The sequence below is a fragment of the Netta rufina genome, assembly GCF_964035555.1.
Source record: "Netta rufina genome assembly, chromosome: 25".
Taxonomy (NCBI): Eukaryota; Metazoa; Chordata; class Aves; order Anseriformes; family Anatidae; genus Netta; species Netta rufina.
Window position 1 is genome coordinate 4,575,424 of NC_140149.1, and position 140,967 is coordinate 4,716,390.

Consider the following 140,967-nt stretch of genomic DNA (forward strand, 5'->3'; position numbering starts at 1 on the left):
AGCATATTGCCAGGGAAATCGTGGTTACTTGCAACTCGCCTCTTAAGAAGAGGCAGATATTTAATTTTGTAAAAGCAGACTTGAGTAATACAAATTCCTGGTCAGGTTGTCAATGGGTACAGGTAATTAATTCAGTGAAACTAGAGTAAATGAGCATTTGGTTCAGAGGTTGTAAATAGACATTTTTGAGTAGTAGTCTTTTTTTTTTCCAATTACTTTTTTTTTTTTTTTAGGCAAATGTGAGCTTTTTTTTTTTTTTTTTTTTTTAATAGTAAAATTTATCCTTTGTTACTTCTTTTGGGGAAAAATGTATTTGATTTGGTTGTTTCTTATCCTACTCCTTCAGTGCTGTGTGATGACACTATTGCCATAGTGGGTCTGTGGACCTTAAGAGTTTCTCAGTTACCTTTACACAAAGTGTTGAGTCCTACAAGCACATTGTACGTGGAACTGCATTTGTCACTTCAAGTGTGGTATGGTATAGAAGCAGACACTGATAACAATGAGAAAGGATTGAAAAAGATTAAGGTAACATCTCTTGAAAAATAGAATTTGAGAAATATTTCCTTTTTAAATATTAAATCACTTTTTAAAAATGTTCTGACATCAGCAAAAGCAACAGCAACAAAGAACGGAGAAACTGTATTTCTGTTTCCTGCATTCCCCACATCACCCATTTACCTCTAACTAAAACATTTTCGTCATACCATTTTTTTTTAGTGGAAACATTAAAATTAAATGAAACTTTCTATTTTTTGCAACAAAATCTGTTGTGGTTTAAAAAGCATTTTCTGGTGGGAAAGCAAGAAATGTAGGTGGGAAGTATTCATCTAACTAATTGCTATGGCCCTTCTCTCTGCCATTAATTAAATGCTCTTATTATATGCTTGGAGGGTTGATTTCAAGCCTTGTTCTCTATTGCTTTCCAACTTTATTTAGAGATGGGAAACAAATTATTTGAGTATAATTATTCTACAGGCTTTGACAGGTTTGGTACAGCTGTGAGGGTGGGTTTTTGTGGCATGTTGTTTAGGGTTCCCATTGCCCCCTATAGCAGGGACTCTTACCAGACCAGTATTGTGCAACTGGAGTAGGAATTATTCGTGATAAGAATTAAAAAGATAGCTTTTTGCACTGTGTGCCTTAAGCACGGGATTTTTGGTTGGGGGTCAGGGGGAGAAATGAATCATGACATGATCCTTCAGCAGTATCTCCAGGTGGCTGGGGCTTGGAGGAGCGATGCTGCGCATCCCGAGCATGAGGTGTGGGTAAGTGGGAAACTGGTGATCCCCCTGGAGAAGCCGCCTCTGCTCTGAGGCCTTGCATAGAAACACCTCCCTCTGCACTGAGGATCCTGCACATTAGGGTGAAACAATCGGGCTGGGGGGTTCATGCCAGCCTGAGAAGTGATTAGCACGTGGCTGCACCGAGCGTGCCACCAGGCTATGAATAAAGTCAGCAGGGGTTGGGTTCTGAGAAGGGCTGAAAAAGAGCTGTGGCTGTCACCTGCTCTGGCACTAAACACACCCCTAAGAAGATCCCGGAGTCAGCAATAATTTTCTGATCCTTATTCAAAGCGAGCTCCATACGACAAAAGTGCTCAGGTAGCACGAAGGGGCCTTGCTGTGGCCTCTCCCTGCTAAGGTGCAGAGTTCTTGTAGCTAAAGCTCTGCTGCATACTGGAAACGTGCATCACGCTGCTAAGACAATGACTCTAATATTTACAAAAATTCTGGCAATTACAAATATGTAAAGGCTAGCATAAGGGAAGAATGAATTTAAACCTGATTCTGTGCTTTCAGGCCACCTTTCTTAGCTTACAGCCTATTCACTCACTTCCTGCGTGACCTTGGACAAACCACTTAATCCCCATTAGGCGATGACAATCCTCTCCTCCTCCCAGTCCTCAATTTGCGCAAAACAGCACAGGTCACCACTGACGAACATCACAGCAGATTCTGCTGCCGTCAGAGGAGACATTTATTATACTAAGAGGAAAAACTCAGGTTTCAAGCTTATTTGTACTGTGAAAAATGTCCGGTTATTTTGTAGATTATACACGATTAATTAAAAGCTCGTAAGTGGCTATTTTGATTACCTTCATAACCCTAGCCTGAAAAATTTAAACAGCGTAGCTGGTAGCTGAGCTGTTGATTTCAGAGGCAGCTGAGAGCCTGCTTAAGCCCTTGGTGAAGGGTCCCAGAGGTTTATGAGCCTCTTTGCCAAAAAACAAAGAAAGAAACAAAAAAAAAAGAGAGAAGCAAAAGGCAATTTACCGTTTGCAATCATGTATTTATGAGTTTCTGTACATGTATGCGTTTTAATAATATAGACAAGATGCATCAGTATCAAAATCCAGCTGTTAACTAATATTTCATTTTCAGAAATTCCCCTACATAATTTGCTCCCACAAAAGCAGCATTAAGTAAATTTTCAAATAGGAATCCTGAAAGCTGGGGAGGGGAATTACAAAGTTCTTGGGTAGCGGCACCTGCACATTAGTGTTGCAGCTGAGATCAAAGCCGTGCTGTGCCAGGTGTTGTGCAAACACAACAGGAGAGCTGATATCCGCTGGAAGGTTTGCCGACACAATAAAGTGGCTCTCAGGTTTATTGATAAACCAGTCCTGAATGGGAAAACAAACCTAGCAGCTTATCTCTTTCAGAAAAAGCTAGGGTTGGAAGGGAAAGGTTTTCATTCCCCTGTCTTCTAGGAATAGCTCCAATCTCTCAGGAGCAGCTAAGGGATTAAAAAATACACAGGGCAGGAAATTCCAGCTTTCCAAGACCAAGAGTCACCTCCCACAGCCATAAATAAACAACGCAGGGAACAATTGCTCACAAGCAGAGGTGCCTCATGGTGGCTTCAAGAACTGACACCATCTCCTGGATCTGATCTGCTGCCAAAGCAGCCCTGGTGCCTGACAGCAGTCTCTGCACCCCGTCCCTGCCTGTCTCTTTGAGGAGAGTTCCTCCACGTTAGGACTCAAGCATCAGTGATGGGACCCCTGTAGTAAATGAAGAGTCGGTTGTCAGCTGTCCCCCATCTCTATTCCTTCTGAGAATGAGGGGTGCAACCCCCTTCATCTTTTATCTGTTGTCTGGTCACTCGTAAGCTTGATGGAGAAATGAGCCAGATTCCCCTTCACATAAAAGTCAGGGCGAGGACACGGCATGCTCTTGGAAGTTTGGCTCCTGATCTTCTCAGCCATAGGCAGCTAAATCAGAATCCTCAGAATACGACATGAACAAGTTCTCCTGATTTTCCTCTCTGCTGCCAGATGTGTGCAAGGGGCAGGGGGTGCGATATCAGGATCCAGAGGTTGTGTCCTTCCTGGTACACCCACGCTGTTTGGCTGTGCCCGAGTTCAAGCAAGATTGGGAAGGGTTGGAAATGGAATAATTTGCTGTTGGTATTTCTACTCATCCTCTGCTTTTCCTCCTCTGCTTTTCACCTGTGAGAAGAGTGAGAGCAAGCAGGGAGAGCAGGGCTCAGTCTTTGCCCTTTCCAGTTTTCCCCGTGACCTGAAGGGTGTCTTTGAGCGTTTTCTAAGTGTCTAAATGCTCCCTTCAGGTGCCCTCATCATCCCTGATGCTCACAGCCTTGGGGCTTACCTTCCTGGTAGTGTAGAGCCTAACCCTAACCCTCCTACACAATGCCATCAGAAGCTGGGCTTAAATTCAGGCTCACTTTTATAGATCTGGGTAGCTTGAGCCTGCAGGGCTAGAGCTGCAGTGAGATTCCCCCCCCCCCCAAAAAAAAAAGCACCCTTAGGTGAGGACCTAAAGCTCTCTGTGATTGCTTCCACTCCCTGCGCGGAGCTCTGTGGGAAGGTTTGGGGTTGCTGGGGGCACCGAGTTTCCTTAAGGCAGATTTTTCAGTGACTTGAATAAACAGAAACAGCGTGGCGCTGACTCCAAGCTCATCACAAGGACATGGAGTAAGTGCAGCCCTTCATGGTACAACCCCCTGCCCTCATCGTTTGCCCCATCATTTGCCCCATCGCTCGCCCCATTCCCCGCATCCTGCCTCTCCCTCTCCCCTCTCCTCCTCTTCCTCCTCCCTCCCTGCAGTCACCTCCACCAAACCACGCAGGAAACTTCAACAGGGACTCCAGAACACTTTAAAAAAAAAAAAAAAAAAAAGACAAAAGCACCTCCCCTGCTTGCCTGAGCACCTTTGTTCCGTGCTTTCTTCCCCTCCACTAGGACGCAAAGCTGCCAGCCCGGAGCTCGGGACTCTTGCGGTGAGGAGGCTGGAAGGAAAAACCCCAAAAACCTCTCCCGATTTACTCCCGCGACCCTTTTCCCCCCCCCCGGGGCAGGAGGTGCCGGCCGGGGGCGGGGAGCAGGGAGGGACGGGGGGAGGATAAAAACCTCTCGGGGAGCCCCAGCGCCGCCTCCCCGGGCGCTCCCGGAGCCCGCAGCCGGTCCCTAGTGGCCCTGAGCTCGGTAAGGAGCCGGAGGGGGCTGCTCCAGACCCTAGGGGGTCCCTTCCCTGGAGGGTTCCAGCCGTGCCCGAGCAGGGCAGGGAGCTGTGGGATGTTTTGGGGCTGTGGGGATTTGTTTGTTCCCACTGGTGTTAGGGCTGTGGGAAGGAGGAAGGGTGTGCAGGAGAATGGTGCTAAAGAGGGTCCAGCTCTGTTCTGCAGGGTGCTGTGCTCATGGCAAGGGTGGGAAGCATATCTGGGACTTTTTTGGTTGTTTGCATGTGGCTTTTTTTTTTTTTTCCCTTTTCTTTTTTTTTTTCCTTCCTTCCTGTTTTTTTTCACATGAGTAATCAGGGCCAGGTGATCACCCCTTGGTGACGGAGCTGCTGTGCTCACAACTCCCTCTCTCTGCCTTCAGCAGGATGGTGTCCATCGTTCTCGAGGTGGCGTGCAGCCTGCTGGCCTGGCTGTCCCTGTATGCCGCCTGCTGCCACTGGCACAGGCACCGCTCCTGCGAGTGGAGCTGCCGCTTGGTCACCCTGCTGCATGGCGTGGCTGTCACCTGCCTCTCGGGCTACGTGGCTCTCCTGGATGGCCCCTGGCCTCTAACCCATGCAGGTATGTTTGGAGTCTTGCCCTGACACACATCCTTGTCATCTGCTGGCGACACGACTCCTCTGGTTCTGTGCAAGTGGAGTGGGGATCCGGCTGATTTTGCTGCCTGTTCTTCTGTTTGTATGTTTGTGGGGCATGGCAAGACTTTGTTCAACTCCCCTGCTTGTTCTCCAGCTCCTAACACTTCTTATTTTTAATCTTGCTGTTGTTCTTTTCATGTACTTACTGAAGACTTTCAGGCTGAATTTATGGTGTTATTACTGCTAGGTGTGGCAATGTGGAGAACAGACTAAACGCTGTTCGCATCTTGAAGGGTATAATAACTCCTGGCACTTGACTGTGGGTTTGTTCTTTTCTATCGTTAAATCTCACACAGCTCTGCTGGTGGGGTCGGGCTCTCCCACCCTGCTTTCTGAAAGGGTGGAGAGAAAAGGAGAAGCCAAGCGTGGCAGGATGGGATGACCTGCCTGGGTTTTCTGGGCAGGCTGAAGTCTGAAGGGAGAGCAGAGCCAGGTGTCCTGGTTCATGTCCTGTAGGATAACCAGGGAAAGCAAGGAGGAAAGAGGCATGCTGGCCACCTGTTTGCTATGTGTTTTAGAAGTCTGTCTTATTTAAGACCCCAGGCTTATGCACGTCTTTCATTTCAGGTTCACCAAACACACCTCTCCAGATCCACGTGCTGGCCCTGACCTTGGGTTACTTCATCTTTGACCTGGGCTGGTGCCTGTATTTCCAGACGGAGGGGGACCTCATGCTGCTCCACCACACGCTGAGCATCTGTGGCATGATCATGGTGCTGGGGCTCGGCAAGTCTGCCACGGAAGTCAATGCAGTTGTTTTTGTTAGTGAGATCACCAACCCTCTGCTGCAGGCCCGCTGGTTTCTGAGGGAAATGGGCCGCTACCACACCTTGCTGGGCGAGGTGGTGGATTTCTTCTTCGTGCTCCTCTTCCTCGTGCTGCGCATCGCGGGGGGAGCGCTGATCATGTACGCGATGCTGGCGTCCCCTCAGCCCAGCTGGCTCCTCAAGGCCGGGGGCCTGGCCATGTACCTCGTATCTCTGGGGTTCCTGGTTGAGATCTGCCACTTCGTGAGGAGGAAAATGTTGAAGAAATTCCCCTCCTGGACAAGCCTGAGGAGTGTGAATGCACCTGTGAAAACGAACGGGCACCTGACAGCTCATTAATGGTGGTTGTGGAAGGGGCCCTTGGGATGGCTCCTGAAGCCCATTTTGGTGATGAGAACTCCTGAAAGTGGCACAGAATTGGCTTTCTGGTGCCAGCAGCTTTCCGCCACCCACAGAGAAGATGAATCGGGTGTGCAGAAAAACTGTTAGAAAGGAGATTTAAGTGTAAGTGTGAGGAATTGAGCATGTCTGCTGCCTTCTCCAGCAGCGGTGCAGCCTCTAGCAGGGCACTAATGCTGGGCCTGACCGGCCTGCAGCTACGGTGTAGGGCCAGAAAGTCTAATCAGGAAAATCCCATCCCCGTGCTGGTGTAACCAGGTAGTGGGGTGACCTAGCCAAGACTTAGCTCAGCCTCACTCTTACCTAATCCAGAAACTGGGCAAAACATTTGACCAAGAACTTGGATGAAAGTTTGAGAATCAGAGTACTCATAGGGGTACAGTGGAGTTGTCCTTTGTGTGAAGTGATGGAACTTGAGGGTGAGGCAATGTTTTACCTCATTGTTTATAATGATACATTTCTTTTTATTTAGATGCTTGCATTCAAGCAGATATTGATCTCAGAGCACTGTGACCTCCCTGAGTTTGACTCTGGCGCTTAAAAGGCCCTGTTCCTTGCAAACAGGAATCAAGAACTGGACTTGTGCTGATAAACTCCATAAGCAGGTGTTTACCTAGCCTTGGATTATTGTTTTTCTTTAAGTAGGCACTTTTTGTGTGAGAGACGATAGATCTGAGCCCTCTCTGGCTGCTCTCTGTTCTGGGACTGACTTATTACACACCAATTAAGCTGAATGCTAGGCCAACAAGAATCCAGCGCGTGCCCATGTTGTCAGTGGTGACAGGGACATTTAGGCAGATCTCAGTGTAATGTCTGCTCCATACCAGCAGGTCTCAGAGTATGGACCAGTTCTATTGTTGTCTTTACCTCTCAGAATTGTGTTCTGACTTTCCCCTGGGGTTTTAATGTGAATTTCCCTTGTTCTGAGGCTGCAGTTTGGATCCCTCCGCTTCCCATAAAAGCCTTGCTTACAGCTGGGAAACAAATGGCCTCGAGTTCCCCTCAGGCTCAGCGAGGCTGGTTGCCTTTCCTTCCCTCCTGCTTTTGAAGACTTCACTGAGAAGAGCATCTTTATAGACCTAGGGAGCCCTGAGGCTGCTTGTGTGGCACTTTCTCCCCCTGCTGCAGAGTCACAGGAGGGGAAAGGTGGCGGTGCTGCTGTGGTGGGGTGGTCCCACCAGCTCCATGCCTCCTGCCCTGCCTGGTGCTGATACCTGTCTCGGCTGGGGGCTGCAGGAAGGTGTCTGGAGAGATTAAATGGCATGAGGTAACTTTAGAGGTGCCCCCTGAACGCGTTGCAGTTGTGAATCCAGGCGAGGAAGTGGATTAACATGGTCAGAAAGGCAGGAGGCTTGCAATCCTGATGGGTCTCCAGTGTGGCTTTGGGGGCCTGGCCTGGGGAGGTGGCAGCTCTTGGAGTCACTGTGCTCTTGTGAAAACTCCCCTGAGTGATAATAATTCCAATAAAGTCATGTTCTCTTTTTAAAAAGAAACAATTGCTGTAATTTTCTTTTGTTTTGCGTCTTAAGGAGGGCAACTGAAGCTTTTCCTGAGCAAAGCAGGCTTGAGGGAAAGCTAAGCATGCCAAGGCCAGTAGTCACAGGCAAAGCTCTGGCTTGTGCCCTTCTGTGCAGCTTGGGAAGAAGAGAGCTGGTGGGCAAACAAGCCTGGGCAGAGCCATGGGCTCTGGCTCGAGGTCTGGAGGATGAATGAGGGTCAGCTGAAGCTCACAGTTGTGACTAATGAACCCATAACCTGCCTTGCCAATGAGTCAGGCAGTGCTTGCTCTTGATGGGCATGGGTCATGGAGCTCCTGTTAAGTTCTGGCTGTGGCCTACTTCCCAGGCTGCCTCCTCTCTGCAGCACCACTGCCTTTGCTGCTGTATATTCCCAGTTCATTTTTGGACAAATAGTTTCCAAGTGAAGGTAAGCTAATAAATCCTGTGACCCTCTTGGTGCTATAAGCTCTTGTTAGAATAGGTACAGAAAGAAAAGGAAGAACTGAATGATGAGCAAGGGTGTAGCTATACTATAATGGGCAGTAGTGTGCAAATAACTGTTAGGAGAGATTCCTGTCCTGAGCTGTTTTGCTGAATGCTATTCATCTGCAGGCAAAGTAAGCCAGTGGAACTCAGCCTGCCTATTGAAACAGCTGACTCTGCACAAAGCAAACAAGAAAATTAGCGTAGAAACTGCACCTAATTTCTGGTACAGTCCACGGGGAGGTGAGTTAGCTTGCCACCTTGTATCTCACTGTATGCAAATGTCTCACATCATATGATCTTAAAAATGTAAAATAAAAACACAGAAAACCCCTCCTCTAATACCACCTCTGGCAGTAAATAATCCTTGCCTTCTTGAGACTCTGTTCTTTTGTGACCGTCTCTGCTGTTCTTCCTGCCTGCTCAGTTTCTGTGCCGTGAGTCAACATTAGTCCTGTAGCTTTCTGTGTACCCGTGCTGTTCTTTATCCTAAACTGAACGTCAGAACAGCTCTGTCTCATTTGTCATTGAGGCTATTAGGGCTGGCCTGGTGCCTGGTCCAACAGAGGTGGAGGAAAGCAAGATGAGACCTAAGATTTGTCAGGGAAACAAGTGTGCTATTAATGCTAGTAAGGATGTCGTGTTGAAATAGCAGAAGGATGAGCGTCTCGTAGCAATAGGAATTGTGCCTGGCTTGAACTGGAAAGGTGAGATAGGGAGATACCCAGCTGAAAACAGGATGGTTACAAGTGTCATGAGAGGCTGACATGACACTCCCACCATTTGTATTTCAAAAGGTAAAACCCGACAGGATGAAAATACATACTAATCCAGGGTGTGAGAGATTGCTTTGATTGAAACTTAAGAAAGAAATAAGTCTGCTGGTCGGAGGAAGATTTTTTTGTGAGCTACTTGAAGCACCCTGTTTTGCTGCTCTGTTGGGGGGGTGGGGGAAGGTGGAAAATAGGTGTGTTTGTGCCGAATGCTTGCAGTGAGAAGAAATCACCAGGCTTTGCAACTGCTGCATAAGCACAGGCTGGGAGGGTAGGCTTAGGGCAGGGGTGTGTGCTTTCCCAGCCTGCTGAAGCTGCACGCTCTGTGCTGTGCTGGTGACGAACCCCGTGGGGTACGCTGCCTTCACGCTGCTGCGGTTCGGCAACTCCCGCAGGAGAGCCGGCTCGCGTCCCCTCCCGCCTGGATGCGAGCAAGACGCGGCCGTGGCCGTGCCTGTTACCTTTGGGACGCGAGATGAGTGATGCCGTGGCTGCGTGGGGCTCATCTCCCATGCCCGCAGGCCACAGGGATGCTCCGTGCGTGCCTTGTGGCTGCCTCGCTCTGTGAGCAACACCCTGCTGACCACCAAAACCAAGGCCTGAGAGGACCGGGGGGGGGCACAGCCCTGACCCCAATCATCCCTTCCTGGGGCTGAGGGTCTGGGGGCGAGCACAGGGCCCCTTCCCCAGGGCCAGCCGCCGTCCCTCCGCCCCGCCAGCGGGCGCCCCTCGGCCGCCGCCGCCGCTTTCTCTTCCCAGGCACGGAGCGTGGCCCAGCAGCCGCGGCGGCGGCCGAGCCGCTTCCCGCAGGTGGGTTCGTGGGGAGGCCCCTGTAGGGCTGGGGGGACCCCCAAGGGCCCTCCACCACCCCGGCCCTACAGCCCCGGCCTTGCTTGGCTCCGGCAGCCGGCTCCGGGTGCAGCCAGGCTGGGGAGAGCCGAGGCGAGGCCCGCAGCGGGGCCTCCGGGGGCTGGAGGGGATGGGGCCTGTGCACGGTTGTGGGGTGATGTTGGGGTGTTTTTTCCCTTTTTGTAGAAAAAGGAGGAGATGATACTTTTCTGGAGATGTCCGTCAGGGGTTGAAGCTCTTTTGGGGTGAGCAGGGCTGGGATTTGAGGCGTGTTGGATTGTTCTGCTTTTATTCGTAGCTCCAGTGCTGCTGATAATGCAAACACTGCTGCTCCTTCTAAAGGGGTGATATGGATAATAATATAATTACTGCCTGTTTTAAAGGGTTTTGCCCTTTTCAGTGTGCAGTGAGAGGCAGAATTGACAGATAAAATATATATTGTACATGCTAATGACAGGCATTGAGCTTTGATGTGTAATTGAAAGAAAGCCCCTTCCTTTTTTTTTTTTTTTTTTCCCTGGGGAAATACAGAATTTTTTTTTTCAGGTGTAGGTGTGGAAAACACCTCGACATGCTTGCCCTCTTTTTGCAGGTTCAGGTGCCCTTCCAGGAGGCTTATTGCCCTCTTCTGCAGGTTCAGGTGTCCTTCCAGCAGGCTTTTTGCCCTTTTTTTGCAGGTTGGGTATCCTTCCAGCAGGCTTTTTGCCCTTTTTTACAGGTCAGGTGTCCTTCCAGCAGGCTCCTCAGCTCATCAGTCCCTTCTGTCACATCAGGATTCCTCCTGCCTTACCCCGACTGTGAGTGCATATGGGCCTCGAGTACCAGGGATGCCAATGGAAACGCCCAGTCAGAGCGGTTAATCACATCCTTATTTCATCTCCCTGTGTTCCCGAGGCCCATTAAAGCGTAATGGTTTTGTTTATCCAGCCTCCTAAGTCATGCCTGGTCACACTTAAAACAGGCCAGGCAGGAAGGTTGGGAGCTGCACCTCTGACTCCGCACCATGCGTATCCTCTTGGTGTTCCCCAGCCGTGGTGCTCAGCGAGCCCCAGGACTGGCGGTGCTTTTGGCACAACTGGAGACCTGCGTGGCCTGAGTGTGACTCAGCTTCTTTTGCTGCACTTCCCTGAATGCCCAGAAATAACGAGACATATCTTGTATGTCTTGGAGAGCTTTTATAAACATCAACAAGCATGAGGGAGGACATAGAAAAGAAGGACGGGTTAAAAAATCTTTATGGGCATAGCTGCTAATCCTTTGGCATCAAAAAGATTTGGAGGTCTTGGTGCCAGAAAAAAATGATGTGAAGTCTGCAGGTAGGAGAGTTCAGTGTGTGGACCTAGCAAGAGACTGTGTTTTTTGGGTTTTCTTGTTTTTTATTGCGGTAGAGGAGGAACCAGCCTAGCAAACAGCAGGTGGGATAAGTAGGTCTGGTGGGGCAACACAAGCAGACCACTGAAGTGCAGACTACGTGGGCAGGGCAGAAAAATGAAGGGGCTGGAGTAGCTCTGGATCAAAGCCTTGTCGCTAGATGTGGAGCTCCTCAGCCTGTCCCTCAGGCAGTGCAGAGGAGCACTAAAATATCCCAGCAGATCCTGCATTGTAGACTGGTTGGGGAAGTCACCTGAGGTGCGTTACCAAATTCTGATGTGTTTTCTCTTCAGTGAGCTAGGAACTCACTGTCTTGCAAGGAATTGTTTTCGATGCAGCCTCATAGTTGAGGGGGTTCTGGTGGGGTCTGTGTGCTGCTGGCCCCATGGTGAATCTGCCCAAATTGGCAAGAATTACTCTTTGGTGTGGGCCTTTCTCCAGAGAGACTGCAGTTCCTCTGCAGAAAAAAAAAGTAAAATTGTCAGGAGCAAACAACACCATCAGGAAACAGCCCTGTACGTGCAGTGCTGGGATGGCTGCTGGTGAAATGCTCCCCAGGGTTGTGTTAATGTTGAAGGTGAGTCCTTCTGATGCATTTTGTGCTTCTGTTCCTGTGTCAGGATGCTGTTCGCCCTGCCCCTGCGAGTAGCCTGCAGCCTGCTTGCCTGGCTCTCCCTCTACGCGTGGTTCTGCCATCGCTACAAGCACCGGAGTTACGAATGGAGCTGCAGGCTGGTCACGCTGACCCACGGCATCCTCGCTACCTGCCTCTCTGCTTACATTGGCTTCATCGATGGCCCCTGGCCTTTGAGTCACCCAGGTGAGTGGTGAATTTGTGCTCCTGAGCCCCACAGTGGGTGCCAGCACAAGGTGGGATTTTCCTGTTGCCTTGATACCTAGCCCACGTGAGGGATGTTGGTTGCAGGGATATCTGAGGTGCTTTGTGGTTGAAGGTACTGGAGAAAAGGGGAGACTGGTGCTATGTTTTGCTAGCATAACGCCTCCCCCAGCTGTAGTCTGGCAGAGCGTGTGATCACGTTGTGTGGCCATTACATGGCTGCAGCTGTTGGGCTAACAACTGCAGTGCTGTGGCTCGTCTGACTCCTCTGATGGAGCTGTGACCAGTACGGGACAATATCAGCCTGCCTGTGCTGAAGATGAATCCCCTCTCCCCATCTCAGAACCTGCCTGCTGGTTGCCTCCTTGCTTTAAAGCTCTCCTGGTGTCTCTGTGTTTCAGGATCACCAAACACAACTCTCCAGGTACACGGGCTGTGCCTGAGCTTGGGCTACTTCCTCTTCGACCTCTGTTGGTGCGTCTACTTCCAGACAGAGGGTGCCCTGATGCTGGCCCACCACCTGGTGAGCATCCTGGGCATCACAGCATCCCTGGCACTCGGGGAGTCGGCCGCAGAGGTCAACGCTGTCATCTTCGGCAGCGAGATCACGAACCCGCTGTTGCAAGCCCGCTGGTTCCTGAAGGAGACGGGGTGCTACCACAGCCTCACGGGCGACGTGGTGGACTTCTTCTTTGTGGTCCTCTTCACCGGGGTGCGGATCGGAGTGGGGGCCTGGCTGATGTACTGTGAGCTCGCCTCTCCCAAACCCAGGTGGTACATCAAGCTGGGCGGCGTCATCATGTACGCCGTCTCCTGGGTCTTCATGGTCAGCATCTGTCGCTTCGCTAGGAGGAAGAGCATGAAGAAGTACCACGCTTGGAGGAGTCGGAGGAGTGAGGAGCTGTACTTGAAAACGAACGGCCATCTGAAAAACCACTGACTGGATGCTGAGTAAAAACTTCCTCGAGTTCACGGGCTGGCAGGAAGGGGATCATGCCTGAGATGCCACTGTCGGGAGAGGAGCCAACACACGTTAGCAATTCTGGAGCCAAATTTATCCCTGGCATAACTCCATTGAAATCCATGGAGCTGTGCCATGGATTCATCGGATCTGCAGTGTTTGGCCTGGCAGAGGCTAGCTCGGTGTGTACGTAAGCATACGCTAAATGATAGGGGTGAAAGAAGGGCTAATTTTACTGACTAACTGTAACTGGTCCAGCAGTGCAGGTGTAAATAGCAGTGTTAGCAGCTAACTCCTTCGGCATTGCTATGGTCTTGGAAGAGATGAGAACATAACACTAGATGTCGATGTTCAGTGTCCTGTACAGTCTAGGCAGCTGGAGTGACGACGTACTGCTAGGAAGGAGTGTTTTAGTGTTTCGTGGGAGCTGGGATTCCTGGCTCTTCCACCAACTTGTTATGTGACCTTGGGCAAGTCACGTAACTCTCCAACTCTGTGCCTAATTTCCCCATTTGTGAATTGGGGGTGATGGAGCTGATCCATCTGTGTTATGCACTTTCAGATCTTCACTTGAGAGGTGCTATGTAAATGCAGAATGGTGGTTGTTACCTGCACTTTGTTCATTATCCCCATGGTTCCTTTGGGAGAAGTGGTTCTGGTGGTTGAGCTAGAGCGTGACTCTAGAAGGGACAGTATTTTAAGCAGGTCACTCTTTCCTACCCTAATTTCTTTCAATAACTTATTTAATAACGTATTGGTAACTTATTTTTCAGTAGTGTCCAGAAGCTCTGGTCAGCACTGGCACCTTGCAGGACTCGGTGCTCCATGAACACACCCAAAGATGCAGCCCCTGATGGGAAGCGCTTTTGTGATGTTTTTCCCCCTCTTCACTCCTGACTGTTAAAGCTCTGCCCACGCCCTATAAATACTGCTCCTGGCTCCGTGAGTGACCAATGCTCTCCTTTACGAGAAGCCCCATCAGGACTTGTAAGTGGTTTTCTGACCTCCAACACGGGCCCAGCGCTGCTGTGTCTGCAGAACGGCAAACTTCCCTCTGCTTTATTTATTGGCCCAAATGCAGGCATCGTTTGGAGCAAGCCTGAGACCCAGTGGCTTGTCCTGAGACCCTCAAATACCTTCCCCAAGCTGTAACTTCTAAAAACAAGAGCAGTAAATGTAGGGTGCGTTTGCAGATCACTGCAGAGTAATCTGTACTTGCCGTTTCTGGCAGCCTAAAGGGAACAGGGTGCAGAACCTGATTTTTTAGTAAAGGCTGTGTATTTCTGTTGCTCTTGAAGGTGTCAATCCAGATTCCTGTCACTGTGTCTGAATCCAGAGTCTGTCCCAGCGTTTAAGGACAGTGGAGGACTGTAGGTAGAAGTATAAATACAGCTCACTTCAAATGAGCATTGATGTTTTTTCTAAGGACCACAGACAACAGTTTTGACAAGAGAGTTTCTTCAGATCCAAACTGGGATTTTGGGTTAAAGAGTAATCAGGATACATCTTCAAAACCCACTAGTTAGGGTGGGAGAGACACCCAGCTCCAGATCTGTCCTCTGCCCTCTTCAAGCCAGAGACCTAATCTTGGCTTTTCTTCATCTGCATTGATGCTTTGACCTCTGGGCTTTAAATTCACTTCTCTCTTCCTGATTAGATCTGGTTCACTTGATGAAAATGAACATTTACAGGGCAAGAGAGACTTATTTTATGGCCCAATAATTAAAGAAATAAGAGGCACGGAACCTGGCATTTTTTTAAAGCAGAGAAGTGTACTTGTCCAGAAGAAAACACGTTAGTTATCTGTCTGGTTCCATTTACAGGGGAAAAAACCTGCTGCCCAGCTGGCAGCAGCTGGTGTTTGTTTCCCTGTGTGTTCTTTAAGCTCTGTGCTCAGCACCAGGGCTGTCGTGCTGCTGCCAGCCTTGCCTGTTGCAGCCAAAGGGCTTCCGATCAGCAGAGCCAGCTGGTGATGAGCTGGTCTTTCAACCCAAACTTGACTCATTCGGCACAGTGAAGTGATGTGACTGCCTTGGAGGGAGGCAAGAAGGGCTAGTCAGGGCTCGCCGGTTCCTTCCCAGCTCTGCTGCGGGCGTGGGATGTGTCAAGGAGGCTTTTTGCCTCAGCTTACCCCCCTCGTGAAGTGGGTACAATATTCAGCTACCTCGTGGGGCGTTTTCATCTGTTACCACCAAGCCACCTTCGATTAAAGCTTGGTGGTCTCTGTCAAGCTGCGCTGTATAAAGGCGAATTGCTGTTGCTCGGAGTGAAGCACTTCTCTCTGTGGCCCATATTTAGTTATTTCTAACCTGAACATGACACTTCCCAGCATCAGGCTTGTTTAAAAGCATGACTGCAAAGTGCTTTGCAGCATTGCTTATGGGTAAGAGTTGAAACAAGTGAGCTAGACATCCATGTAAAAGTGAGCCCAGGTCCTTCTTGTTCAGCTAGACTCCCAGGTTAAAGAAAGGATGCCTGGAGGGTGTTCCCTACTGAGGACTGCAACAAATCCGGAGTCAGAAGAGCTTCAGCAGCCAGCCTGACCAGGGAATAAGGGCTAAGATCGCAGGGAGGGCTTTCAGCAGCAGGTCCTGAGGAAGCGCAGCTGAAAACGGAGCCTGTTCATTTCTCAGTGCACTTGTCTTGCCCAGCAGGAGCAGTTTCCCGAGCAGACTTGGTGATTCGATTGCAGGTATCCATGAAGCACATTGCATGAAAATACTTCTTTGAACTGGGGGGAACTGGGTTGGAAGAAGTGATCAATGTCGAGGCTTTAGATGCTAAGCAAAGGCACCAGAAAAAAAAAAAGAGCAGTTAGGAATGGCTCTGTGAGGTAGAGCTAGCAGTGATGTTGCAGAGCAAGGCTTCGTAGTCTGCCTGGTGGGCTCCAGCATAGAATCACAGACCCAAGCAGAAGTATAACCTGTAAGCTGTGGAGCACGCGGTGGGACCTGTCCTCAGGCCAGTCCGTGGTGCCTGCAGCAAAGTGTAAAAGGAAACTGCAGAACTAGTGTGAAATAATAACTTGTGTTTGCATTACTGTGTAATAGCAACTAATGTTCCACCAGTGAATGGTGTAGATGCTTTGTATTATGTTTTATAAAATAAAGATTATTTAATTATATGAGGAATTTGGTTTCTGTCTTTGAATGGAGTTCTTCTGTGTGCTGCTGCATGAGTTGGCATTGAGCAAAGCTGGGGGGAGAGAGGTGCTGGTTTGTCACTCCGTGTGCTCGCCAGGGTATTGCTTACATGCTGGGGGGCTGCTTTCACTCAGGGCCAGAGAGAAACTGCAGGTCTGTGCAGCTGCAGGGAGCTGTGTACATCCTGTTCTGTTCGTGCCCCAAAGCTCCCCAGGCACTTTGTCACTTAATCTGCTGTGGGAGGTGCGAGCTGCCACGAAGATGCTGCGCAGGGCTCAGATCTGTTCACATGGGGGTTGCTTCTGCCCTTAATGCGACAGCTTGGCACTTGGAAAGCCAGTGACATGGGGAACGTCTTCATCAAATGTGATTTAGAAAGGTGCCCTTTCAAAAGCTGTTTTCAAATGGTGCTCCTGAAACAGGAGAGGAAAATGTCAGTGGTGCTTTCAGTGACACCCAGGCACTGTGCAGACCCAGAACCAACTCTGCCTTGCTTATGGTCACAGTATTTGCCAGAGATCTATCATGCCAGAGTCTGTTTTCTATGAACAGCTAAGTGAATTTTGTTTGAGTGTAACCCTAAATCTACCTCAAAATCCTCCAGCACTGCGGAGCAGCTGTGTAGTGTTGAGTCCTCTAGAGTTACCGGCCTGTTTAACACTCTACAAGCAGCCTGGCTGCATGGTGAAGTGGTGTCAGGGACTGCAATAATTTATCCTGGGAGTTTGTTTAACCTCTGAGGTAGTCTGCAATCGGAGAAGAAAGCACAGTAATGTTCTGCAGCTTTGCTTTGGAGCTGCAAGCATCTTCCAGGTTTCACAACTTCGAATTACACACTAGAATCTAGTCTCAAGTTCATGAGCAAAGGTGCTTCACTGTAAAAAGTGACATCTGCCTCCCACCCAATTTATTTCATTTTACGTCTTCCCATTATTTCTTTTAAACCCATTCCTTCCCCAGTGCCTGCCATTAGCTTCTACTGCAGGCCCTGCAGTGGAGCTGTATAAAGCTAACTTCCTTTTGGTCTTCTGCCCTCTCTTTATAATTAAACTCCTTACTTGTATTTGAAGAAATTGCTATTTTGTGAAATTGGAGGCTTTATTCCCTTGCAACAGTAGTCCAAACACTGCTCTAAAAGCAGAGTGGTTTAGGTCTTTAGAGTCTGGTTTTAGACTAATACCAGTGCTGTCAGCTGGTCTGTTCCTTGGGTATAAAAGATAAGAGAATGCTTTAAGCTTCATGGTAGTTGTGTGTATGCTCCTGATACTTGCAGACTTTGTATAGCTTAGCTGGAAGTAAAATAACAAGTCTGCTGCCATTCCTAAGGAAATCAAATTTCAGAAACCAAGAGAGAATTAGAGTCAGCATTAGCTTCACATTGCTTAAGCAATTTCTAGACAAGGAATAACTTCTTTTTGGTTATACCAAAAGGAACTAATTCTTTTCTCTTTCCAAGTCAGCTTCAATATGTGCTCTTGTAAATCTGTGCAAGAGAAGAAGGTGTCAGCTTTTGCTGGCTTTGTCCTGTTTCCCTCAAGCCCCAGGGGCAGTTTGGCAGCTGGTAAGTTGGCAACCTAAGGCGTCTTCAGAGAATGACTTCCAGAAGCAACTGAACAGATCTGGAAAGTGTGTGCAAAAACTTTTACAAAGTTACAGCAACTTACTGGTAGCTAATCTCACATGGAAAAGAGAAAGTGTCCATTTCTGTCAGTTTTCATGTGTTACAAACTACAGGTTTTCAGGAAAGTTTGTGGTATGTTGTTTAAATCCTGTATCACTTCAGCAGGTGAGCATCTGTTCAGAGTAACTGATAGTCCTCAAATGTAGTAAGAAATTTCATTCTTTATTTCTTTAGATTTTACCCTAATAACAAATACCTCTTTTTTTCCAATTAGAGGGTGTTGATTCTAGCAGGCAGCAAGAAGAAAGAGTCCATGGCAGAACGTACAGCAGCTTTGTCCTTACACACGCTGCTGCTTTAATGATGCTGATGTGGAAAGAAAGCTTAGTGCTATAAAAATGCTTACTGTGATGTGGCTTATCCAGGTTTAGACACTTAATAAGCTGTTACAGTGGAAACCCTGATAGATTAGCCTATCTGTCTCTCAACAAAGTCAGCAAAGTATTGCATGTGTCCAAGTGACTTAAAAGCACGGGCCAGCCCTCTATGCATTTCCAGCAAACTGGACACAAAACAAGCTGCTTGTCTCTGTAGGTAGTGAATCGTGGGCCTATTTTAAGGCTTGTGAACTAAAAGGCTTTGAAATATCATAGCAATGTGGAGTGCAGCACAAATTCATTATTATTAATTTTTTTTTTTTTTTTTTCAGATTAGCTGTGCATCAACATGGCCATTAGTGCCTGTTGGATTAGTCTTTGCATCAGCTTCTGAAGCAGGTGGCATCCATGTCGCGGTGTACTCGGTGAGGAACAGCCCAGCAACAGCTGGAAAATTCAGTGGATGGCCAAGCAGATAGACACTGGATTTCAGACAGTTTATCATAAGATATTCCACTCTCTCAAAAGCAGAATCTCAGCAATTAAGGAAATCCCCCACAACTTCTCAGCTGGCTCAGCAGGATCTCATACCAGAGGAGTTCCCTGAAATATTTTTTTTTTTCCCCAGAGCCTTAGTAATTTGTGGCATTATCAACTGAAGTCTAAATACTAGTACAAAACCCTGGTGCATTCTGACACTGGTTTTAAATTGATTACCTGTAAGCAGCAAAGCACAAGAGGCTTAATTCCGTGATCTGCGCCTTTCAAATCATACATAACTTAAGGTTAGAAGAGTCCTTGTCCATTTCATTTTTATAATGGAGGTCAGCAAAACTCAGCTAATAGCCCATCATGTCTGAGTGGCAGCAGGCAGTTTTACAAAGCTATCTATTCTTTACTTAAGGTCTGCAGGGGATCCTTCGCACTCGCAGGTAAGGTGCTCTAATGCTTGATTATCCCATCCGAGATGTGGTACAAATTTTTCCCAAACGAATGATTACATTCACTGATGCTCAAAATTTGAAGACAAGGCAAAGCCTGATACATCTGGCATCACGGAGTTAAAAATCTATTGCCTTTTGCTGTTTTCCCACCTGTGTTTAGACTGAGCCCATAATGGTGCAACTCCGGATCAGAGCGCAGCACCTGGAGCACCAGAAACTCCAGAAGCTGACTCCGGTTTCAGGACTCGTTTCAAAAGCAGCTTGGCGGTGAGCGGGCCCTGGCTGTTAAAATGCCGGAGGAAGGTTTCAGATGAGAGCAGCCATGCGAGGATCCTCCAGCAGATGGCATCAGGTCCCCGGGTGAGCCTCTGGTGCCAGGCTGGGAAATGAGGTCTGGGAAGGAGCCTTAGTGAAGGCTTTCTGTATGGGTATGTCTTTCCAGGAGTCCTGTATAAGGCATCTCCAAGGATTTTTGTGCCATACTTTACTTAAGGCACAATGGGAATTTATAGCTCATAGCTCGACGTTCTTCACATCAGGGTCCTCGTTATTTCAGCTGTTTAGCTCTGCTCCGAACCCTATAAAAAATACAAGTGGGGGGAGCGGGGGACATTGGTGCTTGGCCCCAGAGACATGGACTGATGAGCTAAATGTGCAGCTCCCACTTCCAACATCTACGTTTGTATGACAGTCCTAGCTGTAAATTCAGGCTAAGTGAATACTTCATAGCTACCAAACGAAATCTATTTTAATTGGTACTGCACAATGTAATTGCTTATTGATTTTTTTTTTTTTTCTCCCCTGGATTTCACATTGTAAAACTGCCCAGGCAGCAGAAGTGTCATAAATAGACATGTATATTAACATCAGTACACAATCAGCTTTCCCACAAAAATAATCATGTGCAGGAAGGAGAAGCAATTATGGTATCAGAATCTACTTTGGAATTGTTTTATTATTGCTTTTTCTTTTTAATTGTGGCATTAAGCATAGCAATATGAATGCAGCCCATTACGAGCAAGAGTTAATCTACTGAACAATATGCTATAAGGGTTTTATGCTTCCTTCTTGTCTTTGGTAGAGTTTTATGTGATGCTTCTTTTGACAATACTGAGCAGATTCTTTGGCAAATGTTAATCAGTGTCACTCCACTGAGTTTTATGTCCTTTTACTGCAGCTGAAGAAGCTTCCTACTCTTTTTTTTTTTTTTTAAGGATTTCCTCCAGCTAATTGTTATTGTCATTATTTTGTCATGCCCAATAAAATATGATTAAAGTAATAAAAAAGCATCAAGGCCTAATATGCAAATGCTGGGCCTGTCCTGAAATAAGAGGTCTCCCAAGAGCCTTCCTCTCTCTCAAGGCACAGTACTGCGTGTTCCCTGCCATAAAGGCAGGGAGGGACTTATTGCAGAGAAGGTGCAATAAAGAATGCAATAAAGAGATATATGATAAATATAGATAGATAAATAGAGATATTTAGGTACTTCATTAACACCGAGCAGTGTGTCGCACGCTGCTGCAGCGTTGGAGGCGGCTGTGGGTGCACGACTCGCACCCCCCTCTTTTTCTTTTCTCAAGCCTCTATCTTCCCCAAAAGGAAACCAAAAGAGGAAGCGTAAATGCTCTGCGTGTCTATGTCAAGTACCATCTAGAAAATGATTTCATCCCACACTTCCCCTCTTTGCGCCGAACTTCTTCAAAACAGCAAATTCATCAGGCTATCAAAGAGCCCCCGGGCTTCCTGATCCCGGCTCGCGTCTCCGCACGAGGAAGCAGCTCCACGTCGGGGTCCCGCGAGTGCCTTGGGGCAAGGTATGGTGCTTACTGCCACGTCTGCGCCTCCCTCCCCAAAAACCTCTTTTCCAGGCTCTTTCCAAGTGCAGTGCCTGGCTTTGAAGAAGTGCGTGGAGGTGAGGCTAATTAAAGAGAAGGAAGGTGGCCGACATGACTGGGATTAGCTAATAATATTCCTATTTTGGCCTCTCGTTGGCATCTGGTAGGAGAGGCTGACGTGAGCCTCACCCCAGGGCCTTGCCCAAGCTCTTGGCTCTGGGAGGCCAGGCAGGGGTGCCACGTGGAGCCGTCCCCTCCATTTCACGGCTGGTGGTCACTGCCTTCAGTTCGTGGCCACGCGAGGCTTGGTGGCTTGGAAGGTTCACGAGCTTCTGGTATATGGACACACTTATCTAGGTGTTTGAGAACAAGTGTGCCTGGCTGAAATCTGCTCATTTATCCCCACACGTTGGCAACAGATTTGGGGATTAGGTAATGAACCTCGAGCTCAGCATCTGGTCTGTTACCACAGTTTGCCCCAAATCCAGTGTCCCAAACAAGCCGTGCTGTTTAAACCCTGGTGGCATCGAGACAGACACTGCTCCAAACATTTATTTGTTGTACGTGGTGTAAGCACCAAGGAGCTACAGCCATATATCGACGTGGGTGTGTTCCTGTTGGGAGCTATGCCCCATCCGTGCATCTTGAGGTGCTGCTGTGTGAATATTCTGCATTTATTTATTTATAATTTATTATCCTGCTGCTCACCCAAAGTGCTGGGGGAGCAGGAGTGGGCCTGAGGTGTGCTGGGGGGCATCCATCGCGCTGGTTTTGGGGTTTTGAGTGCCTCAGCTGTGAGAAGAAATCCTGAGGAGACACATTGTGTGCGGGGGTACGGGGGGAAGGAGGGTACAGGGGGATGCAGAGGGGGGCTGTGGAGGCTGTCATGGAGGGGGATGAGGGGATGGAGGTACAGGGGGATGCACATAGGGGCTGTGGAGGCTGTCATGGAGGGGGATGAGGGGATGAAGGCTACAGGGGGATGCAGAGGGGGACTGTGGAGGCTGTGATGGAGGGGTGTGAGGGGATGGAGGTACAGGGGGATGCACATAGGGGCTGTGGAGGCTGTGGGACTGAGCTCCTGGCCGCCGCCTCTACGTGCCACATTTTCCACACCGCGCATCGCCGGCTCCGGGCTGGAAAGAGGAGGAGGAGATGGAGAAGGAGGAGGAGGAGGAAGAGGAGGAGGAGGAAGAGGAGGAAGAGGAGGAGGAGAGGGCCCGGGCGGGGCGGAGCGGCGGCGGAAGGATCCGGCCGGAGGGGCGGGGAGGAGCGCTGCGGCCGGAGGCTGAGCCCCCCCCTCAGGAGGCCAGGGGAGGCCCCGGCTCGCTTCGGCCTCCACGGGGAGGCTCCGCTCCCCCCCGGCAGCAGCGGGGCCGGGCCGGAACCGGGAGGAGGAGGAAGAGGAGGAGGAGGAGGAAGAGGAGGAGGCAGCAGCAGGAGCAGGAGCTCCCCTCGCAGCAGGACTTTGCCCCGCCGCGCCGTGCCCGAGGCCTCCCCGCGGGTAGAGGCCAGGAACGGAGCCGAGCTCCCCCCCCCCCCCCCTTTTGCTTTTCTCCATTTTTTTTTTTTTTTTTTCCCCTTTTCTCATCGCTCTCCGGTTTCGTTGGACAAGCGGCGAGAGAGAGAGGCCGGGCATGGAGCCCCGGGCCTGAGGACAGCCGGACAGACACAGCCGGACAGACAGCCGGACAGCCGGGCAGCGGCTCCCACCCGCCCGCCCCCCCCTCCCCTCTAAACGGGCGAGCCGGCGGGCGGGGGGGGGGGGACACCGAGGGGACACCGAGGGGACATGGCACCCGGCTTCGTCTCGGCGACCCCCAGGACACCGGCAGCCGGCGGGAGATAGAAGGAAAGGGAGAAGAAAAACCCTAAAAAAAAAAACCAACAAAACAACCCAAAAACAGCGGCGGGGAGGGGGCACCGTCTTCCCCCCCCCCCCCCCTCGGGGCTCAGCCCCCTGCCCTAGGAGCACCTGAAAGCTCCCCTGAAGCTTTCCTCGCCCTGCAGACCCTTTTTCCCCCCCCTTTCCATCTCTGGGGGCACCTGGGGAAGCAGCTTTCTTCTTATTATTTTTTGGGATTTTTTCCTTAAACAATTTCCCCCCCCCCCCAGCTTCCCCTCCACTTCCGTGGTCTGGATATTCTGAGTGACTGCAAGAAGAGTTTGGGATTTCTTTTTTCTTTATTTTTTTTTCCTTTTTTTTTTTTTTTTTTCTTTTTCCTTGCCCTCGAACTGAATTTCTCTGTGCATGCCTCTTCTGGAGCGAGGCTGGAGCCTGAACCTCGGTGCGTGTGGGGGGCCGAGCCTCAATAATATTCCTGCACTAAGAATAAAATGTAAAGTGGATAATACGACTTCTTGCCAAAGGCTCCAATGAGTGGCACACAGTCCACAATCACGGACAGGTCAGTATGAAATGAGTTGTGTTTTTTTTTTTTATGAAGTTTAGGCTCTGCCTGGCACTTGCGTCCTGCACGTTTTGACTTCGGTGACGGGAGGAGAAAATGGGGATTAAATCGTATTTCTGGGAATCGGGATCAGCACGGCCCTGGGGTGGCAGGCTGTCAAGGCGCCGGGGTTCGCTTTGGAGAATTTCAAGTCCAACTGCTTTCACGCCTGCCAGGGCTTCTCGTTCTGCTCCCAGCTCCCAGGCCGGCGCGGTGCTGGTAGGAAAACCCAGGGGAACCGCTCCTGCGCCAAGCAAAGCAGGAAAAGCAGCACGAGTTTAGGGCACGGCTGAAGTCTCGAGCTGAAAAGCTGAGTCGAGGACACGCTTGCTTCTCAGCAGGTCAAGCGCCGTAGCCTTGCACGGAGGTCACATCAGGTGAGGGCAGGAGGAGCAGTCGCCGAGCAGGAATGGTGCTGGTGGCTGCACGACCGTAGCAGCCAGATTTTTCCTGCCCGAGATACCTGCTCGGGCCTCTGGGCTCCCCTGCAGGTGCTGCCACGTGCATTTTGTTAGCAGGCTGGGATTCTTCTGCTCCGATGCTGCTGAGGCAGGTGAAAAAATGTGTTTTGTACGTTGAGGGGAAAAAAAAATCCAGTAGGAAACTCCTTCAGTGCTTTGGAGATGGAATTTTAGATATTTTTTTTTGGTGAGAAGGAAAAACAGCTTGTTTTGATGCTAGCAAGCAAACCCAACTTCTCTTTTATTATGGATTTCATTGAGTTTTCCATTTCTGTGAGCATTTGGTGGTTAAGGTACAAATGTGTGTGCGAGGAAGGCCTCGCCTCTCGGGCCTTGCACGACCAACGCGAGCAGCTCTGGCACAGGAGGTGAAGCAGGGCAGGGACAGGGATGATGCTTCTGGGTGCCTGCGAGCCCTCGGAGATCCCAGGTGTGGGCAGAGAAGAGCAGAGGTAACTCCCGTTTACACCTTTTTGCAGAGGTTGAGCAGGACAGCGAGGAGCCGCGTCGAGGCGGTGTTTATTTCTGTGCTGTTCTCAGAGCAGCGAGACTTTGAGATGAGCTGCGTAATATTTTTGTAGCAGCAGAGGAGGTGAAGTTGTTGCTGGCTGCAGGGCTCCTTGCTGTTTCAATTCACTATTTTCTTTTTTTTTCTGTTTGTGGTGTGTGTGTATGAACACTGCAGATATTCTGGAGTTGCAGGACGCTTTTCTGCATCAGGCAAGACAGTGGCAGTGAAAAGAAGGTGATGTTTCAGTGGCTTTGCAAGAACATTGTACTCAAGAGCATATATCTTAAGGCAGGCTGTAAGATACCAGAAGGAACAGCAGGATTTTGGTACCAAGAAGCAGTTGTGTTGCATGGGAGGGGGAGCACGAGGACAGGGAGTTACATTTGCTTGTTAGTGAAAACAAAATACTTTCCATTATCGAACTGGAACAGCCAAATTAAAACTGTGGCAGAGACCAAAAAAAAGAGAAAAGTCTCTATTTTCTTTTCCTTTTGGTTACGTGGGAGCGCCTGTTTCCGTTCGGTGACCCGTTAGGGTTTTGGTTCAGGTGACTTTTAATGCCGAGGATTTTGTAATGCTCCCAGGCTGGTGGGGACGGGCTTGGGTTCCCATTGTGCCCAGGAAACCTCCGTGCTGCCTCTTTAGGTCCCGCTCTCAGGCTTGGAATGCGAAGCAGGTGCAATATAAATAAACTCCGAGCTCCTGGTGTCACTGGATCCGCACGGCACGAGTCATCTGACGTGTTTAATGCTCCCCTTATTTCCCGGTGACCTTCCTTGGTGCCACCGAGTTGGGAACTGCCTTGAAAAGAAACCCAAAAACTCAGCTCGCACCTCTGCCAAATGGCATTGGGAGCATAATGGGGCAGCATGGGCCTGCGTTTTTCTCCATATTAGCTTTCTGTAGTTGCCTTTTGCGTGTGTGTAGCTGCTTAAGACAGCAAATACTTCCTTTTGTGTCCCGTGGGGTGAAAATGAAATGAAATCCCATGGCTTTTGGTAGCTCTTTGGCGTTCCTGGTGTCCAGGTTGCACTTGTCCTGTCCCTCACGTGCCCTTTGGTGATGAGGTCGTGCAGGGCACTGAAGTCTGCAGAAATGAGGAGGAATTAGGAGGAATGGCTGTTTCTGGTGCTGCTCTATAGCCAGGATGATAAAGGAGAGATTTTCATTAATTGGGAACTTTTTTTTTTTTGGTCTCATGGTGTTTTCTTCCTTTTCCCAGCAGATTTTAGTAGCTGCCCACCTGGCACAGGCCCTTCCTGGTCAGCTTCTTTGCTTTTGGAGAAACATGCAAAGGGTGCAGGCAGAAAAAAAAAGGATTAATTTATGAAGTAGCACTTGAGATTTAAGAACATATGAGATTTAGGAATACCTGGACAAGCAGAGGGTATCCTAGGACAGCCATGGTGGCTTCTGCTGCTGCTGTGAGAGCTGCAGACCCCCAGGCAGTGCCATCTACTTCCCCTTCTTTCTTTCAGGATGTTCTTGTACTTTGTCAGCTGCTTTTCATAGCGCTGGTGCCCAGCGGACCATATCACACAGTTCATCCTCAGCCTTATTGCTCTGCCACCTTGTCTGTAAACATTCACGCCCTCTCAATTTAATCTCCTGGGTTTCCTCAGAGGCCTCCCGGGGTGGCATTTATCTTGCTTAAAACGTGGTGAGATTTTGGGTGGGCACCTGTATTTGAGCTGGGTTCAGATTGCCGTCGGGGTTGAAGGAAAATGGGTGAGGGGACCCGGAGCACGTGGGTGAGACCGAGTGCCTCCAGCTCAGGGTTTAGGATTTAGGAGGGAGCTGTGCCTGTTAGCCTGCAAATTCACAGAGTTTTGTCCTCGAGCTTCTTCGTTACTGCTCTCACCAGGCTGGCTCCTTCACAACACAAACTCCCAGCACCCAGCGTTGCCGTTTGGGCAGGGGGATGCTTCCCAAAGTGCCCCCTTGCCTCGCAGCAGAGCTCTGCAGCCGCCCTGGGCGTTGCTCTCTGCGTGGCAGGCGACACATGGCCGGCCGAGATAAGGCTTTTATTCTCCGCAAGGACGTCCCGGAGCTGGGATGAAACCCAGCCCTTCGCAGGCCCCGGTTGGCCGCCGAATGATGATCACCACTGGGCTGTATCCTGTTATGACACTAAAGAAACATTTGTGTGCGATTAATATTTTTTGCCTCGCAGTTAACTCTATTTTTCTTCCTGTCGCCGGTCCAAGCGCTGCAGAGCGAAGCAACTGCACGGCTCCGGGACTCGGCCGAGGTTTCTCCCCGCTTGGTGAAGCCCTCTGAAAGCAGGGATGCTCTCGGGTGTCTTTTTGGGAGACCCGAAAAAGAGCGGTTCCCATCGGAGGAGCTTTATTTATAACCCTGCTGTAGTTTCTGTTGCTACGATTGGAAAATAGGAGAGGTAGAATTTACACGTAATTATCCTGAGAGAGGCTTTTAATTGCTGATTCGCTCCTCGCTTGGTACTAAAATAGGCCCTAATTGTTTCTTATCTGCTGAGATGCACTTTCGCTGTCTTTGGCTGTTTGCAAGTCCCCTGGTAATTGGGGCTTCTTTAACCCCGTGGTGGGGGAAGAAAGCAGATTTTCTTCACCAGGGTAAGAGTGAGAACTTCTGAAAAAGTCACAGCTCACTGTCACCGAGCAGCTAGGTGCTGTTACTGTGTGCTTTCTTAATTAGGAGAGTTTGTAAGATTATTTAGGGAAAGCAGGCTGCAGTGAAACATCCATTTCTATTGCCTAAAAAGCGTGATTTTAGGGCTGAGTGTCCCTGCCCATGCAGGTTGCATTTAAATAATCTTTAAGGTCCCTCCCAGCCCAAACCATTCAGTGATTCCCTGATAATGGGCATCACAGAAAATGCTGTTTTCTCTCTGTTTCACTCTGTAAATCAGCAGTTGACATCATCGGTGCGTAACCTCCTTTTTTATTTATTTCTTTTTTTTCACTGAAGCTGTCAGAAGGGGCTGCTGGCTGTGATGTTTACTACAGGCTCGGAGAGAAGCGAACGCTACCAGTTGGTGCTGCATAATGTATTAGGGTTTTTACTAGAGACAGAAGTTGAGGTGAGCTTGATTTTCTAGTTTTGAATAGAGCTGTGGGCGTCGTGATTATTTGGGTGGAGGCAGGAATGATATTTCATCTGTTAGCCCAATTGTATAATTCTCCCTGCACACAACTCCTATTATGGCATTTATTAGTGTTTCAAATGGGCAGATGGGGAACCGGACCGAGATGTTGGCTAGTTCAGTTTCAGACTTTATAAAAAAAAAAAATCTTGTCCGGATCCGCAGGAGTCAGGGCCCGATTCGTTTAGCTGCAGCAGTACTTAGCAGAGCTAATTATGGAAAGCCTAGAGGGCACGGGGGATTGCAGGAAAAGCCTGGAGAAAGGGTTTGGTGACCAGCTGAGCTCTGCAGATAGATACTGGGGCTGCCTCTGCCTCCCCGTTTCTTCCTGGGAAAAACATTTGCACATCGGAGTGCTTCAGGGTCACGGTTTGCTTTGGTGATGTCTGCTGCTGTCCTATAAAGATCCCTGGTAAGAAGAGGGCAACTTGGAGCAGTTCCCCTAGGACTGCTGAGCTCCGTGGGTGTTGTTGGTCTGTGTCCTTACACCAAGCTTTGTAAACCCGACCTCTGTGCTGATGAGCGTGGCACGTTTAGGGGAAAAGTTTGTTGGCCCTAGGAAGACCGCTCGGTGCTGCTGCTCCCTGGTTGCTCTCAGATCCATTATACATCAGGCAGTAAAAATAGTGATTGAGGCATTGAATTTAGGCATTGGAATATTATGTGGCAGCCCATCTGAAGGTGATGGAGAACAGGGATCACACCTGTACCCATTATTTTACATGTAACTATATCCCAAGATCTTTTCGGGTTATTTCAAGAAGCAGGTCTCTGGGTGAATTTGTGCTCAAAGTGCTTCGTGTGAATGCCGTTTGCTGAGTATTTTCAGTGTTTCTTGCTGCCCCAATGCTTTCCTGAGAAGCTCTGGTGTATAACCACTGGGATTTCTGCCACCAGCTCTTTTTCCCCCCCGAGTTCTGGGTGGCATCGCTTCCCTCTCAGGGGTTACAGCCTCCATCCCCCACCCTGGCCAGCAGCGTGGTTATGCAAAGTGTCTCAAAGAAGTAGTGTTTGCCTTGGTCTGGAGACTGAATTCTCCACTTAAACCTCTAGGTGGTCCTTCTGGGTCACCGGGGAAGTATGTTGGCTCTGCTGCTTGAAAGATAAGCTTCGGTTTTTTGCTTTCAGGGCTTTAGCCTCCAGGTTTCCCACTTAGTACCTCTTTCTCCCCCCTGAAAATTGTTGGTGGGAGGCTCAGTGATGCATCCCGTCTGTATTATCCTGGAGTTTGCAGGCTGGGTGATCCGAGGTGCAGGTAACAATGCTCCTGGGAGCATTTGGAAGGCTGCACAAATATTCCTATAAGCACTCTTTTTTTCCTGCACTCTCTCTAATCCTGATGTTTTACCTACCTGGAGAAAACCAGATTTTGCTCCAGTAAGAGACACCAGGAGCACTAAGAGAAAATAAACCTGAGTGCATGCTTTCAGGTAGGTGATCCTGTGTTCTGTTCTGTTCTGTTCTGTGGCCCTGTTCTGGATAATTACTAGGTGGAAAGAACAGAAATGTTAGTTCATGTCTCAGCTTGATGAAACTAAGGGTCAGGAGCCTGTACGTGGATAATGTCTCAACGTAAGGACAAGGGAAGGAGTAGCAGAGGTCCTGGTTAAATGAAAAGGGATAAAAGACCTGCAAGAATGTACGAAGGATAAAGGCAGGATACCAAGAAAAGGTACAAAATAGGAACAGCGCATTTAGAAAAAGGCAGGAAGAAACACGGTTTACTTTTTTTTTTTTTTTTTTTTAAATTAAAATAAATACATTAAAATGACAGGAAAAAGCAGCGTCCTTATTTTATGTTGAAATGTAAGCATAATTATAAATAGTATAAACAAAACAAACAATGTTCGGGCTGTGACATTCCCAAATAGTCTCCTAAGCGTCGCTTGTGCTTTGTTATTATTCTGCATCCTTTTCTTGAGTATTTTCAGCGTTTTGTCTGTTTGACTTTTAAGACCAATGGGCAGGAACCCTTCCTTGCACAGCGGCACCGCTTAGCGAAGTCTGGTAAGTCAGAAATGATGCTGTTTACATTTGCTGGCAAATGCTTCAAAATTATCTGCGGGGCTATTTTCAGCTTTGTTTTGACAACGCTGAAGCTTGTGGGGCTCCGCGATGCCCGTCGGTAAGGGACCTCGTGAAACCGGGCGCTGGAAAAAGCAAATGAATGGTGTCACTGCCGGGGCCGAATACGTGAGCTGGAAAAGACCCGAAGGCACAGCATGTGAGTTCCTGTGCTCCCAGTAATTGGGTTGTAAGCCATCCGAATCGTTGTCACCTTGGTTAGCCGGGTGCTGTCGAAATTCCTGCTGACGGTAGGTGCTGGCCTAGAACGTGCTTAGGTCCTGTCTTCTAAATGGTTCAGAAAAATTCACGTTTTTAGGATGAGAGCTGCCCAAAAGATGGGCTGAGCTGCGTGAATGGACCAGAAAGGGCCTCTTTTGTTGGCTACAATGACGTTGAAGTGTTGATGTTGGGAACTTAGGCGAGCATCCCAGGGTATGGGAGGTCTGGGTTGCGTGCAGTTGGCACAAGAAATAGGGTTTCTGCCAGGGCAAGGCTTGAATTGATTTCAGTCTGCTCTTGAAGTGTATATGAGGAGTCTGCAGAAATGGTGGTGGAAACCTGTCTTTTTGTCCACGTCCTGTTCCTCCTGGAAACCGTGAGCAGCAGCACAAGTAATCCCGTTGACGTGAGAGGCTGCTTTGGCTTCTATTTGTAAACTGTGAGCCTCGGTTTTGTGGTATCGCAGGCAATCACGTTACCAAGAGCTCGGTTGCCTTCCCACCACGAACCAGTAACCTAGGAAGAGCCAGGTGCTCTTTCCTGGAGTCCTGAGTGAGCTGCAGTGCTGGAGGAGCGTTGGAAGGCTTCGGTGGGACCTGAATTGACCTGCGCAAGCATTTCCCAGTCTGGAGGACGAGACCCATCTGAATAAAGCTGCAGTCTGCTCCAGGAGAGGTACAGGATTGGGAGTCCACCCCTCCCATAAACATACAAGCTCCGACCTGCAAGCCTCCCTGAAGGATCTGATGGCTGCTTGCAAGTCTTTGTACCGTGTTATGATAGTGGCTGTTGGTGTAGCTTGTTGGCAGCACATCAGACGAGGCGGCTCCTCTCGGTGCTGCTGTGGCACAGAGGCACCATCGCCTGCCCCCGATGCGCCCAGCTGCAGGAGGGCACTCCGAGGAGCCGGGAGGGGGGTTAAAGCCACCAGGAGAGCGTCGGGGAAAAAGGGGGAGAAGGAGAGAATCGAGAGAGAGGAGCTATAACGAGCACGGAGCAAAAGGAAATAGGAAAAAGCTGCAGCGTAAGACATGCGAAAGTCAATAGGAAATGAGTGAGAGGGAGAGAAACGGGAGAGGTGGTGGCAGCGGCCAGATACGAGGGAGGTTTCCTGCCTGTCGCTGCCTCCCGAAGGCACACGCCAGCAGCAGAGGGCCAGGACCTGCTGCGTAAGGCAAAAAAAATGACAAACGGTGCCAGGACCACAGCCCTGCTGACTGCTGGGGGGGGACGGGAGGTGTTTGGTGCCTGGGTACCCCCCTGTTCCTGCAGGAGGGTACTGCGGTGCCTTCCGAAAGTGTGCTCTGCTCGCAGTGCCAGCAGTGCCCCGTGGCAGTATCTGAGCCGTGCTGGTGGCAGTTAGTCTTGTTCTTTGGGTACGTGGCTCTCAAAGAGGAAAATAATGTGGTTTTCTGAGCCGTGCAGATAAGGCAGCTCTTTCCACCCTCTGAAAAATTATTATGCACAGCCTGAAAGGAGATGACGACTTCAGCCAAAAGCAAGTCGCTGTTCTCAGGTCTTAAAAGTGTGTTTTTTTTTTTTTTCACTGCTGCTCCAGAGCACGTAGCCATCTGACCTGTCTCGGGCAGCATCATAACAACTTTGGGAAAGGTAGTCAGGGGGTGCTGTAAAAGAGAGGAGAGGATGAATTTGTACGATGTGAACTCCTGAAATGATGGGGTGAGAGGGAGCGACGGCTCGCCAGCAATACCTGTGTCAAGGAGAGGAGTTCTTAGACAGCTCGGAGATCTCGCAAGCTGGCAATTTGTTCCTGCTGTATGTTGAGAGACACAAAATGATAGGTTGTGGTTTGCCCTGTGTAGTCCCTGTGGTTTCGGCAGCGGAAGTGGTTCGTGTGGGTGCAGATCGGATCTTAGCAAACCGACGAGCTCGATCATTTTGGCTGATGGAGGTGGAATGGGGATGCTGCAGAGAAAGCCATCCGCACGCGTGGGGTTTCCCTCGGTTCTGTCGAGGCCGTGCCAAAGTCTGCAGGGTGCTGCTACCACGGACACCTTCATCACGGGCTTCTTTTCTCCCTTGGAGATTCTGGAAAGTGCCTCGTGATAGTTTGGGGATGGACACGGGCTCGGAGAGAGGTTTGCTTGGTGTCTGGTCGAGTCGCTGCAGTGGCAGGTGCCGTGGTGTATGGGTGCACCGATCCTCTCTCCGCAGCTGGGAAGTACAAAGCAGCCTTCAGATACTCCGGAGAAATCCCAAATTTTGTGCTCTGCAAAGTTCTCTGCAACATTCAGCCCGCTTGCATTACGGACGTTGCTATGAGAAGAAAAGCCTGGAATACTTTAAAAAAAAAAAAAAGAAAAGAAAAAGGGAAAAAAAAAAAAGAGCAGGCATGCTTCTCTGTTCTTCCAGCATAGAAAGATGGAGGAATGTTGGTGATAGCTTTAAACTCCGGAGCGGTGTTTACTTTGGATGTTACCCAGTGCAGCTTCAGCTGTATGTATTGCATAGCAAACCTTGACCTCCTCTCCCTTTTCCTTTTAGCAGGCTTATTGTCAGGGTTTGCAGTCGTCGGGGAGATGTTAACGGTGGTTTTTTGGTCTCTGCACCTGTTCACCTGTGCTTCGGCCTCCCTCTCTGTGGCCAGGGCATCAGCACGGCGAGCTCAGGCCAGGAAAATAACTCCTGTCCCTGTTCCTGAGAGGAAGCAGCCTTGCGACAGGTTTGAGTTTGGGGCCGTCTGCAAGCCTAAATGCTTTTTGGCTGGAGTTCAGCCAGATGGAAAGGACCTGCCCCTTTCCCCCTCCTTTCTTTTTTTTTTTTTTTTTTTTCTGAGCAGCGAGGCTGCCTGCTTCCTGCAAGGACGGGAACATCGCGCTGGCTCGGCGCGCTGGAATTCCTGCTCCAGCTGCTGCTGCTGGCCGACGGGAAAATGGCTCCTCCGGATCCGTGAGGTGCTCCCGGAGTACGAACGGGTTTCCATCAGGTGCAGCAGCAAGCGACTTCAGAAATTTGTGCGAGTTTAACGCCCCCAAATGTGCCGGTTCCTGTAGTTTTGTTGGGAAGTCGGAATATATTGTCTGCAAAATGAGCGTTACGCTAGGGTGTAGGGATTTAGGGCTCTCCCTCTGCCTTCCTTTCTCCCTCTCAATGAAATTTCATTTAAATCAAAACCGAAACTGGCTCCAAAAGATCATTTTCAGCAACTAGATAAAGAGGAAAATATAACAAAGAGTATACAAATAATGAGCTTTAAAGAAGGGGGGGGGAGGAGGAAGATTTGTAATCAGCTGTGAGGACAGGCACAGAGGGGCTCTGGACACTGCACACAAGGAGGGCCCTCCTCAGGGACCTTGCTTATTTAAATCCCTCCATGAAATCTCTTCATCTTCATCTCCAAGTCGCGTTTGGATCAGTTTGCCGTGGCAGTAAATTTAAAACCCACTGATCAGCTGAGAAGTCTACTGAAGGATCAGGAACCCCAAACGCAAAGCTCGTTTCCTGCGGGATCTGAAGAAGATCTGCCCGCGGGATCCGTGAGTGCCGCATCCTCCCTTTGTCTCCATCACCTCTCCAGCTGTGGCCACGCTGGGTTTAGCTGTCAGTCCGCATGAGTCTGGCAGGAATAACCCATCTGGGGGCAGCCCCTTGGCACCGAGGAGCACTTGGGCTGTCGCTGCGGCCCCGGGATCTTTCTCTCAGTGGCAGCCAACCCAATGCGGTCGCGTGATAACGCCCAGCAGCAAATGAATTTCGTCTTGTAAGGCTGCGCCCCTCCTCTGCTCTCCCCCTCCTCTCCCTCTTTTCCATCACGTGGAGATGTTTGCTTTAGATAAAGCACCTCTGGTGACATCCTCGTGCTCTCCGTGCCGCGCGGGGTCTGGTTGCAGATATTCCCTTCTGGAACCCCGGGCAGAAAACGCCTTGGAGGAATCGCCTTACTGCAGGCGGGGCGTAAATGCATAGAAAATATTTTCCTTCCTGATGCAATGCCCTGAGTGCTGATGTTCTCCATGCTTTATTTTCACGTTTTCTGCTTCCTTGCACACGTGGGATCCGAAATCATTGCAGCTGCCTGCTGTGGTGCTGCACAACGTTTTGTTTCATCCACCGAGGGCGTTTGAAGGCAAACAACCACTGATGGGTAGCCAACGTGTTCAGTACTAGTGGGAATCGGAGAGGGAGGGCTGTGTGTTGGCATTTAGGGCATGCTTTGATCCAGCACTGAGGGGGCTGCGGGTTTCTTGCAAGCATGGATGGCTTTCAGCCGTAGCTGGTAGGACGGGCGAGTGCTTTCAGGTTTCTGTAGGCAAGGTGCGTGTGTTCCCTGCTGAAAGGGAAGTGCTAATTGAGTATATTTGATCAAATGCTCTCAGAGAAATAGCTGCTGTTGTTGTGTTCGGATTTGCTGGGCTGCAGAGCTGCTCTCCCTGCAGAGGTCAAAGCAGGAAGCCTCCTGCCTGGCGGCAGCGGTGCCCAGCTGGTGAGCAAGGACGAAGGAATTCGGGTGAATCACGTCCCGGGCCCCATCAAGGTGTAGCCCTGCCTCATCGAGGAAACACACCGTCATAATTACACCGGTGTAACGAGCTCCGTGAGCGCTCTGGGTTTGGGATTGGAAAAGAAAACTCCTGTAATTACAGTGGTAAAACTTTCCTTGAGAGATCCCAAACCTTCAGTTTCTTCCTGACCCCTCGCGTGGCTCCGGTGGCGTGCTGTAGGCACGATGCTCTGCTCCGATGGGGAGATGGAGGGCCCTGGAAAAGACTGCTCATTATGCATTGGCTTCAGGGCAAAGGAGAAATTGTCAATAGGACGGACTCTGAAATAAAATTAGTTCTGGGGAAGCTAAAGCAAACTGGGATTTGGCTCCCAGACGATGTCTGGAAATACCGCAAGCTCGCAGCATCAGTGCTTGTGCTCCCCTTGTCGTGCTGAAGCAGTGGGAGGATGAACGTAGGTGGTAGTGCCTTGAGGAAATGGATCTCTGCGTTTTCAGAGTCTGGGGCTGTGAATACAGGTACTGCCTTCTGCTTTTGGTTTTCGTCCTCCTTTCAGCATTTGGAAACATGAGGCTACAAATGGGGAACACAGGAGTGATAAAGCAGTGCTGACTGTCACTGATGGGATTGGAATTGTGATTCATATCCTGACATTTTGGGTCTTTGTTGTAGTACGAAGCTGGGGAGAGCTGAAATCTGCAGTGATTTGAGAAGGATCAGCAACAGTTCCTGGGAAAGAATGAGTCAAGCTCTTTTTTTTTTTTTTTCTTTTCCCGGTTCTCGGTACGTTGTGAGCAGTTGGTAGAATTTATTAGGCCTCAGAGTATTTATTACTGAAAACTTCCTGCTCTAGAGCATTCCATAACAAGGTGTTATCAATGCTAAAACCGTGTTATTGGTCTTGCTTTTTATCTCTGTAGATTATAACACAATTTTAGCGACTGTGTTCAGCAGCTTGCTGTGAATGAAGTAGACTTTGTCTGAGAAAATGGGGCGTCCCTGTTCTCATTTTCCTCCCTTTTGAAAATGTGAGCTATACAATAACTGCTTGTCTCCCTCTTTGATTTAGTATGCTGCTTTGGCATTGATTCACATTTGAATTTAGTGGCTGGCATAAATTTTGTATTTTGGAGCTGTTTTCCCCCCCCGCTATTGCAGGCTGACTGAAATCAGTTGAACTTACTTCAAAGGCAGGATAAGCAAAAATTTGTTTTTATACGGGCTGTTTCAAAATGTTTAATGGCTTCTAAAATTGCTCGTGGTAAAAAATTAAGGAAGGAAACAGTGTGACCTTTAAATGAAGCTCCATATATCCCATTTTCCTATGCCAGAAGTCAGCCCGGACAATGAGAGATTGAACGAATTAGGGTTCGTGTTCATAAAGGGTCTTTTGCTTTTTGCTTTTGCAGATAGGTATTTTTTTTTATTTGCATCACAGATTGAACAGACTTTACAGCTGCCTTTTAATCAGTTTCCATATTTGAGCCAAAACTCTTACTTTAATTACTGTCTGTTGGAAATCGAGTAGCAGTTGTGTGTCACAGCAGAAAATGGTGGGTCCTTCTGTAATTCATTTCCTTTTGGTTAGCAGATCTTTACTTCAGCAAAACCTCTTATTAAGAAATGCTTAAGCTTGATAATTGTGCTTGGAGTTGTAATGACTTTGGCGTTTTCTTAAAAAAATATTTTTTAGCAGTGCTTTTTGCCGAGAGTTAATGCAGCCGTGCGTTAAAAACAGACAGATGTGGTTCGGTCTTGCAGTGATCGACTCTAAAGTCGGTTGCCCGTCTAATCCCAACGTGTGCTGATAGCTGCTGCTGGGCATCAGCTGGAGCAGAGGCAGAGGATTTGTGCACTGATACCTCCGTGGGGTCATGTCTCGAGTAATAAATTGGGAGCTGTTGTGTTTTATCCTCCACCCCTATTTCTGTACTTTTCCACCCCGCTGAGTTTATCTGCTTTTCCAGTATCTAAATCATCCTTGCTCGTTTCTTTCTGGGTAGTTCTCCTCTGGAGCTTGTCTTACGTTTGATTTCATCCCCTTGTTTCCTTTCAGACAGCTTTCAGTTTGAATTTTGCCTGGTTTGAGTTTTTGCCTGGTGGGTGTTAGAGTTTCGCGTAGCAGGTGGTGAACCTGTGGCCACTGCTGTGCTTAGGAAGTAGAGGCATTTTTTAGGGTGTCCAGAATCCTAAAAGCTTTCGGGTAACTCATGTCAAACTACTCTGAAACCTGGAAGTCTGCAAATCTTTTATTTTTTTTGTCCATTGGAAGTGCTCAGTCCAGCTTTCTGTCCCAATCCATTTTATGCACCAAGTGTCTGTGGCTTGTCCTCAGCTCCTTGCATCGCCACACAGGCATCTCTTCCTAATCTTTAAAAAATAAAAATTAAAAGATTGCAGATTTAAGAGGGGTCAGCATCCAGCCCACGGACACGGGCGGTGGGAGACGGAGGTGGGTCTGGAGCAAACCTCAGGAGTGCACAACTTGAAAATAAGGCAGCAGGCGTGGAAGAGGTGTGGTTTCAGTGCCTGAAGTCACAAGGAAGAAGTGTCGTGGTGTGTGAGGGATAATTCTGACCCTTGTATAAGAACAAAAATTGGAAGTTTCGTGTGCTGCTACTCAATCAAATGGATTTGCACCGAATAAACGTTCGCCTTGCTTTCCACCACTACGGTGAAGTTCACTGGCTCTGATCTCTCCGCAGCTTCTTGGTGGGGTATTTGCATGCTGACGAGCTGCCTGCTATTTTTGTGCTTGGAAACACACAGCTGTTTCTCAGTTACATCCAGAAGGTGCGGGCGATCTAGTGGGCTCCGTGTTCTTGCGGTGTCTTGCTGAAAGAGGTGAGCTCTCCTGCAGATCTTTGCCTGTACTCTCAGATTTATTCTCTTAAAAAAAAAAACCAACCCTATGCTAACGAGGCTTTTGCAAGTTCCTGTTTATTTAAGATGAGGGGATATCTTTTTGTTGCCTTATATCAAAGATAGGAAAAATCAACATCCTGAGCTCGCAGCGCATGGCTCTGAACCGTGTCGAGACCCCTCGGTGGGGCAGCTGGACGACCCTGCTGCCCATCACGATGATCCCGGGGGCTAAGGAGATGTCATAGGGAGCTTTCTGTACGTTGATGTGCTGTGTTATAATCCTAGGGGCTCGCTGATGCGAGATGCACGCCTCTCTGCCCGGTATGCTGATGGTGTTTGGACTGAATCCTTTTTCAGGACCGGATTTCTTCATCCTCTCCGAGCTTCTCCTAAATAGTGAGAGGTTTGGCGCCCCGATGCTCAGCCCTGGGGTGTTGAGGCATTGCGTTTCGTGGCCCACACTCCTCCCGTGATGGCAGGGATGAGATGTGGAGCTCTTTTTTGCCGCACGGATGCTGTTTGCAGGGGTGTGGAGCCTGTCCCTCGGGGACCACTTTGCTTCCGCTGTAGGGAGCTCTGGGAAGCTGCTCTTTTCCCATGCCTGGCTCCTTATTGGGGTAAAGGTCTGTGAATGCCGCATAAATATTTACCATATCCCATCCTAACCAGCTGAGAGCTGCTGATGCTGTCATTTAGCAACAAGGAGAGCTTTGCAGGGCGTGTGGTTTGTGCATGAGCAAGAAGCAATGGGGTCCCTAATCAATAGAAAGCCTTATAACTTCCAGTGTGATGTGTTAGAAGCACTTAAAAGTAAATTTTCGGTCTGGATATTTCGTTAAATTGGCTAAATGAGGAGCATCTGCTAATTCTTTCACCGCCTCCCCTGTGTTCATAGGAGGTGTTTATTTAAATGGTGATATTCCATCTACAGTCCCAGCCGTATCGTAGCTGCCTCTCATTTCTTCTAAAAAACTGGTTGTGCCAGACGGTCTTCCTAGCTTTTTTGGTCAAAGATTTATTTTATTTTTTTCCAAGCTGTTTTCTTCTTCTGTCCTGTGGCTGACAGAGTAGGGCGGGAAGGAAATCTGGGAAATCAGAGTAGGAAGCAAGATAGAAGCTTCCATTCCTGAACCTTTCTTGTTTTTACATTGTTTCCTGGCAGCTGCGTTGGGTCGGACTTGAAAGGAATGCATTGTGTTGCTTTTTTTTTTTTCTTTTTGCAAAATCTCTAGATAAAATATAAATCAAAATTAATACAGTCAAATTATAAGCTTGGTGTGTACCGAAGCCAAAAACTGCAGCCAACTGTTGGGTCTTGCGTCACCGGGCTGTGTGGTTCTGTGATGGTGCTGGATGATAATCCCAGGGAAAAATCAGTTTTTTCTCTGCCCATCCCTGTCGTGAGCGAGTCCAGAACTTTGTCTCAAGTGCTGATGCGTGCCACATTTGTGGGATTTTGATCCTGGACGTAATCTGCTACAAAAGATGATGGTTGGTGCTTCAGGAAGCAATGTTCTTCCAGAAATTGGGTATTCCAGGAAAGGAGCAGGCTCTGGGCTGGCTCTGCTTCCCCCGGCCTCCTCGGCGCTGGTTTTGCAGTGGGAAGGAAACCTCAGAGCAAGAAGCGAACAAAAGTGCTGGGAGGCTCAGGAGTTAGAAGCTCATTCCTGTAATAGTTTTCCAAAAATGTTGCTGCTGTGTCCTGGGCTTAAATCCCTTCTCTACTCGATACGGTGAGATTTGAGTATCTTCACAGTGTTTATGACTTCCTTGTAATTCAGAGGAAGCTGCAGGACCTATTCCTGAAGCTTTTAGCACTGTTTCATGGTACAAATGCTTTTTTTTCCTTTACTCACTGACCTGAGGGGCTGCAAACCAACGACTTCACCTCCAAATCTGGAAAAGCAAGCACGGAGTTTTGCAGGGAGGTAATAAATCCTACCCTACAATGTTATACCTGTTGTTAAGGTTGTAAAGCAACTTAAAGATGTTAACCCAGTGGTGTTTTGCTCTCGTATGGCAGGGAAACTGAGGCACGCAGCCGTGAAATGTGGGTGTGTGTGGAGGGGAGTAGAGCTGGGAATAGGAACCTGGTTCTGCCCATCCGTCCCAGGCCCTGCTTGTTGCAGGGGACAGCAAGTGAATGAGCTGCTCTGAGCAGTGAAAAGGGGGAACGCTGTGTTTTAAGCAACATGCAGTTTGCTGAAGTCAGGTAAATCCTCCTGCTCACGGCGTTTCATCAGTGCTTCATTTACCGGTGAGCATTAGGGACACAAGGTAGGAAATCTTCATTTTAAAACATAAACCAGCTTTCAAACTCCCTCTGCTTTGAAACTCTCTTTAATGTCTCAGCAGTGGCTTTTTGTGCACGTGATTCTCGCTCAGGCATGAGTAAAGTGGCGATGAAGCTCTGCCCTGGGATTTACAATGATTTTTCCCTCACTTCCTAAGGCTTTGTGATTCCCTGTTTGCTTAAAAAAGGCACTGGCCATTTTTTTCCGTGCTTTAAGTCAGACACCAGGAGTGTTAAAGGAAGAGGTGCTCGCCAGCGAGTAGCTGAGCAGCTGGCTACTCGCTCTGGTTTTGTTTTTTCCTTTCCTCCAGTTACCATTTTCTTTCTGAGGGCTGGCATTTTCTCGTCTGGTTCGTGAAATTCCTGGAAAATGAAGAGCTGAGCAAATCTTTCAGAGTAAGAACCAACTAAATACAGCTTAGGACTCCTTAGAAAATGACAATGCACGCCACAGGGAGGATGGAAGCATGGAAAATACAAGCTCAGGCTGGGAAATTGCTGCATGTTTAGAGCCGTGGAGCAGATAGGGGTAGGAGTTGATTTCTTTGGCTTCCCGTCTGCTGTGTAATTGTAGCCTTGGTGCAGTTGTGGCTTTGAGGTTATATTTGGTACCAGCACGCATTGGACTGGGCAGCACACGAGTTACGGTGAGTGCACTCTGTAATATAAAAAATCAATCCTGAGTGACTCTTTATTAATATATTAAAGTGATTTGTGCAGATTCATCTGTTTAATAGCCCCCATGATTTGAGGAAGACTTGGAGGTTAGGGGTGGCAATTCAAATCCTCCTCCCCCAGATATTTCCTTTGAATTAGGCGTTTTTTTTGGCAAAGGCTGAGATGGAAATGGTGCTTTTTGGTGCTTTTTCCCCTCTCGTCCTGCTGCGTGTGGCGGCTAACGGAGCGCCAGGCATCGCAGCGCCCGGGGCATGGTTGGAGCCCTGGGAAGATTTACATTAATCAAACACAAACAGACAGTGTAGCGTGAAGAAATTTCTGTCCCGCTAGCAGCGCTCGCAAACTTAATTAGGTTATTGGGGCAGAAAAAGAAAACAGCCCCTTCACCCCTCCGCTCCTTCTTCCCCAGGGCTGGAGCAGCCTCGGAGCCGTACGAGCTCGCTGCCCCCCTGCTCTGACCTCCCGGTTCCCTTCCTGGGATGACAGAAAGAGGCGTGCTTTCATCCTCACCCCCTTTCCTGCCCTCCTCTCTCCCAAAACAACACCGGGGCTCTGTTTTCCTGCCGCTGTGTGCTTCTCAGGTGCCACGCTGGAGAGGGGCGTTTGGAAAACGCCCGCAAACAGGAGGCGTAACGTGGCACGGCTGCGAGGATCCAAGGAAAAATCCGGCTGCGAGAATCCAAACCCTTTGCTCACGTGCCTCATGCGAGGCGATTGCTTTGATCAGGGATCTGATTAAAAAAATTTAAAAAAAAGCAGAATATTTCTGCACATAAATGGCTAGGCACACACGCAGAATGCATCCAGAGGCACCGCACACAGCTACGTGCCTTGCAGGTAGGTGTTGCTCCGTCCTTTGGCAATGCAAAATGTTCAAATCCCAGCTCCCTGCTGGCTGCGCCGCCTGGAGCAGCTCCGCGGAGGAGGTGGGAAGAGGAGAGGTGGAGTTTGGTCCCATCCCTCGAGTGGTCAGCCGGGCAGATGCCTCCCAGGGAGGCTGGATAAAAAATAAATCGGCTTCGCAGGGGTGGTTGAGCTCCTCGAGGGGCTCGGTCTCAGCGTGCCCCCCCTGGGAATGGGCCTTTGGGATCTCCCTGTTCAGCTGTGTCTGGTGAACCAGGTAATAGCTGAGGGTCTTTGTTCCTTTTTTTCTGCGCTCCGTGAATATGCTGAAAGATGAGAAAATAGCTGCCTTGAATGCAGAGGAGAGGGGAAGAATTTTTCTTTCACTATCTGTCGGGAAAAGGAGGGTGGGAAGGTTTAGGTTTTTCTCTTGGATGGCTTTTTTTTGTTGTTTTTTCCTTCTTCTTTCCATTCTTTTAATGGCTGCTGCGTGAACCTTAGTTACTCTTTTGTGTTTCCATTGTACAAATTTGCCAATTAAATATGATCGTCGGGAAAATCCGCCTCGGCATCTCAGCTGAAGAACAAAGGTTTTGACAGCTGGGAAAGAAGCCTTGGGTGTCGATGGAGGCAGCGGTACCTTCCTCCCAGTTCCCCGTGCTGGATTACGTGCACGCTAGCAGAGCCTTCTCGCCAGCAGGCTCAGGGGCTGTGCTTTGATGAGCTGAGAGCTGAGGATATTAAATCCTGGTGCTCAAGAAACCATCTTTGAGGTGCGTTTTTTTTTCCCTGAAAACTGTTTTGTCTGAAATTTTCCTGTTTTTTTGGGATTTTACTGTCTAATGTTTAAAAAATTAAGCGACCCGCATCAGCAGAGGATGCAGGATCGAGACAGCGCTGACACAGCCACCGGGGCTGCTAGCGAGAGCTCCTGCTGATGCAGGGCACAAAGATTTGATGTAAAAAGGGCTTGGCGTGTGCTAACCGCTGCTAGGGCTTCTGTTACACACAGTGTGTCTACATTTATATATATATTTATTGTTTTTTTGGAGTGGGTAAGCTGTAAGGTGGAGAGATGCTCATTCCCCAGGCAGGCAGGTGCGTGGGTGGCTCGGCCACCGAGAGGTGACCCCGAAATCCCGAGGGACAAATCCCAAGGGACAAATCCCGAGGGACAACCCGCAGGTATTGCAATTGGGGCCGGCCCCACAGCGCTGGAGCTGGCGGTGCCCGCGGGGAGGAGGCAGCAGGAGCTGGTGGCAGGGCAGGGGGTGGGGAAAGAAAAGAGCTGATCCACCCGAGGCGTCCCATAGCCCGATGAGCTCTGCACCGCTGCCACGTCTCGAGGGATTTCACTGCCATCACCTCCTGACAGCCGGTAGGTTTCCTACGTGACTGATTTTTTCCTTTCTTACGGCTTTATTTGAAGAGAACCAAGAGGCAAAGGCTCACACAAACGCATCCGGAGACCCTTTAATAGCCGGGTGTTTGACTCATGTTGTTCTCAGGGTCTTGAGCCATGTTACAAGCAGCGGGGCTTCACTGCTGTCTTTTTCTGTTGTTCCTTCCATTTTATAGTAGAAGAAACGGGGCTTGATATTACTGTGAAATCCTAATCCTGCTGCACCAGCCCTTTACGGTTGGTCTCTTTGGATTTATCCTGGGGCTTGGATGAAGGGGAGGATGAAATGCTGGGGAGGAAAGCTGCCTGTCAGTGGCGGCGTGAATTGTTTCACTTTTCACTCGGTGTATCCCGAATCAGTCTTTTGCCTTGTTCTTTACGGGTGAGACCTGCGTTTGAGGGGAAGAGGAAGTAATGGGTCTGTGTGTCACAGACACGGCTTTGTTTTTCTTAGGCAATGCAAATAAGATAGCTGTAACTGTAACTTCGGTGGGTAGCTCAGCTAACGTCTGTGCCGTTCAGTTTACATCACTCACTTTCTTTTTTTTGTAAATTCTGATGAACTGGGACATGCAGTTGGGAAATTTTCCATGGATACTTTTAAAATCAGAGTTTATACCAAGAGAGAATCCCTCCTTGGAAGTGCTGAAGCAGGTAACGCGAAATGTGCAATTAGCTGCAAATGCTTCATTTAGTCTCAGGTAGTTGAGACTCGTGATGTCACGCTGATTTGGTCGCCCTCGGTGTTTGCATCTGCCTTAGTAAAACCAGGAGAATTAGCTACGTTAGAAGCTGAAAGGCTACGAGCTAATAATCCTCTGCACAGGTTAAGCAACGATGTGGTAATGATTTCTTGCTCCTCTCTCTGCTACTGCTTTCGTTTGCCATGTAGTGCGTGCATCCAATTTTTCCTCGGTGTAAATTAGGCCACTGGGAGCACTTTGCCGTTGGGTAGTTGAAGATGTATTAGCTGTAAATTAGTTTATTGCAGCTGGCAAATATTTAGAAGCTTTGCAAAGGTCGTAAGGGTGAGTGTTGTCTGCACATCCTATGCAGGATGGGCGTAGTTTGACCAAAGGTTCACGACTGGGTGGGAGAAGCGAAGGCAGGGCTGAAACTGCTTCGTGGTTGAGTGCTCAGCTTTGAGCTGATAAATTCCTCCTGATGAGCCGGCAGGTCTTGGGTCTGGAGCGTTGGCATTGGGTTTCTGGAGCGGTTGATGCACATTAACCTTTAAAACAAGCTGCCAGGAGAATCCGAGGTAAATCCAAATGAAGGCAAGGTGCTCCTGGAGCTGGTGTCCACCATGCTGACCGCATCTCTTATAGGGGTAACCTTCTGTGCAGTGGGGCAAATAAACTATCCTGATTCCTTTTCAATACCTAAATCCATCTGTGAGGGTGTTGCTGATCTATGTTCTGCTGTTAAGGTTTCCAAATTCCAGTAAAATCGGTATCGAGACCAACCTGCAGCGAGCTGGGGATGAGTCAGATAGGAGCTCGCGGTGCCAAGGAGCAGGGGGACTTAACCTTGCTGGTTCTTCTTTTAAACAGCTCGTGAAAGGCACATTGGAGGAGGGTAAATATGTCTTAATGTGATGTTAAATACCCATAAATTAAAAAAAAAAATGGAGACAGATGGTTTGTCTCTGAAAGCTACAGAGGGAGAAAAGTCCGCTCACCTCTTTGAGTCTACATTGAAAGCTGGGTTGCAAGGGCTCAACCTGTCCTGCATCCCCTGATATTTATGTCAGGTCTCTTTCAGCAGGACCAAGGCTTCTAATTCCGAATTTTTACAGCTACTGGAGAGCAGAACCGATTTCTTACCGGTATCCAGAGCCCGGGGTACGCGTGGGTCCCACAGGCAGTGGAGGTGCAGCGTTCCCGTGCCAGGCACTGTGCTCACTTACCAGAAATGTGAACTCTGGGCCAAATATTCAAATGGGGCTCTGAACCTTGTACATATATTTGCAAAACTTAAAGCTGGATAATTGGACTTAGTGTTACGGTCTTTTGAAAGCTACATTTCCAGTTGTATTGCATGCGCTGTTGTGTTTTTTTTTTCTTTTTTTTTTTTTTTTTCCCTCCTCCCTTTCTAATTGCTGTCTTTTGCTGTTTTCAAGACCTGCTTCCACACAGCAGCCTTGTTGCTGCTTCCCAACGACCACAAGCGAGGCACGGCATCAATAAGGAGCTGGGCTGGGTGCCTAATGAAATGCAAAAAGCGCCGGGGCAGCGTCAGGAGCCATCTCCCAGCCCTTCTGCATGCGCCGGGTGACAGCAGATCCCACGGCACTCGCTGGCTTCGGGTTCCTACGGTTGATTTAGGAAAATCAAATGGTCTGCCGCAGCGCCCCGCTTCCTTTGTGCCTTGCTTTGATTTTCCCGTGCATCTAACTAGAAAGCTTTTGCAGACTCCGTGTAGGAGGAGTGGTTGCAGGGAGGCGGGGAGCGGGGCTGCCTCCATTGAGCCAGCTCTGTATTGCAATTACTGGCAGGCCAAGCAAACATTTCATTTCCCCGTAATTAGCTACAGTTTACGGAGGCAGGTTAATTTGGCCCGCCACGCCCTGTCTGCGCAACAAGCCCTCTTGCTTTATGGGATTCTTCCATAGGCAAAGGGGTTTTTTAATGGATTTCAGAAAAGAAAATTAGGGAAAAAATCACAGCACCCATGTTCTGCGCTATTTTTTCCCCCCCCTCAAAGAGCTGAAGCTCAGGTTGCCAAGATTGTATGAAAATGGGGAGAAAAAGGCGATTTTGGAGCTCCTGTTCTATTGTCACGCTGTGTTTATCTCAGCTGCTTTGCCTTATTTCAGCTGCTTTCCCTTCCTTCAGGGAAGCTTGGGCTCTCTGTGCCTGGGAATCTTTCTCTGTCGCCTACTTAAAAATAAATAAGCAAGAAAATTGGGTCATAACTTCTGAAATCGCAAGGCTTGACCTTTCTACTGTACGTGGTCGATGCTGCTACATGCGTAATGCGAGAAAAACGTGCAGCAAATGAGTGAAGAAATCGGGGGCAGCTCTTCTTTGCAGAGCACTGGATTTTTGTTAAATTTTTTATGACGTTTTCTGAAGGCCTTTCAGAAAATATTGGGCTTTTTTTAAAAAAGGTTTTCTTAATGTTTGATTCATTTATTTATTTATTTCCATTTCAAAGATGTGAATCTGGCTTTCCCGGCGGTGGAAACCGACTGAATTAGGAACTCGTAGCCAGCCGCATTGGGAAACCAGCAGAAAATCCCCCAAATCTTGCAACCTCTCTTCTCCAGCAGTTGCTGAACCGTGTTTTGAGGGCAAACCTCATCGAATCTTGCTTCTGGGCTCCACCTGAAGGCAGCAGGGGGGACACACACGAGCGTCTTGGTTTATTTATGCTCTTTTCCAGTGTCCCCCTCCCCAGCTCCGGTTTGTTTGTCTGCTCCTACCCGGTCGTGGAGGCAGGAAACAATCGGTGGCCTTGTTGGAAGGCTGGAGCTTCAGGCCCTGAGATGCAAAGCTGATGCTTCTGAGCCTTGGAAGTCGGTCAGGAGAGGCAGAACAGTGCCGAAAATGTCTCCGTCCCCTCCCCTTTGTAGAGTTTCTGAGGGGACTGAGAGTTCTCGCAGGGTCCTGGCTTCGGCAGCGGAGCAGCACAAAGGCCACATTGAGAATAGCTGCTGGGGAAGCCCTCCTTCCTTGCCGGCCCTGTAAATGCAGTTCTTTCTCCATGAAAAGCCCTGACATCAGCTCTTGGAAAAATCCAAGTGCTTGTGTCATGGAAAATAGCTGAGGCACTTGCTTGGGCTGGGACTGAATGAGCGGACTGTGGATGAAACTCCTCTGGAGATGCTTTCCTTCTGCCCCTTCCAAGCACTCCTGTTCCTAGAGAAACAGAAACCCTTCCCTCCTGGACGTGGGACAGCAAAGGGTTTGTCAGAAGGAACTACCACGGGCTGCAGGAGACTTGGACTCTTTAATTTAGTTATCTGTTTAACAGACTTTATTGGAAGCTTCTTTAAAAGCTGAGTAGATCTAACTGCAAAGTCAGATTTCCAAAAGGGAACAGTTTTAATTTAGATGGATGTCACTACCTGCATCATCAGGAGATCCCATGGACCTCCTTGGATGGAGGCAGCATCTCCATGTTTTTGCAATACATTTCATGAAGACCTACCTTTGCATTCTGGTTTTCTTTCATTTTAATGTTTTTTTTCCCCAAATCTCTGTGGTGCTACAGTGTAGCAGCACTCCTTTAGATCCCTGACCTTCTCTTCTTAGGCCCTCAGAAACCTGCTGGCTTTCCAGACTTGCAAAAAAAGCATCCCTTTTCCCCCTCAATTTTATCAGAACTGATCTTAATCCCATCTAAATGCTTAACTCAGCACTTCTGGCTGCCCCAGTGGTCTCTTGTATTGATCCACCAAGAAGCACGTTGATGGGCCGTGTTGGCTACTCCTCATTTTCCAGCCTTAAAGGAAAATAAAATAGCACACTGGTGGGCCAGAAGAACAAACTGCAGCATTAACCAGGACAGAGGAATTTGCTGATGCTTTCTTAGGGCCAATCCAAGCTGCTGGGAAGGTTGAGAAGATGGAGAGCTGTGGGGTCAGCCCAAGAAGACGCTGGCTTTAGGGGCTCTCAGGCCATGGCTTTATGTTTCTGGGTTCCTCCTGCGAAGGCAGAACTAAGCCTGCTGGCCAAGCCGTCGGTAATCTAAAGCTAATAATGCCACGAACGATTCTTCCATGAGTCATTGCGTCAGCTGGGGTTGTTGCCTTGGACTCCTACAAAAATAACACGCAAACTTTTAGTGCTCAGCTCGGTTTCGTCTCCTTGTGCACTTGCTGTGGTTTTAGGATCCCTACATCAGCTCTGGGTGGTCCTGGGAATCCTTTTGGTGCCCTCCATCACTCAGCTGTTACCTGCACCTTGCATTGTGCTCTGTTTGGGGTGTTTTTTGAGGAAGAAAACTGGTTTCCTCAGCTTATCTTGTCCTTTGACACGGGGAGGAGATGGTAGTGCACAAAAGACCCGACGTGTTGAATCGGTGGCATCCACAGAATTGCTGCTGTGGTTGCAGCTGCACGTTGTGGGTAGCACAGGGGGCTGGCAGCCTTCTGTCTGCGTTTTTTCTTGCTTGCCAGTAGTGGCCTGCTTGCTGCATCTGTGTTTCTCTCGATCCGCCTGTCATTTGCTATCTCATCAGTTCCTTTTACTCGCCCGCCGCCCTATACAGAGCGCGCCTACCCCTTTTTGTGGCGGCAGAAGACTGCCTTTGGCTCTATATGAAGGTCACATTGGTACTGCTTTTGTTCGGGTCGTGTCAGCACTCTGCCACAATACCTTTCTCAGGGCTTTTAAGCCCAGCAAACAAGTGGCTGGTGGCTATGTGCGTCTGCAGACTGGGGGAATATAAACATACAGATTTTTTTTTAATATTTTTTTTACAATCAAGTTGGGAAACCGGTGATGTTTAAGCAAACGGGCTTCAGCCCTTCCATTGCAGGATCTCTTTGGGGACAGGTGAGGAAGAGGAGAGCAGGATCTGGCTCTTCCTCCCAGAAATAGAGGGGGCAGCCGACCGATTCTGTCCCCAGCATCCACGGAGGTGGTGCCAGCAGAAGGCCTCCCATTGCCTCGTCACTTGGTGCAAAGCTGCTGAAGTAGGATGTAATTTTAAATAGCTACGGTTTGGGGCTTTTATTCGGGGCGAGGATAAAACTTAACCTTTGGTTTTCCTCTTCTAAGTGTGCGGACAAGATGAATGCCCTGTAATTATTTCTCATCTCTCTTGGGTTTGGGGTAGTTGGGTGCCTTTGTTTCTTCTTTTTTCCAAATGCAGGATTCTCTCAGAGGGTTGGTCTGCAACGAAGCAACGCCTTATTTAAATGAAACTAATAAAGCAAGGAAGGAGCTTCTATTGCAACTGTTCGTCTCCTAATTAAAGATCAGTTCCGTCAAGCAAGCAGTTTTGGGCTGTTCTCTTTTGTGTGGGTTTCACAACATTTCTTACTCATCTCAGCACAAGTTGTAGTAATTTAGGCTTCCACCGAAATACACACAAGCTTCATTTCAGGCATGTGAGTAGTCCTGCTGAAGTAAAGGGAACTAAAGTTAGGCACATGAGTAAATATTTCCAAGGTCGAGGCTCTTGTCTGAATCTAAATATTTTTTTCTTTGATCAGGTTTTGAGATAGCAAATACTTGAAATCGAGCAACGTTTTAGCATGGGAGGGGGAAAAAAAAAAAGGCAAAACAACAACAAAAAACACACCAAGAAACCCAACATGGTTATCTGAGCGCTGTGCTATTTATGGGCAGATATATTTTCAACCTCCAGGGCTGGAATGGAATGCTTTGGGCTGCAGGGAGCTGGGAATCCTTCCTCGCTCTGCTCTGTTTTGACACACGAGGTCTTAAAACTCTCTTTTTTTTGCTCTTGGCTCGAAGGTGGCTCTTAGGCAGTGGTCCAGTACTGAGTGGAGCATGCATGTGTGAGCTAACTTGGAGAAGTGTAACTTTTAATCCGCAGTGGTACTGGTTGTAGGTACATTTTTTTCTCACTTGGCTTTCCGGTAAATAGATTTTACTAATGCAGCATGACTAACAAGCCATACTTTTCGTAATTTGATGCATTTAAATTGCTGAAATTATTTGACCCAGTATTTTAAAAACAGAATGTGACTTGGCTTTTAATTGTTCCTGGTATTTGGGAGTCGAGCGAGTGGAACAGCTTGTTTGAAAATGTGCTGATGTTCATCACTTATCAGACAAAATGTCTACGGGGTTTTATCGTGGAGCCTAAACTTGCCAGCTCGATCTGGAATTAAAGCTCCAGCTGCTAACCGCGCCCTGCCGTGCCTGCAGCCTGCCTGGTGTTTGCAGGAGTGGGTGAAATCCATTTAATATGTTATAAATGGTGCTGAATGAAATAAAGCAGCAAGAGGAGGCTCGCTACGACTTCCCAGCTTAATGTGGTGTCCCAGTGAGGGTCGGTGGCACTGGGACACAAAGAGCCATGGAAGAAACTCGTGGGGGGCTCTGTTGTGTGCTCTGTGCTCCGTTTATCTGGTGGCACCGTGCCATGGTGTGTGAGGGATGCAGTGACTGGGACATCTTCAGCTGGGAAATGTCAGGTAGCGTTCTGCTAGGGCTTGGGGAAGAGAAAGGGAGCTTCTCCTGGCTAGCGTGGATCTTACAGGTGTATTTATACTCTCAGCCGCCTCTTCCATCTCTCATTTCTGTGGCTTCATGCCTCGGTGGGCTGGAGCTGTTGCAGGTCTTGGAGGGGAGTTTTTTGGGGGTCTTCACCTGCAGCCCAACCAGCCCCTTTTCTGCTGGTGGCTTCACCCAGCACCTCCGTGGCCACGCTGGGTGCAGGATCATCAGGGGACAGGGGACAGGGACTTCTCTGATCCCCCTTAACATCAAAGCACAGGAAGAAATCCTGAGGGTTTCAGCTGGGGCAAGAATACAGCTTGAAAAAAACGTCGGTGTTTCCTTTATAAATAACATCAACAGCTTGTGTACAGTAAGTTGAATCGCTGATCGGAACTCCTAGACCTCGAAAATCCATCCTCTGCACTTGGTGCTTGAACGCATAATAAATAGCTCGGAACCAACCAAAACAGGGCAGCAGGGAGCTAATTTTGCTTTGGAAATGGTTTCTTTTGCTGTAGGAGCTTAAACCTGGAGTTCTGGGTGCTTGAGAAGGAAGCCTACGGAATAAAAGATTTCCCCCATCAAAGTATTTGTTAGTGGTGCTAGGAAATTTTTATGCAACTCACAAGCAAGTGCATTAGATTAAAAAAAAAAAAAAAAAAGAAAAAAAGTATAATCTTAACCATCTTTCCCTGCCTTTGAAGGGATGATGGTTTCTCTGCCCCTGGATTTCTTTGTTTCCCTTTCTGCTCTTTGAAAGCGCCGCGTGGTTATTGCTGCATCTGCTCACCGTGCGGCATTTGGGCCGGCTTGGCCTGGGATGACTTTTGTTTTGCTTTGCTTTGGGCTTTTTGGGCTTTTGTCCCGCACGGAGCAGCTCTTTGCTGCCCGGGATCCACAAACGGCAGGGCTGGGTGCTGGGGCTTTGCAGGTGGAGCAGCGCGAGGAGAGGCTGCGCTCACAGAATTGCCTGGGTTGGAAGAGACCTCAAGATCATCGAGTCCAGCTCGCTGCACCTTGCTTATCTGAAGCCGTGGATTTCCCAGATTCTGAGGTGAAACCAACGATTCCTGGCTTTTCGTGGGGGAAGAAGAACCAGCAATTTAGTGGAGTCTGGGTCCACCTTTCCTTTCACCGAGAAACTTCACCCATCGGTTCCTACAGCTCCTATGATCCAATCCATCCATCCCCGTGGTTTTGAAGCCATCGGTGCGTTTCAGCTGCGTTTGCTGCTGCTCTCTAAGAGATGGCAGGAGTCTGGCTGTGTGTAGTTACTGTCAGCAGCAGGCACAAACCGCTGCTGGTGTCATTGGAGTTTCTCTTGCCTCGTGTGTCATCGGGTGCTCATCTCCGAGCCTTGCGTAGGGGCTCGGCGAGCGTGAGCTGGCCAGCGCTTCGTCTGCCCGCAGTTAAGTTGTTCTTGGAAGCGAGGGATTACATTGGGTGCTTCTTCTCTGTATCCAGTTATGTTTTCCAGGTAATCGGGAAGGAGTTTGCAGCTCTCAGCCCGTGCTGCTCCCGGCTGGGCTGCTCAGCGTGGCACCGAGGACGGGAGGACGGGAGGTGCTCCTCCTTGGAGAAAGGAGCCCGAAACCCGAGGTGTGCGTCGGGGCAGGCTTGTGGGCAGTGCTCGAGGCATCTGTGTTGTAATGCTGGAGGTGCTCCTGGGGAGCGCTTTGCTTCTGCCCGTTGGAGCAGCTTGGTTGGGCAAGGCTCAGCTCAGCTGGATGCGGTCGGAGGTGGTGCCTTTGGGAGCGTCCTGCTCCGGTGGCAGGTTTGTTTTCGGCTGAGGAATAGTGTTCTTTACTAAATAGGTCAGCTAAAAAAAAAAAAAAAAGGCATTTAATGCCCTGGTAACTTCTGCAGTATTAGATTTGTTTTTACTTGAGGCTCCTCCTGACCCTCACCTCGTTGCTTTTTGGAAAGCCTGCGTAAACAGGGAAACCCAAGTGCAGTAAGGATAACTGGTGTGTGTGGGGGGAATTATCAGCTACAAGTGTAGATGTACTCGTTGAGAACAAAAGGTGATTGATCCTTTTTTCATCGGTACACGTACAGGTCTAAATGTTCGTATTGCTTTCCAGCCAAAGGAACTGAAAAACATTTAACAAGTAGCCATGGCGCAGCTAAATTTCTGAAAAGTTTTGAGAATAAAGAGTTGTTTTAAAAAAGCAGAGCTTGGTACCTTAATTTAGGTGGTGTACACCTTGCTCTGTCATTTTTTTGGTGATAATTCAAGGGGAAAAAGTCCCAATTTGATGTCTTACTTGGTTTTATACATGTTATTTATTAATTAAAAAATGCATATACACTTCTGCCTCCCTTTAACTCAGAGTTCCTGTTGCTTATGTTCTTTGTGCGTCCCAGAAATAATATTTGGAAGAGTTAATAGAATTTCAGCTTCACTTTGTGCTGCTGTACTTGTCTCGAATTTGGCAAGTTCCTAGTTTCATGAAAATAGTTTGAGGTCTTGTTAGGAGACGTCAGCGTGAGCTCCGATATTCCTGGACACCACGGAACCCACGTGGGAGGGACGTAATGGGAATGTCACAGCTCCAGGAGAATCTTCAGTGGGATTTTGGGCTTTCTTGGACACCAGGACAAAAAAAATAAATCAAGTTATATTAATTTGTAATGTATGGAACTAGTTGTTAGGAGGGGAAGGTGATCCATGAGACGCTACGCTCTGATGAGGAAGGCCTACTGGACACGGGATTTGGCGGCACGAATTCAGCTTCTGTTCTTTATTCTGTTTGAAACCTTAAGCATCTTGATAATTTTTTGCCTAGTTGAATCAATGAACTAATAATTTGCTGAGGCAGAAGAATAGAAAAGCCTTGGTTGTTCTCTTTGGAAGACATTACAGAGGTGTAAAATAACTTTGTATTTAAGAATAAGTGTTGTTATCAAACATAATATTGAGAACCAAAAAATCAAAGACAGTTCATTAAACTTGTTGTTTCTTCTTTTCAGGTTTCCTCTCAAAAAACCTACAAGGTGAGTAGTTGAAGCTTAATTATTTATCTATATTACAAATTATGGTACAGCATTTTTGAAGGAGGAATGGGGCTTGAGATGGGCAGAGAAACGATGCTGTGCTGGTGCATGATGTGCAGACACTTGCTTCGGGGGCTGTGGGCTGGGTATTCTAAGTCTTCAATTTTTGCATCTCTAAACATTTACTGTTTGGTGGGAGAGGAGGTGGAGTTAGGACTTGAGGAGGTTTTTCAGTCTGTAACTATTCTGAGGGAGATCATTTTTCCCCTTGACCTCGCTCTGGGAAGAAATTCAGAGCTGAACCTAATGTGTGCCTTCTTATCTAGATGGCCTTAGAGGTCATTCCCAACCTAAACGATTCTGTGATTCTATGATCCAAACTTCTTGTTAGCAAACAGAACTAGTTAGGGTAATTTCCAGAACTAGTTAAGGTTGAGCAGTGCTTTTGTGGCGTGATAGTCAGGATCATCTGCTTTGCTTTGACGCAGACACGGCAGCATTCTGAGCAGAGAGTCTCCAGCTGACAAGAAGCAGAAGGTTGAACGCTGCAGCAGCACACACGACTTCGATCCGACAGGTAAAGTCTTAAAACTTCACGGCTGAAGATCTGGGCTTTGATTTGAAAAGTGCTGGGGATCGGAATGAAACCGGTTTTAATGTGTCAACAAATGTGGTTTGTGAGAGTTGTGCTCTTCTGTGCTTGCAAAGCCCTCCGGAAGCATGCAGGCGTTGAAATGAATACGGGCTTGCTTTAAAACGTGCTCATCGACAAAGTCGCTGTTAATTATGCAAGAATAAACCTAGATTAGTGGTATCAGTGAGTAATTATACCTCCTTCCTCTTTCAGGAAAGTTAGTCTGAAATTTCAGGAGGCAAATACTGTAATTAGTTGTGAGTAGTTCCCTGGCTGTTTTAGTGCAAAAAAGTGTGAAATCTGAGACCTTACAGACTCAACTAGCTCTGGTATTCCTTGTAAATTTTTTCTGAAGTTTAGTGGATTTTGAACCATCTCCGCAGAGGGAATTTGTGCTTTCCGACATGCTGTATTTTAAGATGAACTTCTGTTTTTTTCAAGGATATGCTATCCTATTTTTTAACCTTCTGAAAGGTTGGATCTGGGTCAGCTTGGTCAACCTGTCCAGTGCTGTCATGGAAATTAGGATGCATGCAGGGATTCTTCCTTCCCTCTGCGAAACACTAACCCAGTGACTACTGTGTGTGTTCATGAAATGCATGACAGGCTCTTGCCTGAGCCTCCTGGCCCCATGCAATGTGCTTTTTTCATGTCTGTGCATTCTGCTGTTCAGCCCAGTGATTTCCCTGGGGCTTGTGGAAGAGACAAGAGTTGAATCTAAAGGTTGTAGAACTTGTAGAATGTGTTTTTGCACAAGGCATTTGAAGCTGATGTTTATAAACCAGCCTGTTCGTTAATGCTTCCTGCCACTAGCTGCATGACTCCTTCCTAGTGTGCACAAAATAAATTAAAATGGGCTTTTAACATTATGTTTAAAAAAAAAAAAAAGTCCTTTAAGGGAGAGAACCTAAATTAGTGGTTGTCTTCTTTTCCTTAGTCCTTGGGAATACATAACGTAAAATTATGTTGGCTGGGGGAGGTCTCGGGCTCTGAAGTCGGTTTGCAGAAAGAATTCGTCAGAAGCAAACTTCAGGAATCTTCTCATCTTCAATTGATGAAAGTAATTCCGATTCGAGAGCTGCTACCTGGCACCACTGTACAATGGTTGTGATGTGGTCTAACAGATGAACTCTGTACTGTAGCCTTCATAAAATTCCTTTCTTTTTAAGGGGTAAATTCAGAATGCTGAACCACTGTGCACATGTTTATTACTTACTCTGGAGGTGAATGTTACCAGAGTTTCTGTGCTTGGACTGTTTTTTATCCAGAATATTTTCTGTAGTTCATAGCCAAGAACTTCTTTTATTGTCTCAAATCCTGTAATAGATTCTTTGTGGTGTTACCTGTGTCTTCATGCTTGTATTATTCACCCCTTATTCCAAGTGTTTCGCCTACGTTTTGTTCACATCCTATTTGTGTTTTGCACGATTTAACCTAATAAATCAGTCTGTGTTTTTCATTGATTTTTTTTTTTTTCTCATGTTTGGTCTCCATATTTTCTATATCTCTTTCTCCTTTTCTCCTGCTCTCGTGCAGATAGCTCCTCCAAGAAGACAAAGTCTAGTTCGGAGGAGAGTAGATCCGAGACGTATGGTAAGCTAAAGCAGCCGCTGCAAGCCTTGCACCTTTGCAGTCTGCTCCATGCTTTCTGTCTGTGCACCCGAGGCTTTTATCCTTTACGTGATCCGCATGGTTGGCTCTGCAGCAAGGAGTGGGAAACTGGGTTTACGTGTTGCTTCAGTGTATCAGCTTGTAGTTCTTGTAGTGGCTGGAAACTAACCCGTACATGGCAAGCACAGGCTGGCACCTATGTTCTCCTGTTCTCCGTTCCTAACTGGGAAAACCTGGTGGGGCTGCTGTTCTTGGAGATCTTGTGCCACCGAGTGTTTTTGGCATTGTGCGAAGACACGGCTCGTGCTGGACTCCAGCAGAGGTTTTGTAGTTGGAGAAAAGTCTGGGTCTTGCTCTAACTGTAGAGGTTAACCTGGGTGAGCTGGTAACTCGTATTTTGCATTATCTGTAGAGGATCTTTTGTCAATTTATTTTTATTTTTCACAGAAGTAGAAAAACCATACTTGAAAATATTTTTTTTAAATGTGAGAATGTGAACTTAAATCATTCCTCGTATGAATTTAACCGTTCTTCATTCCAAAGTGGGGCTAACTTCCCTGGTACTCCATATAGGCTGGAACAAATTGGCGTATAACAATTTGGGACAGGAGGAGCTCCACATCATTATGTTGCCAGCACACCTTGACCGGTGCTGCTGGAAAGAGTGTGCACCAAATGGAGCCTGTTTGCTCGTCTGCCCTTCTTCACCTTACATCAGATACATCAGTCTTTAGACTGTGACACTCTCTCCATCCTACCTTTATGCTAATGACGTGTTGAATTTGTGATCCCTATTTGTTCTGGTATGTAAAATAGTCTGCGATATCTTCCGATTTTTCTCCTGTTGATAATTTTGCTTGCTGCATAACCTTCTGTGGGCTTTTGGACAGAGGCACTGACTCTTCCAGTATCAGTTTTATTATTTCACTAGAATAAAACTGCCAGGTGTTACTGTGAACCAACATCATAAACCAGCTGTGTAACACGAAATGATGCTGGCGTAGCTCTGATTGGAAGGAACGTTGAAAAAAAAAAAGCAAAACAAGCAACAAATGTGTGGAGTTCCTTCTCAACCACTACAGCCCTTCAATTGACACGGCTTAGGGAGGTGTGTCTGTTCCTTCTGTCAGATCTCTCCAAACTTTCCCTGGAATTTGGAATCACATTTCTTATTAAAAACAACCCAACCGACCACAACCAACCAACCAAACAGGGGTAATAGGACAGTTATGCTCCTCGGGGTGTGAGACTTCCACAGAGCCTGCAAACGGGTTTGGAGAGAGCTTCGGTAGGGCTGGAAACTCATCCCAGAGAGACCTGGCCTGCTGCAGCTTACGTCTTCCTCCTCAGAAACAACAAACAAGGAAACAACCTGCTCAGAAAGCACGTAGTTTAGGATGATGTTTCTGATGAGCTTATGCTGAATCCTTGACTAGTTCTTCCCTTCACCAGGTTGGTGCTGGCTGGGGACGGCACAGGTTGACTAGCTCCCTATGGCTTGAACCTTCATTAGGTTTTGCCTCACGCTGCTTACCCATAATATACTGGAGGTGCTGTCAGACTATTCTAGTTTAATTACAGGAAACATTTGGTATGCTTAATGGAATGTATCTGTGTTTATACTTCTCCCTCAGTCTGTACAGTGTCCTGGTTTTTCATGTATGGCAGAAAGAAACACGACTTCCGAACTTAAGCCTTCACTTCCCCCAAAGTTTCCTGCAGATGCTCTGTCCGTGTCCAGTATCTATGGGAGCAGTTTCCACTCATCCTTCCTTTCCAGTGGCCTTTTCTGTTGTGGACCTTGCCCTGCCTTTTGTCTCTACCCTCTCCTTTTCCCAGGTTCTGTGGTATGTGTAGAGAGCTTTGCTGTTTGCTTTGGAAGGGACCAAAATATTTGAAGACCTGCAAGTGGAAATACTGTACTGATATTTTTCTTGCCGGTGACTGGATGGTAACTGGCTCTTTTTTGGCTAGCCCTTGGAAGGTGACTAATAGAAAAGTCTTGAATGACAGCAGAAAAAGGAGGTGTGGCTCTGTGTGTTTGTTCTTACCTCTCAAAATTCTTAATTAAGGAGCAATAGGCCAGAATTCAAAGAATATAAGTGGCTTGGCTGGGGAGAGTGGTTAGGTAGGGAAATTGTTCTGATAGACAGAAGTTGATTTATAGCCATATCAAACTTAGAGGGAGGTATTTTCTCCCATAAATCCAACCATCTCGTATCTGTGTACTCAACAAGGTCTAGCTGATGAGAAGAGAGATTGAGCGTAATTTCAGGTATGCTGTAATTAACTAATTAGTGCTATAACCATCCACAATGCTTGACACCTCTTCCTTGAAATAGAATTCCCATCTCTTAAACAAACTTGAAAATTGATTATAGCTTTGGGGGTGAGAGGTTAGATATTGGTTACTTGCTCCCTAAAGATACCTTCCTTTATATTTACTAATCATAAGTTTCTGACTCCGATTCTGCATACTCTTCCACATATTGCCTCCAACTTTGGGGCAGGTTTTTAGTTTTTTTTGTTTTGCAAATCCAGATTTTGCCCCTGTTGACGTGTGTTTAAATCGAACCCTGCAGAATCTGTCCTTACTCTTCCTGTTTTGTTCCTCGCAGTTCTTGTCAGCCTTGTGTCTTTATGTTGTGACCATTTTTCCAGCCTCTTAAAAGGACTCTGGGGAGCCCCTCATCGCTCCCCTTATAATAGCCAGAAACGGCTCGGAGTGCAAGGGGCACTCGACCACAGGGATTGAATGTGTCGTTGCCATGGGAGCAGATAGTCCTATTTTTAATGGTTAAAATACATTGTTCTTTTCTTCTAGAAAGGTTACCAAGCTTTGTTTTATGAATGGTTTTCAGTGCCATTGTTATTAGCAGCCTTATCAGGACATTATATGCTGCAGTAATTTCCAACAGGACAGTTTCTGCTCAGGCTTTACATGACTTCTGTTACCAAGTTAGTGGAAGAATCTGAAGAATGCTGCAAATATGTCATTTGGTATGAAGAACATGGTGATAACTCGAATGAAGTGAAATGCAGAATTTCATCCGATGAGAAATTGCCGTTATAAAAGCCGATAGTTTTATTTATTTTGTGGAGCAGGGTTTCTGGAAATCTTTGATGGAAATAAAGCCTCCCAACTGAAGTGAAACAGTTGGACAGTCTCAAAACCCCAAGGAGTTTGTTTTTGTTTATTGAATGATTCATTTCAAATCACTATATTAAATTGCATTTTCCCATTGTGGCCTCATGCCTCCAGGGAGGTTAGAGTTCACGAGGCTCCTCCCGTGCAGTGTCCCACACAGTTTGATCAGAGGAAAAGCCCCATTATGTTATGGGAGATGTAATTCATGGCTCCATTCTCTCTTGTGAGTTAGGTTTTCAGAACAAACTCCTGCTGTATTTGTTATGCCCTGCTGGGGAATTGAAATTTCGTATTTAACTGAATAGCTTCAAAATATTTAGGATCCGTAGAGAAGAAGATGAATGGTCTCTTAACTGAAGAAGTTCATGGACATTCAAAATGTCCCTGTTGGGACTGTTCAGACAGTCATTTTCACCACCATGTGTAAGTGACCTTGAGAGGCTGGGACTTTACCCTTTCCTGCTACCCAACAGGCTCACTTGTAAGGGGGCTGGAGAAGTGGCCACAACGTCTCGGAGGGAATAGTGCCACCTATTGAAGAGCTGATTGTCTTAGTTTTTCCTCTAATTCTACTTCTAATCTTAAACCTCTAACTACAGCTAGTAGCAGCTAATGCAGTTAGCTGCTTTGCTGCACTCATGGCTTGAGTAACAAACAAGTTTGGGGAATTGCAATATGCATGAAGATGAAAAAGGATTTTTAAGATTTTTTTTTCTTCTACAAAACTTTATGAATCCACTCAAAATACAAATGTCTGATTTTATTTTATTTTATTTTATTTTATTTGTACTTAAAACACAGTCACGGTGATGTTTCCTTATGTCAAGATACTGTCATGTGAAAGTGAATATGGGACTAAGATAATTATTGATTTGATTTGAATGTTGTCAATGATAAGTTCCTTTGACCTTGTAACTTTTCTTAAGCTTCAGCTGGAAAAAAAAATGAAATACCTTGGTAAGGTTCTTCAAAAAGAAAGACTCATGATTTCCATCCAGGAAACACTGAGAATTGGAAAACCCAGGCAAGGAATGAATGAATCGTGCACCAAAAGCTGATTGCCACTTGCTAACGTGGGCTCTTTGGTGTTGCACCGACCTCGTAGACTTCACTTGAAGAGGGTGAAGTTGCTGCTCAGTGTTTTAAAGCACGAGTTCCTGGAGGTACTTGTGATATCGAGGCATGGCAGTAACAGCTGCTGGAAACCTCACGGTGTGTGTCACTGGGCTCTGGGTGGTTTGTGCCATTCCGGAGTGTCTAATGAGGTGCTCAAGGTACCAGATCTGGGTGGTGAAAACACCACGGCTCTGCTCTTAAAGTTCCCCCACGAAGCAGATTTCAGGTGGAATGTGTTTTATACCGAAAGAACACAAGTGAGCGAATGATGGGTTTGCTGGGGAGGTCCTGTGTGGCTCTGTCCCCACAGCAGAGCACTGGAAGAGCACTGGAAGCTGCTCTTTTTGGGTTACCTGCCTCAGCCTGGCACTGCTATTGAAGCTGCCCTGGTTCTGCAGGCAGTGCTACCTTCAGAAAACTTTCACATTCATTAAAATCACCGTAAAGCTGCTGCGTATCTCCATCAAGCATGGTGTCTCAGCTGGCCTGTGTGGTCCTCGCTATTTTGTGTTAGACCCTTTTATATCATGTTAGGGAAAGGGCTAAGTGCTTAGTTCTGATCTGAGGTGAACAAATACAGGGAAAAGGCAATCCTGGAATAATTTGGATTCTGTTACCTAATTTCTGTTACCTTCCCATTGTAAAATTAAAAGGCGGTCTTGGGTGGAATTGAGACCTGTGGTTTGAAACTGGTTAATTTGATCATTCCTAGAACTGAAGTCATACTCTGCAAGGCCAGCTTTTGTTGCATCTCCTAACGCACTGCCTCTGCGTTGGCATCACGTTAATTCCAGGAGGGAGCTTATCAGTAGCCTAGATCCAAAGGTTGTTGGTGCTGGTAAAGAGAGAAATTCCGTGGAAGAGCAGCGAGTACACAGGGCTATGCTGTGCCTTTAAGCAAGGAAAGTTCTTATGAGTCAAAAGATTAGTTAGTGCCTTACTCATAAAACCTGCACGTCTGGCAGCAAGGTTGAAAACGAGCTGTTTTTATGAAATAGCATATGTTCTCTTTCCCACACCCCGCCCTGGGGCATCATTCTTGTGAAGTGAGACTTGAAGAAGCTTGGTCATATAGAAAAATGGGAGGTACAAAAGGGAGAGGCATGTTCTTTCACTTGAGCATATAAAGAGGGTGTGAAAGGTGGTGTTTTTTTTTTCCTCTTGTCTGCTTTCCCCTTGCATCCATTCCATCAATTTACTGCGGATTGCTGCGGATGGAGTAATTTGTTTCTCCTTTATCAGCACAAGGGGAGTTAGCGGGATGGGGTTCTGTGACCAGATGGCTGCAGAAGTGCTGGAAAGCAACCTTCTCCACCGCTCCCACACCTGTCTCCATGTATGCCACACTCAAGGAGAACAGGGCTGACTGGGTGGACAGTGTTTGCACTTGAGGCTCCTCATTTCCATTAGGAGTTGCTCCAGAGACATAAAAGGAGCTGTGCTGGTACGAGAGTGATTTAAAGCATGGATGTGACTCCACGGTCTCTTCCAATTCATTCCTTGAAAATGATTCCAGCAAAGGCAGCTTTGCTGGGGCAGCATCTTCTCGATTTCCTTTGCCCCCTCCACGCTAAACAACACTGCTGCAATTTTGGCAGCTGATGTGGAGGAGGACTCCAAGTCTTTCTCGAGATGCTGGTGTCAGAATTTCGCCTGATGTGGCTTCAGAAACGAAGCAGCAAAGCAAGCTGTTAGAAAGCAGGCTGATGTTTAGTAGCTAGTGGTTTCTGCTATGTAAATAAAAAAACATCCTTGAAGCATTTTGCAGAGTTCCTAAAGTTGCTTTTCAAGATAAAGGCTCCATTGTGGTAGGCTTTTGCAGCTGCTCTTAGGGAAGTGCTCTGCAAGGAATATGCTGGGGCTGCTGCTTTTTTTGCCCCTTTTTTTTTCCTTGTTTCATTTTCAGGTGAGCAGTAGACATAGCTATTGGACTAGATGATCGTAGAGGTCTTTTCCAACACGGATGATTCTGTGATTCTGTCTAGCACTTCACCTTCTCAAAGTGCTGCACCTCCTGAGGACATCTGTCTCTGCTGGCTATTAATGTTCACAGCGTGCTGAGGATTCCTGGGAAAACAAAAGACAATTTGCCTTTGATGTCACACAGCAAGTTAGAGGAGGAGCAGATTCAAACTCACATCTCCTGGGATTTTGGCCCAGTAATAGCTCAGTGGGAAGCACGGTCTTGATTTCAGAAGACTAGTTAAGTGTAGCACACGTGGCTCGTGCTTTGTTACTGCTACTGATCTGCTTCTCTTGAATATTCTCACCTGGAACAGAAGGTGCCCTGAGATGAGATTTTTCTCGTGTCAGCACAAGCTAATTTTTCAGTATTAGCACAAGCCATTTATGCTAGTTTGAGAGCTTTGTAACCCGTTTGTTTGTTTTTAATTTATTAAAAGTAGCTTGTAAAAATCATTTGGTGCTTTTGATGGTGTACGGGAACATGACAGCCCCATGCTGCACTTTGAAGACCTATTGATACGGACAGAGGGAAATTGTGCTCATTGGTTCGTGGACACTGCTGCTCCTCTTTACAAGCTGCTTTTACCTCAAGTTGTGTCTGATGTGCCAGAGCTGTCTGCATCTCTGCTGTTGTATATCTCTGTTTTGTGTAACTGAAGCAATAAGCTTGACCTGTCTTGACATTCCTATCTCTTTCTGGACAGCTGCCCTGTTTCTGTCTCTCATATATTTTTCCCTCTGTTGTCTTGTACCAGTTTCTTTCAGTGCTCTGTGATTATCTAGGAGGATAAGGTTTTGGACTGATGCCTAGCTTGTGTCTCTTTGTATTTCTCTCCTTCTCTTTCTTCTGCCCTTTCCCCACCTTTCTTATGCAGGTCTTGTTCAGCGGTGTGTTATTATCCAACGGGATGAAAATGGATTTGGGCTGACAGTCAGCGGAGACAATCCAGTCTTCGTGCAGTCCGTCAAAGAAGGTAAGCAGACATGCTAAATATGCTAGCCGGAGAGCAGCCTAGAGGGTTTTCGTGTGAATCAAAGAAATATGTGCATGAGCTGGAGTAGAAAACTCCAAATTCTTTCCTTATGGGTGGGATGGCTGTAGCTATCACAAACTTGGGAATAGATGTGCAAGGAGAAAGAGTGTCACACTGCTGGGATGCAGTGAACCTCCTGTGTCTGATGGAAATGGAAACTGACCTCTTGCAATTGAAGGGAACTAAATTTATGCCTGGTATAGAGGTGGATTGTGGTTTAGCCTAGCCACTACAAAACGGGAACAGAACTACTTTAGTGTAGATACTCAGAGATGTTAATCTGACAAAGAAAGAAGAAGCTTGGGTGAGTGTGGGAAGTAGCTTTGCATGGAACTACAGAAGTGCTTCAGCTGTTTTTGGTTTGGATGATTTGTATTGAAATTGGAACTAAATGGTTTCTTGCCTCTGTAGATGGAGCAGCCATGCGGGCCGGAGTGCAAACAGGTGATAGAATTATCAAGGTAAGGGCATTCACATCGTCCAAGAAACAGATAATTTGTATTAAATGAGCTCTTTCCCTGAAAGAAGGTCATTGAAGGCTCTGCACTGATGTTTGCTTTTTGCCTGTGGGATAGAGGAATGGTCTACGTTTCCCTGTTCTGGGCATGTACAGTAACCACTGAAAGCCCACTGCTGAATGTTAGTTTTGTTTTGGATCACTCTTATTTCAGAACCTCATTGGCAAGTTCAGCATCCTACAAGGTTCAGTTATCACATGTACAGAGAAATAGAGGTATCAGGGGAGAGGAGCAGTGTGTGACTGATAATTACCTGCAAATAAAGAGTTGTCTTGGATTTTATTGTTACTCACATAACTGCACCCCAATCAGTGTTCTCTTTTAGTCCCAAACAACTAAGAAATCAAGTCATTAGCTAAAATGATTATCTAAATCAGTGCTGCAAAATGATGGCTGTGCTAGAGCCGCTTTGACACAGATAGAGCTGGGATTTCAACCAAGCATATAAATTAATGAATAAAGTTAACTACCCTGAACGTCCTTCTGCCCAGTCGGAGGTGGGTTGCTTTCTCACGTTTGGTTGCTTGTTTTTCTTTGGTACGTGTGTATGGCTTTCTTTTTGTAGAGCTCTGCTCGCTGAGATAAACTTAGAGGGAGAAATTGTTTCTCTGTTAGTGTCTTGAAAGTCATAGTAATAGAGATGAGAGGAAAAAAATACTGTTGCTTGTTCTATTACATTGCTTATTGTGTAGTGTGTGGGGACCCAGTGGGATTTTTTCCTTGGTTAGAAATCAGGAGCTAACCAGTGTTTACTTTCTCTCTCATATCCCCAGGTGAATGGCACTCTTGTAACACACTCAAACCATTTGGAGGTGGTAAAGCTGATCAAGTGTAAGTAAAGGCATGTTGCTATTTTCGTCACTGTGCTCCTTGAAAAAGCATGAAAAGCATAATTTTATAGGCTCGATGATTGATTCAGCTATCAAGTGACAAGGACAATCACATCCCATGCTGAGAGATAAAGGGTGTGTGTAAAACAGGCAGTGAAGTGAAACATGGGCTAATTTTGACTTTTGGACTTGAGCTGATCCATGCTCCTGTGTTTGGTGTTTGAAATTACCATCAAGCGTTGCCCATGCATCTTCCAATTCTGATTTCACCTGAAATGCCACAGCTATTCAGGCACTGTTAATGCAGATTACTTTAAGTTGCTTACAAAGTACTGACATTACCAAAGAAGTTAATTCCTGGTTGATTTTCTTGTACTATGAAGAAAGCGTTAGCAGTTCCTTCCGCCCCGGCACAGTTTACTTCGTGGTGTGAGCCTATGCATACTGTAAATGTAACCTGGTAGATTAGAAATTGCCCTGCATTTTCATTAAGGTTGGCTCTCATGAAATGCTTTGGATTACCTGATATTTAAATAGAGATCTCTAAAACTGAGCTGACAGTGCTCAGCGGTGCGAAGAGTGAACAAATGAAGAATGGTCTGAGTTGTGTCTCTAGGGGTGAGAACCTTAGCAATCTGCAAGTGTCTCTGAAATGTGTCTTCTTCTTCTTCTCCCTGCAGCGGGTTCCTATGTAGCTCTCACTGTTCAGGGGCGCCCACCAGGGTCGCCCCAGATTCCCTTGGCTGAGTCTGAAGTGGATCTGGCAGCGTTTGGGCATATGTGTCCCGTCATGACATCGCCCCATTCGCCTGGCACATCAGGAAATACAGAAAGGATTACTAGCCCAGTGCTTATGGGGGTAAGATCTAAAGTACTCTTTCCAAAGAACCAGTTCAGCAATGGAAAAAATGTAGTCATTTTTCTCAAAGGAATTGTTTTGAGCTTCTTGCACAAATAATAAATTGGAATTACAGTATTTGTCTGGCCACCCAGTGGGCATTTAATCAGATGGGAAAAAACATATTGCAAGGAAATGCTGAGATAATGCAAAGAGAGTTGAGAGGTTATTCACAGGTTGTCTTTGAGACAGGCTGCAGTTTGTATGGTGTGAGTTGACACAGTGTCTGCTCAAAGCCAGGTATTCTGTAATTTCTATTAAAAATTGGACTGTAAGACATGCAGACATGACAAGAGTAAGGAAAGCAAAGACACTTTTTTTTTCTTTTCTTTACCTCTTTCCTTCCTTCTTTCTTTCTTTCTTTCTTTCCTTTTTGTTTAACATAGATAGCTATGTTCAAAAGTAGGAGTGAGTGATTACATTCTATGTAGGATAGGGTTTGCAGAAACTTGAATTGCCTTTTGTTGGTCTTTTTCTGGGCCCATGTTTAAGAAGTAGGCAGAAAGCAGCCATATCCATTTTCCTTATCTTCCTTCACTCCTTACAGCTCAACCAAAAAAACGGACCCTTAATTTCTCCATATTTTCTAGGAGGAGAATAATATTGTCCACAACCAGAAGGTGGAGATTCTGAGAAAGATGCTACAGAAAGAGCAGGAGCGGCTGCAGGTACTGGAGTTGTTGCATGCATGCAGGAGAGGTGGAGGGAAGGGGCTGATGCAAATTAAAAAGATGGGTTGTTGAATCACTATTAAGTAGCTTATTCAGCATTCCTTTGCGTGGCTTCTGTTTTAGTTTAGCTTTTCTATATACTGGCCTAACATCAGAGATCTGTCTAATTGCTTGGACTGGTCAACTCTTCAATTTTTAATCTTTGACAGGACTGGGAAAAAAAAAAAAAGTGGTAGTTTAAGTGGAAACGTACATACCCAGTCAATCTGGTCTAATCCTAGGACATGTAAGCATCTTTGACTAACTGAGAGTGAGTCATTTCTCACTGGGAGCAACAATTGGCCCTGTGCTCCTCGGTGGTGCTGAGTTATTGTGTCTTCAGCTGTATGCTCGATGCGGTTGTGATTAATTTGGTAAATCTCTAGAATGGAGTTGTTTTCATATGGCACGAGGCAGAGGAGAGCTGGATAAAACACACATTCCATAGCAGTCATCTGATATGACAGTAGGTGTGCAAAGGTGCTGTTTCTTATTTTAGATGTGTTAATGGAATGAAGATTAGTAGTAGGCTAAGATTAGTTGTAAGCTTTGATATTGAGCAGATACTGAGTGATGAAAGCTCATAAAATTACTTTTCAGTCTCTGCAAGAAGAGTACAGCCGATCGTCCAGCTCACGACTGCTCAAAGAGATACAGGAAACAAAGAAGCACATTACTCAGCTGCAGGAGCAGCTGTCCAAAGCCACAGGCTGTACTCAGGTAACACAATGTGTCAGGCTTCTCTGTGGTATGTTCTGGTTGAAAATTCTTGGGGGATGATGGTGTTCTGGGCAAGCAGGAGTTCCCTGCCACGCTCTTCAGTGCTTCTACAGCCAGATTGCACCCTCTAGAGTTGAGACTGGTAATTAGGCTGGCAGAAGCTGTCAAGTAATACAGTGGAATGGCAGTATATGAAGTGGACTTTACAATGAACTTCCAGACAATCTATGAAGAACTGCTTTTAAAGCAGTAAGTGCAAATTGTGAGGTATATTATTTTGTCAATACAACCTAGCAGAACCCTCTGTAGTCATTCTTGCCATGAAGAATAAATAACTGGAGGCTTAAAACCAGCTTTTTTTTTTTCCTTTTTAAAGTTGTATTATTTTTCCTCTTTTTTTCTCTGCCTTTAAGGTTATAAGTCCTGAAAATTTGGTGTGATTTTCTATTGTCTTCTCTTAGAAGAACATTGCAACTTTTTAAAAATACATGAAGGAAGTTTAATAAATAATGTGAGCTGTCCAGGTTTTAAAAGAGCTAGTGTTTGAGTATAACAGTCTCTTGAAATATTTTACTTGCTCTGTGCTGCTCCCAACTCATTTTTATCTTTTTAGGATGGAGTTTTGTCCTCCAGGTCAGTGACAGAATCGCTGCAGATCAGTGAAGTGGAGGCAGAGAGTGGGGATGGTCTGTGCAAACTAGATTACAGCAGTGACAGCCCGTCCCGACCAAACAGTGACATAGCTGATGTGAGTACTGAATGACACCATGACTTTGTTTCTATACCTCTCGGATTTGGTTTTCTCGTGCAGATTGTTTAAGTTTGTATTGTTCTGTGTGTTATAGATCTGTAGTGTCTCAGTAAAGGTGTGTATTACTAGAGTAGGCTTCTAAATACACACCAAAAATATTTCCCTGGGGAAGCATACTATATTGGTTTTCCATTAGGGACTGAGAAATAAATAGTGTGGGTTTTGGGTTTTCATCCAGGATTAGATTTTCCTGGCACACTCCCTGTAACCAGACAAAGAAAGATGGATGCCAGCATCTTTCTCAAAACTGAGAGATGCCAATTAGAGTATCTTTTAAGAGCATGTTAATGTTCCAATTGCGGTAGCTGTGACTCAGATCCAGTCACTGGGCAAGTTGCCATGAAAGTGAGGAAGAGCCTTACTTTTACCAAATAAGCTTCAATTATTGCCAACAGTAAATACTCCTAGTCTGTTCACTCATCACTTATCAATCTGTGTGCTCGTATGGTCTCCTTATTGCAGTGCCTTAGCACCTAATCCTTAATTAAGCTGCTATCTGATTAGCGCAGAGGAATTGAGACTCTTTACTCGCACTTTGGCCTAAGTTTGTTGTTTAACTTATGGAGGTGGGAGCTAAATCTGTACGAGCAGTTGGAAGGGAGAGGAAGATGGGTCAGATGTGCCTCCAAAACATGAGCACAGATGACTCTATTTTGAAACACTCCCTCACCAACTCCAAATCTGACTAAATGTCACTCGTGTTTGTATATAATAAATGCAGAATAGAATTCAAAGCTGTCTTCCTTAATTCTGTCAGAGTTGATGATAAGTGATCACTGGAGGTGGTTGACACACCAAACTTGTAAGCATTTCAATCCAAAGTGACGCCGAGAAGCTTAAGGACTGGGGGTAATGGAAAGCTCTCGAAATTCATGGAGTCCAGAGTTCTACAGTTAGGGTGAAATAACTGCATGCAGCAATACAGGCTGGGAACCAACAGCTGAGTGGTAGCCCAGCTGCAAAGCCTTGGTTATTACTGTGGGCACACTGAAGATGAGCCAACAGCTCATGCTTTTTGCAAATAAAGCCAAATGTCTGCAGGGCTACATGAGAAAGAGGATTGCCAGGAGGTGGAGGGAGGTTACTAGCCCACTAGTAGTTACTTTCTTCTTCCCCAGAGTCCTCGCAGTGGCCTGAAGGAGCGGGTTTATCTGGATGAGAGCCCAGAGAAGACTGAGGTTCAAGATACTGTGAGTCCAAACCATAAAAAATAACGACAGCATCTCCTGTAATGGGCCTATTAACATCTTGTTTTCCCCCGCTTTCTAGATGAAGCACACATAAACTTAGCTTTAGAAAATGAAATGCAATTAAAATTGTGCAGGGAATGTTAATTAGCTGAATAAATGTTTATGGAGCTTAAGAGCAGGCCCATTTAGAGACGAGAAATAGATAATCAGCAGTAAAACAGCTGGACCTAAAATAGCTGTTGTACACGTTTTATTCCTTGAGTCCAACCCTAAATGAAAACCAGTCTTTAGGATATTCAAGTAATTATAAGGCTGGTATTATCAGGGATGGCCTCAAGAATGGATAAAAGTGGAACGTAGACGAAGTTCTGAGCTATCTGAAAGTACTGCTGTCTTCCACAGGATGACTTCTGAAGTATTTTTCCTTCATTTGCATGACTTTCTGTAGTCATATTTCTCCATTTGTACAAAGCTGTCATTTGTCATATGCTCCATGTTTAATGTACTCAGAAGTCTGCAGATGATGCAATTGGTTTTGAGTCATCTGATTTGACATTTCTGAATGCTTCCAACTTGGGAGAAATATTCCAAAGGGGATCTCGCAACTATAAACTCGGACAAGGTTGAATAAAGGCACATGGGTTTCTTTTGCAATTTGAAAAGAAGAATTAAAGTGATGGTAATATTTTTGACTAGGTAAAGAAAGTTTACTGTTCCAAGACACTAATAGTGCTGTACTTTTCATCCTTCCCTTCTCACATTTCTGACTCACCCCAGGATTCTCAGTCGAGTGTTGGAAGCCCTTCGTCACGCATCGGGCCTCAGATCATTGGAGCAGAGGATGATGATTTTGACACCGAGCAGGAGCAGGTGGGAATGACTTTTAGCCCTCAGCCACCCCTTCTCCCTACTTCAACCAGAATTATGTTTTTTTTCTGTGCCTAAACTGCAAGGACTCCATTGCTTCTTTTTATTTAACAGTTTTCATGTGGCGAATTAAGAATTAAGGCATATGATTCTCATTACTGCTGATCATACCAAGTAGTAACACTTGGGGATTTTATGACAATATGCCGTCTTTGATTCTTTCTGTTACTCTTTCTTCTTACAACTTCAAGCTTTTTAGAAATTCATTTGCCTTATTTGATTCAATTTCGTTTATTAAGTTTCTATTAACAGTTCTGCATTATTGTCACAGCAGTATAGCTGCTATGGCTTTTGACATACTTATTCTGAGTTATTTTAGCTCTCCTTTGCTCCGAGCTATATGTCATTATATTGTAGTCAGTGTACAGGGGTGTATTTAAAAGAAATATTCCCATTGTAAACTCTTCCTGGGATGTTAGAATGGCATTGCAAAGGCTCTGGAATTTTTCAGTTTTTATTTTAATTAAACAAATGAGGAGCTAAGCTGTAGGAAGAAGCTTGTTATTTTTTGCACGGTAGCTTTCTTGAATAATTCAAATAGTTTCCTTGTATCTCTGCAGATTAATGGACAGTGCAGCTGTTTCCAAAACATTGAGCTCCTGAAGTCTCGCCCAGCTCACCTTGCTGTTCTTCTGCATCATGTGGTGTCCCAGTTTGACCCTGCAGCATTGGTAAGATGTTCTGGACTTTTTTTTTGGCCAAAATTTGTAGTCTTAACCCGAATACTTCAGGATCTCCTTGTTCTTGTGTAGCATCACCAGTCACACTGCTGGATCAGCAAGGAGAGAAATACAGGTCCTGTGCAGGCATGAGGGTATTTCAGATAAAGGAAGAGAAGGGCGAAGAGAACTGTCTTCCTTACATTCAGCTGTTTACAAATGAATATTTAGCTCTAGAAAGCATTTAATTCCAGCCTAAGGTAGTGGGATTAGTTACCTACAGGGAAGGTCTGATTTCCATCTCTCTTTTCCCTTCTCTCCTCCACTGATTACAGGGTCAGTGATGAGGTTACCTGTGCAGTGTAGGTGGCTGAGGGTATCTAGGAAGTCTCTCAATCCAGCAATGCTGAATTCTTTGAAATAGAGCAAAGGAAGATTTGAGTTTGGTGTGGTAGAAGAGTTCTCGTGGTATCCCTTAATTTCTTCTCCTCTTTCCCACAGTTGTGCTACCTTTACACAGACCTGTACAAGCAGACCAACTCCAAAGAGACTCGGCGTGTCTTTCTTGAATTTTACCAGTTCTTCTTGGACCGAACTGCAGTAAGTTCCAGATCTTTCTCTCGTTTTCAAGTGTATCCAGGAAGTTGACTTTTACCATTCTCTGTTCTCCTGAACTGGAAGAAACTCAGGAGTTATATAAGTCCTCCAGAATCAATAGTGGTTTTTTGTTTTTCCTTTTGTTTAAAATGATACCACTAAATATGGCAAAATAAATGTTAAATAGGCTCAGATGCCTGGGTAAGTCTGTATGTCACAGAGAATGCATTGTCTGATAGGAGAAGTATTTCTGTGATGTGTAAGCTAGCGTTAGTTGTTCTACATTCCCTTTTTGTTACTAACTGCTGTGTATATTGACGTGGCAAGGATTGGGCCATTTTGTATGTCTGTTGGAAAGCCTGCGAAGCTTCTATACCATCATAAATTAGACTACCACATAGTGTAGCAGCAGCTAGTATCACATGCTTAGATGAAATAATTGTGTAATATAATACATATTTGTGTAATATAATACATATTCAAGATGGGAGCCTCCCTCATGATAAGTTTAGGTGTTCAGGTTGTAGGTTTTGTTTTTTAAGGAGATTGTATTTTATGTGTTGTGTGTTTAATTGGGGTGCTGTTTGTTGTGTATGTTCCCCCAGTCTTTTTTTTAATGTCTTTCCATTTTTCTTTTTAACAGAACCTTAAAGTTCCAGTTCCAGATGAAATCTCTGTAGATCTAGGTAAGTCACTGTCTACTTCTGCAGCTTCTACTGTTTGAGGCAGTCCAAGGAAATTTCTAAAATGCGCTTGGGGTTACTTTGGATAGACATTATCACGTGTTTACAGGAAGAGACAAATAAATATTTGTTTCTTACAGAGGGCATTATGCATATTGTAATACGTTCATTAATAGTGAGATGCACTGGCCACATTGACATGTCTATTTTTTAGTCTAATACTGGATGTATTAGAGGAGGCTCAGGGGCGACCTTATTGCTCTTTATAGGTACCTCAAGGGAGGCTGTAGCGAGGTGGGGTTTGGTCTGTTCTCCCACGTGCCTGGTGACAGGACGAGGGGGAATGGGCTTAAGTTGAGCCAGGGGAGTTTTAGGTTAGATGTTAGGAAGAACTTCTTCACTGAAAGGGTTGTGAGGCACTGGAACAGGCTGCCCAGGGAAGTGGTGGAGTCACCATCCCTGGAGGTCTTTAAAAGACGTTTAGATGTAGAGCTTAGGGAAATGGTTTAGTGGGGACTGTTAGTGTTAGGTCAGAGGTTGGACTCGATGACCTTGAGGTCTCTTCCAACCTAGAAAATTCTGTGATTCTGTGATTCTGTATGTGACTAAATCTGTTTACAGATGCTCTAAAATTCATATTATCAGTAAGTGAAAGGCAAAAGGGTACTCTTGGATGGGTTAAAGATGTGTATGAATGACTTTATTCTAAGGTAGCGTGGACTATTGCTGTTCTCAAAAGAATAATCTGTTAACTTTCTCTTCTGGCTTGCAGACAAAAGAAGGCCAGAGCTCATTCCTGAAGAGCTTCATCGCCACTATATACAAACTATGCAAGATAAAGTCTGTCCAGAAGTTCAAAGGAATCTGGAAGACTTCAGGTAACAGTTGCCTGTGCAGTTTTAGTTAAATTCATACCTGCCCTCAGTCAATGTGTCCATTAAGGGGGAAGTCCAAACTCAAGGAATGTAGTAATTCATCTCGGACTGAACAGGAAGATGGCAACAGGGCATACAGGGTCACCCTGATCAACACTTGAATGTTTTTTGACACTGTGCTGCAAGTAGTTCTTTGCAAGATCTTTGTTAGAGATTCGTTTATTTATTCCTAGAGGTTATTTTAGGCAATTTCAGAATATTATTACTTAGGTGATATTACATGAATCTTTCTTACTAAGCATGTTTGTAATCAGTTTATATCATTTTTTTTTGCTCTCCTTTGGACAAGAAATAATCCACTTTAGAGAGCTGTCATGAGCATATGGTAGAGTTTAATAATTAATATGCCCTTTTGTATACAGTTGTGAGCATTCTGTGCCAACATGAGATGCTGTAGCAAAAGAGATAATGGACTTTTCCACAGTTAAAAGTGTCTCAGTTCAAGTAGATGCTTCAAACGTACAACTTGGGATACTGCAAAAAGAACAGCCACTTTTGTTTGACCATTGCCATGGCTACCTCTCTTGATAAATATCATACAACTTTATTAGCTTTATTTTACAGTGAATGCAAATGTTATGGAGAACTGTGATGACCCCTCCTTTCTTATTCAGAAACCAATAACGCAACTTGCTTGACATTCTGAATGTCAAGAGGTTGCCTTCCCTTGTTACAAGTCACTACTCAGTTTCAAGTGCTGCTTCCCTCGCTCTGTGTTTCAGGCAGAAACGTAGTATGGGATTGACGCTGGCAGAAGGAGAGCTGACCAAGCTGGATGCAGAACGGGTTCGTGATCGGAACGCGGTGGAGAAGGAAAGAGCATGTGCAGAACAGATTATTGCCAAAATTGAGGAAGTCTTGTGAGTATCAGCAATCATAATTGTGGGAGGTTAAAACTGTTGCACCCTGAATCTTACAGCAGCAGAGCAAAGGAATTAGTAGCTAGAAGTAATTTTATACCACTACATTTATATTGCTTCCCCATTTTGCTACCAAAGTATATATTTATATATATATATATATTTATATATTTATATATATATATTTATATATACTACCAAAGTATATATATATTATTACTAATAGCGAAAAATACGTTAATATTTAGCTGAAGTCCATATATCTTTTTAAGGGAGGCTAATGTTCAGATAGCAGAGGCATGCATGCTTTTGTTGTTTCATGCATTGTTAGGTCAGGGTTCTTCTTCTGGGTTGTAGAAACCTGTAGTTTCATAACCTGTTTTTTTTTTTTTTTTTTAACTTCATTTTTGTTTCCTTTTCCTGGGGCTTTTGTATATGCCAAAAAACGCTTTGAACACTACTGCTGACACTCTGGGTGGATATGACTGCCTGTTAATAGTTAGTTTATTGTTTCCTTTTTACATTCTCTCTTGTTTTTAGGATGACATCTCAGCCTTTGGAGGAAGAAAAGAGGTAATAGAAGTTGTGTGGGCTTAGTCTGAACTAAGAACCCCGTTGCTGATGCTTGCTCTGCTGGCTCTGTCTTTGCTGAACAGCACAAGGCAGCCCTCTGCTGGCCATGGCTCCAAACTCTCATTTTCTAAATCTGCTGACATAATTAACTTGAATTTGAAGTATCAATCTTTTGTTTCCAACCTCTTCTTGTTGTGAAGTTTGTTTCCTTTGTTTCCTTTGTTTCAGACCAGAAAAAGTTACTGTTTCTGAGAGCTCATCTATTTCTTTGGTTTGGTTCTGTAGCTGCTTCAGTCCAGTCTAATATTTATGTGATGCCTTGCCCTGTTCAGTTTGTTTGGCACCCTACAACTAGCTGGTTAGCTTTTACTATACTCATTGCAGCCACTATACCTTTTACTGTTACAGATTTTTACTGTAACTCCCGTAATATGACTTCAGATATGTACTTAGTGCATGAGCTTAGGACTTTCTATGTAATTCTTAAAAAAAAATAAATGTATTTTTACCTCTTAGGCTGGTATGCCTTTCATAAACTGCATCTGTTATTTACAAAAGGATGGATTATAATATTGGCTGAGTATTTTCCACTGTATGTAACACGTAGTAGTTTCATATTAAGCAAACAAAATCACTCAGCTTCTTTTAATCCAGAAATGGTTCATTTCTCCATGGAACCTTTGCATTTGACCTATTTCATTTTCTTGACAAGATGGATTTTCCCCAGTACATTTCTCCTTAACATCCATCTTCTTTCCTTGTGTTTATTTGGCAGTTCCACAATGCAATACGTGATTCTTACTTACATGAAGCACCTGGGAGTCAAAGTTAAAGAGCCTCGGAACCTGGAGCAGAAGCGTGGCCGTATTGGTTTCTTGCCAAAGATCAAGGTAGTAATGTTGTGACCAGAGCACATTTGTTTAAAACTGTCTGACATGGGTGCTTCAGTAGAATTCAGAATAGACTTTTGTGTGACACATCAGAAGTTGGTATGATTTTACAGTCTTCATAGCACCAACAAGATATAGCATTATCAATCTGCACAGAAAACCTAACGGTTGAGATTGAGTTGTACATATGTTTTCAGACACCTCAATTATAAATTAATTACCTTCCTTTTCACTGTTGAAGACTTACTAAAACTTCGGGTGATAAATGTTTCACATATTACAGTATTAAATAATTTGAGGACCCCATTAAAGCTATCAGAATTCAGGACCTCATTAAACCCATCAGTCTGTTGGCTGGTATACTTCAGTTTTTTCTTGAGAAAATTGCCCAAAAACAAAGGCTTTGTGGTGCAGGAAAGCTACTCTTCCTGCCACCCACATTCCCCCGTTTATATAATGAGTTCTTTCACCAAAACTCCATCTCCATGGGTGTGTTCAGTCATCTCCCACAGTATGGCCATGTGTCTGGTCACAGCAGCTATGTACTTTCATCAGCGTTCAGCCTCCTTTGAATGTTAAGGCTGTCATGAGCAGTTCTGTCCCCCTTTATGACAAATAAACTTTTCTTGTACCGAACTGCTGCTGCTGTTTTAAAGAATTAGTCGTTATCTCAGTAAATAATTGAGTCTGAAGAAATGAGTTTACTGTTTACTCTGCTTTTCTTTGTTGTATATTAATGCAGCAAAGTATCAAGAAAGAGAAAGAAGGAGATGAAAAAGGAAAGAGAAGAGGCTTTCCGAATATTCTGGGCCCACCAAGGAGACCAAGCCGACACGACAGCAGTGCAAGTATGTCAGACAAGGAAATGTATGTTCCCCAGCTACTTGTATGAAAGCCAGTTAGTCTCTGCTGTTTAACAACAACAAAAAATAATAAAAAGACTTAGTAAAATTTTTGATTTTAAACCATGTTTTTAAAGACAGACAAATCTTAATTAATGTATTTGTCCTGAAATACATCTTTTGGTTACTGGGAACAGGTAAAAGCTCTTTCAGCACCGTAATGACTCTGTGTTTGTTTAGTTGGCAGAGCCATGGAAATACAGAAGCAGCGCCATCCAAAGCACTTACCTACAGCATCTTCTGTTAGCCCAGAACCACCAGATTCTGGCAAGATGCGCCAGAGTGGGTCCTCCAGTGATGGAACAGATGCACCCTATGCACCTGCCAACCCAATGTCTCCTTTGGCAACGGGTCCCTTTTCATCTCCAGAGGGAAGCAAGGACAGTGAAGCAGGTTAGGATGATACCACTTAAGAGGGACTATTGAAAATTGTGTTGTGAATGGGATATGGAAGGCACACTTCTAATGCAAGAAGCCTGACAAATTGGGCCATGTTTCTGTGTCACTAGACATGATTTTCCTGGGTGCATAGTCATGTTTTCTGACTCTGGTTCAAGTCAGGAAGTCTTGTCATGGCCAGAAATTGTTGTCTGGTGGCTTCTGTCATGGTGGCGTTGGATCATCCAACAGGAAAAAAGCATCCCCAGGTGCCTGCCTTTGTAATCACAAGTCACTATTACCTGGTAACACTTACCATGGAGATTTTTCTTGCCAAGCTGCAAATTCACTTCCTCTAGCTATAAGTTGAAATGAGGCTGTGAATCAAGAGGCTATGAAGAGATTGTGAAGTTCTCTTAGGTACTCTAATTTGATACATTCTTGACATTTCTTACTCATTTTTTCATAGGCTCGAAGCAGACTGGAGAAGCACCACCTGCTAATGACTGTGTGGATGGCACACCCCGTACACCTAATAATACTTTTGAATTCCCATCTCCCTTGGAAAACTTGCCAGAGGAGGAGGGAGAATCTGAGAGGTAACTGAGTGCCCTGCTTGCTTGGATGGGGCAGTGGCTGTTGGACAGCTGTTGCTGGACAGGCTGTTGGCAATGGTGGATTTGACAAGGGGTGCTGAAGCTGAGTCTATAAAACACTAGTCACACCGTTTGCATTAAACATTATTTGTAGAAGAAGGAAATGCTGGTCTGTGTCCGCTCTCAGGAGGGTGAGGCTGAGAGATGGACAAAACATCAGGGTTAGGAGGTTAGGCCTGTACTCTGAAATTAAGCTGGGTGTCTGAGTGGGGTGAAATTCCTGCGTGGTTCCCTCATAATTCCTTTATTTCTTTTTTTTTGTAGAGTTGTCGACATGGGAACACCAAAGCCTTTTCGCAAGTGAGTGTGCTTATAACTGTTTGAGCTTCACTGAATTTATTGAGATTTTAATAGGTTATAAAGCTGAGTGCTGCAGCGTTCATTGTTCTGAGGCAGTATGATTGCCTGCCTGATCTTTCCTGTTCTTAAATAACTCATATGAAAAGAGACATTGGCATCTGTGTATAGGACAGGTGGAGCAGATCATATGCAGATAAGCTCTTTGATCTATGGGTGAAATACTTTAAGTGTTTTATCTACTGATTTGAATTGATGGGCTATGGAATTGAGATTCCCAGGTTTTCTTTTTAAGCGAGTGTGTTTCTGTTAGCCCCGTATCTGCAGATAAGCAGAGGAAAGAAATTGTAACCTGCCCTTTCACTGGCCTGCTATTTGGTCCTAAGCAAATTATTTTATCCGTATCATTAAAAAGAGGTTTATGAAAATACTGGAAGAACAGATATTCACTCTTAGTTGTTCTGTAAAGGACAAAATTACAAAATATGTTTTGTAGCTTCTGACATAGCTTACTGGAGAGTGTATTCATAATGCTTTACAACTGCTATGAGTACTTAGATTTTTCTTCTTTCTTTTTGACATCCGTGCCTAAAATGGGAGTTATCTGACCTATTTTTAATCTTCTTAGGATGGACAGTGTCGGTTTTGCAGATGTACAAAGTGAAGATGAGCTGTATGATTTTGACACGGACATGGACCCTCCCAACTGGCAGCAGCTTGTGAGCCGGGAAGTGTTGATGGGGCTGAAACCCTATGAAATCAAGCGCCAAGAAGTGATTAATGGTGAGATGGATATTTTTTTCTAGCTCACCAAGTTAAAATCTCGTCTTGCAGAGCTTTAGAGTTCTTTACATCTAAAAGGTCTCTTTTCAGCAATCTATCCAAAGTAGTAGCCATGTATTACTTCTGGTTTCCAGAGTTCATGTCTGTGAAACTTGTATTTACTACTGAAAGGTATCCTGAGATGAGGCTGATCTCACATTGCTACACCTCTTTAAGTCAGTAGTTAACAGTCCTGCCCTCCCCTCTCTCTTCAGAGCTGTTTTACACCGAGAGAGCTCACGTCCGCACTCTGAAGGTTCTACATAATGTTTTCTACCAGCGTGTCACCCGGGAAGGGATCCTGAACTCCAGTGACAAGCGGAAAATCTTTTCAAATCTGGAGGATATCCTTGGGCTTCATGGTAAGAGTAGCTGAGATGCTTTGCAGCTTCACAGTTTCAGCTGAAATTCAGGATACAAATATCTGAAAAATTTATGCAGGTGAACAGGCAACAAGAAGCAGCTTCCTATAACGCTTCTTCCTTTCACACACAATTCTCCCATTTCTAAATTACAAAGATATTTTGATAAAGGAAGCAAGCGCCCAGTGTTTCCGATGCTCGCTTTTTTGTATCCGTTTATGCAGACTCTCTTATGCTAGTTCATGTTTTGATGGAAAGAGCAATGCCTTGATGAACGTTCTTTCTAGGCCAATGCACCAAAAGTTATAACTGTCGTTGAAGAAATTATGAAAACAAGTGAAAGGATTGATGTCTTGCAGGTGGTTTTGAGGGGTCACCCTTTCTAATTGTTTAGAGAAAGGGCTGTTCAGAGTCAGAATTTCAGCTCTGCCACTGAATAAGTTGTAAAATGTTAGGCAGGTGGCTTGAAATGTGTTCTACATTATTCTTGCGTTTTTAAAAGTCAGTGATATTGAGCCTAAGGAAAGATAAGACTGGAGAGGTTCTTAGAGGTCATTTGAATACAGGTGAGATAGAAGTGCAAAGGAGGAGTGTAACGTTTTCATAGAGATTCTGCTAAATTTGTTATGTTGCAGGACACTTTAAATAATTGAAATAATTCGAAGTCTAGTCTTTTCTTCAAATAGGTGTGATTTTAAAATAAATGCTGAAAATCAAACACAATTTAATTGATATTAAATCTCCTAATCTCTTTTTTTTTTTTTCCCCTAAGTTGCATTGAACGATCAGATGAAAGCAGTCCGAAAAAGGAACGAGACTTCTGTCATTGACCAAATTGGGGAGGACTTGCTTTCTTGGGTAAACTCCATTTTTTGTACTTGAAAATACATTTCATAAAATGGGAATCAGAGGTTAATTAAGGTCATTCCCAGCTAATAGGAACTGAAGCTCTGAGACTTGTCATTTCTATGGAGCCAACACAGAGCTAGAGAAAGGGTGTTGAAGAAAAGCAGGAACAACTCATAGGATTTTCATTTGTCTAGAGACAGAAGCCATTTAAAGAAGAAAAAACATTGCCTCTTGATGTGTTGGTAGAATAGAAGCTTAGTTCTGGAGACATAAACCAAGAGTAGGATTTTGAAAAATGTAATAGCACAATTTATTGCAATAATATTGAAATATGCCTGTGGTGCAGCTAAAGGTATTTTAAAATACTGTTTTCCAATCCTAGAATTTACATAGCTGAACCTCTTCAAATTTGTAGCACTGTTGCAGGCATCGTTTCAGACTCCTGAGATCCAGATGACGAGCAGGAGTGATGTAAATTCTTTAAAAAACAGAAACCAAAACCATCTCTCTTGAGAGTCTTCTCTTTTGTTGTTTGTTTTCAAGCCTAAATAATTTAGGATTTAAGATTGATCTGCTTATTCTTTTCAGCTGTTCATGCAGAAGTCTCTTGTGAATTACTATTTTTTTAATCCCACTGCTTGTCTATTTCAGAAAAAAAAAAAAAAAGAAAATCAGACGTGGCTAGTAGAGAAACACCTCCAACCCTTTCAGTTCTCCCCTGTGTGCTGTGAAAAAGCAAAAAATACCTTATGCATTCATTTTTGAGCAAACTAGAGCAAGCTAAGCGTTACAGATTGATAGCTAAATTTTTTTGACTAGTGTCTGGCTAAGTGACTGAAACAAAAAAAAAAACACACAACAAAACAGGATCTTGTTCTGCAGAGTGAGTATTTTCAGGAGTTACTATGCTGCATCACAGATTGGGTAGCAGGAATGGGAAAAGTTGGAGTGACAGATTAGCCATCTGTCATCTGCGGCACATTTCTCAGCCCTGCTCATGGCTATCGTTTTCCCCAGCCATGCTTCAATAATATTTTCATTTAGGAAATAAAAGATTATGTTATGTTTTGATCTTTAAGCATGGCTATCCCTGAGAAGCAAGACCTTCGGTCTTGGCTTTGCTGGCCAACAGTGTGGTAAATAATCCCTTGTCATTCATCTGGGTGCAGTTTTTTCCCCTTCTCTTACAGCTAACAGTGGAGACATGGCACTGTATTCTCTCCCTGAATCAGCAGCACATTTATAGAAATGATTGGATGTGGTAGGAGCTGGAGACAGGAGAACTGTAGAGTTTGACATGTAAGGGGTTCCTCAGTAGACTGGGATGACAAACCCGTAAAGCCAGGATGTTCAAAATGCTGTCTTACATAGAAATACTTCTCATGCATACATAGAACTCAAGGGAACAGCACAAAGCTTTGACAGGGGAGATTCAGACTGGATATTAGGAAAAAAATGTTTACTGTGAGGGTGGTCAAACACTGCAACAGGCTTCCTAGGAGGTGGTTGATATTCCAGGCCTGTCAGTAACACCCTCAGGAACATGCTTTGAAGATCTTTGTAGGTCCCTTCCAACTGTTCTGTTCTGTTGTGTTCTGTTCTATTCTATTCTCAATTGCTGAAGTTGGGTCTAATTTTGACTTTTTGTGGCTTTCTGGCACAGTTTAGTGGAGCAGCAGAGGAGAAGATAAAACACGCAACTGCCACGTTCTGCAGTAACCAGCCCTTTGCTCTAGAGGTCATAAAGTCGCGTCAGAAGAAGGATTCCCGTTTCCAGACTTTTGTGCAGGTGAATTTTATGCAAGGGTTTGAGCTGCCTGAGGGTGCGGCTGGTGGCCAGTATGGGATAACGAAGGGCTGGAGATAAAGTTGTTATCAACAATGAGATTATGCTTAACATTGCCTTCAGATTGGGATCATTTCCAGCACTGTATTTATCTCTTCTAATCATTTCTGGAGGGAGAGGACTGCATAATGTCCCGTTGCAATGCAGGAAGGAAAAGCTGTCCTGGGCAGGAAAATTGCATGTCACTTGGGGTGGCTGTTTCCTAAAGATGAGTTCTTCTGCGGGGAAAACTGCTTATAGCAGTGCAATTTTGAAGCATGCCACAGTCAGAAGACAGATGCTGTACACCTATTCAGCCCACCAGGAAAGGGACTCGAATACTTGTGGCATTTGGAGAGGAGAACATTATCTTCATTACCACAGGCTGGGAAGAACTGCTGTAATATGAGGGTTGACGTTATTTTGAAAAATGTACTGTAGTTTTGCTATAGCTTGAAAGGCTAAACTGATGTCTTCCCTGTGTGGCAGTGACTGAGATTGATTGGTGATAGCACCAGGCCTCTGTGAAGTAATGAGGGAAGGAAGCTGCTGCTTTTGTGATGAGCCTCTCCTATATGTAATTGCAAATGGAGAGGGGATGTGTTGTCTGAATGATAGATCTTGGCATTTCTTGTCTTGTATTTAATTACCAGAAAGTGAAGTAATAGACATTTATGTGATGAATAGATGTTACACGTTCAGGTAATTATAGTCTTAATAAAAATGACAAATGTAGTTATTGTGCTGTTTAATTTTAGGATGCTGAGAGTAATCCACTGTGTCGCCGGTTGCAGCTGAAGGATATCATTCCCACAGAGATGCAGAGGTTGACTAAGTACCCCCTTCTGCTGGATAACATTGCTAAGTACACAGGTAAAGCATTTCCAGTAGGTAGCCCATGGTTGGTGGTTGCATCACAGCAGGTTTTCTAAGCAAATGTGATTGCAAAGCTTGTATTGAAGTACAGTTCAATTTGATGGGTCACTGTTTTCATTGTGACCTGACTGGAGAGCAAGTTCAAAACAAAACAAAACAAAAATCCAGTCTTCGTTTCTCAATTGAAGTATTTCTTTTTCACAGGGGAAAAAAAGGGGGGGAGGGTGAGAATTGCATCTTGAGGTAGGTGAATGGCAGTCAGTCTTGGGTCTAAACACCTCGAATACTGTGTTCAGTTTTGGGCTCCTCACTACAAGAAGGACATCAAGGTGCTGGAGCATGTCTAAAAAAAAGCCTAGAGAAAAGGAGGCTCAGGGGAGACCTCCTTGCTCTCTACAACTACCTCAAAGGACGCTGCAGCAGGGTGGAGGCAAAAAGAAGATTAATAATACCGCAAAATGCCTTTTCACGTTTACTAACCGATACCTGCTGCAGTCTAATTTCATTACTCGTAAAAAATATACTGCGCTTACAAGTTCACTCTAAACATAATTAAGAAAGCATGTGATACTCCATTATCCTTGATGTCCTTGTTTATTTGCCAGTTAACTAAATGCATAATGTGGCTTGTGGTAGTGAGAATTGATGGGGTTCACCTATGTCTATCTGTGTATAATCAGGAGACATTGGCTGGAAAGGTGGCTGTTGTTTGTTCTTCCTGTAGTGCAAGACTGGTTTTATAGTAAGGCTGCGTGTACATAGCTAGAGATAAATATTTTTTTTAAGCTGTTAAAATAAATACAGAGTATCTGGGTGAAAAAGGTTATTAGGTAGCAACTTTTTGATATTCTCTGTTATATTATCTTTGTTTCTCTCTTCCAGTGTAAATAAATAAAGAATTAATGCAGAAGCCACTGGTCACTTGCTGTTTTTGCTAGTCAAAGCTGGGACTTTGACTAGCTGTCTGTGTGAGACTCTAAGTGCTCTCTTTGTACCCCAGTGGAGTCTTAGTAAACTTTTTGTGTTACTCAGAATACTTTACTGATTCATGTTTGTGCAGTGAACAGTTGTCGTAAGCCCTTTAAAAAAAGAAAGAAAAAAGTGCAGTCTGGGCTGTCCGTGGTCATCATCAGAGTAGGGCAGATGGAATTCTCTCCCATCATTTCACCTTTGAAATGGAGTGCTTTTATTGATAGGGTGTTCTGCAGATCTGAGTTCCCTTTCTCAAATTTTTGGACGGCAAACTGTGCTAGATTTGTGGCCTTTTCATCCTTTATCGGAGAATGTTACTGTATTTCCTTGTCCTCTTACAGAACTGCCTGAAGAGAAAGAGAAAGTGAAGAAAGCTGCAGATCATTGTCGTCAGGTTCTGAACCACGTGAACCAGGCTGTCAAGGAATCTGAGAACAAGCAGGTAGGAGGTGAACGGAGTGAGCATCAAGGGCTGGGGAGAAGAGAGACAGGTGAAGGGAAAAAGGCTGCTTAAGATGGCTAGAGTCTCTGTGCTAGTGACTGTATATTGTGCTTAAAGGTGCTTTGTGGCCCACGTGTTCCTGTGAGAGCAGGAGTCCCAGGCCTTTGTGAACCTAGAAGTATTCATGATTGCTTGCTCTCTGACTCTAGTAGAGAGTTTCGCTTATCAAAGTGACCAATGCATTTTTTTCAGCATTTGGAAGATTATCAGCGTCGTCTTGACCTCTCCTACTTGAAGCAGTCTGAGGATCCCATGATGGATGAGTTCAGGGTAAGTCACGACACTGAAGTAATTGCTCGGTGCACCATTATTGCAACGCTGTTGTTCAATCTGTGGCTCTTTCTACTGCAGTCTTCTGATGTACAATCAAATGGCCTTTGGCATATACATTTCTGTACAAAAGTTAAAGTAATTAGGTTCAGAAACTTGAGTTTTGCTGTCTTCCTGAAGATCTCTGTGGATGTAACAACATGGTTCTGCATATAGAAGAGCTGATAGAGCTTGTAAGTTGTGTGAGATAAATGTTAAGGGCCTGCAAGTTAATGCACTTCTGTATCACATAGGAGCTACTTAGTGGATGGTAAATCTTAGAGTGGGTATGCCTGTCACGTAATCATGTCTTAGTTGTGCTGTTGAAAATGGGACGGCCTCAGGGAGCCATTAGTTTAGGCTTTAAAAGAAGAGCTGATACAGGTGCTGATGAGCATAGGAGATCCACAGGTATAGCCAAGTAAAAGCCTAAGTCCATTGCTACAAGTACTGTGGCTCCTGCAAATTCTTGCAGTTACATTAATAAAGCTGGTTGCTTGGTGTCAACTGCTGATAAATGGAATGGGCAAAAACACCCTCAGAGGAAAATTAACTCTAGGAAGTTTTCATGTTTCAGATGGATGGTGATGTTTTGATACTTTAACCCCATTTCATTCTGACCACTATCTATGTCTGTCTCATGCATAGATTCTGTGTTGTTTATTTATCACTCCCCTATCTTTCCCAAAGTCAGCGTGTATCCAAAGACATTTTTATATGAAGACTTCTCTGTAAAACTGTATTATGTAGTCTTCCACAAATAAACTTGCAAGCATTTAGTTAGGAAATGAAGAACTTACTGGCAGTTACGAAATCTTGCTGTTATTGATTGTAGACTCTGAGACTTGGAAGGGATGACTTGTGAAAATTGTCACTTCTTCTTGCCTGCAGATCTAAATGTCACAAGCACTGAAATGTCTGAAGAATCCATTGACATTATAAAGTCCATCAGATCATTGGAATGATTTTTATATCAGTGTGTCATTTGTAGGCATACTTGACTTGCAAATAGAGTGCTGAAGCATTAACCTGTTATAATACTAGAACTGCAAACTTTGTATGGGATATTGGAAAAACTCCTAGAAACCAGAGGGCAACCTAATGCATTAGGAGCTTGACTTGGCACCCCCAGTATCTGCAAAAGAGCAGTGAGTGAGGAAGAATGACAACAAACATCTCTCACAAGATTTTGGTTTACAAGCATACCTTAGTCCTGATCCACCTTTCTTTTTCCATACTAGGCTTAGCTGCTCACTTCCACACTGGAGTGCCTATCTGTAGCTTTCCTTCTGAAATTCCCATGCTTTACCGTTCCTTGATTCTGTAGCAATTTCATAGTGCTATTTTTTTTTTTCCTTTCTTTTGCTGACAGAACTTGGATCTAACAAAGAGAAAAATGCTTCATGAAGGACCTCTAACTTGGAAGGTTAATCGCGACAAAACGATTGGTGAGTCCCGTTCCTCAGCTGATGTGGAGTTGGGTTTGTATGTGTTTGCCGAGAGGGAGGGAGAGAGAAAGCATTTATGCAGTTTCCAATTAGGATTTGTACTGCCACCTATAATAATGTGTATGTGTTTCTCAGAGCTGATTAAATTATTCTTGTCAATTCTGAAATGTGCTGGAGTATCATTAAGGCCATGCAGGGACACAGCAGTCAGTCGTGAGATGATCCAATCCCATCTGTAGCTCTCTGCTCTAGTTTTGATGAGGAAGATTTGCAAGCTTTGCCTAGAATGGCATAGCACTGATTACTGCCTCTGCATGAGTAATCAAAAATGCAGCCTTTTTCTTTCTGCAGGGGTGTGATAGAAAACCACGAATCTTTAACTCATTCTGGGTTCTTTTGCACTCTGTGCAGATCTCTACACTCTGCTCCTGGAGGACATCCTGGTGCTGCTGCAGAAACAGGATGATAAACTGGTCTTGAAGTGTCACAGTAAAATCTTGGCATCAACAGCTGATAGCAAACACACCTTCAGTCCTATCATCAAGCTGAACACTGTTCTGGTTCGTCAGGTGGCAACAGGTCAGTGTAACCAATAGGGAAAGCAAAGGAGGAAGCCTAAAATGAAGATTAGATCAGTTGAGGACAGTTGGTTTTGTCTAGAGTTCCACAGCAGAACATGGAGAAATGCGTAGGCTTAATTCTTGGTTGTCCAACGTCTTGCTCTGTAATGCTGTATGAGCTGTTTAACTTCTCTGCATCGTTAATAACCTTTTTAGGCACAGCTTGAGTTATAAATAGACCTCTAAGATAAAGTAGTCTGATTTTATTAGATGAAAGGTACTCTAGAAATGCAAATCATTATGAGAGAACAGAGGGGAAAAATGCATCTCAAAGCAGTTTGAACTAACAGACAAATCTCCTGGACAGAGAAAGATCTATCTTTGTATATGACAGCATTATAGGTTTATTTCATGAACTCTTCTTTCACTGCTTCTGGTTGGGGTTATGTCCAGTTCTAGGAATTTTCAGAAAGCTGTGCAGAACAAAGCATCTAATTAAATTCCTCCCTCCCTGTGTTGCTCCAGATAACAAAGCTTTCTTCGTCATCTCCATGTCAGAAAATGGCGCTCATATTTATGAACTGGTGGCACAGACGGTTTCAGAGAAGAATGTGTAAGTAATTGGTTCGGTTCCATCTGCTGTGTGATTTGTTGCACTTGAGAGAACTTTTACATCTGCTTGTGTGTAGTAACTCTGCAGGTGTCCATGAATTACCTGAGCTCCTTATCTAAGCTTAGCTGAAAACATAACTGTTTACCTCCATGGGGTGTATCCAAGCATAGTATCTCCCAGCTTCTAAAAAGCAGGGAGAGGGTGTATACACATAAATGAGTGTGTTTATATATACCGATATGTATAAAACAAAAAATCATACCCTTGCAATTCTGTTCTTCTGTGACTGACTGGCAGATAAATCACTGAAATCATCCTGCATCTTCCTGCAGAACTGCTTTTTAGTTTTGCAGAGTTTGATACTGGCATCATCAGCATCCACAGTCCCTGCATGTGAGGCCCTCCCTGCACTTTTTCCTCTCTGGTACAAGTGCTTTTCTTCCAATCCATAAGCAGGGAATAGACTTGTGTGATACGTAGCAACTGCTGTAGTGTGTCACATATTAAACTATTCAATTCTGTGTGAAAGGTTACTGAATGCTTTCATATGTATTTATATATAAATATAACTGCTTCACTTGATGGCTCCTGCTAAGGTCCTGTCATTCATTTCCTTTGGCTGAGCAGTATCCTGGTGAGGTGAGCATTAAGCTGCGGTGTTTCACTTGTGGCTGCAAGGTATTACTGAGGCACTGACTGTAACAGGATTAAAAAAACTAATGCAACAATGCAACAGGATTAGGCGTTTCTGTTGATAAGAAAAGCAGTGATGATATTAGCTGGATTTAAAAACTGTTGAATGGAGCAATATTCGTTGTGCTTCACATCTTGCATATTTTTATTTGATATGTTTATACAGGTGGCAGGACCTTATAGCTCAGATGGCAGGGACTGTGAAAATGGAGAGCACCAGAAGAGTGATTCCATTACCGCAGTCGGGACCTGGCGAGTAAGTAAAAATAGCTGGAGGAGAAAGGGCTGGTGTTCTTTTTCTGGTAACCCCTCTTTTACTCAAAGATTGTCAGCCAGAGCTCTGCTTGTCATGCAGTAATTAAGATACAGGTGACTAAAAGCTGGTGTTCATACCTTCCTCCCTGCAGAGAAGAGCGTGAAGAAGAGGAGCAGCAGAAGCTCAAAGAGCAGCATGACATTCCTGCCAGTAGTCTGCAAAGTCCAGGTAAAACAGTGGGCCAAGTAAAAGGTGTCCATAAATTTGCTACATAGAGAACAAAGCCATATTCCTTGTGTCTTGGGGCAATTTTGGTAGCATCGACGTTTTTCTGGAAAGGAGTAGTTTCTTTATGAGTCATGTGGAGAAGTGATACTGAACGTCTTGGAAACATCCCTCTTAGTATTTCCATCTCTTTTATAAATTGCTGAGTAAGAATCCTTTTTCCCCAGGAACAAATCAGCGTTTTACCAAGCCCATGCTCTGTATTTTTCAGTGTTTTCAGAAGCACAGTGAAAAAGTTAATTTGAAGCAGAATTTTCTGCAGTTTAACATCATATTTGCCATAGTTGCTTAACCCGAATGTATGTTTTCTATTTACTAGACAAAGATTTGGGCCTAGACTCTTCCTTGATACTGAATGCTCAGACTTCTTCGCCCACCATGTCCGAAAAGTCGGAGGTAGAAAGCCTTCTTGTGACAGAAAGACAGTTTGATAAAGTGCAGCAGGCAGACCTGACGCTTAAAGATACTTCTACATGTTATGAACACGCAGCCACCGATTTACCGTCGGTATCAGGAGGGCAGTGGGCATTGGATGCCTTAAGGAACTGTAAGTATCGTGGAGCAGCATCTGGAAGCATGTGGTTTGGAGGTGGAGATTGTTAGGTCAACCTTTGGAATCAGCAAGCTAAAATAATGCCCACTTCTATTAAATAAAAAATTTCTCTGTGCTGTAGCACAGCGTAGCAAACCAAAGTGGATCTGACACGAAGGAATTCTGAGTTCAAAATTCATATGCTGGGCCATTTGGATGCAGGTATCTTATTGTTTTGCTGTGGTTTTCCCGTGTATAAAATGCGGGTAGTAATGAATTGTTACTTACTGCCCAGGAAGTGCTTTGATGACAAAATCACATTGCAGAGCTTTGTGCAGTGCTGTAAAGTGTCACGGCTAGTCAGCAGTTTTTTTAAGAGACGATGCAGTTAGCCGGTGGACTTAACATTCAGAGCACCAGAGGAGTAGGAGAAGTTGCATGAGTTGCAGAATATGATTTGGCTTTTCTTTGTGTTTTTTTTTTTTTTTTTTTTTTTCAAAATCATGCAAATGAAGTTGGATATTTTACACAAGCTTAACAAAGTCTAGGTTCAGATCTTCTGAGAGTCTGGAAGCTGTTTGGGTATAATTAGATTGACACTTGTGTGTACTGAAAGGAATTTTTCCCAATGGACAGATAATTCTGTAAGATTGGTTTTAGATTTTTAAGTGTTTCCTCTGTTTGGTGGTACACCTTTCACAGGAAGGATGCAGGGCTCCGCAACCTACCTGATCAGATTCAGCATTCCAGTTCCTTGATTTTCTAAATACAACTTCCTAAAATTTGAATGAATTCATTAATTCCTATCTCTCTCCCTGGCACCTTTGAAATGGACGTAAAGTCCCTGAATTGTACTTGAAGGGAATAGACTGTATTGCTTCTCTGTGGATCATTTGCTGTTACTAAAATGCAGAGCATTCATATCCTTGGCCCCAATTCCCTTTTCTCCCTCTCTCTTTTTACAAGTAATGACAGTCTTCTGCAACCTAATAGTTTACCTCGGATCTTTTGATCCATTTGTGCTTCTCCTTTTTATAGGATTCAAAGCCCTCTTCTAATTCTGAGTGCTGTACAAATGTTCTTAGGAGGTATTCTTAGAGGCAGGTGATAGAGAACCTTATTAGTAAGAGAAGTGTGTAAAGATGGTATTAGTGACCTCGCATCTCATAATTGCTCAGGCTTCTTAGAGCAGCCCTCTAGCAGCAGCTGTGGGTCACTCACGTTTTGACAAGAGCCTTCCTCTTAGGCTGTTGTGTTGTGTGAACTCACAGCTTTTACTGGGTGAGCTTAGTGTGGTGAGAACGAGCAGTGTACTTAGGCTCTTGGCAGCACCATATTTCTGTTTTGAACGATGTGTACTTATTATGAAGTGTTTGGCTGGGTTAATTTGAGAGCTAAAGGAATGTGGGTTGAAGTTCAAATAAGCATAAATTTAGATGAAATTTTAGAGAAAGTGTCTTCTATGTTTTGATCTGTTATTTGACGTTGGGTGGCATGTTCTCAATATGCTGATTTCTAAGGTGGGAATCCCCTGTTAGTGCTATTGCTTTTTAGTTCATTTAGGGGCAGGTAACACCCGGGCACTCACCTGCACTACGATTCACTTGCTGGGTAATTTCAGTAGATGATTTCTCTGTTTCTCCTAAGCAAGATGGAACTTGTACTGCTGTTTTTGCCTTTACTTCTAAGATGAGATATGGAATAAGGTATTGATACAATGCTTCAGACCTCTAATTTATTTTTACCCATCTTTTCTACCATGAACAATGAGAGGGCTGGCTGCTCTGAGATCTCTCTGCTTGGCCTTTTTGTCTAGTTTAATCATTGTTAGGGAGATTATGGTCCGTGAAGCTTCTCCAACATTATCTCTACTTGCAGTGGACTTGCTGAAAAAACTGTTGGTACAGCAGCTTGGCTTTTCTGAGAAGGGGACCCTTGAAGACCGGCAGCGCTTTCCCAGGTTTAGGACCGTCTCTCAAGAAGCCCAGACGGAGAGTGGAAGTGAGCTTGGACTACAGCACTCTGACGATAACAAATTCCACCAGCCTGGAACAGACCGCATGCTTCCAAGAACCGAAACTCATGAATCCACAGCTAGTTATGGCCTCCGGACTTCAGCTGAATCACCAGCTTCAGGGGATGCCATGCAGCTGATAGGGAGAGACCCCAGATCGAGTAGTAACTCAGCAATAGACCGCATGAGTATGAATCTGGAGATCTCAACCGCAGAGCTGGAAGGGGTGGGTGCTGATGAGAGCGGGGAGCATTTTTTTGACGCTCGAGAAGCTCACAGTGATGAAAATCCATCTGAAAGTGAACTAATGGAAAGGAAGGAAGAGGAGGATGTGCAAATACGGATCTCAGGTGAGCATATTTCATTCCCTCGTTGAATGATAGGCTGTCCAGATTTGACATTAGAGACCTGAGTTCAATTTTAAATAGGAAATACTAAAGAAAACCACAGAACGTTTTCATGGTGATGCTTCTCCTGCTGATATAGTTTAGGACATTTATTTAAAGGTAGTTCTCTAGTCCCTGGCAGTTATTCTAGCCCTGAAAAGGGCTGTACCTAATGATTTTTTCTGTTTCATGAAAGAAGAAACTAAAATCCTGTGGAGTTAATACATGGTGACAAACTGTATTTACAGAGCTTATGGGCACAGTGCAAGCTCTCGATTGCTGTGGGCACCACTGGACCATGTTGTATCCCTGCTGACTGTTGGGCCCTATAGGGAAAATACTGTCCCTGAAGGCAAAGCCCTGCCTTAGTCCCTGCACACAGAGCCCCCATGACTCATGCTATTTTTTGTAGCTATTGTGTTGGGTTCTCCTGACTGAGCTTCAGAAAAGAAACTTGGAGTTTAGCTTTGCATTGTAATTGTCTCCAGCGACCTCACCCTCAGTCTGAAGCTCTTAAAAGCTTATCATTATTTCTATTATTATTACATTTGCTATATTTGGCAGTTACCTGAGCGGCATCTCAAAGCATCTCTCTTCTACCCTTCAAGAAGGTTGTAGAGCTGTTAACTCAGCAGAAAACTAGCTCCAAGGCAGCAGCTGTAAGCACCTTCATGGGACTTTGCTCACTTTGTGTTTGGAAAGTCCTGTGATTTTGATCAGCCCGAGTGGTGACCCTGCACTAAATTTAGCACACAAGTTGAGGTGTATCTTGTGCATGTTGTAACAGAAGTAGGTACTAGCTGGTAGATTCTACAGGACTGTTAGTCTTGAAATTTCTTATCTGTGGATATGAATTTATGGATTCTATCATGAGCCAATAAATAAGCCAATTTGTGACTGTCCAAATGCTGCCTTCCAAGTATGTATTTGTGTTTCCCTGAATTATGGAAACATTTTAAATTATTAAAACTGAGCCAACAACTTGAAGGATCTAATTTACTTGTCACCACTTATGCTGTTTACTTTCTTAACTGTACAGGGACATCAAAATTAGATTGACCTGTTTTCAGTCAGTTCTGCTTCCACATGCTGGCTTTGCTGTAATATTGTAGAGAAGTTATTCAATGTAATGCTATTAGTAGGTGCAGTTGTGAGTGCGTTTCTATCTGTAATTGCTTTGTTTTTTTAATTATCTTCAGCAGGCTAAATGTTGAAGCTAACCCATCTAAGGGGATGCTCAGTACTGTAACCAGTAAGTGTAGGCTCCAAATCTAGCAGCCTGGTTTGTGGGTACCATTAGCATTAAGTGCAGGTTTTTCAGACATTATATTGGAAACAGAGAGTTTGGAAAAACAGGAGGGAAAGCAATTAGCTCATCTAATCACGTAACTCTCAAACTGCAGTCCAAAAAGCAGCCTTGATCTCTAAAGTCCCATTCAGAACCAAGCTAGTCTGGTCTAATATAATCGCTATTCTGTGTAGTGTTCACAAATGCTTTTTCTTATCCATTTTAAAATGCCTCAAGAGATGGGCCTTTCACCACTTATCCTTCTTAAAGTCTGCTTAAACTGTCTACAGGTCAGTGGTTCTCGGTGATTATGGAACTGAGGTGTTCATAAAAATCTGTTCTCTTAACAGGAAATTATTTGATCCTTGATGGATATGGAACAGTGCAGGAGAGCTCCACGGATGAGGAGGTATCATCTCTAGTTCTCCAGTGCACTGCAGGTGGCCACACCTCTTTGGACTCTGCCCAGCAGCAGCCTCTTTCCCCACGGGACACGCAGTCGGATGGAGGAAGCTCCCCGTTTGCCGAGGAGATGCTGGTCTCACGCTGGGGGGGAGTGGAAGAGTCCTGCTCAGTTGTAGCAAGCCCTCACTTCTTGTCTTTAGAGTCGCGTGTGCAGATGATGCAGTATATTCAGAAGATAGAGAACAACCTTGAAAAGTTAAAGGTATCGTATGTTTCCATTTGCAGTATGAAGAGTTTTCGTATTCCTTAGATTGTGTTTTAGAAAAGAGCTTGAATATAATTTTGTGGAGGAAGGCAGGCAGTCACGTCTTTTTCTGTGTTTGGCTCTGGAAGCTTTTGAAGGAGAAACTCGGTGCCATTTTGCTTGCATTACATTGTGGGGTTACAAGAAACTAGGAGCTGTAGAGGCAGGAGGTATGTATATTACTTTGCATTTGGAGAGATTCCTCAGGGGTAGGACAAAACTGCATTTCTGCAGCAGTGGAGTTTTGAAGGGACCACTAATGTAATGAACATGACTTACCGACACACAAAGGCTTGCTGAATCTGTCGCGTGCTGCTGCTAAGGTTAAAAGAAGGTGGTAAGTTGCAGGAGGGGAATAACAAAGTTTTCAAGCTTACTATATCCAAAATATTTTTTTGTATGTACTGGGGCTTGTCCATCCATCACAACAATTGCTGTACTGACGTGTTAAGTCAACAGCCAGACAATCTAACTGAAATCTGAGGAAGAGGTAGAATATTGAATGGGAATGGAAGGCCTAATAAAGGTGCTGCTACAGGAGTTGAGATCCATTGTGGGTCACAGTACCATCATGGCTGATTCCAGTCACCCGCAGTGCAACTTATCTTTTCCCATTTGAAGCCCTCTTTGTTCGCTTGATAAAGGAGAAAAAGCCACTTGACTTTCGGTGTTCTTTTTTTTTGTTTGTTCATTTGTTGTTAGGAGGTTGAGGAAGACTACATCATCCTCCGTCGCCAAGGGCTGGCTGGATCAGCCTCCACAGGAGAGCACTCAGGTACGCAAGCACACCTTCTGCACTCAGTAGCATACACCACGTTGGCATCAGGCATTAACCAAAGAGCACAAAGTCAATTTTTAACGTTTCACACACACACAGAAAGAGTTTCATCTGCTTCAGCATCTCTCACAGGGCTGAGGCTGTGCTGATTCCAAGAAAGGTCAGTTGAATCCACTGAGATTCACGTGTGCAGAGGAGTTTGTTCCTTCCTCTGAAAAGGTTGTTTGTGAGCTATCTCACCCCTACCTGCCAAAGACTGACATCTAAGGACGTACAACTTCTACTTCAAAGAAGGCTAGATTGGTGTAAAGTCCCAAACGAAGATTTTTGAGCATGTAAAATGATTCCAATCTGTCCTTTCTTTCTCTGGGGTGTCTCTGATACTGTGTAAAGCAGCTGTCATGGGCCTTTTTAAATTTGCCTTAGGCATCCTCAAGATGCAATTGCTGGGATTACTAACAAAGGTCTTCAGGTTAAATGTGCTCTCTCTCACATTAGCATGCTTTCTCTGTTAGTACCAGTGTTCAGAAATGTTAGGCATTCATCTCTCATTGCACCCTCTCCCTCTCTCATCACCACCCCTTTTTTTTTTTTTCTTTCCCCTCCATCAGAGAAGAGCTAGTCATATTTTCAGGAGTGGCTGAAGATTGGATGAAGAGTATCAGGACCCAGCACCTATTGTCTGCCGTGTGGACTCTGAGACAAGAGGGTTCGGACCATCCAAACGTGAACCATACTCTAGCGAAGTGGGCATGGGTGCTTTTCCTGTGGAGCATCTGCACTATCTTGTCAGTGAGGGAGCCTGTTCTATTCTACTCCTCCTCTCCTTGCTACCAGAAATTCATTTTTCAGAAAGAAAAACCAAACCAAATGTACAGAGCTTTGGGTGTAGGATATAAAAATGTATTTAGACATTTAAAAAAAAAATCAATGTATTTATTTGACTTCATTCCGTGTATCAAAAGCACATTTTAATTTTTTAATCTGCCTTTTTTTTTTTTTTTTGTTCTATTTTAATTGGGTAGTGACAGTTCTAGCCCTTTGCATGCAGTACACCCTGCCTCCCACTGCTCCTGAACCAGGTCAGGTCTGAGGGGAGAGGGTGTGCCTGTGTGCAGGTGTATCTTTACTTCACTGGACTGGACTCTGCACTCCCTGCTGGCAATCAAACTGCCATGCGAAGAGCTACTTATGAAGGTGTTAGGATGACTTGTGGCTGGAACTATCTATATTAAAAAACTGCATGGGAAACACTCATGTCACCAAGCGTGTAACAAGAATTTTCCATGCACTAAATAGCCAGGCACTTGGGCAAACTTTTTTTCCCCCCTCTCCCATTAGAGGTCTCCTTTGTTGACATGCAAGATTAGGCTGGGAGAGGAGAAAGATAGGTTTAATTTTTTTCTTGACTTTGTTGGCTTTGATCATTGTCTCCTTTGTAAAGTGATAAAAATACTTGGACCTGCAGCACTTTTGTAACTCTTCTCTGGATCAAAAAGAAAAAATGCAAACCCAGAAGTGTTTCAAAGATGTGGGGCAGATGGGTCTCTGCCCCTGATTCACTACTGAATGAATAAGGGCTGCCATTTGAGTTAGCCACAGGTACTGCTGATTATAGGGCCAGTAAATTTTAGTACCTGAAAGTATGTCTTGCTGAGGGCTTGGGGTGTTATTTTTTTTTTTACTTTATTTTTTTTTTTTTAAACACTGATTTGTGCCAATGCGTTCTAAGTGAAACAGAGATGTGCAAAGCAAAGAAGGCTGAAACAGCTCTCTAGTACTTCCTTAGGCCTGTTCTGATGGGTTTTGCTGTTGTAATTCCTTCCAGTCTGGGAACAAGATGGTAAATACCAGCCTACCAGCAGAGCTAATGCTGGACAGCCTAAGCTCGCTGTGCCTCTGCTCTGGAGTTGGCCCTAGGGCAGGCACCTGCTTGGCACAGGGTGGTTCAAGCTGTGTCCCCAGTGCCACAGACCAGTAAATCCCATTAACACATCAGAACTGCAATAGCAGCTGCGATTGCGTGGATCGTGAAGTGCTGAGAATCTGCCTTTGGTCAGCGTAAAGATCACACTCCCTGCTCCATTAAAACAAATGGTTTCTCTTCAGCTATTGGCAAAGAATCAGAGCTCTCCTTTTTTTTTTTTTTTACTCATGCTGGAAAAAAAACACACGGTTCTTGTTCTTCCAGTTAGAAATAATGTGAGGGATAAATTCATGAAAAGATGGATGGAGGTTGAGCAAGAAAGGATTTGGGACCTGATCGTACGATGGAGCCGTAAGCCCTTGCAGAGCAGGGAGGCGTTTTCTCTCTTTTTTTTTTTTTTTTTTTAAAGAACCAATTGCACAAAGTGTCATTTTTCACCAGCAGGAGCATTACACTGCCAACACAAGCCAAAGTGTTCTCTTCCATGCTGGCAGGAGCTGCTTCTTCCTTGGGACCCACTAAGGCCTGTCCTGCTGCACCTGCATGAATATACTGTCAGTATTAGCCGAGCGCTTCCTTTCTTACCTGGTGGGACCTCCCCCCTCACCTTCAGCCCTCCAGTTCCTTTGGTTATAAGCATTTAGACTTCCTCTGATAAGCCCCCAAAGTAGAATGCTGCTTTCTGCTGATGTGGCATCTTTTTACCTGATCCTGCCAGAAAAAGAGCTGGGCTGTAGCCAGACTTGGTGTTCAAAGCCCTTTTTTTTCCCCCTATAGACAAGGACTCGTGTTCTCCCCACCCTCAAATCCCCTTGGTCAGTTGGCACGATGCTGGTCTGGGTTTACACACTCCAGAAATGGGAGCGGTTGTTATGACCTTAGCTGTCTAAAAGCTTTCCAGCAGGCTCCCATGCTTGATTGAAAGTCATCATCAAACCAAATTAAACAGCTTGCTCTGGCTTTTCAAGACTCCACTGAAAACCAGCAAGGCCAGGACCTGCGGAGGCCTGGTTGCTCACTACTCTTCCCTTGTAACTGAAGCCAAAATCCGTGGCTCTCTCCTTCCTCCAGGTTGCATGAATTTTAAGGGTGCTCAGATGGGTCGTGGAGGGGCGATCGCCCACGCAGCCTCTGACTTTTCCACTTCTGCTGAAGCATTTTGTAGCATCATCCACCGCTGTGGTGTCTCATCCCTGAGGGTGTAACGGCAGTGAAAAAGCAAGCTGGGAATGCAGAGCATTCATTTTGCCATCTCATCCTAGCGTTTCTGCCTCTGGAGCTGCTGGAGTGAAGTTCTCCACCATCCCCTAATGGATGTGGGCCAGGAGGAGGTGAGGTGCGGATCTGTCCCTGTCTCCTCTTGGGATGTAGAAGGGGAAACAGCCTCACTTTCTGCTAGGCTGGTGGTGATGGCAGAGGAGCCTTTGGGGTGGGTGACACAGGCAACGTGTTGCTTTCAGGAGTGTTAGAGAGGAGCAGCCCATTTGAACCCGGTTGTATGGAAACTATAAACGTCACGCTGTGCTCTGTCCTGGTTGGGTTTTGTTTTCACCTGGCCTTCTTACACTACATCGATCATCCTCACAACTAGGGCATTACTCTAACAAGATGATGGTGGGGTCAGGGATCCTTTATCTCCTGTGTGCTGTTACCTGAAACGATGAGGGATTCCTCGTTACTCTCTAGCACATCTACTGTACAGCAGACCTCAGGCCATGGCTTGCTGTGTGGAGGGAGCTGGAACTCAAATGCACTTTTCAGGATTCTCATTTTTCCCCCCCCCTCTTTAAGCCATAAGATTACCCTGTTTAAAATTCCAGTTCCCAGTGTAAGAAAGCATTTTAATTTGTTCCTGGCTGGTGATTGTACATTCCCTTTTTCAGACTGGACAGCAGAGCAGGACGGTGATCTCTGGTTTGTTTGCCCCGGCCCCTCTGCCCCAATGGTTTTTTTTGTGTGTTTGTTTGTTTGTTTTTTTCCCCTCTCCCAGTATAAGATGAGCAAGGGTTTCTTAGCATGGGAACAAGGATGTAGTACAGCAACCATCTTTCATGTCCTTCTGAGATGTGCTTTCTCTTCTCTGCTATTAAGGGGTCTTCATGGACCAGAAAAAAAATCACAAAAAACCATAAAATTTAAAAAAAAAAAAAAAAAAAAGTGGGCTGGGTGCTGTCTGGAAAGGGGAGTTTCCTTCTCCCCTGGAGGGGTAGAGGAGGAAATGGCAAGCTGCTCTTTGGCCACTCTGGGTCCTTGAACGTGCCGTGTCTGCAGGGAGGGAGATTTCTTTAACATCCTGTAGGTGGGATCAGAAGGGAGGATGTTGGAAGGTGAACCTGAAGAGCTCAGAAGTCTAGGTGGGTTTGGTCAGCTTTCAGCCAGCACGATTCCTATCTCCATAAAAGAGATGTTCTGAGTTCCAGATACCGTCCCTGTTGGTAGAAGAGGGGTCTGATGCTTCTGCAGGTGGCCCTTGGTTGTGCTCTCAGTGCTCGATGGTATCTGGTGTTGTTTTCTCTCTCTGTTCCCCAAAGAAATCCCTGACCTCCCTCCCCGTCCCCAAAGGTGCCAACTGACAAGCAGATGTACTGCAAAAGGGATACTGCAGCCAAAACACTGCTGTTTTGTTTTGAATTAAGTCTTTTGGAGCTCTCTTCATACTAGAATATTTTTATTTTCTTTGTACAACATACAATCATGTACTCTTAACAGAGATTTACTTTAAAGAGAAGAAAAAAAAAATCTGGAAGTATTCTTTAAAAAATACACAAAAATCTTTATTAATAATCCTGTATTTTTACTGATTATGTTTGAATGTCTAAAAAGACTTTATTGTTCTAATTATCCAGATGTATGTTTGTAAAATAGCTCTTTTATGACTTAGCTGATAAGGTTGTATGTTTCTGGAATTAAATATTGGTCACTTAAAAAAAATATCTGTTTTCAGGATCTGGGAAATAGAAAATTTAAGCGTTTCAAATATCATTAAATAAGCTTAAAGGAAACGTGCTTTGACTGCTGGATTTTGGGGTGGTTTTATTTTAATGACTTGGAGCATTTGGCAGGACAAGCTGTCCTGACGGGCCGGGGAAGCTTTCATTTGGTGACTTCTCAGGATCTGTAGCTGCTCTGGTAAACGTGGAATTCCCAGTTCTCCCAGTTAGCACCATTTGCGTGCACTGGGGCTCCTCCTGGAAGAGGGAGCCTGAGCGATGCTCTCCTGTGCTCAGGAAGTGTTTGGGCCAAGTGGCTCTAGGCAATGAGTTCACTGTAAGGACCCCAACCTCATCCCCATCCTAACCTCACAGCGCAAGAGAGGGATGTGCCTGGACTCAGAGAGCATCAGCACGCCTCATTTGGTGTGGCTCCTCCAAAGGTGGGTGCCCAAGACGGTCCTTTAAAATGAATATCCGTAGGAGAAAAACAACTGGAAAAAAGGAAAAAGCATGGGTGTGGTTTTAGCAGCATCCTCATAGGCAGGCAGCAATCTGACGGGGGTGTGGACGTGGTTTATAATAAGAGTTAAGCTAAGCCCGGGCAAAAGAAAGTTCCTGAAATCACAGCAGAGCAGCGCCTGCTTGGGAGCTGCCTGTTAGGGGGGTGGTGGCCGGTTCCTTGCCACACGTGGTCTCTTGAAGGGGGAGGAATGTCCCTGTGTCTTCCCTCTAGTAAGGAGGAATTAGGACAAAGCACGAACCACAAGAAACCAGAGATCTGCCACTTGATCTGAGCTGAGAAGGATGCTTCAGGAGGCTCCCCACGGTAAGTGACGTCCTGGTTGTTTGGCACAGCTCGCAGTGCTCCCGTGGCCATTCATTGCCTTTGTTTCTGCAGTTGCTGGATGTGATTTGGAGGTGGGATCTTGCCATTTGCAGTGAATTCCTACCTGGCTGCAGCACTTCTGTGTTCCCATGGTTCGGCACCTCACCTGCTGCTGTGGTTGTTTGTAAGTCTCTAGCAGCGTGGTTTTAAATCCAACCAGAACAATTACCCAGGGAAGTTAAGTGAGTTGATTTTATTAACTTACAAGCTTATTCTTGTTTTTAAAGCGCAATCTAACCGTTGGGGCACCAGGGGCTGTCAGTGTGTAGCCTTTCAACGTGATGTTAGAGCTCAGTACCTTGCCAGTTTTCATTATTGAGTCTTGCTGCACTAATTTTTCCCCTGCAGCATAACTGCAAGCGGTTGCTGTTCAGCTGGAAAAAAAAAGAAAGCTGCACCTTCGTATCAAATGTCAGCCAGGGTTTGTCGGGCTTAAATGGTAGCTTGCTCGTGCTCTGTGTGATTTTTTTTCCTTCTGCATGCATTTGGTTTTAAACTTTTTACCTTTGAAGAAGTTCGGTTTCCTCCTGCAAGTTCTTTTTGAGGCTGCCTTTGAGCAGACAGTCTCAAAAGCGTTCACAAAGACAGCGCGTATGTGCGAAGCGATGTGTGCAGCAGAAGGCTCGTGTTTTGCCTGGCTAGGCTCTGCTCTGTTTTACCAAGTTGGAGTTTCTAGAAGAAGAAACTTCCCCCTTGTGCTTGGCAGCCCTTGCCTCCTCGCAAGATGTGGGCTCGAGCGCCTGCGGGGACATCGCGTATCGGGAGCTTTGTGTTACGGCAGCACTGGAGGCTCCTCGTTCCCAGGCATTTGCTGTTTTGTGTTTTTTTTTTTCCTCCACTAGGATCAAAGAGGAATTTGAAAGAGAAGCAAAGCTGAAACTCGCCATTGAGGGAACTTGCAAATTTTTTAATAGGGAACATCTGTGCTGTGGGTTTTGTGCCAGGGTCGCTGTTTTGCTGTGTTATCCGCAGAGGATGCTTTCCATGAATCCCTATCATTTAGCAGCGTTCCCATTCTCACCCTTCCACTTCCCTGGTAAATGATGTCCCCACATTTCTGGTGGTCAAGCCAATAAAAGCAATTGAATATTTAAAAAAAAAAAAAGAAAACAGCACCCAAACAGAAAACAAACTAAAGCAGATAGACTTCTGAATATTGAGCTCTCTTTTTTTTTTTTCCCCTTCTGCAGTATGCATGTGAAGCTTCTTGAGAGATTACTTTATTATAATTGGTAATCTGAGCTCTATTATGCTTTCCTAATGATGCTGTTCGTGTTTTGCCTATTTAAATGTTATTTTATATATTCCCTTTACTGCGCTGCTGTAAATAAATGATTCAAAATAAACAGCTGAGATTCTGCTTTGTGTCTGCTCCCGCAGCCTGTGCCCTTGAATCCCAGCTAGGGTTGGGGAAGAGCCGTACCGCATCTTTTAGAGCTTTCACACCCCCGATCATGGAATTAATCTCTCCTTGCTGCCTGCCACAGATAGGGGAAGAAAACACCAGCAAGGATTCAAGGAGCCTGCCTTCCGACGGGTTTGTGTCGTTTCTGGGTTGTGTGTGAAGTATTGCGGTCATGCAGCACGCTCCCAGAAACATCCGAGTGCTTGGTAGTGGCTGTGAATATATCTTCCGTGGCCATGCCTGGCTCTCGTAGCTGGAGCTGATGCAGGTTTTACAAAACTGCAGCCTGCTTTGGGATGCCGAGGTGCAGGCAGTGCTTGCTTTGTAAGGCAGCTCCTGAGCCACCCACCTCCCACTCATCCTTGGGAAGTCTCTCCTTGCCTTTACCCAAGGGTATTCACCTAGGTCTAGGGATCTTTTCCTACCTAGAGGTATTTTCTGCTCTTGCTTGCACAGCCACTCATTCCCGGATTGTTGCTCTGTAGGGTTATTTATTGTCCAAATAGGGTGGCCGTTCTCTCCTACCAGCACCATCCCAAATGGCAAAAGACTTCATTCCGTTTTATTCCAGGATCATTTTTGGCGCAGGTGACTTTATATTTCCCGTGGATTGTCTATAATGACCTTTTCTTTTTATTGACTACTCGATGCATTTCAGGTCGTTGCTGTTTTTCTTCCCTGAAAATATTTATGAAGGTTGGAAGAGAATGGAAGTTGCCCAGTCCCTGGCACGTGTTCCCTGCCAGTTGGTCTGGTTATTGTGCAGGCGAATGCATCACCAGATAGATGAAGCCAGGCAGGGCACGGCTTTCAAAAAAATGAAAGCTTGGATGAGTTTGCTTTGTGTGATCCAACGTTTAGGTGTCAAGTGCCTGAGAGCAGTGGCACAGCACGGGATTGATAGCTACTGCGTGTCTGCGCTGAGCTGTCGGCCCAGTGACTGCTCCAAACTTTTTAGGCACCCATGGTTTAAAGAGGAGGGTTTAGAAACCCGTGGTTTAGAGAGGAACCCTCCTGCATTTCTCCAGCACAAACCGATAAACCATCAGGGCTTTCTTCTCTGCTTCACTCACCGAGCATCTCTTCCTCCCCGTCTTCCTCCCCAGATGGGCGTTCACAGCTGCAAATCATCAGCTGGGGCTTTTGGCAGGATGAAAGGCCCAAAATATCTCTGCCGCTTTCTTGCAGTAGTTTGTTTGTTTCCAGATGTCTGCAGCTTATTCAGCGTGAAGTATTTTCCCTGATCAATATTTTAACCTTCTTGTTGATATTTACTCAGTGCTGCTGAATAAACTGCATTAAGTGGAGCTCCATGGATGGGAGAGTAAATCTACATTTCTATCAGCTCTCTGGAGGTTTTGCAATAATTCATATTATCTGAGTTTATTGTTATACTAGGATAATAACGAGCACATTTTTCCTTCCTCCTGTCTCTTGAAGCTTCAATTCGGATGCCAGAGCTGGTGCTAAAACAACATCTCAGCTCTGAATTAGCATGGAGAGGAGAAAGCTTCGCGCTGGCCTCGCCAGCTCCAGTTGGAAACGCTTTGGTTCTGGTGTTATAAAGATGTATCTGATGGAAGTCCACCTGTCCTCCCTTTGACCTTGGTGACGAGAAGGAGATTAAGCCCTTCTCTATGGGTCTTCGCTTCTGAAATGGTTTCCCCTTCTCCTCTTCCCTTCTGCCCTCTCCTCCCCAAACTCGGAGGCCTGATGAGAGCGCAGGGGGCAGCAGAGGCGCCCTCCCTTTCCTCCAGCAGTTCTGGTCCTTGCTTACTATTCAACACGAGAAGCTGATTAAAGAACTGCCTGTTCCGTGTTCTGCCGCGCTTGCCCTTTTCCTAGTATTTCACCTCCAAATATTGAATTTCTGTTTATTTATTTATTTACCGTAACTTCCATCCTGGGAGAAAGAGGCTCGCAACGTTTCCAAAGCCTCCCTGCCCCATTCATCATCATCATTTCAGCAGCTGCGCGCAGCCCAAGTCAAATAGCCTCAATCGTATCTTACCCTGAACTTTTTTTTCCCTTTATCCCTGTGCAATTTCTTTATTTGGCTGTAACAAAACTGCCCCTGTCACTGCCGAGCCATTGCTTATCTCTTGCATGAGCCCCACACGTCCCCATCACCAAACAGGAGAGTTACCGGGTGCCTCCCAAGGCTCCTTGCCTGGTGAAGTGAGCATTTAAGGGCAAGCTAGCGTGTCCCAGAGCAAGCCACAGCCAGAGCAGGGACTCCTGGGGTGAATTTTGCAGCCCTGGAGAGGATTTTGCAGCCCTGGAGCCTCAATTTTCCTCCCAGGGCAGAGGGGACATTGGGCACGACAGAGCCCAGAGCATCCCTTGCTGCCTTCCCTTGCTGCCATCCCTCACTGGTGGGCCCATCGCATCTCTGAAGTCAGTTTCCTTCTTCATCACGCTCTTTGCTTAGTTATTTCTCACCTGAAAGTCTCTTGAACCTTCTGCTTTCACCGCGTTTCAAAAAAGAGGTGGTGTTTTTTTTTTCCCCCTTGCTTTATAAACGACTGCTTTTATTTTTCTTTGCCGTGTGAATGGAGACAACATCTTTTGATGGCAGTAATTACAAGGGAGAGAACACCAAACAGCAAGGAACACAAAGATCCAAATGAAGATAAACGCTCTGCAAGTAATCAGCCCAATATTTATTATTGTCTGAAGAGGCTGGATCGCGCTGCGACGGCACCAGGCTGCCACCAAAGGTGCTCGGGGATTTGCCCTGCAAGCCCGTGTGATGCATTGGGCACTAACCACGTATTTATATATATATAAAAAAAAATAATATATATATATATATATATAATATGAGATTAAATGGGAGCCACACAACACAGGGGCTGCGGGTGCCTGCCCCAAATCCAGCTCCAGGATCGCAGATGCCGTTCCTGACTTGAGCTCCCTTAAATTCACACCCATTTCCTTTTTTGCATAAAAAAGAAAGCAAACAAACTGTTCCACAAAATGTTCCTTATTTATCTAACTCGTCCTACCAACTTTCTTCGAGCCGTCTAAATATATATATATAATTAGATGGGCTTTTTTATGTAACAACCACAAGATACTTATTCCACTAACCAGTTCTTTCAGAGCTGCTCTTATCTATAAAATTATCTAATTTGGACATACTCTGTTACCACTAGAAGGTTGTTATGAATCTTGAAGGAAGAAAACCTGGCACGTATGTAATAGATTTACTTTTTATATTTCAATCGAAAGAGGAATCTTGCCTTTTGCAGCGCCTTTTATCCCCGCCATCTCTCAGCGCTTCACGCGTTTGACTGCCTCTTTATACAGTGGTGCTGTTATTTACTCTGCTGCTGAAATCCAGACACCTATGAAGATAAATGTGGCAGTTGTTTAAATGATTCACGGCTCAACTTGGTGTCAGTTCGAAATCAGAGCCCCTCGTCGTGCAGCTGAGAGGGAGAAGGTAATTTAATTGCTCGGGTGCGTAACAGGCAGCGAGGCGCGCGGGGTGGTTGGGTTTATCCAGGCTGGATTATCACAGGGGACAAACCCTCTGCGAAAACAGGGGCAGAGCCACCCACCTGCATGGCACAGCCTTTTTTACACCCTGCACGGATGCAGGGAGCAGGGCTCTGCCCCCAGCACCTCTCGGGGGCTTCGCCATCCAGCCCCAAAGCGCCTTCCCCAAACGGCATTTTCTGGGTCATCGCAAGCAGCTCTCAGATAGCCTCATTCAGAAAATGACCGGACTCTATTTTAAGGCCAGTCGGATGCCTTCCCTCCCCCTGATCTCCCCCCACACCATTTTTTTATTTTATTTTATTTTTTTATCAGGAGGCAGCTTCAAAATCTCCCTGAAGGTTACGGTCTTTATTCCCCAACCAGATTTATTTGCAGGCAGTTTAAACCCCGTTTGTTCCCTCGCTGAATTATCTCGAGCACAAAGATACCAGAAGCTTTTAAATAAAACACAACTGTCTCAGAAACCGGGGAGAGCAAATGAAATTGGAAATAATTGGAACCCAGCTATCTTGGCTCAAACTTAGCGGCGAGACTTGTGGCAGGAGAGCCGGGGTTTTTTTTTTTAAGAGGAGGGGAGGAGAAGAGCAGGGCTCAGCACGTCAGCTGTGATGTCCTGAGTGATGCTCCTTGGATGGGACCGGTCCCAAAACTGGTGTAAAGGAGGCTGTGTGACCGTGCCGTGCCGCTCCCTGCCTGGGTAGGTGAAAATCGGGGTCAAAATATCACAAAAAGTGAGCCCGCATGTTAGGAAATGCTCTTCTGTGCTGGGAATAACAAATCCCTGGCCTGGTGGGCAGGGTCCTGGTGCAGAAGCGCAGGGATCGCCTTGTGGCTGCTGTCCTGAGGGGAAATGATGTGCACAAGGGATGAGCTCAAAGCACCCCGTGCCTGTTACCTGTGTGTCTTATGAGTAATTTGTCTCTGAAGCAGAGGCGTCGCTTTTCTTTTTTTTTTCTTTTTTTTTTTTTTTTTTTTTCCTCCTGTGAAGTTGTTTCTCTTCCTCCAGCTTATTTCGGTTTCCTCGCAGCAGGAGGGGAAGATGAATTCCCGGCTAACAGCAGCTCATCGCTCCTCACGCAAGAGTCCAGTTAATTGATGGCGTAGAAGCTTTGTTTTTTTTCCTACCTGTTAAAAACAAACAAACAAACAAAAAAAGTGGAAAACCGAGCTGCGGTATGGCAGGGAGAGCTGGAGCATTGCAGCCCACGGGGATGCTGCCCTGGCTGCTGCTGCATTTCTTGTCTCACTGCTGGCTGCCAGCACTAGGGGATGCCTCTTGCCCACCCGCGTCACTGCTCGGGGGGCAAAGAGGAGATTAATGCTTCACAGGAAGATTTTAGGAGGTGGGTGGAAGAGTGTCTCATCCTGTCCTTCTCGGGCAGGGCAGGAGGAGAGGGCACGGGGCCCTGGCTGAGAGCAGGGCGGCCCCAAGCAGCGAGAGCTGGGGTGCGTGGGGAGAAGGCGCAGCCCTTCCAGAGATGCAGTGGTCCTGCCAGAAGTGCTGGGGCTGGGAAAACTGCTCCTTTTGGGGAGCTGCCGCTCCGGTGCCCCCTCCATCCCACCTGCCTCCATCCCACCTGCCTCCATCCCTCCCTACCTGCATCCATCCCACCTCTCCGCATCCCTCCCTGCCTGCATCCCTCTCTCCATCCCAATTCCATCCCCACCTCCATCCCCGCATCCCCCCATCCTGCCCCTATCCCCTCCCCTATTTCCCTACCCTCCCACCTTCCCCATCCCACCCCATCCCATCCCACCCCCCTCCCCTCATCCTTCCCCATCTCCTTTCCCCTCCCCACCCCCTAGCACCCCTTCCTCACCCTCCTCCACCCCCTCCTTACCCCCTTCACCCCCTCCTTTCCCCACGACCCCCCTCCCCACCCCTTGCCCACCCCCCCCGACGCCCCCCGCCCCCTGCACTTCCCCCGCTGGCCGCCGGGGGCCCGGAGCCTCCGGAGCGGGGCGGGAGCAGCAGCGGCAGCCGCGGGCAGAGCCGCGCCGTGGGCAGAGCAGCGCCGCCAGGTAGGGACCACCGGGGGCTCCCCCCGCATCCCACCGGGAAAGGGCTGGGGATGGGCAGCACCCCCATATATCCCCCCACCCACCTCTAGGGTCGCAGCTCCGGCCGGGGGGGTGCCCACCCGAGACCCCCCCCTACCTCTCCATCATACCCGGGGGGAGCCGCTCGGCTCGGCGCTGAGACGTGCCCGGGGGCGGCGGCTGGTGCCGGGGGGTGCCCACCTTTTTTGGGGGGGGGGGGGGCTCGGCTCACATCTCCCCCCCCACACACCTTCGTGTTGTTTTCCGCAGCGTTTTAACGCGGCGAGAGTTTGCGCCGGCTTTGGGGAGAGCTGAAGTTGAGGGAGCGCGGGCTGGGGGGGCGCAGGGGGGGGCGCAGCTCCCGGGGCTGAACCCGGAGACCCCCCCAGGGACCCCCGGCAGAAGCCCGGAGCTGGTCGGGGGCTGCCCCCCGAGCCCCCCGGTGCTGCTGCCCAGCCCGGCTGCCGTGGCCCTGGGTGCAGGGAGGATGCTCTGCTGCGGGCATCCTGCCCCGGCATGCCAGGATTTGGGGTTTGGGGTCTGGGGGCGCGTTCCGGCGGAGTTGGGGCTCGTGAATAATTTAGAACATGCCAGGCGCTCGTGGCGTGCGCAGACGTGCGGGCTCGCTGCTGGCACAGGCTCTCGTAAATGAACCCACTGTGGGGGCGAACTCTGCGCGGGGACCTCTCCCTAGGCCCAACTTCATCCCAGGATTTGGGCACTGCCCGCAGCTCTCCCCACCTGAGATGCCCCAAGCACCATCCGACACCCACCAGCCCTCCCCTATTTCCCATCCCCAGCCTGGCAGGACCGAACCCTGAAGGCTGAGACCCTCGGGGAAGTTCCCCCCAAGCCTCTCAGCCCCGCTTCGCCTCCCCCACGTGCCCCCGTGGCGGCGAGGTGCTCCTGGAGCATCCCTGGGGCCCTGCTGCCGGTGGGCAGCGATGCTTTGTCTGCCCCCAACCCCACCAGCCCCTGCCTTCTGCGATCCCTTTGTCTCCCTGAGCTTCTCCTCCCAGGTTGGGGGCAGCAAGGACGGAGCCGTGCCGGGGGTGCGAGCATCCCCGCGGAGCCGCCGGTGCTGCCGGGGCCAGGACGTGCGTGCTCGCAGGTAGGAGGAGGAGGTCTGCTGGGCTCGGTGCTTTTCTGCTGTGGTTCGTTTCGTTCTTCGTTTCGGCACTTAACAGGAGCGTGCTCTCCGGCAGGAATCTGCAGTGAGGCTCCCACCACGCCAAGGTGTTTTTTAAAGCGTCTTGCTGCAAGCCTGCCTCGGGGTTTGGGCATTTGGGGGTTTGGAGGGAGCCGCCTGGGCAGAGGGATGGATGCGGAGAGGCTGAAGCTTTCCCCGCCGGTTCCCATTTGGGAGTCGGGGCTGATCAGCAGAGCCAGAAGTTGGGAAAGTTGCTGTGCAGCTCACTCGGGTTCGCTGGGGTTTTCCTTGCTCCTGCCCAGTGTTAATCAGAGCCGTGGGCAGGGAGCTGTGCCCGGGACGTGGGGCAGAGGGAGCCGGCAGCCTGCGTGAGCAGGAGCACAGCTGTAGGTTTGGCACAGCGAGCACTCCTCCTGCCTTAAAACAGCCATTTCAGGCAGCCCCGGTGGGACTGGTGATACTGGTGGCACTGGGCAGCCCCGAAACGAGGTGCTGGGGTGGCTGGGGGGGGGCAGAGAGCGAGGCTGAGGGGTGAAGGCAGCCAAGGGACCCCGAGCAGAGGCGCCTGCAGCTCGGGCAGAGGCTGTGCTGCTGCTGCCCACTGGCTTCTTGCTGGAGATTTCTTTTTGCAAACGGTGCAGGGAAAAGAAGCCAAGGAGCGCTGCGGGCTGGCAAAGGCCTGGGGGCACGCGGCGGGCAGGGGGGTGGCGAGGCCTTGGGGAGCCCCAAGGGGACCAGGCAGGTAGGTATGGGCACGTTTGGGGGGGCTGGCTGGGAACGAGGGTCTGTGGGGGTGAGCTGAGGGTGGGGAGGGGAAAAGGGGACGAGCACGGGGTGACAAAAGCTGTAAGGGACTGGGTGCGTGCTCAGGAGCAGGTATTGCGGGGCTATGCGGGCAGAGAGCTCACCAGTCCGACAAACTTCTGCTTCCTTGAAGCCCGTTTGAGCTTCATTTTGCATTCGGTCGGTGCCGAGGACGTGCGGGTGCTCAGTGCCTGGCCCTTTCTAAAGGCTTGCTGCCGAGGCTGGGCTGTGGGTATCGATTCTCCCCGACTCTGGGGGGAGATCTCCGTGCACGGCTGTCGGTGGGGTCAGATTTTATTGTGCAGTAAGCAGAAGGTGAGACGGGAGTTTCTGTAAGTCTTCCCTTAGGCCTGGGGGAGCCGTGCAGGGAAACCTGCGGGGTTTTAGTGGCTTCGTGGTGAAAGCTTTCTGTAGGAATGGATCTTCGGGCTTTTGGCTATGAGGAGGAGACTGCTGGCACTGCTGCAGAGCTGCTTCTGTGCGCAGGGGAGCACAAACTCCGCTTTGGCTGCCTGTCTGCTCCCAGCAGAGGCACCGACACGGTCCTGGGTCCTTGGATGGGAGAAATGAGGGGCCTGGGGAGGAAAAAAAGAAGTTGCAGGACCCATGAGGAGGTGATGGAGGCTCCTTGCAGCAAGTTTCCACCTGCCCTATGGGACAGGGGCTGGAAGGGCAGCAAACACAAATGCTTTTTGCTTGTAATGGACCACAGGTGCTGTAAACCTGAAAGTCCCAGGTGGTTCATCCAAGGGCCCCAAGTAAATGGGGTGAAATCACAGCAGCTGTTGGCAAAAGGGATGGCTCTGACCCCACGGGGCACTACAAGGCACGGACCCAAGCGGTCAGAGGGAGCTGTCAGGCACCCCAGGAGTGGTTTTACAGAAACCAAGCGAACCCGAGCAAGGATATGAGGCAGGTATGGTAAAATTATCACTAAAATATTCCGATGGGTCTAACCTCTGGGGTCAAATCACCGTCGCTTATGAGAGGACGGACGTGCAGCAGGGAAACCTGCCTGGTGCTGCTGGCGGGTCGGGAGGTTAATGAAAGGGGAACCGAGGACGTACCAACAGACCTCATTTATTTGGATGTTTTCATTAGATTCAGCCCAAAGAGACTATTTTAGGAAATAAATAGCAAAGTGCAGGCAATAAATAGCTGTGTAAGGGGAAGAGTCCGGAGCCAGCTCTCCTCGTTAAGCTCTAGGAAACAGAAGTGGAATGGGGGAGCGCAGATAGGTGATTATGGGAAGGTTCCTCATGCTGAGGCTGGGTTTATTTGTTATCTTTAATGATTTGGAGGTGGAAATGGATCAGAGCTGGGTGAGAGACAGAGAGCATGGCAACGGAAAGGGCTTGATTTGCTGCTGGGCGTTTGGAGGAATGAACAGGCAAGGCTGCCACGTTTGAGCACGCCAGTGGTTCGGGCTGTGCTCGGGTCATAACCCAGCCTGGAGCACCCCAAGCGTGTGAAAAAGGAAAAACTGGAGCAAATGGGGCTTTTTTTTTGCTGGTGTGGCCAGTGGTACTTCTGTACCCAAAGCCTTGGGCATCAGACCAGGGACTTCTCCTGCTGGAGCCAGGCAGCTGCCCTGGATGGGGCTGTGGTCATGGGCACCCCCAGCAGGCTGGCTGGCTTCCCAAAGGACACAGGGAGCCCCGCTGAGCTCCCCCAGCTCCTTCCCATGCCTTCCCGAGGGGACAGATCCTGTGAGATGGGTCCTGGGGGACTCGGGAAGTGCGTTTGGCACGGGGAGGGAGCGAGTTATTGCAAAGTGGCTCAGGCACGGGTCATGGAGAGGCTGCGGGCTCACAGCGGTGCTGGAGATAAGCGAGCCTGGAGGATTCGTGCTCCTGCGCGGCTGCAAATCCCCGAGCCAGGGCTCCGTCAGGTGACGGGGCTCCGATATTTATTCCGGCCGTCCTTCGCGTGGCAGCGGCTGCATAATGCAACGCCCGCGCGGCGTCTCAGTCGAGCACCCGGTGAGCCCTCCAGCACGAGGGGATTTTCATCTCTGCTGAGATCTCCCGGCTTCAAAGTCTGCAGAATTTATTTGCATCCTTCATGAGGAGGAGAGCCAGGCATACATCTGTGTTTGTTGTTGTTGTGTTTTTTTTTTTTTTCTTCTTCATCCTCTCCGTTCCTCCCCTCCCCACCTGCTTTCCAGTTTATTTGGTTAGCTCAGCATCAGCACAATGATGTGGAAATAAAGCAAAGGAGCTTCGTCGTGGCCTTATTGCATATGCATAAATGAGAGAAATAGATCACCCTGGCAATCCCTAGCTAGGCTACCATTAAGGGAAATTCTCCTGTGACCTTATAAACCCTGCTTTGCAAGGGTTTGTAATGAGTCTGCAGAAATTCATTCTGGGCACAAACAAGTCATCTGAGGTCTTAGACCCCATGAGCACAAAGTAATAATAACACTAATTTCCCACCCACTCAGGCATGTGCTCCTGGAAGGCTTGGCTGTTTTTACAAAGCAGGTTTTTCCTTGCTGGGGCTGTCACAGTGGGTGGGAGCGAGGGTGAGCGGCTGCGTCCCCACCTTGGAGAGCCTCGTGGAGCCTTCCCCTGGTGGGGTTGGGGGCTGTGGGGTTGTAACTCTGCTCCAGCAGCTGCTCGGCTCCTCACCTCATCATGAGGCTGCACCCATCCCTTCCTCCACGCACATCTGACCCTGAGAGCAGAGATAGCCCAGGTCTGAGCAGGAGGGATGGACTGATAAAAAAAAAAAAATAAATCCTGCAACATTCCGTGTTCAGCCTCAAGATGATATATTTTAACTTTTTGCTGGAAACCAGGGCGGTTTTGGTTCAGTGGCAGAAGCTGACGTTTTTCTGAAGAATGCGCTGCCTTTTGGTGCAGTGGGTTTATTTTTTTGTAGGGCTCCCCAGCCCTGCTCAGAGCCAGAGGCATGGCAAGGCGAGTTGGCACCGATGTTTAGGTCCGTGGTGGGACGTGCACTGGGCATTGGCCTCGTGCTTTCCTCGTGTAGATGACGATGAAGAAGGAAATTGGTGTGTTTGAAGGCATTGCTCTTCACGTGGCTCATCCAGGGCAAAGTGGTGAGGCTGGGGAGTACCGGAGCTCCTGGCAGATCACGGGGCCGCTAGGATGTGTTTGTGTTTCTCTGAACCTAGTGCTCACCCACGAGCTGTTACACATGCCAAAGCTTCATTTTTCATCCCAAACCAGGTCCATCAAACTGTGCTTTACTCCCTTGCCCTCGTTCTGTTCTTCTTTGCTCTCCTCTCGTTCCCCATTTTGCTCCACCTCGGGTGTGATCCGCTAACATCTGGCGTTGAAGGGCTGTGTGTGTGCACGGACAGCTCTGAGAGCAGGCTATCACATCTCTTTTTAGGCTGAAAAATGTTTGGGGCAGAGACTGTGCTAACGTTCACAGAGCATCTGGTCCTCTCCAGGTCCAATTCATCACTGTCTTGCAGTTTGCATTATTGTTCACACCAAGGGAAAGTGGGTGTGAAGCTGGAATAATAATGTTTCACACTTGCTTTGCATTGGTTTTGATACCCAACAGCATTTTAACCTATTGGGAAAGGCAGAAAGCAACTGAGGAGACGGTGAAACTAGAAATTGAGGAGAAGTAGCCTACAAATAAGGAGTTAATTACCTCTAGTGAAAGAAATACCCCTGGGGTCAACTCTGTACCAATGGCAAATTTAAAGTCAAGGTGGGATTTTTATATTTGAATGTAAGGGTTCAGGTTGTGCAGGAATTGGTGGGTCTGTGCATACGAGCAGGGCTCTGTAATGGTTCTCCTGACTTCTACCTGCCATAAATCTTAAAACCCCACCTCGAGCATCAGTGGGGAGCAGCGATATTCTCCTGAGTCAGCAGAGAGCCCTGAGTGATGTCTCTGTAGCGTAACGTGCCCTGCTCATTAAAAAAGGCACTGATGGGGACACTAGCCATTAAATGTTGTGGTTTCTAGTCAACGTTGTAATCTCGTTAATGAAACCTAATGACAAATAAAAAAGAAGAAAAAAAAAAAAAGAATTTAATGCTACTTGGCGTGTCTGAAGTTGTGTGCTCGAGAACCGGTGCCTCTTGGTGTTAGGATGGTTGGGCTTCCCAGGAGTCTTTAAAGTAACATGTCTTTCGCTGATTTGGACTGACGTGCCTTTTGTTCTGTTCCTGCTGGGTGTTAAACAAGATTTAAGTCTCCTCAGTCCCTATTTAGTTGTTGAAGAACATCGCAGCCAACACAAATGCAAACAGAACTGTCTGGTTGTTTGTTTATGCAACAGATCATTAGAAAGTCTGTAGGAAAAAAAAATGTTCTGGTCTGTTAGATAATTAATCTGCATTTTAAGAATTGTCTAAAGACATATTTGCAAGCTAGTCCATTGAGCTGCTGTTATCTAGTCAATAACCCCCATATTTAATAGTCCCTAAGAATGTATTTCCATAATGTGCTGCAAACAGTTGAGAAATCTGCATCCTTTTTGTCTTAAGATGTCAGCGCTCGCACATTTCCTATGACAAATTTTTTTCCCGACGATTGGTGGAAAAATTCAGGCATGTTAGCTTCCAACTGGTAGGGCTGAGAAGAGGGAGAGAGGAGGCTTCTTAAAGCAAAACCCAGCTCCGTGTGCCCTTGAAAATGGACTGAGTTTGGGATTTCCATCCGGTGTTGGGTGCCGGAGCCCTGGCGGTGCTGCCCAAAATGTCCCTGTGGGTTTGGGGTGTGGGTGGGGGATTTTGCAAGGTCCTTGACCCACGGGTGTTGGAGCAGCAGGGGCTGTAGGTGCAGGTATGAATGCTTTGCTTTGGGAACACAAAGCGTGGCTTGGGGACCCAGCCTGCCAAATGAGCTCCCTCTTTTTGCTTTGGGCCCCGACAGCGATGAAATTCGCTCTTGGATATTGGAGCAGGCTCTGGGTTTGGGGTTTGTGCGGCACAACCCATGAAGCTGCGCTCAGGTGATGAGTGTGAGGGTTTTTGAGCAAGGGCGTGAAGTTTAGTGGAGTTATCAGTTGTTTATTGTAGGGTAGAAAGGGTAAATGTGCAGACAACTCAGTGTGTGGCTGGCATGTGATAATTTACTAATCCCCGTTAACGAGAGCAGGGAGTAAAACCCACACTTGGAGAGAGGAACCCCTGGGAGCTGCCGCGTCAAGGTGAGAAGCTGGAGCTTAATTTCATTATCTTATCACTGACTCGCTGGTCCTACGCTGTGGTGTGAATTCTCGGGGAGTGTTGGAGCTATCTTTGGCAGTCCAAGTAAAGAAATAATGAATCCAAGTCAGGAGAGCATTGTGTGCAGTTCTGGTATCTGTACTTTAAAAATGATGTTGGCAAACTGGTGAGAGATAAGAGAAGAACTACAAGGATGATTTTAGGTCTGTAAAGCATGCTGAAGAGAGAGGCTGCAGCTCAATCTGTGTCTTTTAATGAAGAGAAGGTTAAGGGGGGATTTGATTGCTGTCTGTAAATACTTAACCAGGGCAGGAGGCTCTGTGAGCCGAAGGTTCAAAGGCAGGACGCGGTTCTGTAGCTGGATGCTCAGGATAAATCAATTCAGATGAAGAAAAACAAAGGCCTGTTTTATTTTTGTACTGCTTTATAGTTAGACACAGGGGCGAATTACCTGTGACTTTGGGATATTTGGTGTTTTTAAATTGAAATGATACATCTGCAGGAGCTGCGTTGGGTCAGCAGCACGCTGTGGTGGCTTGCTTTGGGAAAACTCAGCAGGAGTAAATAAATAAAACAAGGTTTTCAAAGTGGTTGTTTTTGGCCTTCAAATCTTGTAATTAAGTAATTTTTTCTTATTTTTTAAGGTAGAAAGCAACATGCACCAGGGAACGGGGCTGTAGCTTGGAGGAGATGGGGTTGGTATCAGCAGAGCCTGTTTCTGGGACTTGGCCAGAAGCTGTGGCATTATTAACAGGGTGCTGCTGGGTCCGGGCACGTGCTGACCTTCTGTTATATGGCCAGCGATGTGCAGCAGGCACCCCTGATTTCTTGTGCTCAGGGGTATCACTCTTCCCCTGCTGGGCCCTGGTTTTCCATCCCAGCAGCTGCTGTGTGGACATCTGCAGGGTGGGTGATGAGGCTGTGATTTTCTCAGCCCCACTCCTCTCTTCCCCCTTCGTTAGACTCAGCCTCTGGCATCTGCTGCAGGAAACCAAAGGATGCTGCAGCCACATCCCCTGTGCCACCACCTAGATGTGCTCAGCAAACTCGGGGAGGGTGATAAAGAGGCGTTGTTACCATTCAGCCAGAGGCTGGCGTGTTAATTAGCACTCACAGTGTGCTCAGGAGGGTTACGTTATCCTAACCTGGGCTGCAGAGCCCTGGGCCAACTCCTTTGGGGGTGTTCCCTTTCGGGTGGCAGCATCCAATTTTTTCCTATCGATGTTTTATACCGGTGCGTTGAAGCAAATGAAATTAGGATTCATCTGCACGAGGGAGGGATTGCCATTTGCAAAGCCACGTTTTGCTTAAGTTAGTAATATTGTAGCTGCTAATTGAGTGTTCATTGATTGCCTGTCGGTGCCTGGATGTAACCTGGTACTCCCCTTTCCAAGGGGTGGCCTGCCACTGATAAACCAGCACCGCTGCTCTCGTAGCGCGTGGCTGTCTCGGCTGTTCGTATTTTTCCCCCCCAGTGATTCCATTTTACCAGCAGTATAATTAGTATCATCTCCTCCTCTTTGGAGGCATCTCAGCCTGCGTGCCAGCCTTGTTCTCTCGCAAGTACCTTTAATGCACCTAATACTTCAAGGCTTTTAAGTGGCCTGAAACGAGAATTTAACCAGGGGATGCGTTTGAACGCGGTCCAGGAGCTGTTGTCTGGGAGGATTTAGGGTCCTGGTTTCCCCAGAAATTGCTTCATCCGTTAGAGGTTCTTTGTTGCTGAAGGTTCAATTATGGGAGTAAATAGTGCTTTATGGGGGAAAAAGAAAAACCAAAGCCTAACATCACCCCGCTGCCGTGCGGGGAGGCGGCGGCAGGAGAGCCGTGGGGTTTGATGTAGCTCCCGGACCCGCAAGTCCTTGAGTGCTTCTGTAACACGAGGCAAGGAGCTGGCAGCACATCCCAGTAATCCCCTGCACTCAGCGATGCTCCTCTTCTGTATCCACTGTGTGATCCGATGCGTCCAAAATAATTGCATTTTTTTTTTTTTTTCAAAGAATGAGACTCGTGGCGTGACGCGGGGCCGGCGCCGTGGTTTTGCATATTCAATTTCTGCGGCCAGAATTTGCAGGAAATCTTCAAGATTTGCAAGGAGCTTTTCTGAAGCTACTGGCTGGTCTTTAAGATCTTTCTGCTGCGTGCTTGGTGGACTCGAGCACTTGGGAAAGATTAATTAACCCTAGGTGAGAAACTGTGATTTAACATTTATATAGGGGGGGGAGCAAAATTAATATTCCTGCTGCCATGCTGAGTATGTTTAAACTTCTGCTTTCGGCTTGTCTGACTTGGAATAGCTTCTAACTAGTACAAATGATAGAACAATTTATTTTGGATGATGAGTTATGAGAATATTGCTCATACACCCAGAACACGACATTTTCAATCACATCTTCATTGCATTGGTAAAGGGGAAAAAAAAATGATTTTCGTATCTTGACATGTTTATCCTTTGGAGACTGAGTCAATTATCGTATTGTAAAAGAATTCGCTCTATAGCTCTCAGGTCTCTGGGAATATCACTGTGTCAGGAGGGAGATCCTGCAGGCTTTTATTCCAGCTGTTGCAAAATGGGAAGGATTGCATGAGTTAAGCGATCCCTCCAGGTGACACCCAGGAATAGGAAAACGACTTTATGAAAGCGTGGTGCCGGAAGATAGGAGTTAGAGACCATTCAGTTCGGTGGAAAAGCTGTCATGAGGCAGCAAATCTGTCCTCAAATGCTCTTGTGGTTCCGACTGCTTTAATTTTGTGACTGGAGCCACACAGACAAAGTCTGAGAGGGGCTGGGAGTTACCTAAGCAGCGTCTGCGTGGATTTATCACCGCACTGTGAGCAGTGGGCCCTGAAAGCAGGGGGGCTCTGGCCAACCTGGGCTCCTGGGGACCTCGTTATAAGCTCTGAGCAATGGTCCCATTGCTGCCAGGTGGTGCTGAGAGTCCCTGTGCGCTCCCTGCTTGCTTTCCCTCCCTCTCCAGCCCCGACTTTGGGGTACAGGCCCATAGTCTCCTCAATCCCTCACCACAGAGATGTTCCTTCAGCATCTCTTTGTATAGCGCTGAGCTTTTGGCTTCCTGCTTTTGGGCTTCCTCTGGAGGCTTGGGGAGTGGGTAGAGATGCTGGAAAATGCTGGGAAGTGGCTGTTCGTGTGGGGCATTCCCATCACTGTCTCGTGCTGTTGCAAAAAGATGAGCTGGTTCAGCCCAGGTATTGATCGGTGTCCTCGGAGAACAGCTCCTTGGGCTTGGACTGCCAAGCACAAGCACTGCTGCCTCCCAAAATGCCTTTGAAAAAGCAAAAGGGGTTAGAAAGGAGTGATGTATTCAGCCTCGTTCATCTTTCATGCCCAGGGTGAGCTGTGATGCCCATCTCCTGCCTGCTGTGGGGTTGTGCCCCGGCTCCAGCTCCCTTTTGGACAGTGCCGGGGCAGCACGGTGCAGCTTTAAACTTCCCTCTAGGGCTGCAGGAAGCAGAAAGTTATCCTCCAGCAGCTTGTTAAAACAAAGCTTGGGATTCTCTTACAAACTCTTGAGCTGGGGATCTGGGGCTTTTAGAAATCATGAGACGAATGATCAAATCAGCTTCGGCTTAAAGCTCTTTGTAGCCTTTATCTGAGGTAATTGATGGAATTTGTGTGTTGCCAGTAGTGGTCCGCAGGGTTCATCCTGCTGCAAATTTCAGCAATTTGGGTTCTTCTCCGTGTGCTGGCTGTTCAGTGGGGAGCTCCGCAGAGGAAAGCCCATCCTCAGCTCGCCCTGCATGCAAAGCGTGGATGAGATTGCGCTCCCGGTGTGCGGCAGATAAAGGCGAGGCGATGCCACGGGAGGCAGAAATCCTGTTCTGAAAGCACAACCCAGCTCCGCTCCCTCCTTGGCGATATGTTGAGCAAATCTCCAGCCAAAAATCTCCGAGCCCATTTTGCAGACGCTGGTGTTAATGCAGCCGATGCGCTCCGTTTGCTTGCATAAGTGCAGCTCTTAAAGCCGTCACGTACGGCCGAGAGAGCTGCTGCCCCTGCATCCCTTTGGGATGGCGACATCCAGAAGGGTTTTCTAGGACAGCAGAGGCGATGGTTGGGTTGTTTCTGTGTCTCCGTCAGATGTCAGGACTGGAAAGTCCCCGTTTCCAAGCTGGAGCGTGTAACAGCACTCCAGGTGAAATGCTCGAGCCGCGGTTACACAGATGGAAGTTTTGAGCTATATGCCTTGGCTCAAGTGCTCCTGTTTCTGTAGGTTTGTTTACGTGGAGGCTTTGTGCTGGCTTTTGATTTTCCCATTATTGAGGTTGTTATGTTTTTATAGCTTTGCATTACTCACTGGTTCCTTTTATTCCTTTCAAGTTTGCCAGCCATGACTAATGAAGAGTTTTGCTGCAGCCCTTTTCTGGAGTGGAGACTCCAGCTGGGTGAAGGGGAGCCTCCTGCTTTCCACCACCCGAATTTGGCACCGAGAAGCTGGTGGGAGCCCAAGGAAACGTGCTGCCTCTTCCTGGGGCAGTTGCAATAGCATTTATTTTATTACCAGGGTGCATGTGTTTACCAAACCAGTAAATAAATGATTCTTTTTACTGCTTAACTTTTTTTTTCAAGTGAAAATCTGAAGCAGTGAGCGTGTAAGCAACTGGTCTGGCTTTGTGGTGTGAGTGTCCCTGCATGTTTTCCCAGCTCCAGCATAGCCAGCGACCTGTTTGGGCTCATTTATTGCAAACACTGCTGGTGCTTTCTGTTTGTCAATGGCCACAGTCACGAGCACTGGCCCGAAACATCTCGGCAAGGTCAAATGCAGCAACTTACACCTGTGCTGGGGACAGCTGAGTTATTTCTGCTTGACTGCAGGGTTGGTGCCATCATTTTTGTCTTTTTTCAGCCTTTTTCATGCAAGGCTTTATCTCCCACACTGAGAAGCCCAGCAAGTGACCTGGAGGCTGTTGTGCCTTCTGTTTGGGTCAAGTCTCCACACCCCCACCTCCTGCAGGTCGAACTGATCATTTCTTTGCATTTTCAGAGTCAGACAGCACTGGGAATGCTCCTGGGGAGGGGATAGGATGTGAGCAAGAAAAAAAGATGAGCTGATGTGCCCCCAGAGGACTGACCACTTTGCAATAGGGGCACCTCGAGCAGTTGGGCATTTTCTCTCAGTCCCAGGACACTGAGGAGTTACGATGGAGATGGCAGAGAAGGGAGCAAAAGGAGGAGTGCTGCCAGCAGTGGGGTTTTTGCTCAGTGTTGCTGCTTGCAGAGGGTTAGCAAGCAGATGTGGAACACGGCTGTGCCATGCCACTGCCCGCTGTGCATTGCTGCAAACAGCTTCCCACCTTTAGGTGAGGGTGTTACCGTTCCCCTTTTCTTCACCAAGTCCTGGAGTTATCCTCCAGGACAAAGTGAAAACCCCGGGGCAATTTGAGAACTGATGGAGCACCCCCTGACCCTGCTCATCCCCCAGATCTACCGTGCCGCCCGCTGCGAGCATGAAGTCACCGCTCTGCAATGACATCCCTGTGCATGTTTCCTCTGCCAGCCCTCGGCTAATTTTATTTCATTTCCCCCCTGTACATCCTTCTCCCTTTCTCACATACAGCCTGTCGAACCAGAGCTGCATAATAGACTTTTAAAGGCCACTTAACGATGCAAACTTAAAAGCGCCGAGAAGGCATGGTGAGACAGAGCAGAGGAGCTGGCGCAGGGACAGGGGAGATACCAGGCTCATCTCTGATCTCCGCGAGCCTCCTGCAGAGCAGGTGAGTGTGGGAGGGCCCCACGAGAGCAGGTGATAAACTGTGCCTGGGAGGGCTGTGATTACTGCTCCGCATCTGCACCGTGCTCGCCCCAGGGGCCCCGCGCATCCATTCCCTGCTCTGGCTTTCTCAGCTCTCCTTTAATTAGGAGGGCTGTGGTTGTCGCGAGCAGCCCGGAGAGCAGCCTTTCTCTCTGCTGCTTTTCAAGGCCCAGGAACACTGAAAAATGCGGGGCCAAGTGCCTGTTTTGAAGGCTGAGAGGTTTGGGAGGGAGGGAAAAGAAGGGATATCCGCAGGGAGGGCTCGGTGGTGCACGACGATTGGCGTCACCATTCAATCCTGCTCACTCCTGCTTGTGCAAGCAGCCCCTCAGGTCATGGCTCAGGGAATTGCGATGCTTTTTGTGTCTTTTCTGAATGGGGAAGCTCTTCTGACCTGGGACGTGAATCCCTGAGCTGTGTGGGCAAAGCTGTCCCATGGCTGTGGTGCACCTACAGAGCGCTCCGAGCACCGGCACAGGGTCTGGTCCTTTGGGATCCCAGCATGAAGGGGTAAATGGCTGGAAAAAAATGAATTTGGTACTGGAAAGCATCTATGGAGTTCAGCCTTATAATGGTGGACAAGCTGGCTTTGTGACCACCTGTGGTAGGATGTGGAGTCACGGCATTTTTAGGGTATTGAGTTAGCGTGAGGCAGTGTTAGGAACAGCAAGTGCTGCGGGTAGATCCATTTCAGTTTGGCATTTCACTCCATCTTCCAAAAATACTGTGTTTATATATTTAAAAAGGGAGTTGTCTTTGTGAGAATTTGCATCTCTATGACCCGATGTCACCCTCTTCAGCTGTGAATAATCTGGGATGTAGAAACAGGTAGCTTCGGACAGGCACGTGGCACTTTAATTTTTAATAAAAATTTCAAATATTTAAAATATTTCCTTTTTTTTTTTTTAAAAAAAAGTGGAAAACAGATTGAGATGACTTTTTTTAGCTGAAGGAAGCTGTTGACTTGTATACTTGGATGCTCCCACTGAGATGCCTAGCTCTTGAGTTTTAATTCAGTGCACATTTTTCTTCACTTTCTTCCCGGTTTTTGTACTGAACTTTGCCCTGTGGGTGGAACCGGTGTTAGCCTCGTTAAAGCATCTAAAACCTCTAATTATTGGAGAAATGGCTTTCGGTGGACGGGAATCATCAAGCCAGCTGCTGTGTATATGTTGGCTATTTTTTTTTTTTCCCTAGGTGTGGATGTGCCTACTTAATTCAAACAACAGGGAGCGTGCAAGTGTGGTGTGATCGGTGTCTGCATTGCCTGGTCGAGCAGAGTGAGGGGTGTGAGAGCTCGTGTCATGCATTATTCCAGTCCAAGAGAGCTCAGAATTGTTTTGTGTTTGGGGCATTGTTATTTTGCATCAGAACTGAAGTAACAATGGAATATTTTTAAAAGGCACAGGGTAACGTGGAGCCTCCGGGAGCAGTTAGTCAGTGAATATGAAAAGGCACCGGCCCTAATGATGACAGGGGAAAGTTCTTTATGGGATCTGGGAGCAGAAGGCAGGGAAAAAATGGATGCAGCCTGCAGAGGCACAGGATGGAATTCATCAGGGGAGCAGGGCTGGCAAATAATTGCATATGCAGTTGTTAACGTCGCGGATGATGGGTTAGGGCTGGCTGCCCCATCCTTCTTGGGCAAAGTGTGTGTGAGAAGGAGAAGGAAGGTTGTGAGAACTAAAGGAAGATAAAGAAATGACACAATGGGGGTAGGAGTGTTTAGAGAGTAGCCTAAAAGAATGAAAAAGAGGAGAAGGAAAGGTGGTGTTAAAGAGGAGGAGTGCTGCAGAGATGTGCTGAGGGCTTGTCCTTGCTCCCTCTGAGACCCGTAGGGGAAAAGGATGCAGTTGTGGGTTCTGGGCCTGAACTACAGACCGTGTTGAACCAGTAACATCATTTTCAGAGCTGGGCATACACAGGAGGCAGGGGATCAGAGCTGGGTGGACAGGGAAAACCTCCGGGTGTAAGGGAGGCGCTGGGAGCAGAAGGGCTGCTCGGCGGTCCTGCTTTAGCAACAGCAGTGAGATTTACTGCCTGCTGTGCATCGTGGCTACTCGGAGAGCTTTGCTTCTCCTGCATTCCCTTCCCACCGTGCTCCTGTCTTTCCCCATCTATTTATTTGGTAAAATCCCAGCCCGTGTTGCCCTGGCCCTGCCTGGCGGTCACTGGGTCCCAGCTGTCTGGCACGGCGCTGCTTCGCTCTCCTCCTGCCTTCCCGAGGCCACCAGGCAGCGTTTCAAAGTTGGGAGATTGAGGCTGAACTCCGCTGTCCACAGTCAAAGCGTGAAAATAACCCTTTGGCAGCAGCATCTCCGGAGGCAATTAGCTCGGCTGGACAGAAACTGCCCCCCCTGGGCTCCTGGACCTCAGCACCGGGCTCTGGCGTGGCCAGCGTGTAAGGAAAAATGAGGCTGTTGCCTTTGGAGTGAGGCTGTTTGTAACTGCTTCCATCTTGCTCGCCAGTTTGAGACCTTAATGCCCAGAGCTCCCATTTGTGCTCTTGCTCGAGCCCTGCCATATGCATGGGCTGGGATGGCAACGCAGCGAGAGCAAATTTCCGAGCTGGGCTCGCGGAGGGCAGCTGAAATCAGATGGCCCATCAGTGCTGCTCTGTAATGTTTGATTTATTAAAGCGCGGAAACCTGCGGCCATCTCGGCACTGAACACATGCCCACAGGACTCCACGAGAAACAAGCTCAAAGCAAGGGAACGAACTCTTCTCGATGGCATAAATTGCAGCAAGAAAAACTGAGGCTGGACATCAGGTAGCGCCGCCGAACAGTGGAAAGAGCAAAGCACTAAAACAGATTGCTAAGGGAATTTGGGGAGTTCCTGCCACTGGGGATTTTAAGGAGCAGGTTAGACAAATGGCAGGTGGGCTGGTGGAGCTCTTCCTTCCCTCCCTGGGTCTGAGCTCGTCCCCTGTGATTCCTGCCAATGTAAACGGGACCAAACTTTGCATAAGAAACCATTATCAGCACCTCTGCAGCCTGCCTCGTGCACGCTGCTGGGGTTCTGCTCCCCGTGGCGTGCAGCCCTTTATTTTCAGGCAGACTTTATGGAAATTGGGCCGGGTGGTGTATGGCAATGTCTCACCTCAAGACTTTCAGCACCTCTGGAAGAGGGAAAAAAAAAAAAGTTCGGAAAATTAAATATTTCTGTCAAAAGCATAATAAATCTTTTGCTGTTTAGGAAGGTGAGAAATTAAAATTGCAAAGCAGGGAGCGAGCCAGTGTGTGTGGAGGGGCTGGCTGGGGCTCCTGGCTTCAGCGAGGCTGTGCGAGGGAATCAGCGGGGAGACGGAGCTGAGCCGTGCTCGGAGGTCCTCGCGGGCACGGGAGGGATAGCAGCGAGCTCTCACCGTGCAGCACTGAGCCTGCTTGTGTCTACAGCTATTGGAGTGCCTTACAAGTGTTTTCCCTGATGTTTGCAGCGCTACGATATGGGAGTGCTGAGAAGACTGGGGGGCATGTACGTGTGTGCTTTGGCTGTCTGTTTTAATCTGCAAAATCTCCGCAAAGAGAAGTTGGGGAGTGAGGTGAGCAGCGGGTTACAGATGAAAATCCAATTTACAAATATATGAGCAGGGGGAGAGGAGAAGAGGAGGAGCGCGTGGGTCTCCTGGTGATCCGCTGAGCGCCGTAATGTGCCGTGAAGCTTACGGATCGGGCGTGCGATGGGATAACTTGTAACTCGTCCTCCCTTAGCAAGGAAAATCACAGGGTGTTTTATTTGGTCTGGAGAGACTGCAGTCTCTGTCTTAGAGGGCTGTGTTGGCACTCTCACTGTACAAAGCACAAATTATGTCCTCCCTGTGTAAGAAAACCGCTCTTGTTCAGCCTTTTCTGGTCTGCTGGATCCCTAAGGCCAGGTTTTGCTATATAAAGCAGAAGACATCGTTGTGTTTTATTTCAGACTGAAGTGCGTTCTTGGGGAGAGAGCTGACGTGTTAACCTGACAAGCATCCTTACTGCCATTGTGTTCAGTTGCATGTCTGGACCTTCAGATGGGGGGAAAAAACCTTTGGAACAATGGGGTGACAGCTCTGGGGCTGCAGTGAGGGGCAGAGCTCTTGGGGACAGGGTGCAGGCAGCATGGTGTCCCCATTTCACCGGGGATGGAGCAGTCCAGAGGCACCCCAGGACACTTCCAGCAGGTGCCAGGAGCCAGTTCTGTGTTCCCAGGGGTCTCACCCTTTTCCTGCTCAGCTTTGGGGGCTGAGCTTATCCTGCAGAGGGTTTGGGGACCCCTTGCCTGTGTCCCCAACACTGGTGGGGATGGAGCAGGGTGCCAGGCTGCAGCCCCATCCCTCCCCTGAAGCATGGCCCTGGCAGCTCCAGTGCCTCCGTTACTCTGGCAACTAACTGCGATCAGGCAGCACCAGGCAGCTGAATTCAGCCCCTTGTTCCAGGAAAAATGCTCTCATTGAAGCCGAGCCCCAGCAAAACCCTCCTGCCTTTCTGCCGAATGGCACCGACATCCCTGTGCGCGCCCAGGAGCGCGCGCGGGGCTGGGGAGCCGCTCGCCCCGTGCCACGTTCCTAGAATTTGGAGGTGGCCAAGTCCCAGGGAACCAGAAAAGGAGGAGAAGGGTGAAAAAGAGCCTGGGCATGGACAGGGGAGGGAAGATGAGGGAGAGCTGTCACCGAGATAGAGGGCACGACGTGTGCAAGAGCTGGAAATCGTGCCCCTGTCCCGCGGGAATAAAGGAGGTCTTGCAAAGCGCTCGCTCCTCTCTCTGCCTGCCCGTTTGTCAGCTTGAAACGGTAACAAAGGCACTGGTGGCACTGGGGATGTGCTGCTTCTCTGGGATTGAAGGAGCTGCCCAGAATGATAATTGGGTCTTTTTTTCATTTTTTAAAGAAGCTAACAGGCTACTGCACAAAGTAATTAACTGGACAGATGGATACAGCAGAATTTGTAAACGTCGACAGCGACAATAAGGCACATTTTTTATAAAGGCCTTGTGTCAGCAAAAGGGCTGCAAGTTCGGGCTGGCTTTCAGGGAGCCAGCTAAAATAAATGAGACTTTTAAAAATTAATAATCTTAATAGCTGCATAGGATGCAGGTGTCTGGTGATGGCTGCAGGGATAGCCAGAAGATGGAGGGGAGAGCAAACAGGCCAGGATTTCGGTGTACCTTATTGCTCATGTCTGTGTTTTGTTTTGCCTATGGAGACATCCCTCCTTTGTGCACGGAAAGGGGTCGTTCCCCAACAAATGTAGGAGAGGACTGAAAAAATATGGTTGCTGCAGTACCAAGCCTAATGGATGTGTTTCAGATTGTCACCTGTGCTCTGCCACTGTCAGGTCTATTCCTGTAAGCGATGATCAAAATGCTCCTTGTGCCCCTTCTGTGCTCCTCCCACATGTGCCCCTCTGCCCTTTTACATGCAAGTCTGGGGCTTTTCCCCTGCAAAGGGTCCATCTCTTTAATCCTTGCCATTTTCTGGCCTCCTGTGGCCGTGAACTCCATGGGTTTAGTTAAGCGTGGGTGTTTTATTTTCCCTTTGTGTTTCAGAACTGCTGGTCATTGCCTACAGCAGTGGCCTCCCACTTGACGGGCTGTCAACATGTTACCAAAGGCACATAAAAGAGTAAACGGAGGGCAGGGCTGCTGGCAAACAGCTCATGCAGAGCTTGCTTGGGCATTGCTGGACCAGGCAGCACCCTGCAATTAGTCTGTGCTGGTGTTGGCTGCAGCAGGTTATTGGCCCTGTACCGATGTCAATCAGTCTGGCGAGTTTTGAAGGATGCCATCCTCCAGCATCAGCATCCCAGGAGACGTGTTAAAAGTTAGGTGAGAAACCCATTTTCCCTGACAGCTCACTGCGTATCGTAAGAACATCCATCCTCCAGATGAAATATTGTAGACACAGGGGAAGAAACCTGTTGGAAATGTGTCCCTGGGAACACAGACAGCAAACAGGCTCTCAGGTTTATTGACATCTTCAGCCCTGATTTTATATTTTAGCACTCTCTGCTTTGGCCCTGGAGCTCCCCTTCCATATCTCAGAGTGCTGATGCTGGGGGACGGCTGCTGAAGGGACATCCTAGAGCCTTGGGATGTGTTCCCCATACCCTGAGGAACGTAACGGGGCAGCTGGTTTGTGTTTTAGCAGCATAATTTTGTGTCCTGCATGGCTGGAGTAGCGTGGGTTACAGTAACGTCACGGTGAGCCCAGTTGCTGTGAAGATTTTGATGCTGGAAAGCAAAAACCCAAAGCAAACATCTCCCTGCTTAGCACAGGATCTTCCTTTGCTTTAATTAGCAGGCAGGGACTGGGACAAGTTGTACCCACTGGGGAAGCGGGGGGATACAGGGAAGGAAACCACTAAAATCTGGCTTTCTATTAGCGTGGCAGGCTTTATTAGAGAGAGGGCGAGAGCAGCACCGGAGGCAGGCGGTGTGCGGTGCCTGCTGAATCTGTAATGACCCCTCCTCCAGCTGCAGCACCCCAGTAAGGGGGATGTAAAGCATTTAACAGATCAAACACTGCCAGGGAAACAGGGCAGAGCAGTGGGGGAAGCTCGCCTAAAAGAGGCTCGGCTAATCAAGGTAACTGATTTATGGGATTGTGATTACAGCTTTCGATATGCTGATGACAGAAGCACCTTTCCTGGGGTTTGCGCTTCTGGTTTCCTTTTTCTCCTCCTTGTAGAGGTACCCTGCTGTTCCCCCCCCGAAAAGAAGTTCATAATTCACTGCTGAAAGTGGATTGTTTTGATTAATTGATCTGAGAATGATTTTTAAAAGTTGCATCGGAAAAGAGTTTGTTTTTCCTCTTGTTTTTGCTAAGAAAGTCCCGTCACCTCTGCAGAAGGGGGGGGGGGGGGGGGAAGGAAAAGAATGACTCCCTGGGTTTTGGATGTGAAAACTTGAATTACTGGGTGCCCGAAGCTGCAAAGACCAAGGATTATGCAGTTGGATTTCATTTATTTTGGAAATGTTTGAAGTCTTTCTGGTGCTGGACGTGGCAAAGGCTAGGCGTAATTCCCCCTCAGGACAGGTTAATCTGTTTTTCTTTGCAACTTCTTCTAAATCTTCTTCTGCTTTGGTTGGAGAGCAGGTCTAGGAGCGGGCATGGTAATGCTCTCATCTTCTGAAACAATCCATAAATTTTGATGGTGATCTCAGTTTCTAGAAACTGATCTCCAGCAACCCCCTTTCAGAGGGGCCACTAGGCTTTCTGTGAGCTACAGACAAAGGACCCAGCATACTGAAATCTTTTCCAGCCTTGGTAGTAAAGCCAGCTTTACAACAAATTGCAAGTTGTGGATGAATTGTCTGCAATTAGTCTAACTGCTCATGCTCTTCTTATGGGAAAAGCCTCTAGTCATTTCTGAGTGGCTTTACTGTTAAAAAGATGATGCAAACAGGTAAAATCCCATTTATCTGGAGGCTCTTTCCTAGGACTGCTGTGAGCACGAGAGTTGTGCATCCACTGGGTTTTTGTGGTCTGTGCCAAATCGTTCAGGTCGCTGATTCATAAGAGAGAAAAGACTCCTGACTTGAGCATAACAGCTCTGCTGCAAACTGCTTTCATTCATTACGGTTGGGTAATTACTAGGCCCTCTTTCACACCTGCAGGAGCTACTGTAAGGCAGGGAGCAGGGGCAGGACGGGAGCCTTTCTGCACACACAGCACCCTCGGTGGGATGCTTTGTGCACAGCGCTGGGCTCTTTCTTGCACTTCTGCCAATCGCTGCACCTTCTGCCAGCAGCAGATAGATGGAAGGGAATGGAAATATTTGCAGTGAGTCAGTGACAGCATCTGGAATAAACCTGCGATGCTTTTCCTGGTGGAGGATTTGGAGGAGAGCAGCCCAGCAGCAAGGAAGGGCCAGGCTGGGCATCAGCAGTCAGGCAGAGAGGAGCAGTTCCGAGCACTTATCAGAGGAAACTTCTTCAGGCAATTAAGCGGAAGGGAAAGCAGTAATTTTTTTATATGTAAAATATACGAATCCTGTAATCAACCAGAGTATTAGCTTGCATTAACAGCCTGGAGTAGCGCTGCGTCCGTGCATTAAGGCAATTGCCTTGCAGGTCAGGGGATCAATTGCGCCGGGGAGAGGAGGCAATTGCAGGTCATGTCCCTGCTGCTTGTCAGCCCCCTCGGCTCCTCCAATTTGTGTGTGTGTGCAGGGCAGGGAGGGCTGCTCATGGCCACCACGCTCAGCTCCTTGTGCAGGGGCTCTCCTGAGATGCTTGTCCCCAGCGCCTTGCAGGGGAAGCTCCTCTGCCCTAATCCCAGGCTGATCTGGCTGGACATCACCCGTGGCGTGGAGGAACCCGAATTATCCCATCTGCCTCCTGCTCTGCGTGGGCTTGAGTAAACCTGGGAGAGCTGGAGGAGGCTCCAGAATGGGGAAAAATACATAACGTGGAAAAATAGTTGCTGTTTTGGAGGTGACAAACAAAAGCCATGTTCCTCCTTCTCACGGCCTCTTTTCCCTTCTGCTCTTTTTTTTTTTTTTTTTTTCTCGTGTTCTTTAGTTTTGGTAAAAGCTTTTTTTTTTTCCTCCACTAACCCCTAGTAAAGGAGATGGAAACTGAGAATGTTACTTGAAGGGCTTGTGGGAAAAATTGGAAACTTCGTGGTGAGGGGGCTGAATTGCAAAAATTATCAATTTTTGGAAGAAGGCCATCCTCTTGACAAAAACTATTTGAGAAATTCTCCCCGGCTCTAGCTGCAATGTGTTTTGGCCACCATCCTGTGTAATCACAGATCATTATTTCTGAAGCACGGATGCTGCCTCGTCTCTGAAATATTGTACGTGGGGAGTGGTTGGGCAGCAGCAGAGCTGCTCTCCCCTCCTGACCCCGCAGGCAAGGTGCAATGGCTCCCCTCTAACCCCAGCATCCCACCTCTGCAGCTGGTCTGAGGACAACCTAATTTATGGGCTCCATAAAACGCTGCACGCTTTGCCTGGTGGAGATTGAGCTTTGCAAGATTCTGGGTTTGCAGGGATGCTATCCAACTCCTTGGTCATGCCTGCAGCACGGTGTAGCGGAGCATCATGGCTATTGAGCTTGGTTTTGGAGGAATAAGGAGCTCTGGTCAGAGTGTGGCTGTTGTCTTTCCCCACCTTGCTGCCACCTCCCTTTGTGTAAAGCTCTTGGAAAGTTTAGGAGCTGATCAAAGTAAAAATAAAGTGAATTAAGGGATGTTGTTCTGCATCATTGCTTTGAAGCGGAACTCTTCCTTCCTCCCCTCTGCCCCCTTTCCTGCCATCGCTGCCTCCATCCCCAAAATCCTCGTGGTCCTGCTGTGCTCCTGTCTGTCCCCTGGTCCCCAAACACGACCTAAGGTCAATCTACCTGACCTGGGCCGCTGACGTTTTGCAGCAGGTCCAGAGCCTGATGGAGACATGGCTTTTCTTAGACTCTTGCTCATGGGTTGATTATGCAGTTTAAAACTCTACATCTCCTTCTATTTCTTCTCCCTGAAGCAGACAGGAGCATTTTGAAAATGTTTTGAAGTGCCAGTGACAGCAGCACAATGCCGGTATCGTTCTATTTAGTTGCTTGCTTTACCTCTCCCGCCTTCCCCCTCCCCTCAGCCTCCACTCCTCCCCGAACACCTGCCTTTTACCCAATTTAATTTTCACACCTCCTCCCGCTGCTGCTGTCCTTGCCAGTTATCTCCGTGGTTCTGCAGTGGGTGTCTCTCCCTTTTTGGAGCAATTGCCTTGGAGATTCCCGTCCCATCCCAAGCTGGCTTCCGTGAGCCCAGGAGATCTGGTCCTGGAGCTGACCTTACCACAGCCTCCCTCTGTGTCTTGGGGGAAAAGACCTCACATCCTCATCAAGAGAACACTAAAGCATAAAGTTAACTTCCAATTTGGGCTGAAGTCGTGTTGGTTTCAATATGAGTAAGTTTGTTCATCACTGTGGTTGTCTGTGTTACTGCACCACCAACACGGGAGAGCAACGCCTTGGGTGCAGTTGGTGGCACAGCTGCTGTCCCAAAGGCACTGGCAGGGACTGCTTCCCCCAGCTGGGAAGAAGAAACATTATTGCTGTAAGACATCTTTACAGCTCTCTTTTAAGCTTTGGTGAATGTAGGGAGAGTGGTTAGCATGGGTTTCCTTAGTGGGACATAGCCGTTCCCACTTTAAGCACAATACCTTACCATTCTCCTAAACGTGCATCTCCTCCTGATGGCAGTACCCACTTGACAGTCACTTTAATGTATTTTCACCCTTAAAACACCTGTCTGACTGAGAGCCAACCTCCTCTGGGCTTATTATCCTCCTTGTTCCTGCGAGCCCTGCACAGCAGCTGGAGGAGAAGTCATCTGCTCTGGCTCGTACACCAGCAAAAGTGCTAACGAAGTCTCAGCTGAAGGGTCAGGAAATTGCACTTCTTCTTCCCCAAAACCAGAGCCAGAACCTCCAGGGCCCTGGGGCCTCACCAGCTGCATTTGGCGAGCGTGATCTTTATGAATCATGATGGCCAGAAAGGCAAGGACCCAGCATGAAGTTCCAGCTCCGGTCTGAGTTTGCAGGATTGGCAGTTAAGAGGAGAGACAGAGACAATGATGTGCTCTTAACAGAGAAATCTGGAGCCATTTGATCGCAGTAACTAATGTGCCAGTAGGGATGCTTTCTGCTCCAGCCTATTTTTCAGACTGCTGTTACCTTTTAGAGCAGGCTGGGAAGGCAGAGGCAGAATAGCCGGGCTCAGAGGGGCAGTGGCTGTGCAGAAATCCTTTGCCAGAGGTTAATAGCCAACAGGCTGCTCCTCACTAGATGCAGGACCTATTCCCCTCTAGTTTAGTGTCCAGCACAAGGCTAGAGAGGATGTGGTAACTCGTGTTGGACCCTGCTTTATGTCCTCAGAGGATTTTTCCAACTCAGCTGGAGCAAGGCTAGAAGAAATGGGAGGGAAATGTTGGCACTGCTCTGTGCGGACACGCAGAACCTCATAACCGTGATGATAAGGTACAGGTTTGTAGTACAGAAAAAGGAAAAAGCTTCCAAGCACGATGGTCACAGCAACGTATCCTCAATTAAAATGGATGGCTATTCCCCAGTTACTTTTCTAAATACTGATTTTGCTCTGTCTGTAACACTTAACACTCACATGAAATGTGCTGTGATCTGGCCATCCCTTGGAGGCATTATTCCGGAGAGAACAAGAACTTCTAATTTGCTGCCGAGGACACGGGGGCAGAGAGGGGTGGTGACACCTCCAGGGATGGCGAGGCAGGATGAGCATCCGGGCCTCCCATCTCTCTGTCACAAACTTGCCTTGTTTCTGCTAAAATCTGAGCTGGTGTAATTGCAGCAGGGCAGCTGGCCTGCATCTCCTGAATCCTACCAGCAACACCGCTTGGATCCCCACCTAGCTGAAATCTCTGTGTGGAAGTCTGCAGCCCCATGCTGATTTATTTGATAAAGGATGCAGTCCAAGATGGTTATGAGGGACCTTGATCAAAACCACAGAGGTTATCCTAACTGGGAGGAAGAGAAGATGGTGTCTGCACAGCAGGGCTGCCTGCAGCTGGTAACCTCCCGTGTGTCTCCAAGCTGTCCTTTCCAACCGAGGAAGCAGGGAAGGGGGAAAAGTGCATTTTTTTTTTACTAGGTTGAAAAGAAAGCAAAGTATGAACGGTCATAATTTAGTGGGCTCTCGGGTGAATTTGTATTTCGCTCTGATTATTGAGTGCATTCCCTAATTGCAGCAATAAAAAGGAATAGTCCATCTTCTAAATGCAAACGGTAGCGCTGATTGTTATTTAATTAGTTGATTCCAGTGGTCGAGGGGTGAGCTTGGAATTACAATTGCATCTTGTATTATTTCACTGCGATTGCCGAATTAATTAGGAGAACAATGGGATTCTTCATTGTTGACGTCTTGAGAACTTGTGAGAATAACTTTAAGACTGAAGGAATAATAAAAGGCCGTAATGGGTTTTTCTCCTGACACATGGGAGACAGGAGGGAACTGTAGTGCCCCCATCAGCACTTTCTTTCCCTATTGTAGAAGACGAGGTGTTTACAGAGAAGTTCCTAGCCTTGCTGGGAAGAGCACCAGAGTAATTCTGCAGGAGAGAAGAATCAGCTCTGCCACTTGACAGCCATACGAGTGGTTGTGTGTGGAATAGCAATAGCCACGGCGTGCTCAGCATCAGGTGCGGGAGCACAGCCTGTCATTGGGATGACACGAGAGCGTGCAGTCCTACAAGGCGGAGGGAGGAGCACTGTGTGCATCTCTCGCTTGCCAGGGTGTAATGATCACCTTCACTTCATCATCCTTTCCCTCTTCCCCGTGGCTGTATTTGACCGAGGGGAGGTTGGCAGGGTACCCAGGCAGGGAAACCCGGAGAGTGATGCTCTGACGGATGGTGCTGCTGCAGGAGGTGGCCTTGCTGCTGCATGACTTTGATTTTGTGTGGTGCCAGGGGGCATGGGGCTGCTGAAACTCCTCTTTTGCCCTGCACCAAGCTCCCCTGGGCTTTTGTGCTCCTCTGCAGTCAGCCAGGCTCGCAGGAGATGTGCTGTGAAGCAATGCACAGCAGCACCGTGATTGTGCTGCTTGTGTGGTGTGATGGTGTCAGCCTCAGAGGACTTCTGCTAATGGGATCTGGAGACCAAGCCCCACCTGACAAGACGAGTTCAGACCAAAAAATTGCGTTGTTGCATTTTAAGTACAAAGCTTCCTCTATGATGAGCAGACAAAAATGCGTGGATGGATCATTTGGGCAAAGCCATCAGGAAGGACAAGGTAATTTAAAGTCAAACTTGAGATGCTGACGTGGGTTAATTCCTAAGTATTGTGGAAAAATAGCCCTTGGTATTCACTGTCACACAGTATAATTGAAGCTGAGAGGAGATATTTATGTGGCTTATCAGACTTTTTACGAAGTTGTAAGTGTAAAAGCATAAGTGAATAGAAAGTTATAAATTCTTGTGCTGCAGGATATGACCTAACTTCTGCTTAATGAGAGCTGAGCAGAAACCTAACCTCAGGACAAGCTGTCTCTCCTCTGTCTCTGCTCTTTCTTCTTCAGCACTCAGTGCTGGCTGCTGTCAGCCCCTGACAGCCAGACCAAAGGGACCACGAGGCTGACCCGGGGAGGCTGGGTCCCTGCTGGGAAGTGTTATCTTCAGCTTAATGACCTGCTGGCCCTCCACCCCACAAGGTGCTGCCTTTCAAGGCATCCCACCGTGGTGGTTTTGCACAACGGGGGAAGAATCAGGAACGTGTCCTGTCCTCCTTGCTGTGCTGATGAGGATGACTTGCACGTGTGTCAGAATATTGGTCCAGAGAACGAGGTCTTGTCCTCTCCCACACCCATCCAGGCGCACTGTCTGGGAACGCAGACTTGTGGCAAAGTGTGTTTTCCTAAGAGCTGCAAAAAATTGCAAAAAAAACCAAAACAAAACAAAACCTTCCTAAAATGAAAAACAGAGAAATCTTTTAAAACTGAGGCAATTTGCAAGTATGACCATGGAAGTGGTGGGCAAGAGGCATTGAGGTTTCTCTCTGAAAATGGTAGCTTTATTGTTTTTCCTCTCTTTTTTTTTTTAAATTTTATTTTACTCAGAATGTTTCATATAATGGCCTTTCAGCTGGTTTATTGTGATGTAGGTTTTATTGTAGCCGACTGAGTGTTGGTGGGGATATTACAGCCTTGCAATAGAAGAAAACACAAAACAGGTTTTCTCAAAATACATGGGGGGCATTATTACGTTAAAGTAATCATCTTTCCTGACTGAACTTGCCTTCCCCTTTCGTGGGTGCTCTGCTGAGAGTTGCTCCTTTCTCATGTATGTCCTTGTATTGTCAGGATTAATTTTGCAGGGAGAGAAGTCTTCATAAGCCAAGTTTTATCCTTTTCTCCCTTTTTATAGGGCCATCTTAGAGGAGGGCAGCTCACGAAAGGCAGGTTTGCCCCAAAGCAGAACATCTGGGGCAGCTGCAGTGGTCCTGAGGCTGCATCAGACCTCTGTGTCCTGAACCGATGGTGCAGGAACCAGGGAAAAAGTGTGTGTGTGTGTGCAGGGGGAGAGGGAGGCAGGCTGTGGTGGTGTGAGGGCACAGCAATGAGGAGTGGAAATTGTAGAGAATAAGTTTTTCCTGCCCCCTCCTCTGTTTTTGATGTCAGAGTGCTTCGAGCTCTGTTTGCTCACATCAGAAGGAAGAAGCTTGTGGCATCGGTTGCTTCTCTTTACTCAAAATTGGTTTGAAGTACAGGGCAGAGCAGTTTTTGCAGTATCTTCTCTTTGTAGTCTGGCTTCACTCTTCTCCTGTCTCTTCTTTACTTCTCAGCCTATTTTCTCGCCTTAGCTTCTACTTGTACCTGACAAGTGAATGTCTCCTCTTCCTCCCCCAAAGTACCTTTTCTCTCTCTGTTCACTGTTTTTCCCTCCAGACTCCAGAACATCTCTAATCTTTATTCCTGCACTGCTAGGTAAAATGACTTGTTCTTTTCCCTAGCCAGTAAGTGTTCAACTCGGACAGGGTTGAAGGGCAGCTCTGCTCAGGCTGTGATGGGCAGGGGATCTTTTGGATTTGTAGGCTGTGCTGGTACATTTGGGAATTTGTAACCTGCAGAAGAAGGGTATGTTCCATTCATTCCCAGAGGGCAAAAACCAAGGGCAAGGAGAGAGCGACCCAACAGGGACATGGCTGAGATCAGCCTCACTGGATGTTGATGGCCATGAGTCCATCAGCCAGGAGCTGTGGAGATGAAGAAACCTCAGGGGAGAGGGAGATGAACTGGAGAGATGAAGAAAGAGCAGCAAGGAGGAGGAAGAAAAAAGAATGATACTCTGGAGATCTGGAAAAGGGCCAGAAAGAGCAGTGTATGAAATACCAGTGAACTGACAGATAATTTACAGCCTCCAGGAGAATAAATGGAAAAAGAAAAGGGGAAAAAATGTCTTTGTTGCAAGGAAGCAAGTGCTATGGAAGAGAGTGGTGATATGGGAATATGTGGCATCTTCTTGCCTCTTGGGTTCTCTGCTCTTTCTACTGTAGTAGTCCCAGGCATCCTAGTCAATGCAAACTGCATCTTCCTGAGGATCTGAGGGACACCCCTGTCCAGGAGCTCTCCCCTGCCACCAAGGAAAGTTTTGGGTCAGACAAAGATGGAAGGGGCTGAAGCTGAGCCCTGAACAGGAGACTGTTTTGGCACGAAGCAGGAACTCAGGCTATCTGCTTCTGCTGCAGATCGCAAAGGTTGACTTTAACGTTAACCCAGCAGAAGGAGATGACTGAAGAAATCTGGGGGAATGGCAGCAGGTTTGGGCTTGGGGCAGCAGACCCGGCTATTTTCTTGGTACTGGTTCTAAGGAAGTTGACTAGGAAAGGTTCCCTCTTAGATTTGTTGCTTGGAGAGTCTCATGAATGGTCATTGGTGGTTGTCTTGGCCACAGTGACTATGATGTAGTTGAGTTTAAACGGTGACGGGAGGAAAACTGTCCCAATTTTCAAGAAGAGTAAGAAAGAGGACCCTAAGTAATTACAGGCCTGTCAGTCTCACTTCAGTGCCTGGTAAAATTATGGAGAAGATTATTCTGGGAGTTACTGAAAAACACTTGAAAGACAACACGGGTTGGTCACAGCCAACATGAGTTCACAAGGGGAAGGTTTTATTTAACTAATTTAATTTACTTTTATGACAAGATTGCCCATCTAATTGACCAAGGGAAGCCAGTAGATGTAATCTTGTGAATTTCAGTGAAACTGTTCCTCGCAGTATCCTTCTGGACAAAATGTCCAGCACACAGCTAGGCAAGTACATAATATGCTGGGTGAACAGCTGGCTGATGGGTCAGACTCAAAGGGTTGTATAAATGGGGTTACATCAAGCTGGCGGCCAGTCACTACTGGGGTCCCCAGGGCTCCGTTTTAGGGCCATTTCTCTTCAATGCTTTTATAAGTGGTCTGGAAGCAGGACTGGAATGTGTAATAAGGAAGTTTGCAGTTGGTACTAAATTAGGAGGAGCTGTTGACTCCCTGGAGGGCAGAGAGGCCTTGCAGAGAGATCTTGACAGAGTAGGGCTGGGCAATCACCAGTGGGATGGAGTTTAACAAGAGCAAACATGGGATTCTGTAGCTGGGATGGGACAATCCTGGATAAATATATAGTCTGGGGAATGAGCAGCCCTGTGGAAAGGGATCTGAGGGTTCTGGTCAGTGGCAAGTTGGATTCGAGCCTTGCCTCGAGCATGGTGTGCAGCTTTGGGTGTCACAATATTGGAAGGATGTAAAAATATCAGTGTCTAAAGGAGGGCTAATCAGATGGAGAAGGGTCTGGAGGACACGTAGCATGAGGAGTGGCTGAGGTGCCTTGGTTTGTTCAGCCCAGAGCAGAGCAGGCTGAGGGGAGGCCTCATGGCATCCTGCGGCTCCCTCATGAGGGTAGTGGAGGGGCAGGCGCTGAGCTCTGCTCTCTGGGGACAGCGACAGGACCCGAGGGAACGGCATGGAGCTGGGACAGGGGAGGGTCAGGCTGGATGTCAAGAAAAGGTTCTGCACCCAGAGGTGGTCAGGCACTGGGACAGGCTGCCCAGGGACATGGTCATGGCACTGAGCTGCTGGAGTTCAAGGAGAGTTTGGACAGTGCTGTCAGACACAGGGTTTGGTTTTGGGGTGGTCCTGTGTGGAGCCAGGAGGTGGAAGTGATGCTCTTTGTGGGTCCCTTCCAACTCAGGATATTCTGTCATTCCAGTCTGTTCCCTTTTGTGATTCAAAACAATAAGTTTAAAGACAAGGCATGCTGGGGGGGGAGGGGGGGAAGAGGAGGGAAAGCTCTAAGTAATTTCTTTGTCATTTGAGTTCAGAGTTCCCTACAGCTCTAAGCTGGAGCTGTTGAGCGAGCAAGTTTTGAGGCATATGGTGACACCTCGCATGCTGCTGGTCCCTGCTGTTCCAACCAGGATGGCGGGGCTGGCAGTGAGGAACCACGGCTCCGGCACTGCCTGCCTCTCCAAAGCCTTCCTGGCAGCTGGGTTTCTGGTCTGTGCTGCAGGACTGGTGCTCCCTGCTGGCGTGGCACCTGCTCAAGCCTCCTCTGCAAACATCTCCTCCATCCCTGCTCAAATAAAATCGCTTCCTGCCTCCTTAGCTCCCCATCTCCCAGCTCCTGGGACTGCCAGCTGCTTCTCAGTTGTGCATGTCGAGCACAACCCTTCAAAGCCAGCATGTCGCCCTTTGCCATAATCGACTTTTGCTGAATAATTCACCAATGCTGTATTTTCAGCTTAGGTACAGTGTCCATTCCTGGAAGAATCCCCATTTAGGTTAATGGGAAGCCAGGTACTAGGAAAAGATGGGGATGCAGTGGCGATTCAGCATCTTTACTGCTAAAAAAAAGGGTCTAGAGTGAGGTTTGGGATTTTGGGAGTAGCACAGAGGATGTGTCCAGGTAGTTCAGTCACTGTCCGATCAGCCACTGTCTCCTTTGACAGGAATATAGATGCAATGGTTCTTTTTCACTCTGTCTGAAATTGCTTTGTAATAACAGTAGGAGTTGGAAAGGCATTTTTATTGATTAAACAATTGAGGCTATTTGTCTTTACAAAACCAAAAACATAGAGGTGTCTTTTTCTTCCTATGTATACATTATACACATTTATTATATGCAGCAATCTCTGTAATCAAGCTCATGTTTATGATGGACTAATTTATAACATCGGGTTGAGATGGTACAACACGAACTGAAGTGCAAAGGAAACCTGATGTAAATATGCCAACTAACAAGAGCTGGAGTCGAGCAGCCTGTGAGGACGGGGAGGGAGACCAGGTGCTGGCTTCTGGCAGGAGCCGAGTGATGCAAGTGAAGAATTACTTTTGAAATGTCTGCTCCTATTCTTTCCACCAGCAATGCATCAGCGATTTCCGAGACATCCCTTTGATCAAACACCATTTCAGCTATTGGAAAATTTGTAGCTGCATCTGTCTCTTGACCCTTTTTGCCAATGGTCCTGCATGATTGCAGAGTGCCAGCGTTTCTCTAAGGCTAAGGCAGGAGATATCTGCGGTACACGTGTGTCTGTGCAGAGGAGGAACAGCCCTGATGCACGCAGTTTAGGCTGCTTTGCCTTTGGTACATACCTTGTCCTGCTCTGGGCCTTTCTCTGCCCTCCCTCTTGCTTGGTTTTTATCAGTTCCTTGGTGGCACCCATGGTGTGACAGCCCCAGTGTGCTGGTACAGATCCAGTCTTTTTATTTGTGTCTGTACTAGTTCCTATGTAACTGAGTGCTCAGGAATTATCTGACTGCATTTATTTTTATTTTATTTTTTTGTTTGTATTTCTTTTTTTTTTTCCTCCTTCCATGTGTTTCCATGTGCTTCCATGAGCACACGAGTGTTTTCTGCAAGCAGCAGGGAGGTGGTGGGGAAGCATGGGTGCCTTGAGGCACATACGGACTTTCAGAGGTCAGTCACTGAAGATGCTTTGTGTAACCTTTTCCAGCTGTCAAACGCCACAGCTCTCTTAGCATCGTGTCTGCCTGCATCCCCAGCTGTGGGCTGCCAAAAGGGGCTTATTTGGGCAGACCTGCATTTTGGTTATAGCCAGGATCCTTCAGGGGGCTGCGTTTCCCCTTTGGTTCACACCTGCACATTCCCTTACCTGCCTCGCTAGGCAAAAACAGCCCAGGAAGGGACCCGTGCCCAGACCGTGGGTGGTTTGTCCAGACAGAAGCGAAGCAGCTTGAGTTTGAATTATTAAGAGATCATTCAATTTTCAGCACTTGATGCTGGCCGGTTTGTTCTGGTTCTTTAGGTCTCGGGAAAGGCTCAGCCGAGGCTGGAGGACTGAATTGATGGTACTGGGTTGCTCGCCCAGAAGTGGAAGCTGTGGCGTACAGGCTGGAGAGGCACCAGTTCAGCAGGAAGCGCCTTTGTAGGTGTGTTTGTTTATGCGGTAGCTTGAGTGCACAATATGTCTGTGTATGCCACGGCTACCTTCATCTGCAAGAAGTGCAGGGCTTGGCTGAAAACACTGCGTGTGGCACATATGTATGCGTTGCTCTGTTCTCTCTGTGTGACGTGTTGAAGGAATATTGGATGTAAGCCCAGAAGGGGACCTTCGGAGATGTATAGTCCCTGTAATCACAGGTGTCTGTCTTGGTAAAACTTAGCAAGCACCATCTCAAAACTACTATTTTATATATTATACTATAAATTGTTGCTTTGGGGGAAGGCTGTGCTAGATCCTTGCTGCTCTAATGGATGGGAACACCAGCCTTAATTAATTCTGAGCTTGGTTAGCCCCATTCATTTTTGTGCCAATATTATCCCTGCACATAAATACTCATACAGAGGTGTCTTGGTTACTTCGTTTGGGTTTTGCTTGAGATTCCTTCTCAGAATGAAGTGAAAAAGGTGCCCTTGCCAATGCTGTTCTGCAGGGGATGATTTACAATTCCACAGAGCCCCACTTCAAAAGAACTCTTCAGGCTTTCCCAAGTTAAGATGATAATGAGGAAAAACAAATACAAATGATAACAAAAAGGTACCTTGTGAGAAATGTTCTTCAACGGAAATGTCTTTTTTTTTTTTTTGATGTGACAAGCTTTTGTGTGTGTATGAAGCAACATCACAGCTTTGATTTTTGCATAGTTTAAAAACCACCAACTTTATCACGTTCTGGGAGGGAGGGAAAGAAATATCAGAGCAGAAAGGCGCGCTTTGGGTCTGTTTGGGTGGAAGCTGCCAGAGGGCTAGAGGAGGAACCACCACTTCCTGCACATGGCTGCAGCTTTTAGACTGAAGCCTGAAAACAGATGGCTGGAAAAATGTTAACTTGCTATAATTGGTGCCTGAGAAGCTTTCACCTGAATCTTTTTATACAGCACCTTCAGTAAACGGTGTGTTCTGGTCCCTGGAGCATGGCAAAGGGTGGCCAGATTCACCACCTGTCTTGACCGTGCTACGTTCAGCATGGAGACAGCAGGACTGTCTGCTTTGTTTTGTGTTTGTTTAAATCTTGTTGTTGTATGCAGATTTTTATACAGTTATTTCAAGTATGCATGGTTAATCTTGCAGTATAGGTATTTGCTCAGTGATGGGTGGAAAAAATTCCCTTGTCACCTAGTGCTTTGTCACTAGCAAACCCAGCTGGATCTGCACCAACACCTAGGGTGGGTACAATGAGCACCTGGCTCTGATTTCCATCTATTTACCATTGTGAATCCTTGTCTCCCTCCGTTTCTTCTGAGCTGAGGTGGCCCTTGCACTATTTTCCCATCTCTTCTGTCAATGTAGTGGGGCACATAGAAAATAGGAGGATGTGGGTGGTGTGTGTGTGTGAGGTAGAGGGCCAGGTGAAGGGCTGAGCACAGATCCCAGTGGCCACTTTGTGCTCTCTGGCTGGCTGTAGCTGCTTGCAGGGCTCAGGGCGCTGGCTGCCTTCCTCCTGCAATGGTTTAGGATTCATCGAGCCGTCTTTATTCCACCACGGCATCCCTTCATACCCATTTTTGCTATGTCTGCCTTAATTGGATACCGCAGCGGTAATATATGTTAAAATAAATGAACTTTTTACTGCAAAAGGGTAAGAGAAGAAAGAAGACAGATGATCCCTCAGCAACAGCTGTTTGGAGAAAGAATCCCACAGAAGCTGCTCCCTTCACTAATTAGAAATCTGCTTTCCTTTAGGAAGGATAATGTCTACGTTCTTGACTCCTGTTCTGGCTTCTAATTACTTCTAGGAGAAATGAATAAAGACTCCGTTTCGTGTGTTTCACTTAGAGTTGCTGAGGCAAAGAATGTTGGATGGAAACGTCTTCTGGAGATGGGGAAGAAGAAAAGAGAATGAGATAAAGATGTCAGAGGCGGTTACTGGCACTTGAATAAGAGGGATGGGGGGATTGTGGTTGCTCCAGCAGGAGCTGCAGAGCACTGGGTCGGAAGCGCTGCTCGTGCTGGTACATGGGGGCTGCTGGGGAGAGGATGTGCTCCTTGAGGAAGACAGGCTAGAGATGGACTGCTGCCTGCTGGACATCATGCTGAGTGATTGTGGACAGGCAAACAGCGAGCAGTTTCCCCTCCCCACATTGAACACAGCTTCCTTGCACGGTGGCTCCCCTGCGTAGCCTCACAAAAGCGGAGCTGTGTTGTCAGAGCACCTGTGTCCAGCCAGGGGAGGAGGACACACTGGGCAGAGCAGCCTGTCGTTGTCAGCAGGGACACAGGACCAACCCACGTGTGATGCTGGATCTCTGTTTCCAGAGGTTTGACTGAAGTCAGGCAACCGCAGAGCGCTTTCAAACAGCAGCCGAAGGGAGCCTGTTGCAGGCTGTGGTGGGTGGCAGCCAGCGAAGGTGCGGCGGTGCTGCAGAGCAGGAGGAAGGTGAGTCACCAGCACGCAAACCTGCGCCTTCCCAGGGGCTGTGGCTGCCTGGTGGTGCTCAGCACCCTCCCGTTAGCTCAAGGTTTGCTTCAGAGGGAGGCACAGAGGGGAGGAAGGCAGGTATCTCGGTATCCTGCCGCCCCTGATCGTCCTCGCTTACGGTGGGAGTTAATGTCGGACACCACTTCGGGGTCCTGGCTTAGGGATTAAAGCACAGGTGGTGGCTGTTTGATGTCTGGTGAATAAAGCAGCTCATTGCCAGGATTTCTTTAGGAAACTCATCACCCCCCAAAAAAAAAAATAATTGCTTAGAAAAATGGAAGGGTGAAGCTAAGATTCCAGAAGAGAGTAAATTGTGCTAGTTTGGCACCTTATAAATAACATGCTTTGATTGTTTTCCATTAAGAAATAATTTTGTTTTGAAATGTGCTTCATCTTTTTATTAAGGCTATAAATATTGAAATTGGAACAAAGCACTTTATTCAGCCTGAAACGATATTTTCTCAGATGGCTGAGGAGCAGGCGGCAAGGCGCAGGGCGTCCCTCGTGCCGCTTGGGTAAGGGAAAGGCACCCGGGGGTTTGTTGGTCTGCAGAGGTGGTGACATGAGCAAAGCCTTTCTCTGTCTCTGCTGAACTTCCCGAAGCCTCAAGCAGGTGTTAGTTTGCAATTCAGCAAAGCAGCAATTCAATTACTCTGGGCAATAAATTTCAGGGTATGTGTTGGAAGCTCCATCACTTCAAGTAGCAATGTTTTTCTTTTTCCTCCCAGTCTTTGAACTCGTATCATCAGCGGTGGAAGTAATGAAGCCTGGTTTCCTATGGATTTCTTTCTCATGGTTGGATTCTTTGATAACTAAATAAGTGCAAGCTTTGACTGAATGCCTTGGCCATGGAAAAAGCTTCAGAAAAGCTGTATTGTGTGTAAATTCGCTATTAAGGAGTGAGCTTGCGTTGCATCCTGCCCCTCTGTGAGGATGCTGAGGGACTGCCTATTGTCTGGCAGCTATTTTTGTGAAACCGGAGGTATGTGAGGGAGCTGGCTCCATCGGATTTGGCTGCAGGTGGTTAGTGGGTTCATTCCTGGTTGTGGGTGGCTGGCAGACAGCCGCTCGGCGGAGCTGGTTTCCATAGGAGAGCAGGTTAGAAAGAGGTGGGTAGGGAGCGATCCGAGAGAGAGGTACCTTCAGCGTGACCCCGGGGGAGGCAGCAGAGCAGCTTGTGGACTGCCAGGGCGAGGAAGGAGCAGGTTTTTTATTGGGGAGTGGGGCTGTGAGAATGAAGATGCCCTTTAAAAGTAGTGACAGACAGGATAAGGCTGGGGCAGGTAGAATCGGAGCTGCCAGCTTAGCCGGCGGAGGGGGGATAGATGCGTCAGGTTTTGTTTTGGGTGAGTAGCACGTCCACGCTTATCAGGGGTTAGTTAAACGGCAGGCAGCGCATTAAAAAATGATCCATTCCTCCGCTGTCGATGCAGCCTCCATAAATCACTTCACCTTTTCAGCGTTAGTCATTTCCAGGAGCGTGCTTAAACAAAAGCAGCAACGAGAGGCACGCGGGCGCCTGGGCGGTGCGAAGCGAGGCACACGCTGCTTCTCCTGCACAGACACCATCCCTTCTGCCGAGCCTGTGCTCGGCTGGGTGAGCTCCCCCAGCTCTCAAGTTGGGGGTGCTGCTGGCGTTCTCCTGCTGCTTCGTCTTCAGCAGCCAGCAAGGGAAAGAAGAGAAAGCGGGGCGGGCAGGCAAGATGAGGTTGGGAGAGTAAATTGACAAATCTCCCTCCACAAATAACTGCGGGTAAATTGATAACTGGTGACCCAGATAAGCAATTAACACAATTGGTGGAATTAATTGATTGCAGAGCTCTCCTTTATGTAGAGCTCTGTCCTTTCTGAAGGGTTGTGGGAAAGAGCTGTGGACAATAGACATCTTCAGAAA

At 47.0% G+C, this 140,967-nt stretch overlaps 3 protein-coding genes across 4 annotated transcripts; all 3 read left to right on the forward strand.

Moving 5' to 3' along the window:
• Positions 1 to 4,851: 4,851 nt before the first annotated feature.
• On the forward strand, positions 4,852 to 6,230 carry LOC311218696 (TLC domain-containing protein 5-like; the record flags this gene model as incomplete). Its single annotated transcript, XM_084301486.1, has 2 exons — positions 4,852 to 5,047; positions 5,692 to 6,230. 2 exons carry the CDS (start codon positions 4,852 to 4,854, stop codon positions 6,228 to 6,230), a joined length of 735 nt encoding a protein of 244 aa, XP_084157612.1.
• A 5,656-nt stretch (positions 6,231 to 11,886) lies between these two features.
• LOC311218695 (TLC domain-containing protein 5-like) lies at positions 11,887 to 13,043 on the forward strand (the record flags this gene model as incomplete). 2 transcript variants are annotated; one of them, XM_084301485.1, is made up of 3 exons in its annotated part: positions 11,887 to 12,085; positions 12,505 to 12,577; positions 12,935 to 13,043. In XM_084301485.1, the coding sequence occupies 3 exons, from the start codon at positions 11,887 to 11,889 to the stop codon at positions 13,041 to 13,043; spliced, it is 381 nt and encodes a 126-aa protein (XP_084157611.1). The 2 variants fall into 2 exon arrangements, with proteins under 2 accessions (XP_084157611.1, XP_084157610.1); XM_084301484.1 differs by having other exon boundaries at positions 12,505 to 13,043.
• A 9,527-nt stretch (positions 13,044 to 22,570) lies between these two features.
• Positions 22,571 to 94,497, forward strand: ARHGEF12 (Rho guanine nucleotide exchange factor 12). Its single transcript, XM_084301666.1, has 41 exons — positions 22,571 to 23,392; positions 52,476 to 52,499; positions 52,988 to 53,076; positions 54,670 to 54,726; positions 61,849 to 61,947; positions 62,419 to 62,468; positions 63,299 to 63,356; positions 64,036 to 64,214; positions 64,844 to 64,921; positions 65,564 to 65,683; positions 66,297 to 66,431; positions 67,613 to 67,684; positions 68,462 to 68,554; positions 69,172 to 69,282; positions 69,772 to 69,870; positions 70,511 to 70,553; positions 71,323 to 71,428; positions 72,208 to 72,345; positions 72,886 to 72,918; positions 73,694 to 73,808; positions 74,551 to 74,656; positions 74,891 to 75,103; positions 75,558 to 75,687; positions 76,009 to 76,044; positions 76,670 to 76,824; positions 77,079 to 77,225; positions 77,998 to 78,083; positions 79,738 to 79,863; positions 80,658 to 80,772; positions 82,089 to 82,189; positions 82,442 to 82,519; positions 83,931 to 84,006; positions 84,418 to 84,585; positions 85,092 to 85,179; positions 86,039 to 86,128; positions 86,280 to 86,356; positions 86,733 to 86,960; positions 88,824 to 89,309; positions 90,984 to 91,300; positions 92,045 to 92,117; positions 92,732 to 94,497. Exons 1-41 carry the CDS (start codon positions 23,361 to 23,363, stop codon positions 92,740 to 92,742), a joined length of 4,638 nt encoding a protein of 1,545 aa, XP_084157792.1. The 5' UTR covers positions 22,571 to 23,360; the 3' UTR covers positions 92,743 to 94,497.
• The last annotated feature ends 46,470 nt before the right edge of the window (positions 94,498 to 140,967 follow it).

Excerpts from the sequence above, each read along its gene's own strand:
- ARHGEF12 (XM_084301666.1), top strand. The coding sequence starts at position 23,361 with ATGAGTGGCACACAGTCCACAATCACGGACAG. Across the intron at positions 52,500-52,987 it reads CCTCTCAAAAAACCTACAAG|ACACGGCAGCATTCTGAGCA; the intron begins GTGAGTAGTTGA and ends GCTTTGACGCAG. Across the intron at positions 62,469-63,298 it reads CAGGTGATAGAATTATCAAG|GTGAATGGCACTCTTGTAAC; the intron begins GTAAGGGCATTC and ends TCATATCCCCAG.